Raw genomic sequence first — 133,800 nt, 5'->3', positions numbered from 1 at the left:
TCCTCATCTGTGCTCTTTAACAAACACACCTCCACAGACCCATAGGATAACCATCCAGAACTCCATGTACACACCAGTAAATATATGTGGAGCCCTGATATGAAAGGAACCCAAGCACAGATATAATAGCATGGATGTTCAGAAAACATTTTTTAAAAAGGTCAGATCTTAAAATGTTTAGTTTTCTCCGGCCAACAGTCCAAACTGTGAAATGCAGCAAATTGAACAATTATAGAATGATGAATGCTCACCAGCTTGTTTCAAGCCTTTAGATATACTGACCCACTGCAATAGAAAGTAACCCCATTTGACTCTTTCCTCCCGGGTCAGGTCTCTGTTACTGAGGACTGAGTGAAGACCTCTACTTAGGTCTAATACACAGGTCAATACAAGTGGCCACTGTTGTGTTAGCCTGACAGTGTAGCACTTCACTACCTTCACTTGTGTGGTAATAATGGCACAGGCATTGTTGAACCCTGCAGAGCCTAGAGATCACCCCTAAGCACTGAAGCCCATTGACTACCCCTACCTGTAGCCAACTCAAATGTTGTGTCAGCATAATAATCCTTCATCTGTCTGTGATCTCTTCCCATCACCGTGTCTTAATGTGTGTACACCTTCCAGTTTCCTCTGTGATAATCCAACATTTCTCACCAAAACTCATACCATCGTTCTTGTGGGATAAAGGATCTTGTGATTGTACCGGCAGCAGATCCCGCCAGCAGAGGGCAGTAGAGTCCACAACTGACCATTTTACACCCCATGCCTGGGAGTTTCAGAGTTACAGAGCCTGATCTATAAAGGTCCCATTGAAATGAGTCATAGTTTACAAAATGTCACCAGGAAGTAAATATTTAAAAAGATGTTACGAGGGTAAGACTGCTTTTTGTCGCACCAAAAGAGGAGCTGTACCTCCTTGTCCTTCCTCACCACAGTCCCCCCCCCAACCTCTCTCCCCCCACCAACCTTAGCCCCATATGCTGTTTAGACATTGCATTGCCGTTTTGCTGCATGATGTGTGTGATGCTTTCAAATCCTAGATTGTATCCAGACCTCCAATCAAGGACAAAATGTCTGTTAAGGTAAGAGACAGCCCCCCCCCCCCCCAAAAGAAAACACTTCTACACTTTTGTCCAAAACACTTCCACCAGCTCATTTCCACACAGAGTGTAGAACAGCAACAAACGTCTGCGTGGTTCCAAATGGAATAAAGCAGGATAATGACTGTTGTTTTGAACTAATGGACACATAAACAATGCCTGTGCCGTACTTACCGGTGTGTTGAGAGGCTCATTAATCGCCCAGCAGTGTCTGGGTTTATCTCACTGGAGGAAACCCTTCCTTGGAAACCAGTTTCCAACCTGGCAACCAAACATCCCCCCCCCCCCCCCCTGAGGGTCCACCACCAATTACTTCTGTAAGAGCTGCCATGATATGCAAAAGTAGCCTGTTATCTTCCCGTCCTGTCTAGTGTACCCAACACTCGCATCACTCACTTCTTTCGCTTTATATACCACTGACTATTTCAGAAACTCCAGCGCCCCAAACCGTCCTTCACTTAGCTCAATCTCCCAACGTCTGCTTTTTCCCCCCAACAGATCTATGTGAGAGCTCAGTTTGAATACGACCCCTCCAAAGACGAGCTCATCCCCTGCAAGGAGGCCGGCATTCGCTTCCAGGTGGGCGACATCATCCAGATCATCTCCAAGGACGACCACAACTGGTGGCAGGGCAAGCTGGAGAACATGAAAAATGGCACGGCGGGCCTCATCCCGTCGCCAGAGCTGCAGGAGTGGTGAGATGCAATCACACACACACACACACACACACACAGAGGTTACAGAGAAACTAGTCCTCTGCATCTTCAATCCTTCAGCTCAACACGAAACCTGACACTGTGTGTGTGTGTGTGTGTGTGTGTGTGTGTGTGTGTGTGTGTGTGTGTGTGTGTGTGTGTGTGTGTGTGTGTGTGTGGTAGGCGGGTGGCGTGTATAGCCATGGAGAAGACCAAGCAGGAGCAGCAGGCCAGCTGTACTTGGTTTGGCAAGAAGAAGAAGCAGTACAAAGACAAGTATTTGGCAAAGCACAATGCAGGTACATCATGTACTCACACACATCCATGATCACATGCATGCGCACGCAACACACCATGCGACAGACGTTTCAGCGCATGTATGCATGTTACACAATTTGCACACGAGTGGGAATGTGTGGGCTTGAGGGCAAGCGTTTCTGTCTGTCTGTCTGCGTGTCTGTCTGTCTGTCTGTCTGTCCTGTCCCCTCCAGTAGCCGAGTCCCAGGATTGACAGGGAAAGCTGTCACCGTAGCAGAAAGCTTATACGAGCACAGGGCCAACTTAGAGAAGTGTGGGCATCTCTTTGATATGGAGACCAGGTTTGAGCTAGCAACTCATTTCCATGTGCTCTCCTGTGTGTATCTTTAGTGAACACGAGGTATCAAATACTGGTCTGTCTTAACATAGATTCTATGTGTGTCGTGGGGTAAAAGCTCAACACGTGTGTTTGTGACCTGAGCTGAGACTGTGGAGTCCACAGGGAGGCAGGGACGGGTCAGTGTGGGAGTTTCCTGCTGACAGTGGAAGGTGGTGGGAAAGGTTTTTGTTTGCTGTTAGTTTTGACACCAAATAGCTGTTGAGGAGCTGTGGTTCCAGCCTTGTTGGTCTCTAGAAACTGTTTGTTTATATTTGCTTTCAGATCAAAATGTGTATTTCATGAACAGCAGCTGTGAGACAGGCCGTCTTTGTATGCATGTGTTATTAAAAATCAAAGCCCAGAGCCCCATTTGGAAACCCCTGGAACAAGGCATGAGTGAGTGAGTCTCGTGTAAGGAGCCGTGCAAAATGTGCCGGGTGGAGATGAAACGTGACTTTGAGATGTCAGGCGTCTGCAGCTCGTGTACACAGAGCATCACACCACCTGTACCGTGTGCACTCGGCAGTAATATTCATTGAGACAATATCAGGGTCCGACCATGGATCCAAGCGTAACCTTCCAAATGTGCACACTGAGCAGTAGAAGAGACTCAAGGTCACACTGCAGCTGCAACCAGACCCAGCAGTGTTGGTCTGTGGATCCCACCAATCCTACAGCTGAGACCCAGTAAGGAAACTGTGTGTGTGTGTGTGTGTGTGTGTGTGTGTGTGTGTGTGTGTGTGTGTGTGTGTGTGTGTGTGTGTGTGTGTGTGTGTGTGTGTGTGTGTGTGTGTGTGTGTGTGTGAGACTATACACAGACATCTGTCAATGTCCATTTATTGCCTTAATATATCTTAGCATGCAATTCAGAAAATAGTAATTTAGTCATAAAAGCATGAATGCATGGGATCCAAAGTCACCTGCATTTATTCATCAGTATTTAAACTCATCCTCCATTTGAACAGATTCATAACTGAGTACACCGATAGGTAATGCTGAACACTTTGATCCCACGGTCATCAAACGTTTCTGTCTCCTCAGAATTAGTAGCTGGTGAAATCCTGAATTGTTTGCATGTTTTTGTTTGTGTGCATCTGTGTGTTCGCGTAGAGAAAACTTTATTATACGCTCTGAAACAACACCTTGTATGTGAGTTCTGTCAGCAACATGTCTGGCCAAATAATTAGCATTTTAAATTATTATTATTATTTTGGGAAATATCACATCTTACACTACAACTGTGTGACAAAATATATATTTTAAGGTAAGGTATTGAACATTGCTATCATACTGGAACAATACTGGAACATTGTACTGGTACCAGGATGTAAATTCAGTCAGGACCACTTTGGTCAAAGAAAGGTTTGCTCTGTAAGTCAGACGCAGCATTAGGAGGAGGAGCTGTGGTGGAGGCGGGCTAAAGCAGCTTTACAGGCGCCCTTTATGACATTTGCCAATTGGATGCGTAGAAGAGAGTCAGCTGACCCATCAGCTGATTGGGCTGGCTTGAGATGCTATCAGCTGATGTAGCTGGACTTTGAGGCCTGCCTGAACTAACACTTGGCTCAACTTCAGGTTTCATTTTGCTGAAAAACTGAGGATCACATCATTCTGTATGACTGTTGTTGTGTATATATATATATATATATATATATATATAGCTTGAACCCTGGCCGTTGACAGTCTGTCTGGGACTGTGGTGCTGGTGCATGTTGTTACCATCTCGCCGGCACACTTCCCACGGTGACATATCACCAGTTGGAGTGAAGTCACCCTTCAGCAGCAACAACAGCTGTATACGGTGTACTGTTCCATCTCCATTGTCGGCGCTGTGTCCAGCTGTGGTTTCTTGCTGTTTGTGTGTAACATTTTGTAATTCTGCTGTTGTAACCGAACCATGTTATGACCCCTCCTGTTCATCTCTCTGGCTTTCTCCTACTGAACGGCTTCTCTGCATGTAAGTAACCACCAGTGACAGCAACCACCACCTCCTCTCTCTCTCTTCTAACCCCCCTCCCTGTAGCTCAAGTCAGCTGTTGCTGCCAGCTGTTCAGTTTTGCTTCTGTTGCTTTGGTCATAAAACAACAGAAGGCTGAGAAACAAAACTGAAACCATGTAGCTTAGTTTGTGTCTTCCAGATATCGTGTGCTGTCGTGTTTTTCTGGATCAATGTTTGGTCGCGTGTTCCCAGACTACATGTAAATATTCTGGAACAGTGTCTCCCCTTGTGCGGATCTTTAAAGAACTTTAAAGAATGATTCACCGTCAGTCTGCAGCCTCCTGCCGCACGAGAGAACCCAGTGACTTGTGGGTATTGTATTTCCCGTGTCAGCGCCCTGAGGTGGTGGCTGCACGGAGGCTCATGTTCCAGAGGCTGAGAACACATTGTACAGTTAACAGCTCGGCTGGAACATGTGACACACTCTGCACTAACAACAAACAACCTGCAATTCGCCTCAGTTATTCTGGCCTGTGTTTTGTCACGCAGAGAAACGGCCGGAAAAACCTCCCCTGCTTTTAATGACTGTTTTTATAGAACAAATACCCTAAAGGTAACCTATCAACTGTTCTGTTGTTCAAGTTGGATTAATAATCTGTGCACAGTTGCATAAAGGTTCATGAAAATACATTTCACAGTTACTTAGTGATCTATTTAGAAGAAATTGTTGCCCAAATATTATGTCCTTAAATCAGACGGCAGCAACTATGTTGAAAATCAGTTTTATCAAAGATTTGATTCATCTGACAACAGTTAGCTGTCCAGTTTGAAGTGGTTCTTGTAAAGACAAACATCAATGTGTTTAGATAACGGGCACGGTTTGATTAAAAGCAAAGCCATTGCCATGGAAACGTGTCGTCGGAGAAGAATTCTTCTCTTCAAGTGGAGTTGTTTCTTGTAGCAGCGTTTATGCAAGCAGAGGGTTAGTCATTATACTTTCATTATCCTCATGAAAGATTCCTTCCTCACACCCTCCCTGCTGGATTAGATCAGCACACGGAGCGTTTTCTCGCTGGATGACTTTCTGCTGGGTCGGACTGATTTCATCTCAGAGCTCGGAGGTTATTTTAAGTTTCACTTCACGGATCATCTCAGCTCTTCAGTTTTGTTTGAGTGACCCAACTTCCCCTTCTTTTCACCACATAGTCACCAACATTGTTTAAGACTCTTTTTAGTGCTCCTTGTTCCCCTCTCCATCCTTTTTTGTCCCAGCATGCTCCTCTCCATGCATCCTCTTACTCTGTTTCTGCCTCTCGCTTCCAGTGTTCGACCAACTAGACCTCGTCACATATGAAGAGGTTGTGAAGCTTCCTGCTTTCAAGAGGAAAACACTCGTTTTGTTAGGTAAGAGAAGTGGCAGCAAGAGAGGAGGACTACTTCTTCATAACTGTCCTCGCTGACCGTCTTTGTCTTCGTCAGGGGCCCACGGAGTCGGCAGAAGGCACATTAAGAACACACTCATCACCAAACACCCCGACAGATTTGCCTACCCCATTCCACGTAAGACACACGACCACGGCCTTCCACTGTAACGCACATCACCGTGCCATATGTCATGAAACGGAAACGCTCTGTGTCTCCCGGTGTCCCACAGACACAACCAGACCTCCAAAGAAGGACGAGGAGAACGGGAAGAACTACTTCTTCGTCTCCCACGACCAGATGATGCAGGACATTAGCAACAACGAGTACCTGGAGTACGGCAGCCACGAGGACGCCATGTACGGCACGCGGCTGGAGACCATCCGGAAGATCCACCAGCAGGGACACATAGCTATACTGGACGTCGAGCCTCAGGTGTGTGTGTACGTCGAAGTGTGTGTGCACGCATGCATATTTAAGGACATACTGACTTCTCACCCCCGTTCTCCGCCAGGCCCTGAAGGTCCTGCGGACAGCAGAGTTCGCCCCGTACGTCGTGTTTATTGCTGCGCCAACTATTACGCCAGACATCAATGAGGTAGGACGACACACACACACACACACACACACACACACACACACACACACTGAAAAGACATGTTAAGGGCTACGGTTGGTGATGTTCTACAGTTTTCTTGTTGATCACAAGATCTCATGAAAAGCCCAAAACAAACCTTTGTCTGCAGTGTTGTCCAAAAAAACGACTGAGCCACACTGTTGCAGTGGCTGACATGTTCCCTCATTACCATGAACAAACACACTAGTTCATTACAAACACGTCCTGCTGCCCCAAATACTCACTCGAGCCCACATGTGGATAGATCCTCTCTGTTAAAGTTAAAAAAGAACTAAATTGCCCAACTTTTACAGTTGAAACTACACTGTTGCCCGTAAAGTTGGAATATTTTGTTTTCAGACACTCTGTTTATTCTTATTTAAATGCATCAGTTATGGTATAACTTTATTGTCACTATACGAATACAGCGAAATTACAGTTTCAGTTATCACGTTCACCCAGGTGCAATGATTACATTATGTGTCACAATTACCCACCAGGTGAAAAGAATTCATGCAGAACATTTGCAAATGATTCCAACTTTATGAGCGACCCTGTATAATAAAGGTTTAACATCTTCAGTAGGAACAAAGGGGCTGAGGGTCACTGCAAAGTGTAAAATCATCTTCTTTTATTTGTCTACAAACTGAGAGAAAATCATGAACTTAACAAATGGTTTGTATAAAAGCCCTTGACTCGTGTTCTGCTGATCGACTAAATTGACCGACACCTCTCATCTGCTTTACATTTTATGTGAACCGTTTCAAATCCCGACTCGTTGTTACATCATCGGCTCTTAAACCGGGGGTTTCTTTTGTAGTTTCTCCGTCACTGACACATCTGATCTGCAGTCAGTGTGTGAAGCCGCCACGCAGCGTCCCTTCTGTCTGCTCTACTCTCTCATTCCTCTCTGCACTTGTTTGTTTTCGCATGCTGCATGCGTTTGTTTCTTTGGCGCTCCTCTCAGATGCCCAGGTGGTGTCGAACGCTGCCAGTAAGTAAAGCCTGACAGGATACGTCCTCCATATATTTATATTTAATCATATGTGTGTGTTAGTTTCCACTCATAGCGGTTAGTGGCCCCTTCTGTGTTTTCCCGTTCCCTTCCTCCTCTGCTCAGTAAAGGCTCGTACACACTGTGCTGTCACAGCCACCTTGCAGATTGACTGCATGTCAAGGGGTCGAATATGTGAATATGAATATAAATACACTGAAAACAAAATGTCTGGTAAATTATAGTGCCACAATTTAAATGGGGAAAAAAACCTACACAAGAAATGACACATCTTTGATTCTCGCAGTCGGCACATTGTCAGGATTAAAGATAAATACATATCATATATAAAATGTCAGAAATGTCACATTTTTCCAGAAGGTTAAAATGCTAAAACATCTGTCTAAAACTCCCAAAATATGCCATCTACAAAGATGTTCAACAAAAAAGTGCACAAGCTGCAATCAGTCTTTTGTTAGATTCATCATTATCATTGATCATTTTGGCTTCATTTTCTTAATTAATAAACACCATATTCTCTCTCTCTCTCTCTCTCTCTCTCTCTCTCTCTCTCTCTCTCTCTCTCTCTCTCTCTCTCTCTCTCTCTCTGCTGACTGCTAGCACATAACCATGGATGTAAATGACTTTGTTAGAGCTCAAGGTTAAACTTTGTGAATAATTTTATGGCGTAAGGGAGAGAAACCTTCAACATGTTTTCTCCTCATATTTTTCACTTCTCGTCTTAAATAACTCAATCACACAGTATAAAGGGACCTTAAGAATCTCTCTTGTGTTCTATATGTGCTCTTCGTCACTCTCTTTGTCCGTCTAACAACCTCCATTACTCCTCCTCATCCTCCCCCAGGACGAGTCTCTCCAGCGGCTGCAGAAGGAGTCAGAGATCCTGCAGAAGACCTACGCCCACTACTTTGACCAGACCATCATAAACAACGAGATTGATGAGACCATCAGGCACCTGGAGGAGGCCATTGATCTGGTGTGCACCACCAGCCAGTGGGTCCCTGTGTCCTGGGTCTACTGACCTGCAGCCCTGACCGCCACCAACACCGCCACCCCACCCTCCTCCTCCTCCTCGTCCCCTCCCCTCCCAGCAACAAAACCTCGTCCAAACTCCCATCATTCCCTGTTCGAAGTTAGAATAAATGAAAACTTTAACAAAAACCGATGGGTGACCTCTCTCTACACGGCACTTGATCGAGAACCTCCCTCAGCGTACTGTGAAAGCGACCACAGCATTCAACCGGAATCCTCCTGAACGCTGCACAAACAACCGGTGGCGGCCAACTATCGGACTCCTGCCCTGACAGACGACCTAGTCATAGTGTTGTATAAAAACAGAGTTTAAACAAAAGTGAATATTGTCATGTCTGTACTAGCTAGGAGGCAGCATTTTTGTAGATGTTTGTTTTAAAGAGACAGTACTGTGTCCCGTCCTCCCATCACATTGTAGTCCTGTTGGGTGTTGTAGTACTAAACCATCTGTAGAAAGACGCTGTCGGAGTATTCTATCAGCAGACTGAAGTAAAGCACACAAACACACTGCAGTGTCTTCTCATCTGTAGCTCATGTCACCAGCCCTCCTTCTTTATTTATTCTTTCTTCTACTTTTCCAAGCTGTGATGCTTACATCGTCTCATGATCCTATTGTTACCGTTACACTATCACACACATCACGCACCTTTCGATTTGCCTACCAGGTACTGTCTCTTCTAAATAAATCCATAAATGTTTTAGAGATCTGAATGAGGTTATCATGCATGTGGACATTTGCAAGCTTCCATGCTGTCAGTCAGTCAGTTTTCCCAGTGTTCTTCTGAAAACCTCCACGAAAGAAAAGAAGACACGTATAAATATAAAAATAAAAAAACATTCCAGCTGCTTGGAAGACTGAACGCAGCTAAGGGAAGCAAGGGAGGCAAGAACAGACAGCGACGGAGCGGAGCCGGACATCGACTTGACACCTATGCACATCCCTTGCATTCTGGGTGGCATTTCTAAACCACAGATTTAATAAAATAAAAGAACATTTAAAAGATGATCAACCATAGTGAGATGTGTTTGTAAGAAAAAAAACTAATAAAAGTCTCGATTTTATTCTTTTGTCATACACACAAAAAAAGGAAGAATTTCACCTTATTCCTCATTTGCCATTTCAGAAATGTGATGTCCAAAAGTATTAATGTTTCAATCAAGTTAAACATTTTAGCGAGATGAAATGATGATTTTTATTCTGCAACTGCGTAACTGTCTACAAAGGAAATGTACACTTTACATTCTGCAAAGGAGACGACTTTGGGAGGGGAGAGGAGGCAGCGTGTGCATCTGAATGCCGTGTATGTGAATATGACAGACTGACATACAAACTGCCCCTTGTGTAAATGACTCTGCAATGATAAAAGTTCTTCAGTATGAACATTTTTTAAATATATTTCCTTTTATGTGTTGGAAAAGTGAACCTTGGAGTGGCTCTTTTTTTCTTTTCCACTGAACATAAACACGACACCAACATTGTCTGTCTTAATATCCAGACTGACAGCGGCATGTAGGATAAGAGATATATGTACTTTTTACTGCACTATATTTTCAGATTATGCTTTCAGAAACACAATATAAGAATGGTTTATAATAAATAACAAATTTTCAATGATTCAACTATCTAAAAGTATGAAAAACATTACTGCTTGCATGTTAATGCATCAATAATAATGATCCAATAAGTATAATAACAAAACTGACCAAAGCCCTTCAGCATAGAGAGGCTATACAAGCAGAAAGGCCATGGAGAGGCATGGTGACAAGATGCAAGTGGAAAAAATTACTTTTGAGGTCAAATTCATTACCTGAATCAGGAAGGGCACACAAACATGCCACGAAAGAAATCACACAAACACTCTCGTTGGCTGAACTAGAAAAGAGCGAGTTCATTTGTATGGTGATGTATAGCAACAGAAGGCTTTGGAGTATGAACTGAACTTAAATGTTTAGTCAATGGATCTGGCAATCAACCTCTGTTAATTATATTGTCTCTTTTGTTTAAGAAAAAAATAACAAAATTATATTGTTGCATCATCTGAAAAGTTAATATTCGCCAAGTTTCTTGGTAATGAAGTCACACACACAAATTCGAGCTGCGACACATGTTTCAGGTGCACTCAGCTCACCTCTCACTTCAGTGCTGCATTTCAATCAATCCAAGTGAGGCAGCCTGAACACTGTATTTTACTGTTGCGTAATCCCATACTGTTGATTAAGGACAGCTCTGGTTTTCTTCTGCATTTTGAGTGTGGCTTTTAAATCAACACTTTATCACGTTATTATATTTTTATTCTTGTGCAGAACATTCTGATATTGTTCTATGAAAGGCACTGCCCTAAATACATTTTACCTACTTGCTATGACTTTTTATGACATACTTTAGTATGACATTTTTACTGTAGTAAATGTCATAGTTAAGTATCTCATCAAATGTAATTTTATACTCTACTAAAATAGTATTATAACGACTTTCATAACAAATCATGGTAAAGTATATCATAATAGGATGTCATAAAATGTAATTAAAAGTCATTATATAGTATGTAATAAACACCATAAATCACAGTACAGAATGTCATAAAATGCCATAAAAAATCATAGTAAAGTATGTCATGAAATGTCATAAAAAATTCTAGTATAATATGTCATAAAAGGTCATAAAAAGGCATGGCATACTTTATCATAAAATGTCATAAAAGTCAAAGTAAGGTATGTCATAAAATGTCATAAAAGTAATAGTTGAGTATGTCATAAAAAGTCATAAATCTGTCATGAAATGTCATAAAATCATAGTTTAGTATGTCATACAATGGCATAACAATAATATAGTATGTCATAAAATGTCATAGTATGGAAAGGTGTACTGAAAATATCTAGAATAAACTTCTTTTGTCATAAAAAATCATATTATAGTATGTCATAAAATGGCATAAAAAGGCATAGGATAGTAAGTCATAAAATACCATAAAAATCATAGTAAACTATGCCATAAAATATCATAAAAAGTCATAGTATAGTCTTTCATAAAACCATAAGAAATCATAGGATAGTATGTCATAAGAAATCATGGTATATACCATAACCTGTCATAAAAATCATAGTATAGTAAGTCATAAAATATCATAAAAAGTCGTAGTAAAGTATGGCATAAAATGGCATAAAAGTCATAGTATATATATATGTCATAAAATGGCATACAATAATACTACAGTGTGTCATAAAATGGCATAAAAATTAATAGCATGTCATAAAATGGCATAAAAAGTCATAGTATGTAGCATGTCAGAAAATGTCATAGTATAGAAATGTACGGTGGCCCTGAAGGGCAAACGACAACCACAAAAACACAACCGCATTAAGAAAAACACAACCACAAAAACAAAAAAGACAACCACAAAAACAAAAAAAGACAACCACAAAAACAAAAAAAACACAACCACAAAAACAAAAAAGACAACCACAAAAACAAAAAAAGACAACCACAAAAACAAAAAAAACACAACCACAAAAACAAAAACGACAACCACAAAAACAAAAAAAGACAACCACAAAAACAAAAAACACAACCACAAAAACAAAAAAACACAACCACAAAAACAAAAACACAACCACAAGAAGAAAAAACACAACCACAAAAACAAAAAACCACAACCACAAAAACAAAAAAGACAACAACAAAAACAAAAAACCACAACCACAAAAACAAAAAAGACAACCACAAAAACAAAAAAAACACAACCACAAAAACAAAAAACATAACCACAAAAACAAAAAACCACAACCACAAAAACAAAAAAGACAACCACAAAAACAAAAAACCACAACCACATAAACAAAAAAGACAACCACAAAAACAAAAAAAACACAACCACAAAAACAAAAAACACAACCACAAAAACAAAAAACCACAACCACAAAAACAAAAAAGACAACCACAAAAACAAAAAAGACAACCACGAAAACAAAAAAAACACAACCACAAAAACAAAAAAAACACAACCACAAAAACAAAAAAGACAACCACAAAAACAAAAAAACAACCAAAAAAACACAAGAAGAAAAAAAACGACAAAAACAAAAAAACAACCACAAAAACAAAAAAAACAACAACCAAAAAAACACAATGGCATTAACAAAAACACAACCACATTAACTCCTACCAGAAAAGGTATACTTGCTGTGATGACACATCATTGCTGATTGGACGGAGTTCGTCCATATTTGCTTACGGCTCGGACGGCCATCATTTAGCATCAGATTAAGACAAATATCAAAGATTGCCCTCATTGTGACAGAAGGGTTACGCAGGGCTCAATCACGCATTTCAGCACGTCAGTGTTTTGAGCGGGTGGACGGCTGCTTTGATGCAGCCGCGGTTCCGATGGATCCCGGAGATGTGTGGTCCCAGCAGTTCTGCAAACCTGACCTGAAGTCCACCTGGACCCGATCGTAATCGGTGAATATAAAAAGGGCCATCTGGCAGTTAGCATGATAGTCGCGGAGCTTCATTCTCTTCTTTCAGTAATGACACAATCACTACATCGTCGTCACCTGCTGATATACAGTATGTCACCGTACAATCTTAGAAAGGAACTCAAAGCACACTGTGGCGACAATTAAGGGGAAATAGATACATCAGTACATTCATTCTACATAATTACTTCAAGTATCAAGCCTTCAAAGCCAGTGCAAAGCATATGAAATGAAAATGCAAAAATCTTAAATGTGCCTACTGGGCAGATGAGCATTCAAGTCCACAAATATGGGGAAACGTTTCACAGGCCGAATGAATGAATGTTTACTTGGGTTTACATAAATCTGTCAGGTCCTACTAGAAGCAGATATTTTTAAAGTTATCAAAACAACTTATAAAACACATATAAAGTAACGTACCAAAATCCAACAATTACTGTAGCTGTCTCAGAACATTGTTTCTATTTTTATTTCATATTTCCTAATATCGTTATGGGTCTCTTTCCAGGAAATTCAATGATAGCAGATTTGTCTACAGTATACAACTGTGTAATTTATATCAGTCACTGAAAAGAGTGAGCTCAACACAGTTGCTCTTGTGTAACACCTTAATGTCATTTCAACCAGATATATTAAAGATATTCTGAACATACACGTCTTCTATTACCTCAGTGGTCCAGGATAAAAAATAAAACAGCTGCACGACAACAAACGCAAATGAGAGGGATGAGATGCAGCATCCAGCTTCCCCAGTTGGTTTAGTCCCAGCCTAATCCCACATTAAAGGGCCAGCAGGCCAGTGTGCAGATTAACTGGTGTTCACTGCTGAAATGGTTCGACTCCTCAGCCGAGGCTGACGGGAGTCATTGAGCAGGTATGTCAAAAGTTCAACTTTTTTTTATTTAGAAAAATATATCATGCGACAGCGTTTACTGAGTCTCAGTGTCCATAACACCACTAGGATCACCGAACCAAACTACTGACATACACTGGGGCAAAAAGAAAGCAGTGGCTGGCGCAAGAACAGGGATATTTTAACATTTCAGCTACACAGAACACATCAGTACAGTATATATATATAAACTTTGCAATACTCAAAATATGTTGCAAATTAAGAACACTTTTTTTTCCGCAATCTAATATACTCAAAAGCTTTATTATCCCAAAGGGAACTGACATGCTTTGACACTCCCCTCCCCCATCCACAACCCGACATATGGCCATCACACCCATCACACCCACCACACCCCCAGTACAGAGCCAGGTCCATGAGGGGGGAAGAGTCCATGCATAGGAGGCAAAAGCAATGAGAAAGTCCCTCCATTACGCCGTAACATACGCAAGCAGCAACGCCACTGAGCCGCATGTAATAAGAAGATTAATGCATTTATGGAAAAGCTGAGAACCTACATTTAAGCTGAATGAATAGAAACGAGCAGAGAGGACATCTGTTTGGGAGATAACTACAGGAGCTCTTATCTCCTTTCACTTTACACATAGATGTGAATGAAAGTATATAGTACATAATATTAATTAAAATCGCACATTATGTAACTAAAGGTAGAGGTCCACATCTACATTTTCATCATGTCGCCACGCTAATCCACGGTTTGAAATCAACGCCCACCTCGGCGATGGTAGAAGTGTATCCTGCGTACAGCTGCTTGCTGTTAATCAATCGGGATGGAAGATACGCATCAGATATGCAGTCTATAAATATCATAGATTATTGTAGCTATAGAAACAGCTCATGTGAAAGTAAATGCCTCCATGTCAACGTCGGCCTTTCCAGTCTTTTATTCAGTTTTCCACGCTCGCATTTCAACATGACAAAAAGAAGAAAATCCCCTAATCCCATGTTTGGCAGTGCAGACTGACACGTTCTCCTCTGTGCTTTCATTCATCAATGGAAACATCTTTCATCTCATCTGCAATTTGAAAAGCTACTCATTGGTTTTTCCCCACAGTTCTCATGTGCAACAAAGACAGTAATTCATATCTGAGTGGCCGATCAGATCAAAGACGAGCCACACCGCAGTGACCCAGAGGAGTGCTGGGCTTGCCCGCGGCCCCCCGACCCCTGCGGTGAGCTGCCCGTCCTCCGGCCCCAGCAGGGTCCCATTGCGAAGGCTCTCCGTACCGTTCCCCATCTCCTCCCTGATCTCCTGCTGGAGCAGTTTGGAAATGAGGCTGTTGAAGCGGTTCTCCGTGGTGGAGATGATCTCGGATGAGGCCGTGGTCAGGTTCAGCTCTCCGGGGTCCACGCACGTGCCGTTCGCCTTGGCGAAAACCACCTCGCTGAGATCTAGTCCCGCCACAGAGGAGGGGGAGGCACAGGGGATGTCCCGCACCAGCTTGTAGCTTTCCATCCACTCCTTCAGCCACTCCAGGTCGCAGACACACTCCCAGGGGTTCCTGAAGAGATAGAGGCGGCCCAGGAAGTAGACGGGCTGGAACACAGGGAAGGGGAGGGTGGTGAGGTTGTTGCTGTTCAGGTGGAGCGTGATCAGGCTGGTCAGGTTCTCGAACGTGCCTTCCTCGATGTTCAGCAGCTGGTTCCTGTCCAGGTACAGGACCTCAAGCTCCACCAGGTCACTGAACCAGGTCTTGGACACGTTGGTCAACAGGTTCCCCCCAAGGTTGAGCATCTTGAGGCGGATGAGGCCCTTGAAGGCGAGCCGGGGCAGATCACACAGCAGGTTGTCATTGAGGTAGAAATTCTCCAGCCGCACAAGATCCTGGAAGGCCTGGTCATGGATCACGTTGATGCGGTTTTCCTGGAGGTTCAGGTACCTGTTATAAGTAGACGATAGAGATGGTTTAAAATACAGAACTGAGTACTTTAGGGGGATATTTCCACAGTAAGCCCTTCATATAAAAGAGTAAATCTTCAACTATGGAAAAAAGACAGACTAGTGATCCCTACAGCCAAAATACAGGCAAGAAAACAAAACCAAAAACATTCAAGGAATGCTCTCCAGATCAGGCTGACACCCCTGCAGCATATCCAGAATTGCTACCACAATTACCAGCTTGCTATATCCCAGGGAGTGCAGTTGCTCACGGGAGGCAGACCCAGCAACACCTTAGTCCCACATTATGATTTCTTAAATGACTTTTTTCTTTCAGTAATCTTAGATTTAGTTGGTATTTTATTTTGGCCTGGAGATGGCCGGCAGTCCTACTTTTCGTTTTAGTTTTTAGTTTATAATTTGGTTCTGTCGGACAGGGAGGGGGGCCAGCTTCGACGTCCCTATAGGGGGTGGCCTGGTCCCCCTCCATTTGGCTGAGTTTGGCCAGCATCTCCAGGTCCCTTTTGGTTTGCTGGCTTCGTTATTTGGTAAAGTATTTATATTGCATTTCAGTTATGGGTTTATTAAAGAATGTTTATTTTCTGGTGGGAAAAGTTGGTTAATAAAAACCGGTTAAAACGTCCTACTTCCTGGTGTCCTTTTATGTTGAGGTCTCCAATTCGAGGCACTGATTCATTTATTTAATTGCTTGGAGGCCGTAACAACATACTTGATATTGATACACACTTTGTAAAAGTGAGAAAAGAGTTTATAAAATGGGACGAGCCCAACTGCCATTGAGTTGAAAACAATTACTCTCTTACCAATGCACCTTTAAGAGACTCATTCAATTGGGAGAGCATTTTTATCGAATGAGGTGTTGAATGTGGTCTGGCTGCCAGCCACCTAACATTGTCTGTGCAGGAGCATCTCCCCAGCTGTTTATCCCATACTATTATAGTACAAACCCTATTTCCAGAAAAGTTTAGGATATTTTCCAAAATGCAGTTAAAACAGAAATCTTTGTGTTGATTAACATGAGCTTTTATTTAACTGACAAACGTAAAAAGAAAACCTTTTTAATAGTTTTACCAACCAACTTTGTGTGGTGCCTGCCACACAGGCACAATGGAAAGTTGACTATGTCCAAGTAAGACTAATCTGGACGATTCCACAATAGACAGGTGAATTAGTAACCGGTGAGGCTATAATTGGGAGCTTGCACCAAGCAATGTTATGAGCCTTTGTGAGACAGAAATGTCCAGATTTAAGATTACAGCAATATCATGTTCTGTGATCAGGGCTAATGGTATTAGCCTAATGCTAAATCACAAAAAAAATACACCACATTTCACATTTAGACTTCACTCATGCATCAAATATTGGTAAGTTAATGTATCTTACTTGAGGCTGCCCAGGCCCAGCAGGGAGTTGTAGGCCACGGCCTCGATCTTGTTCCTCTCCAGGTAGATGTGGGTCAGGTTCTCCATGCCCCTGAAGGCTCCGGGGATCCTCCTGAAGTTGTTCTGGAAGCAGAGCACCTCCTTCAGCGCCGGTTGCTCTATGAAGATGCGGTCGGGGATGTTGAAGAGGTTACAGTTTGACAGGTCCAGGCGCACCAGCTTCTTCAGGCCTGTGAACGCCCGTGTATGGAGGTAACTGATGTAGTCGTTGTTCGCCATTTTCAGCTCCACTAAGTTACCGAGGCCCTGCAGGACAGAGGGTCGGTCGGGAGTTAGATATGCAGATTTCAAGATGTCGTTTACAAGACTCCAAACCAAAGATATTTTTAAGCCAAAGCTGCTATCAAAAGAGCCAGTACTGCTCATTACATATCAATAAGACGAACAACTTCCTAAAAACAGGTTAAAATGGATCCCAGTAAGAATGTGGGTCACAGGCAAACAAGCAAGTGTTTGTTGGGGCTTTAAAAAAATAATTTCTAGTAGATCACTTCAAAAAACACAATCGAATTTAAACCCATCTAATCCTATAGATAGGTTTGATTTTATTTGGATGTGAATGGTTTCATATTTGCTACTCATAAAAATGAAAACATTTCCACGAGACCGTGTTTCTGCGTAAAGCTGTTCTGGTTTTTGTATGTAATTTTGTGATGGTTTGGATATCACCGTTAAAATCCCATTGTGTTTTGGAGTAAGTGGCACATTTCTCAGCTGCAGACATCCCAAAGACTAGGCAAATGGAATGAAAATAAATGTTTGTTTGTTTGTTTTAACCAAAACTTTAACATTACAAGATGGGGCGTTTTTTTGCTAGTTGTATTTATGAACATCTGTATTTTGAGGCACTTGTGATGAACACTGAGAGAATAGGGCAGTTTGTGTGCTCTCCTACATAGTTCTCATCCTGCTAGAGGTAAATGCCCTGAATCCTTCTCACGTCAACCACAGAAGATGCAACGATGTCAGCCTTCATGAGCTTCATCAAACATGCCGCTCACACACTGTTACACTCTGACCTGAAGGCACAGACAAAACCATGTATCTCCTTTTTCTGTTCAAATTCCTAAACAATGCTATAAATGATTTCTGCTTCTTTTTAAGAAAAGAAAAGTGCAAACGTCAGCGCCAAAGCTCAGCAGACCTTGAAGGCTCCAGGGGTAATGAAGGAGATGTTGTTGTGGTCCAGAGAGAGAGACTTGAGGGAGGGCAGGGTGCCGAAGGCCCTCTCCGACAGGAACTTGAGTTTGTTCTTGTCCAGGTTGATGGCGGACGCCTCACAGGGGAACTCCTTGGGCAACTCAGACATGCTGGTGCGGTCGCACAGCACGCTGCAGCTCTTCTCCTGTGTGCAGGAGCAGGGCGGTGGACACGCCCGGACACAAGCCCACCGGGCCAGCACCGCCTGGGGCAGCAGGAGCAGCACGGAGACTGGAAAAGGATGCAGGGAAAACACACGCATCAGAAACAATACAAAACCACCGGTCCTAAATACTCAAAGAATCTCTTCAGCCAGACAAAGAAAATATGTCTTCACTCAAAAGTCAGTGCTGGTGTGAGTGCTTGCTATGTTGTGCATTTGTATAAGAATCAATCAAAACAGGATGCTGGGAATTGTTCAGTTTCACAATTCACAATTATCATTACTCTTTATTACACTTTTTAGGATCAATACAACCAAATTCAAATTGGGGCTGTTTGTGTATCAGGAAAGAAAGGGATTCCTAAAACCTACATACAATCGGTCCATTCAAAGGCTTCAAACAGAGGCTGGGATTCAAGGTCAGTGGTTCCCAAAAGTATTCTGTCGTTGAAGGTGAGACAATTGATATCTGTATGATAAATATGAAGCTACCACCAGCAGCTACACTTAGCTTAGCATAAAGACTGGAAACAGGTGGAAAAAGTTAGCTTGGCTCTGTCCAAAGGTAAGAAAAAACACGTATACCAGCATCTTTAACCCTCAAGATTAACATTGTTTAAGCTTAAAAACAGTGAGTGATGACCGTGAGATGGTTTTACAGACGGGTTATGGGCTTTCAACCGTGACGTTGCTCAGGGCCGTGCTAGGCTAAGCTAAGCTAAGCTAACCAGCTGCTGTTTTCATATTGAATGGACGAATAACAGTTCCTATGAAAACTATTCCAATTAAATATACGGCCTACATTAAACCAGCATCTCCTGATACCGTCATATTTTGGATTTCACTTAATAAACTCAATAACTTAATAAGCAACTTCACATTTTAAGATTTATTTTCTCTTTTTTTAACCATTTTTCCCCCATAGCAGACATTTTGACGAGTCACAGCGGTTAGGAGTGGAGTGTTAGGAAAGTTTGACAAGTCAAATGTCTGCTGTGAAAAACGCTTCACTCAGGATCTTGTGACATGACTCAAAGCTTCTAAATGGACCTCGTGATGGGATTTTTATGTAACTTTTTTAGTTGACATTCCCATCCCGGGCACTAGATCAATACAATTGACCCATATTCTGCAATGAGATTTGAGATTCCTCAGTCCATATTTGGTTGGCAGTTTTATTGCCTCAGAGTTAAGTGATAAAGTACTTGCAGGCTCCTCAGGTCCAAGTCCCAACACAAACCTGTCCCCTGTCCCCTGTCCCTGTCCGTAAACCTACAAAACCTTTGATTTGAGGTTTGAGTCACGTTGAGCAGCAGGTCGAGGCCCAACGGTCTCTTTACCAGCTGCTGGTGAAATGATGTGATTAAAACAGACCAGCTTAAATCAGAGATTAGCCCACAACAATAGGTATTGTCTGTGCTCGGGATTTCACCTCAATCCAGTTCATGTTAGCTGGAGTTTGCCACTGCCTTTTAGTCTGATCAATCAGTCAATCAGTGCTTATGGATGAGGTGTCTTTGATGGAGGCGAAGCCACATTTCTGGGCGGTTCTTTGATGGAAATATTAATGTTATCTGAGCTAAACTATTATTAAATATTAATACATGAGCATTTACAGTGTGTTTTCTCTTTCACCAGGCCTCTACAGGCTGTGAAATCATGTTAACAGGCGTGGAGGAAAGTAGAAGGGAAGGCTTTGAAACTGACCAGTGAACGTGATGACAGTCATTACTGTAGTCTCTCATCTGGGACATGCCCGGATTAACGGAGGTCTGAAACGGCACAAAAACAGCACAGCGGCACTTAATGATGAACGGTTATGAATTATATAAATATGTCCCAGAGCCAGTTGCATTTGGAGAACACTGTTTTAGCTCGGTTTGACTTGAACTTTAAGTGGTGATAAAAAAAAAAAAGGGGGAAGAGTTACAATCTCGTATCATCTCTGTGGGAGCTAATTTACAGAATATCTTCATGTTAACCTTTGCAAACAGAAAGGCCAGCAGAAAGGCAAGTGACATACCTGTAGATCTTTCCAGGCAGCTGCATCCATGCGTGTTGAAGGTCACAGTCCAAATCTTCATGCATGCGTCCATCCTGACCATCCCGCGTGTGTCTGCACCTTCAACAGCATCACTGAGGCTTCTGTCTGACACGGTTCTCCAGCAAAAGTGTGTGTGCTTGTGTTTACACACTTCATCCTCCTACACTACACACACACACACATACACACACACACACCAAAAAGCCATCTCCTAATGGCAGTGAAATCCCCTGGATGGAGTGGTGGAGTGATGGATGGAGATGGGCGCTTGGCAGGATTACAGGAGTAAAGCAAAGCTCTCAGATCAAACCCGCCTAGAGGGGTGACTTGGAAACACACAGATTACACAAACACACACTCACACAGCGGGAAGTTGGAAATAAAACTTCAGAAATGCAGATGCTGAAATGGATTAGAGGATCAGCGCACCATCAGCAGTGTGATCTGATGAGAGAGGCAATCGATACAATTTGCTGAATAAGATTACTGTACTGTCCGAGCTGTGGGGAACGTTGTCTTCATCCAGAGCCGAGAGCATCAACTGATTTCAATGTCCCGAAAACATCATTTTCAAAATGACACAGATATTATACAACAGGGTTTTAATGGGTGTCACTGACTCAGTAGTTATGAAACCTACTCAGCACATTAGAGGCCATGTGACCTTTCAAGAGTAACATGAAAAACCTCCCAAAAGTGGGGTAAAAATGTTTTTTATGCAGGATGGAGGATGTTACTTTACATCCTAAAAAGCTCCGACTGACGACCATCTGTAGAGGCAACAAATACAGGTCAGCTTTCTTTTTGTGTTGACCATTTTACCCTCATTTCATTAAACTAAGTCACTTGAAAGTTCAGCACACATGCCATTATCTCTGCACATCTGGTTGCCATGGGAGGAGACGGCTGTGACGCGCCTCTGGATTTGGATCGTCTGGTGGATTCGGCTCACCTGGTCTGACTGTCGGCAACACTTCTGAAGACAAAGCAGCCAAACACACATCACACGTCACTACAAAACCAAGAACATTGATGTGCTGCAACCCTAGAGAAAGACTTTCAGAAAGAGCTTCAAACCTGGAATTTGCTAATTTTCGGGCACAAAAGCTCAGGTCTTATTGACATTTAAGGAAGGGGTGTTATTAAAAACCAGGGATGGATTGCCGGCCTATCAGTTCTCAGATAGCGTTTATTCGCCCCAAAAGGTGTTAAGATGGCGTAGAAGGTGCCGATGAATCTGTGCAGGGCAGTCACGTTTCTCCACAGCAAACCAGAACTTTTGAATAACGGGACTCGCTATTTGCTCAGGAAAGAAACCAAGGTTAGGTTGTTTTTAGAACATCTTAGTATATTCTACTTTGGTTGCATGGTTATTTCTTTGTTCTGTAACATTTACAATTGCATGAGTTTAGGGGGAACTATCCACATGCATCTAGTACACTTGCATGTTCTTTGTACTGTACATTTGTCTATTCTTGTGCTTTGCATGCTTGAATTGTTCACTTAAAATCAAGTATAGTCACACAGTATATAATGTTGATGTGATAGTCACAAGGGATTCATTTGATCAAAACCCAGTAAGTGGACGATACTGTTGTCTTTATCAGCACATATCAGCAAATTCTGATCTTTCAACTATCAGTCGAAAATTAAAAAGGTCCTAAAAAAAAAAAAATCAATGCATCCTGCAGAGTATTATGATTGAGCAGAAGTGGCATTTTTGGTGACATTTAAGGTTGCATTTAAGTTGGACTTGTTGATATTGTTCAAAGGTTTTTGTTCTATTTTCTATTTCAGTATAACAAAAATAAAAACCCATATATATCCTTTGAGCTGGGTTGTTGGAGAAAAACGGAATAAAACAAATTAAAAGTTCAGCGAATTGAGGTGTTCAGTTGGGGAAATAACACAATTCACACAGATAAGTTTACAAATGAAATCTTTATATTTTTTTCAAAAAGAAATGAAGCCCATCCAATCGATACCAAATGTAATTTTTGCCACCCGGAAGCCCCGTATCCACACAAGGCAACAGGCTGCTGCTACAGGTCTTCTCTGCACAACTACAGTAAACAAGTCTTCATGAAACATGCTTGATTTTTCCAGATACTTTTTGCATTCAAACATTTTATTTTGGTAAAATCATACAATTGCACAGCTGAGTATTTCCCATGCAGTGCAGTAGCCTATACGCTAATACAGAAAGCAAAGTCTACATCAAAAGAGCTCTAGGGTTCTCTGGAGAATGTGGAACAAGTCTCAGGTTCTGCCTGCAACAACTTGCGCAGAGCCTGTTCATCTCAACATGCTCCATATTCAAGAAGAACTCCAGAGGGGTCATATATGCAAATACAACAATGAGAATAAACCACATGTTTGTTTCTTTAAGGATTGCCATGTGCCAGACATTCACTGGAGAAAAATAATCATCAGGTCAAATTAGAGTAAATAATCAATAATGCACACAATTGGAGAATCTGAACACTACAGCACTGATATATTTTTTTTCTTTTGACAGCTTTATTCCAAACCTTGGCATGTTTGTTCAATTCCATTTCAAATTTTGTTGACCAATTAATAGAATCTAATAGAGATGACTGGACCTGAGGAGGCCCTGAAACAGCCGTGGATATTATTTACTGAGTCCAATGTATCTTGAACATTAAAAAGCTCACACTACCCCGAAATATATAAATTTCACGCATACAGGTGACATTCAACATTCAAGTGCCAGTGTTTTTTGTACTGTCTTTTGGTCAAGTTTCTGAAACTTTCAAAGAATCACTTTGAGGCTTACAAAAATAAATATTTGTCAAAAATGCTTAATAAATTACACAAAACTAGCAGCAAAAGTAGAATCTAGAAATCTGTGCAAATGGCTAAATTCCCGACTGCTTAATCCCCTGGTCCCAAATAAATCCTGGTTTAAACGTTTAGAACCTGTCCCCTTTGTAAACAAGCTGCGTTTTTCCCCACAATCTCCTCACACACAATATTTGGAAGCTTAAGGACACATATCCAAGACATCTATATAAAACTCTAGATGTGCAATAAAATAACTTTTGTAAAACTTGATGGGCACGACGAACAAGGGCCTACACACCTAAATCAAGTAGCACCATTCAAATCTCAAGTTCTCAACACTGTCAGTGCATCCGCTTTTAATTCAATTTCTTTTAAAAAAGAAGTTTCAAGGCACAACACACCCGATGAGAAAATTGGGAGCAATTTGAGATTAAACGCCCCCATCTCTCCTCCTCTTGATGGCTGCTCCTCTTTGAGAGGAAAAGCCTGCTCTGGCTTCACGAAGCCACAGATTTGTATACATGTCTGAGCAGATGATCTCTCAGAGGACCCGACAGTCTTAAATGTTTCGTAAGAGAGTGGGCACTGTCTTTGGCCACCTCCAGTTACACTACGCAGCAATGGAAACCAAAGCCACCCGACGACAGCGGTGCACTGAAAGCCCAACGCCTACCCCCCGTACCCGAACCCCAGTGGTCGAAGTGCTGCTCTACCCCGCTGTTCCCTCGCTGTTTAATTGATAAACCTCAGTGATCATTCAAATTCCTGTCTCTTTAAGATGAACCATGCCTCCAACGCAGCTTGAAAATTGAAAACGTTTGTAATTAAGTTAAGCCTGCGACTCAGTTCACGTGTCTTTCCTCCTTGACCAAAAAACAAAACACTTGCAAGCGTAGAATACCATCTGGGCCTCGTGGCTGCCGGTCGATTCAGTAAACACCAACACCACGCTCTGCCCTCCCGATGCTGTGGTCCTTTATGCAGCCATTTTGAACTTCACTTTCAAGATGGCAGGCATTTTTTGTTTTGATACATATTTGTAGAGAAACAATTCAAAAAAAATTAAAAAACTGACTCAGTTTTTCAATTTTGCACACACCTGCACCAAAAATGTCTCAAGTAAAAATAAACAAAAAACACCGCCCACTTAACATAGCTAGCACTTGGTAACATACTAGCTGCCGTAACACTGTCAAGTCAATTGAAAAATGTGGAGTAACAAGTTCCAGCAGTGATTACATTTGTTTAAACCTCAGCGATTGTTGGCACTGAGCTTAATGACTTGTGTTTCTTAAGATTACAATAGGAATGGCTATTTCAAAGACTATCGTATCCATAAAAAGGAGCCTGTCCAGGATAGGGTGAGCAAAAAAGAAGAAAAACAAATGTAACTTTGTCCCTTAGGATTAAAATACGGTTGCTTCACAGAGTGGCCCAGTTTGTATTCGACATAGTAATGGCTCCATTAGCTGTTTGACTATAGAAAAGGCTACATGAAGTTCCTGTAATAAATTTGAAGTTCAAATGGAATCATGACTCTGTGCCACAATACCCCAGTGTTTGCCAAGGTTTGATTAAGTCCAAGCTTAGTTTACCTTTCTAATATTTTTCAGAACAAAATAGTAAAATCAAATTTTTGAGCTCTTGGCCATGTTCATCTGGTGAAATGAAAACATAGATTTCCTGTCTAAATTCCAAAGGCACAGTACATTAACATACAAATGATCCTCAGGTTATTCGATTGGGTTTTTCCCCCCCCCCACAAAAAGAACAAAAATACTTTTAACAATGAAAGCCCGAAGTTGCTATCGGACAATGCATGTCAGCATCCATGCTCACTCTGAGGTGTGCGAATCTCTGCGGTCTCCGGTGCAATGCACGTGCTGGTGACTTTCCTTTGCGTCGTGCTGCACTTCCTTTTTGAGAGAAGCGAATGGCAGAGAACCAGGGTTGGTAATGTACTGTGTGTCAGTGAAGCTACACAGGTAGGGTTGTTATGGTCTGGCTTAAGTTAACATGTGGTTTCCATTGGGTTGGGTTGGCATGGCAACCTTTTCCTATGGCGACTAGTTACCCCACCAATCCACACTACCAGAGTGGCTGTAATTTCCTCCATAGCCGTCATTGTTGTAGAAGTTGCCGCCGCCGCCGCCGCCGCCAAAGCCACCTGTGAAGGACAAGTTCAGGAGTCAGTCAAGTAGCATCAACAAAATATAAATCAAATAGATGTTTGTTTGTTTGTTGCCCCCAAGCTTTATAGTTGCGTGCTTCAAGGAGCTTGCAATTTTTAAGCTATGAATTTTTCCCTTTTGTGCCCCAAAGCAAACAACGCAACTGCTAAACATAATGCAGCAAGTGTTACTGGTCTCAAGTTAACAAGCAAGTGTCATAAAGGGTGAGAAAATATTGTTCCTTACCGCCACCAAAGCCACGATTTCCTCCATGGCCTCCAGTGCTGCGCCCACCGCGGCTGCTACTGAAGTTTGCAGAGCCACCTGGCGTCTGACGGTAGTCTCTAGCTCCAAAACCACCAGAGAACCTGAACAAGAATGTTCCTTTGTTAGACGATATGGTAAATCACGTAAAAGTTTTAGGACACAGGTAGTTTGATATAATGAAGACCGCAAGGAGGTCTGTATGTCACGACTAACACTGACATTGGCATGTTCGAAACAGCATTTGTTCCTGCATGAGACAGTTACCTCTTAGAGCGTCCACGGCCGGTGCTCTTGTGCTGGTGCTCGTAGGCCAGGCTCTCAAGCCAGGAGGGAACCTCCTGCTTGGCCTCCACCAAAATGTCCAGCAAATCTTTGGTTATGTTGCTGTTTTTGTCGTTAAAGAACGACGTGGCCAGACCTGCACAAAACAAGAGCAAGATTATACCATCATTGAAACATGAAGGCAACGAAAAGAAAGAATTTTACAAAAAATGGAAAAGGTATATACCCAAGTTGCCCACACGTCCCGTACGGCCAATACGGTGAACGTATTCCTCAATGTCACTGGGCAAATCAAAGTTAATGACGTGCTTCACATTGCTGATGTCCAGACCTCTGGCAGCCACCTGCAAAAGTAGAAGAAAAACAGAACATGTGAAGATAGTGAGGACCTCAAACACCATACAGTCGTACAGAAATTTCAATCCATTTTAGAACTTGAGTTGTTAACCAACAAATGATCAAATCTGCCAACAAATGAGTTCAGTTCAGGCAAAGCCACAAGTTCCTCCATGACACAGATGGCCTGGTTCCTTCTAGTGTTTTTTAAACCCCCAAATCTGGATAAAAAGTAAAGAAATAGATAAAAGAAATCTCAACACTGTATAATGTCCCCTTATTTAATATGGACAATACAAGATTGTTTCCCAATTGAGCCTTAGTGTATGGAGTTGGCCAACCTGGATGTGATCAAAACAAATGCATCTTTATACTCCTAGTTATGATACTGCAATAGTTACACGTATGCGTAAACCAATTTAATATAAAATTAGCATACGGAAGCTTCTTCACGTGAGGCAAGAGGGAAACATGTTGCTATCAGTTATTGTACAAACAGTAGCTTAAAATAGCTTGCCTGAGAGACATTACTGGATTCAAATCTGCCATGATAACAAATCTGACTTGTTGTCTAAAGGACTGGTTTTGTTAAACTGTAAACAATCCAACTGTTCGCTTTTAAAGGTGGGAAAGAAGTGAAAAGTGAAGAGACATGATTACTTACAGCTGTAGCCACCAAGATGGGGCAGCGTCCAGACCTGAACTGATGCAGAGCTTCCTCTCTGTCTCTTTGTGAACGATCTCCGTGGATGCTGGTGCAGCCGTAGCCCTCGTGGTAAAGGAAGTCTTCCAGAGAATCTGCTCCTTTCTTGGTTTCCACAAACACCAGAGTTAACGAGTCTTTTCCTGTGTTGCCGGAAACAAGGGACGAGACAAAAGAAGAGCAGGATAGGGCATGAAAGGAGGGAAAAAAAACCTCAAATAAAATCATTAAGAACTGGGGACATGGGTATGGATGGATTGTTCTAACTGAAAGATGATCAGGAAATTTAAACTTTCATTCTTAAAAAGAAAAAAAGAAAAAAAAGAAAAAAGATGGCCATTACAAGATCATTATGCAAAATGACAACTTAGAAACTGAGATATGGGTTGCATAAAAAGTGTTACATATGCAGTACTGATCACTGAAAAGATCACTGAATTACTTAAGTATAAAACCGGGTATTCCGATGCCAGCCCATAGGAATGGCTTGGGACCCATTTGGTTTAAACATGTATTTAACTGTTCGATATTAGGTTACAATCCAGATATTTGGCATTAATAGCAGTCAGAAGGAAAGCTTGAGATAATAAAAATGGCTGAGGGGTAATGGGATATGACACCATTACATGTTGCACCTAACCCTGCAGCTTGCCATTTTGCAAATGTACTCGGGGACAAGCCCGGAAACAAAATACCCAAAGCTCCATCCCCTCTGTATTACTCTTCCAAGTTCCTTAAAATAAAGCCCAGATCAGCCTGACCAGACTAGTTAAATTGTACGCCTGTAAACAGGACACTTGCATTGTCATTTCCATGCAGGTGACCATTTAACTCCAAAAGCCTGGCGTGTGCTTTAACAAGGCAGCCCATGACAAAATTGCACGTTAGCTTGTCATTTATAAATGCGGGTGCACTCTTTAACATCAAACAGTGTGTTTATTATTCAGTCCCTTATGGCAGTTAAGACGCAGATCTACAAAAACGTGTATTCTGTTGACTGGAGCCATCTGACTCAGAGCTCTTTCGATTATGACTACCAGCCAACATGGTCATGGTTAGCCAGCTGATCTTAGTGCTGACATGGACTCCCTTTTCAGAAGAAGGAGACTGGGATGACATTGCAGAATTGGAGTCAATTGTACAGTCTACACAGTGCAAGGCAAATGTAATAGTTCTTACTGGAAACGAAAAGAACTGGAAACGAAAAGAACAAACAACACGGAGGTAGCTGGGGAGCAGAGGGGACAGGATGAGCTGTGGGATGTGATGTCTCTGGTTTATGGGTTATGGAGTAAAATTATGATATGTTCACACTTACCAGGTTTCTCTGGGGCCTCTGGCACATTTTCCTGAACCTCACTGGGAATAACTAAGATAAAACCAAATCGGCCAGTAAACGTAAGACTTCTGAGTACAAATATAACAACTTCAGATCATTGTGGAGAAGCAACCCCCCTTAACACGGCAAGTTACTTCAGTGCCTGCTCACACCTTTATGACATTTTGTTCTGACATTTTTACTTTTCACTGTTAAGTCTTACTATAACGAATAGACAGTTGTTAGCTTAGATGTAGCAAAGTCAATATTAGCTTGATATGGGGAAGACCAACAAACACATGATGGATTAAAGCCCAATGTGTCCGTCAATACCCTTTTACATTATTGGGTATGCAGTTTCTCACCTGTGGCATTGAGCAGGTCAAGAAGGAAGGACCTCTTGTCGTTCTCCTCTACCCAAACCACCTTCTGGGTGATGTTTTCAGAAGTGGAACCAACACGGCCCACTGCCAGGAAAATGTAGTCATCCAGGAAGTCACGAGCAAGAATCTATGCAAAGAAAACAAATAGGGTAAGTATCTAAATATTTATCACATTTAGCAAGATTGATTATACTCGTCACCTGTCCAACCTACCTGGATCTCTTTGGGGAATGTGGCACTGAACATCATGGTCTGGCGGATGCCTTTAGGTGGCATTGTGTCCTGCTCCACAATGCGTCTGATCTGTGGCTCAAAACCCATGTCCAACATGCGGTCAGCTTCATCCAGGACCAAGAAGCTGCAGAGACATTTCATATTTAATTACAAAACAAGTATGTCAACCATTTCAATTTGTATTTATTTATATACATTTATTTTATAAAAAAAAAAAAACCCCTGTGTGGAGTTTCACTGACTTGCAATAGTCCAGACCGATCTTGCCCCTCTCCATCATATCAACCAGACGTCCAGGCGTGGCCACCAGCAGGTGACAGCCTCTTTCCAACTCCCTGATCTGCTGGCCAATATCAGCACCGCCATAGACCACACAGGGTCGCACACGTGAGCGATAGGCAAACTAAAATATAGGAAGAAAGGGCAACAAATAAGCTTCACTACAAACACAGCACCGTTATGTCCTAGGATAGTGTTGGCCGTCATTTGAATGCTCACCTTTCTCGCCTCATCGTAGATCTGCAAAGCCAGCTCTCTGGTGGGAGCCAGTACAAGGGCCATTGGGTACTGCTTACGGCGGCCATACCTTCCATTGTCCTGAGGGTGAAATAAATTATGTTTATCAGAACATGTCAAATGGTAAGACAGAATATGTTCAATTATTTTGAATTTTCTTGCCCCAATACCTGTCCACCGTTTTTGGCGGCCTGTAGAGCATCTCCTGGCCCATCATTGTAGATCTGACTCAGCACTGGCAGTAGGAAAGCAGCGGTCTTACCGGAGCCTGGAACACAGCAGAGATTACACATACAATTCCATTTTTTAGACTACCTAGAACTAAAAAAAGCATTGAGCTTAAACATGCAAGCCAAATGATACCTCTACGTTTTAATAAAAATGAATGTCCAATAAAAGAAATTAAGTCAAGAGAAGGCTGGTTAAACGACATAAGAATGCACGCATTGAGAAAATATAGAAATACTCACCAGTCTGGGCACAAGCCATCAGGTCTCTCTTGGACTTGATGATGGGTATAGCATACTTCTGAACCGGGGTGGGACGAGTGTAGCGAGTCAGGTTGATGTTCCCCATAATGATCTCCCCCATGTCCACATCGTGGAACTTTAGAAACACAAGACATGCTGTCAGTAACAGACAAACTACTCAGAGTTTTGACTCATTGTTTCCCAAAGACTTACGCTTTCAATGTGGGGTGGGCAGTTGCTTCCAGTAGCCTCCACAGGAATATCATCATATTTCTCAAAGTTTATCCCAGTGTTACTTGCAGCGAAAAGCTCACTAGAAAATAAGATTAGGAAAAGTTAGGATCAAATGCAAATATAAGATGTTTTTGATTGCTTAGTTATTTATGAGCAAAACTCTTACTTTTCCAGGCGCTCATTGGCAGCAGTGGGCTTGGACCAATCCTCCTCTCTGGAGTCATCCCCCCAGCGACTGCTTCCTCCGCCAGCAAAGCCACCGCGCTCATATCTGTACACATGCATAACATTAACACATACTAGTGTTGTCACGATACCAACATTTTGGTACCGGTACCAACATGTGTTTCGGTACTTTTCGATACTTTTTCAAATAAAAAGATAATGAAAAAAAATGTCATTACTGACTTTATTTTAATAGAAAATCTTAGAACAATAACATATTAATCAGCAAATAAAATAAAATAACAAAGACAAGCTTTTCTAATGCAAACAATTTTAAAAATGTGAAAATATAAATACAATAATATAATATCAAATGTAATATAAATAAACCAGCTCTATTTTTTCTTCCAGAGCTACTTTTGTTAAGAGTGAAGGGCGGTGGCGCTTGCTTTTAGCACTGAATGTGTTTTTTTTCCTGAGTCGTTCCCGAGTCTTTCCCTGAGCTCAGTGTGCAGGTCTGGGTGCTTGTCCTTTAAGTGTTTGGCTAAGTCGGAGGTGTTTCCGCCGTTAGCCATGCATGTTTTTAAACGCCGTTTACACAGTGGTGCATTGCATTAACTGCTCGCCTTGCGCATTTGTTTTAAGCTAAAGTACGGCCATATCGCACTTCGCGCCCCTGGTTTGTCCGCAAGTTGCGGCGTGGTGACGGGTGCAGCAGCCAGTCTCCTCTCCGTGCTTCTCTCGCTCTCTCTCTCCCCCCCCCCCCCCCAACGTCTCTCTCTCCAAGCTTTGCCCCGTTTGTTGCTCCAGTCCACGCTGCTCACTAACTTGCTAGCTGTTTCCTCCGGCTTGCTTGCTTTTTCCTTTTATTTCCCAAAGCTGCGGCTCGCTCCTCGTCCTCTCAGCTGTAGTTACAACGCGGTGAGGTCACGTGGCGAGTTCGCCGCGCTGTTGCGGGCGCTGCAAGTACCGGTCCCGTCCAAATGCAATATAGTACCGTTTTAAATGCCTCAGTACCCCGGTACCAAATTAGTACCGGTATACCGTGCAACCCTAACATACCATAATAAGACAAACTTTGCAGACCCATTAACCCATAAAACTGAAGGCACAGTATATTATTGTATCAATTACACACCTTCCCCTTGAGCCTGCGCCACGGTCATTGAAGAAGGTAGACTTTGACCTATCATTGGTACGTCCACCAAAGCTGTTGTAGGCAGCATCCCTTTGAGGTCCTGCCCAGTTGCTATCGCCCGCAAACCCTGTAACAAACGGATTAAGAGCTGGTCAATGACACATTTTATTTGCAATCAGCTGTCAGATGGCGCCACTTTCTTACCAAAAGCAGAGCAAATATAATTTCCTCAATGTGTACAGCTAACGTTGTAACCGACTGCAAATCCACGATGCAGGGTAGCTTTCCATTATTGTAACTGTATAAAAAAAGGGTGTGAGGGGAGGGGGGGGGGGCATGTTTCCATTTTAACCTACTCACTGTCACTCCGGGGTTTTAGTTTGATATTTTATGGCATGATAGGGTTTCCCCACCTGCATTTTGCAATGGTTGATTAAACGAGCCTCCACCCCCGTTACCATGGTAGGTACCACGCCCACCTCTATCATTGCGTGGGGGTCCTCGCCCTCCAAAGCCCCCATTTGTGCGGTTGTCATGGTAACCATTCACAAATCCATTGCTGCGGCCACCATCCCATCCAGGCGCATCTTCGCAGGAAGACAGAACACAAACAGAATTAGAGGCTTGTGAAAAAGCATAATTGTGTCAGTATGCAAGTACACATTTAGAAGTACTCAGTCCTTATGAACCATGAGTCTCTCCTCAAGTGACTGCCTATTTCTTAGCCAATTTACTAGGTTTGAAACAGACCAGAACCTGGACTGAGCTTGTATAACTATCAGACAAAATTGCTGCAACATTTGTCAGTTAATGTCATCCAATATCAAAAAGTAGGACAAAATGCTACACCTGTACTTGAAATAAAAAGTTATCTAAAATCGAAAGTTTTAGATAAAATAACCTATTGAGACCACGTCTCTGCCTGTATGGGACATGTACAACTGTAGGGGGTTTGGGGTTGCGAGATGCAAGGTGCCACCTTCAAGCAAGGGGAAAGCCGTGTAAAGCTTCACGAAAGGCCCACACTGATATGTGTTGAAGAAGGGTCGTGAGCTTCAACAAGTAAAAGGATGTCATGGGTTTTTGTCTCAAACAGTAAGTAAATAAGGCCTTCGCGGCCCGACGTCAGTGCTTGGGCCCTAATTAACTTAATTTTGTGATATACAATAATAAGAAAAAGAAGCCCACAAGCATAAATCATCTAGTATTTTCTAGGATACCATGTTGCCAAGATATGGACTTTTGGTCAGTTTGGGGGGGGGATTTGGTGCCTCAGAGCTGCACTGCAATTTAAAAGGACAGGAAAGTAATAATTTCAGACTTTTCCACAGTGGAGTGCAAATATTTACTGCATAGATCTGAGCTTTACATTAACACATCAAGTGTGGCAAATTAACCAACATGAAGACAAAAATACAGCACCAGAATATGGTGGGATTTTGTCAGCTGGTATCAGATTGCATTTGCAACACTGCAAACTACCTTTCTGAGACAACATAATGTCACAGTTCCATCAAACCACCAAAATAAAACAAAAAAACAGCAACTTGAAAAGTACTAGAAGAATGCAAGTTAGTGATGCATCATAGGTACCAATGAAAGCTGTAGTAGGTACATATGAAAGCTGTAGTAGTTAACTATTGCTCTTCGCGCAATGTTGGATTGGACCTAATGTGTAGCGTTTCAAGTAGAAGGCTTCAGCGGTTACCCTAATGTGTTATGTAAGCTGTGATGATGAAAATAATGAGGAAATCAACAAATGTGGCAAAGGCTACGTGAGTGTTTGAAAGGCTTAAACGTTAACAACTGACACCTTGCAACGTTACCAGTGTGCATTTTGGGAAATGCAAACCGAAAGTATAAGCTGCAAGTGGTTTGGAAAATCCAATAACAGTTTGGAAAGGAGAACACATCTCCTATCTTCATATTCTATGGGATTGCGCTCTTGATCACGTGGCCAGGTTTCCCACACTCCAGTCAGCAAATTAGCTGCATATTCTGGAGACGTAGAAATCCAAGGCTGCTACTTCAATGAATCCCTGTTGCAAGTTTCCTTTTACTTGTTATACCCAAGAGCTATTCTAGGGAGCATACATTAGCTTGGATAGGCCAATAGCCCCCCCCAAAAAACAATTCAATTATCACCAAGGCACATTGAATGCAAAGTGCAAGCCAGGTAAGAGTCCATAAAAGTAAGTTGGTTCTGGTTCTTATTAAAATCACAAATGCCAAATAAAACACCAAGGAAAACACCCATGTCACACTGCCTGAAACAAACATCCCTTTCAGATGCTACAAGTCAAGGAGTCTTTGATCACGTGCCAAGAAGAGATGACTGTGCCAGTTTCTGTTCCACCACCAAGTGCAGCAGAACATTTCAATAGATATTTCAACTTCACACCAGAGAAGTGACTAATAAAGAAATTTGAGGGGCGGGCTGTTTGAGCAAAAGTCTACACATACGCCATCAGTGGTGTTCAATAATTCCAATCAATACTTTAATAGTACGCTGTGGGCAGATGGAAAAATCGTACTCGACAAACTCAAGAAGAACAACTGAGAGACTTGTGACAAATGATTGGGCTTGAGTTATGTCAATGCAGTAATGTAAAGCTCAGTTTTTTTTGACAAATATAATCCCTACTTTGATATCATGACTGCAACTAACATTAGTTTAAGGGTATTAATGATTGAACCATGCAAAAAGCAGTATATATACACACATCTTTGATGTTTATTCACTTAGGTGTGGGCAATATTGAATACTTCATGTATTGCTGCGTGTTCTACCTGGGATATGGGGTAGTAAATTACAATTGCGAGGTAAGTGTAAAAGAAGTGCAAAGAAAGTTTACTGTTGATGTATGTCTATACATTAGGATTTATGGTAAGAACAGTTTGACAGACAATTCCATGTCTGCACAATAAGTCAGTCAATAAGAAAAATAAGAAAATGGATAAATCAAAATTATTTTCCAAAAAACAATCTGACTTCAAATTGACAGCAGTGTTCAGATACTACCAATAATGATATTATTGATAAGTCATATCACCCAGCCCTAATTTAACTGCTGACATCGTCATTATTAGTAAGACAGCCGCTAGTGATGCAGTGTAGTCTTGAAGGCACCAACCCCATGCTTCACAAGCAACTTCATTTGCAAGCTTTAACACTGCCCTTTCAAGTGACCATGACAAAAGCAAGGGCACCATGAGTGTTCAGCTGCATATACAATATAAAACTCTGCCAACAAGTACATGGCTTGGCATGCAGGTAGAGGTCACGGTATACCACATCTGTTTGGCCAACCCCCACTGTAGGCATGGTAAAAGGCAAACTCTTGAGAGGCCAGTCTTGGGTAACCTGAGCAAAGGTAGGGAAGCAGGCTATAAAAAGACTCTCCCATAACTACTGGCTCATGCAGTACAAGTGTTGGGTTTGACTTTACACTAATAGTTACCAATCTTACAGTCATTCCCTGCTGCAGTATAGTTATTTCTGTGTCCTTCCTGACACTCTGCCTGCCATGGTTGTGGGAACTGTTTAGAAGAATCTTGAGGGAAATTGCAAGTGAAATGTGGGCTTATTTATGTATTTATATTTATGTATACACACACACACACACGTGTACACACACACACACACACAGTGAAAACAACACTTTAATGACTATATGCTTTAATAAATTATTTTTGAAAATTCTACTATAATTAAAAGCATTAGCAAAGCAAGCATATGCTTATAACAAATTGCCATTAACCTACAACACATTTCTCATTTTGAATGCAAGCATTCTAGCAGAGAGAAGCGCATCAGTTAACCATGAGCCCTTAAGTTATTGAGTCATTAAATGTTTTAAAGTGTATAGCTCTGACCCTCTCCCTCTTTACACTGGCTTTGCTGGTGATTAAATTGGCTATTTCATGCATCTGGAAATGCAGGTTGCCCTCAGCGAAAGCAGACAGAAGGGACTTACAGAGATTTACTGGTGCCACTGAATAACCGAACTGTCTACCAGCGGAATAAGCATTTCCTGCTGTGGAATAAGAAAACAGTAAAACGAGAGAAAACGTCAAAGTGTGCAATGACACAGTACCATTATTCCAAGATTTTATGAAATGATCTGGCCAATTATGCCAGGTAAAGCATGTCTCTTGATTTAGTACAGGAAAAGAAAAACAATTCAAAACTACCTCATCCCAAGTACAAAAACATTGTTTGGTCTCTACAGGTCACCCTAAAAAACAACCCACCCTTTATATTCCCATTCAGAGCAGCCAATAGCTAGCACTCTCGTTCACATGAGAGACGAGAATATAGTTGGAGTAATGAAAATTGTTCAAAATTGACTCTGAAATTGAATGTTTTAAAAAATTGGGCTCATTCACTTATGATCACTTTGGGTTAAAATGTCCGTCTACAGCCATTTACGTTACCACTTGTTTGACCGTACCCACACCAAGATATGCTATCATGCACAGAAAACCCACTTGACGTGGCTTTCTCCCCTCCTTCTGTGGACTCCTTTAAAATTAAACTAATGTCTTCAACAGTCGTGTGGTCTAATGCAGCAAAAACACTGCAGAACCGCCATCTTTGTCTTGACTGCTAAACATCAAGTGGTTGAGAAACAAATATCAACACCTCAGCAATTTTTCCCCTCAATTGTGCTCGCTTTTACCATGCTCTGATGGGCTTTTAACACTAAGAAGCACACTGCAAGTCAGACCTGCGTTGATGGTCTGACTGTGGCTCAGTCAGCATGTTAAATTTAACTCACCGTTTTTAGGTGCATCTTTGTTTCTCAAGTGAGGTGGAATGTAACGCCCTGAGGGGAGAAAAACAAATGTCACACATCATATACATATATTTAAACACAGGTGTATATATACACATATACAAGATCCTTCACTCAAAGAATTTGGATCAATAAAGATTGCTTATGTAACCTAAATCTGTGTTGTAAAATTACATAATCTTGCTGGAGGAAGACAGTGGTATGCATAGGCAACTTTGGTGTTAATACAGAAGTAGAAAGTTGATGAAAACATTACATTGTACACTGAGATAATGTAATTTAATTACATTGACATACTCAAGTAACATCTGCTAAATTACTTACTGCCAGTTCCTCCGCCTTGTCCGTCAGCAGAGTTCAAGTCTAGGGCAGCAAGCTAAAAAAAAAAAGAAGGGGGACATTTTAGAAAACCAGGTGAGGAGTCCCTATGCACCAAACTATCAATAATGGACAATGAGGGTAAATACGAACATTGTTGAAATTATGTGGTGATCTATATTTAATGTTACACTACTCTCCAACTTGAAATGTTTGGCCATCCACTACTACACTATTTGCACCAGGAAATATTACGAAACATTATGTTTGCTTTGCTCATTTTAACTGTCTTAACGTACCCAACAACCGATATGGCGTGGCTCAGCCATCTCGTTTATGAACGATCGACTTATCGTTTTACCAAACAATAAAACGCTGACAAATTTAAAATATAAGAAAAGTTATATATTATGAATTACATACAGTGAAATGGCATACCCAAATCCCTGAATGTTTTATTAACTCGAGAGCGTAACATTTCAGAAACATTAATGGTGGCTAAAAGCCGCTGCCAGCATTTTTTCCTGCGCCACGTTTCAGGTTGAGAAGGCCTCACATTAGCCGGGCTAACTTCGTAGGATACCGGCAGCACCGTTAATGTTAGCTAACCTGTGAATCTCCATTACTTCAAATACGTTTCCCGACATGTGAATTGCGCTCTGCATCTAGTCGGTGTTGTGGCTAGTGTTAATCATTTTAAAACGGGAAACATAGGAAAAATAAGGGTGTTAGGTTAGTTAGCTGCCACAGCATAGTGACGAGCTCCGCCATCACAATCTATTCGGCGACATCATCACCTCCATTTTAGCAGCCGCAGAGTTAGCTTAGCCGGAGGCTAGCGACTTAGCTAATGAAGCCGCTTCTCTTTCTCAATAGAAACTACATGTGCGTAATGGGGAAATCACATTTAAAGAAAAAGAAAAGAGTAAACAGTTAGAAGTACTCACCTGCTGATCTAGACCGTGTGGATTATCAACGACCACATGACTCATAACTAAAGAGAGTAATGGGGGATTATTTCTGAAGAGAAAGGATTTTCTTTGTTAGCACGACCGGCTATGCTGTTCCGTTAAATTCCGTTTCAGTACAAATTACGACCTTGAACCAGCGGTTACCTGTAAAGTTAACTAGACGATTACGTTTACTTCAAATAAATAAAACGATCGTTATAAATATAGATTCCGTTTCAAGTTTCCAAATTTAAATGAATACTGTGGAGCTGTAGAACAGGAACTCTGCCGGCAGGCTTCACCGTGGTGGAATGAGACACGGCGCGTTCAGGTAGCGCGAGATATCGCCTTTCTAACACCATGCCAGAGGTCCGTCGCACAAGTATCGCGATGTTTACTTTCCACCTCGGATTGGTGCAGAAAAAGCAGCTATCCGCAGACTTTGTAGACACATGAAACCAATCATTACGGCACTGGTGGAAGAAGCAAATCAGATCCCAACACACTGCATTCAAAACCTTACATAAGTAAACATTTTTGTTTTTTTAATGTACATATATATATGATGTTCTAGGGGAAATATTACTTCTGCATTACTGCAGTGACTGCTGTAGATATGTAAGGCCGTGCTGATGTTAACTCCTGTTTATCTTGTTTGGTAGTTTATTACACAGCAATACATCATATTCTATACTCTCATCATATCTTTGTATTGCAACTGCTGTCCATATGAGAACCACACCATCTCCAAAGTGAGCCCTGTCCTATGCATTCGGACTAATCCAAGAGGGTCTATAGTTTTAGTTTAAGAGGTAGGAGAGCAATCTCTAAAACAACACTTCAAACATCAGTATGTCAGAAAACATCAAAAGCACCAAATTTGGAGAAAATTGGTTTTCACTGGACAGGAAGAAACTAACCAATAAATCTGTCAGACCAACGCATATAATATTTGCCTCTGAGATGTAGAGCAGAAATACAAAATGGGACTACTCAAGCAAAGTTCAAGCACTTCAAATTAGTACTTCACTCAAATAGCCTACTTAAGTAAATGTACTAGGTTACATTCCTCCACTGCACATTACAGCATTAGCATAAGGCTTGTGCCCTAAGCATAATTCCTTTATGATCCCCCCCGAGAAAAAAAGGTTGTTTTCGCAAGTTTAACTTTTTATTTTCAAACATATATATATATGTGGCCGGATGGTCTCGAAGAGAGGCAAGATGATCAGGACTTAGGGGATCGACCTACCAGAGGGCAACATAGGTGATATCCAAGACAGCTACAAGTACCTTGGCATCCCACAGGCTAATGGAAACCATGAAGAGGCCACAAGGAAATCAACCTCAGCCAAATACCTCCAGAGAGTAAGGCAGGTCCTGAAAAGCCAGCTGAATGGTAAGAACAAGGTCCGAGCCATCAACATGTACGCACTACCAGTCATCAGATACCCCGCTGGTATCATAAGCTGGCCAAAGGAGGAGCTAGAAGCCACAGATATCAGGACTAGAAAGCTCCTGACCATGCAGGAGCAGGACTTGTTCCACCCCAAGTCCAGCACCCTGAGGCTATACACTAAGCGGAAAGAGGGAGGCCGAGGGCTAGTGAGCGTCAAGGCCACGGTCCAGGATGAAACATCGAAAATTCGAAGTTACATCGAAAAAATGGCCCCGAAGGATGAACTGCTAAGTGAATGTCTCAGGCAGCAGAACCCTGATGAGAGTGCGGAGGAGGAGGAGCAGACAACCTGGAGGGACAAGCCCCTACATGGACATAGTGGTGGTGGACAAAGAGCAGAAGACAGTGGTGGTGATAGATGTGGCGATCCCAGCTGACGCCAACATCAGGAAGAAGGAACACGAGAAAATTGAGAAGTACCAAGGGTTGAAAGAGCAGCTGGAACAGATGTGGAAGGTCAAGGCTAGCGTGGTCCCCGTGGTAGTCGGGGCACTCGGGGCAGTAACCCCCAAACTGGGAGAGTGGCTCCAACAGATCCCAGGAACAACATCTGAAGCCTTAGTCCAGAAGAGTGCAGTCCTAGGAACAGCCAAGATACTGCGCAGAACCCTCAAACTCCCAGGCCTCTGGTAGAGGACCCGAGCTTGAGGATGACACAGATACCACCCCCACCAGGGGTGAGAAGGGGGGGCACCATCTTTAACTAAATATATCTCTTGTTCTGCCTGTTTTGACTAAAATGTGCCTACAATTTCTATAGTGAAATGATATTGGCATTATAATTATTATGACTAGGATGATTTTTCATAATGACATTTTTGGTTCCCCCTCAGCACTTGGTGCCCCACGCACAGCGCGTGATGCGCGTGGTGGGAGCGGCGCCGCAGCATGGACGGAACGAGTGTCTGGGACATATTGGAGGATTGTGCCATTGAATAAACAAAATGACAATATTAATTAAGTAGAGTGCAAACATATATAAAACATGTGGATCAGGGAGGACGTCAAAAACAAGTGCCAGGTGGGCCACACAGGCTCCTCTCTAAAACAAAGAAAGACATGAAAAGAGTATAGACCACAAGAAAAATAACATTCACACAGAGGGAGAAACGGTGCAGCTGAGTCTCCTGAGGCACAAAGCTGTAAGTCAGAGAAGCCTATATACTATGTATGTATAATCCTTTACATAAACCGTTTTGAATCAGTTCCAAATGTCCTCTAGGGTCAGAAGGGTGAAGCAGTGAAGCTCAACCACAGCCCCCCACTCCCCCCCTCTCATTCTTTCTTCTAGGAGTGAGCCTGCTGTTCTGCATACAGTTCGGGCTGTGAGGCCTGTTCTCGTCATTTATCCCCTGACTTTAGTCTGTACCAGTAGAGTGGGGGCTGCGGAGACCATATGCTGCTGGCATAAAGTACACTAGAGGTAATTGCCTACTCAGAGAGAGGTCAACTGGTGAGAGATTTCAGAAATGGCAGGCATAAGTGAGGCTGGTGGCTATTGGGAATGTCCCTTACTTTATCTCCAAGGTGTTAATGCGCAGGTAAAACTGAGTCCACCAGGTACATGCGAGGAGATTAGTTTACAAAGAAAAGTTTGCAAAAAAGAAAAAGGGACATTCTCTCTTGATTTTATATAAAACACTGGGATCACTGAAACCAGTCATTGCTCAGGTTGGCTCTTGGCCAGCCTCAAGTGTAGACTCGCAGTTATCTACATGTGTCAACTTGATGAGTCATTCAATGACGTATAGTGTTTCCCGACACACAGGCCAAACGGCAGGGTGCGCCTCCCCACTCAAAAAATGTTGCTTAACTTGATAGAAGTGGGTGTGAGGTGGAGACCAATTACATAAACTGAAAACGCTCATCATGCGCCATCTTTGGATTCACGTTTCAAATATTAGAGACAAAAAGTATTAGTGGAGTTTTTAATGGGTTAGTCACATAACAGACTTGTCAAGGTTTGTGGCGTGATTTATGGCCCCATCTGCTGGACAAAAGATGATTTCACATTTCCACCAGAGTCCATGCAGCCGTTCTATTCTATGCATTTCTACTAAGTCAATGGTACCCATCAACATGATTAAAAGACCCAATTTTATAGTGTTTTGAATAATGTCTTTTTACTTAACCTGCTGACATTTTTTGCATGTCTACCAACTCTCCTACTCCAATAGGGGCCTTAATTATTAACAGTAACAATCATTCAGGTATCATCACAGCAACACGTTATTTTGTGAAGATTAATGAATTAAGGCATGATTGCAGAGGTTTTACTCCCTGTTGTTTGTGTGAACTGTCAGGAGATGCTGCTGAAAGTGTCAAGGAAGTTATTTAACCCAATGTGTGAAGCTGCCGTGTTAGTCATAAGTGGTCGGTATGTAGGACGATCACTTGGCAAGGAACACTGACTTACATAACATACACGACATACACCCCATAAATCTTATCATCTAACCCTCAGCACGAAAGCAAAGGTCACTCAGAATCTCAACAAGCTGCAGAGTCAGGTTCCGACTCCAACTAGCAATAATGTAAATAGGCCCATTTGTAATATTCAGAAATCTTGCTGTTTTTTCTATTAAAAAGTGGTTGGCCCTGATGGAAAACATGGGCCAATAAATACTTAGTTGTACATTTCTGAAAACGGTGGCCAATGGCAACTGTTGCCGTCGCGCTGCAGCATACAAGCATATTTTAAACAACAGTATTCCTTCAAGTGTTGGTTCACGAGTCTGTTTGTCTCTTCCCTTTTTCAACATGACAATGTCCACAAGCACTAAGGCAGCTACATGAAGACATGTTTTCCCAGTTTGGTGTGGAAGAACTTTACTGGTCTGCTCAGTCCTGACCTCATCCAACACCTCTGGGATGAAGTGGAACACAGAGCCACACCAGATCACTTTGTAGAGTCAACAGAGCCACCGTGTGGCCACTGAATGAAACTGTTTCAAACCAGAGAAAAACTTTATTGAGACAAAACATTAAAAAATACAGATTATAAAAAGGGGAGGAAGAAAGACAAAGATGCTCCGCCTCAGCAGACATAGACACACTCTCTCTCTCTCTCTCTCTCTCTCTCTCTCTCTCTCTCTCTCTCTCTCACACACTCTCTCTCTCTCTCTCACACACTCTCTCTCTCTCTCACACACTCTCTCTCTCTCTCTCACACACACTCTCACACTCTCTCTCTCTCTCTCTCTCTCTCTCTCTCTCTCTCTCTCACACACACACACACACACATGCATGCAGTCTAATCAATCAGTTCATCCATCCGTCCATGGATTCCCGTAGCTCCTTCGAGGCTGCAGGTATCCCATGATGCATTGTGTGTGTCACCAGCCAAACATGTACTCCATCGCTTTGGAAACAAAACTGTCATCCCTCCTGGGTGTCTGCCTGTCTGCAACCACCTGAAGAAAGACACACAAATCCATTTCTAAGGTCAACCAAATGCACACTGAAGACTTTCAAGTACATTCAAAGCCAATCCGGAGGTCAGAGGTCACCTGGTAGTCGCTGCTGTAGCTCCTGTTAGTGGCGCTGAGCGGCCTGATGGCGGAGCGAGGAGTGTTGCGGAGGACGGAGGCTGACAAAGGACTATTGACGGCTACACTGCTGTCCATGACACTCTGAGAAGAACAAAAGGCTTCAAACTAGGCTCAATGTCACCTGATGTGGAGGACCAATCACACGGATGGATAACAATGGGTACTGACCTTTTCTATGCAGGGTTTGACTCCCACCATGATGGCATCACCAAACACTTTTCCATCTTTTGACAGAGCTTTCCTGGCCTGAAGTCTGGACTGATACTGAAGGTGCATCCAGTTACCAGGAGACGCCATCTGTCGGTTAATCATCAATACATTTATCAATACATCTCTAAAACCTGAGGTGTGGGTGTGCGTTTCCAAACGTTTGGCTCTACTAGGTCTATAAACCAAAGTTCACTGATCAGGATTCTTATTCAGCTCCTACAGCACGAGATTCATCAATAACTCTTCATATAGGAACTCTACAGGGACTCCAAACGGATACAGCAGGGGCGCTACAGATCAATACAAAGTAGCACCAATCAGATAACAAAACCTAAACCTTCCTGCAGACATGATGCAAAAATAACCATAGAAAAATAACGTATTAAGTGTAATTGGCGACGTTCAAATGCAGATGAACCCAAGAGCCTGGTGTTCTGCCTAAAGTCTGTTAAGGCAGTTTTTTTCTCACCACTTTAGCGCTGCAACGCTTTGCTCCTGGTGATGTTGGGACTCTGAATTTCATTGACTCTGCGCATCATAAGCGTGTTCTATCCCTGCTCCATGTGTAAAGTGTCCTGAGATAATATTTGATTTGATATGACACTATAAATAAAATGTTATTTCATACATGATGCGCATATCTTAACTATTTTAAATAAAAACAAGCTTTTGTAACTTAACAGCTACTTCTGATAGTTAAAAACAATTCCTTCCCTAATAAAAACAAAATAAATAGAACATGACAAAGAAACCGGAGACAAAGTAACTTGTGCTGTAAATACGTCTCATGCCATCTGCCACCCTCACCCATCAGCGCCTGCCATTATGAATCAAAATTTTATGGAGTCAAGGTCATATTTCCTCACCACATGCTTTTGAGGGTTGTCTCCCACATCTATCTCACTCTATCTGAGGGAACATTGGCTAGCGTTTCCCTCACAAACCAAAAGCCACTTGCTAAATGTGTCAATGTTAATGTGTCTCACCGTGTGTCTGAGGATGTTTCCGTACTGAGCAAACTGCAGCAGGATGTAGGAGGCTGATGCTGGAGGAAAACTAACACACACACACACACACACACACGTCATGTATTCACAATATTGTAAGCAGTACACCAGAATCAGTGGTAGATTTGGCAGGACAAATACCCAAACACGGTGACCCAGGTCTGGTCCAGCTGGTCGTCAGATGACAGAGACTCTCCCTGACTGTAGAATGGATCCACCTGAGCTGGAGACATACACAACTGCTGCACTCCTGGAGACAGGTAGGTAGACAGGGAGAGGGCGAGTGAGACAGTCAGGTGAATACAGGCAGGGTGAGGGTTGACAGAACACTGCAGTATACAGAGATATCATTTCTGAGGGTTTCCTTCAAGAGAGAATCAAAAATATAGCAGATGCATAACAAGGCAGCAATCAAACCGTCACCTGTATAGTGAAACTCTTCCTTTCAGTGCTCACATAAACACGTTCTGCTCTATTAATCACCAGAGAGACGCTGCGTCTTGGATTGATTATCACCTCTAGATATTATAATTAATATATATAAAAACAACAGAGTTATCTCACTGTGACGGTCCACTATATGTCAGAGTGGGAGATGAAGAGCGCTGTTCTAAGAATTTTGTATAACCTCATGTCTTAAAGTTTTCTTTGTTCAGGTTACAGCTTTATGTGTTGAACTGTTTATTACTTTAGTATCCCCATGGCTGACCTAAATGTTATCAGAGGCCTGGTAGTCAGGATGTCTTGTTCTACATGAAGGTTAACTGTCAGTGACGCGTTATCTCCTGTACAGTGACTTGAGCACTTCCTCTGTAGCATCCTCACACGTTGTTGCATTGTAACTGCTCCTCTTGTACAAGATTAAAGTCAGACGTCGACTTTACTTCTGTCTCTGATCTCCTCCTTGGGTGAATTTATTCGTTTACGGACAAATTCTTTTAACAAGCGCAGTACTCCAAACCCGTCTCCTGTATGAAAGCCATACACGTTCTCACTTGGCAGAGAAACTGACCAATTATTTAATTTTTTTATTTAATTTTTTTACATACTTGTATTTATTTTATTATACAATACCCTTGAATTTGTCTGAATGTTAAAAAAAGTCTTAGCTCATAAGCAAAATAAATAAATAATTCTGGAATATATAAATAGCAATTTATTTTCTCCTTAGGCACAAAATGTGTACTGAAACACAAACAAAACCCTAACCCAAGAACCGAGGTACGTATTGAACCGCGGGCCAACCGTATTGTTGAATCCCTAATCAGCAGTATAATTTGTGGTACCAGTAGTAGTGATATTAGTAGCAGTAGTAGTAGTAGTAGTATTGGTGCATACCGGGAGTTGAGGCCCCTCGTGCAGACAGCGGAGTGTGCACAACTGGAAAGGACTGGAAAGAGACATATTTAAGAGAGAATTGTCCATTTTTTCCCAACTTTTCTTGCCTTAATCACAGTTTATCATCATAACTCTCTGATTCTGAATAAACAAAAGCACCTGCGCACTAACCTGTCTGTGCGTGCTGAGGGGTGTTGTCACAGTAACCAGGTCGTCATGGATACTGCGAACAGGTGGGGCTCCACTCTTATCTTTGGGGGTGGGAACAACGGGCTGAGGGGCAGAGCCTCCACCTCCCCCTGAAGCACAGGTCAGGACATGCAATAAATCTACAGAATAAACAATCAGCTCATCTGCAGATGGCCGTCTTCCCACTGACCTCGGGACATACCTGTGCTCTCAATAATGGGTGTGGCCAGACTAAAGGGGCGTGGCTGGGGGCTAGCTGGAGCTGGCAGGTCGCCCATCAGGAAACCGGGCAGAAACTGGGCCCCGGGGGTCGACTTGGGAGAGGTAGGAGAGCCCAGGGTCATCGGTTCAGTTCCCACTGAGAGACAGGGACAGGTAGACTGGTTTAAACCACACAGTCATGACACAATTTCCTAATCCTAAAAGTAACAAGCCAGAGAAGGAAACATGTGTTGCAGCTTGTTTATAATTTATATTCTCTTGGCCCAGAAATTATCATTATTATTATTATTATAAATGATTAATTTGGCTCTGTGACTCTGATGTAACAATTATACACAAGAAACACAAACCAGGTCTGGGTCAACTTCCAGATCACTGGGACGGAAAAACCCAAAATACATTTGAGCAGCATCTCCCATAGAGTCCCATTATGTTCAAGAGATATCTGCAAAGCTAGGCAGCCCACACCAAAATCATCTAGATGATATAACAATATCAGAATATAAATCCAGCAGGTAACAAACCACTTCAATTATTTTATAAAAAGTAAACTTTGCAAGAAAAAATGAGAATCAAGACAAAACATAGGGCAGAAATTAAAGGTATACTATGTAATAACATTGTTGGTTGGATTAGGGTTAGGTTGACCGGTGTACTAGGTTGACTGGTGTACAGTAATTGCAAAATGATTAAACTGTAGTTCAAACACAGATAGTAGTAAATATACATGCGTAATAATAAGTGATTATAACCCACTGGTTGGTCTCTAATAATCATCTTTTAGAAAACTAGGAAAAGAAACCTGAGCTAACAGGTTGTCACAGCAGACCTATAATTGATAAACATTTAGAGAACAGTAGAACAGAAGAACAAACGGAGATCAGCAGACGAGGACTATAAAATATGAATTACCTTGTAACTCCATCTCTATTTCGTTACTTTCTGGCCGCGACTTTCAAAAGTAGGAAGTGACGCCAGGCAATAGGGATGGCCGGCTAGCAAACGTGGCTAACAATCACTGATTCGTCACTATAAATGCTATTGGAAAGTCTAATTTAGTGATGCTAAAGGCTAATGTGTAGCATCCAAACAGTTAAAGCTGAGGGGGTCTAAATAGGAGATCTCAGTCCGCTGCAGTTTGTTTCTGGAGCTCAGCGCTGCTCGGGGTGCGAGATGACTGAATGTTGAAGCACAGCAGCTAACAGCTAATTGGGCTAACTTCCGGCGCTTTTAAAAAGCGTCAGTGTGAAGATGCGTTCAATGGGGTTTTTACACATTTTGTTGGCAGATTCTTTGCCTAGATGATATTTAAATATTATAAGCTACAATGACATTTCTATTTCTGTCAATAAACAGTTTGTTCAGCTCAGTGTGTTTGCACAATTTATAAATTACTTTAATCCTAGATGCAGGCTTCTCTATATGTGGGCATACCTCACACACACACACACACACACACACACACACACACACACACACACACACACACACACACACACACACACACACACGCACACACACACACACACACACACACACACACACACACACACACACACACATATATAGTTCATACTATATGTATCTCATCTAATACACTCAAACATACTCGCAATTTCTTCCTTCCAATGTGAGACAAAATGCACCGCGTACTCAAGGAACATAAATATAGGTGTTTTACAATACAACAATACAAATATTATAAACATATGAAAGAGCAAAAACTGTTGACCATTCATCATTGTTATAAGACTAGTCAAAACCACATTTTTGTTCAGAAAATAAAAACACACAATTATAACTAAACCTGCACGCAGTTTAAGTAATAAACAAGATACAGACATCATAACTGTAGTTATCAGTATTGGTATGAAGTATACAGTGTAACGAATATCTTGTGACAAACCAGCTACGTAGTAACATTCAACACATTATGCCTATTAAGTGCTCCGCTGATCACTATGCGGAAATAGTTAGTTATAGTTAGTAATAAGTGAGTTGAGTAGCCTAAGAAAATAAATACATCTATTATAATAAGTTACTAATTGTAAAATTGTTAATTTTTTATTTTAATAATTTGTATGAAATCTAGCACTGGCGCCTCACAGCGAGAGGGTCTCTCCGGGTTCTCCGGCTTCCTCCCACAGTCCAAAGACATGCAGGATGGGGATAGGTTCATTGAAGACTCTAAATGTCCCGTAGGTGTGAATGTGAGAGTGAATGGTTGTCTGTCTCTACATGTCAGCCCTGTGATAGACTGGTTACCTGTCTGTCTCTACATGTCGGCCCTGTGATAGACTGGTTACCTGTCTGTCTCTACATGTCTCCCTGTGATAGACTGGTTACCTGTCTGTCTCTACATGTCGGCCCTGTGATAGACTGGTTACCTGTCTGTCTCTACATGTCTCCCTGTGATAGACTGGTTACCTGTCTGTCTCTACATGTCTCCCTGTGATAGACTGGTTACCTGTCTGTCTCTACATGTCGGCCCTGTGATAGACTGGTTTCCTGTCTGTCTCTACATGTCTCCCTGTGATAGACTGGTTACCTGTCTGTCTCTACATGTCTCCCTGTGATAGACTGGTTACCTGTCTGTCTCTACATGTCTCCCTGTGATAGACTGGTTACCTGTCTGTCTCTACATGTCTCCCTGTGATAGACTGGTTACCTGTCTGTCTCTACATGTCGGCCCTGTGATAGACTGGTTACTTGTCTGTCTCTACATGTCGGCCCTGTGATAGACTGGTTACCTGTCTGTCTCTACATGTCAGCCCTGTGATAGACTGGTTACCTGTCTGTCTCTACATGTCGGCCCTGTGATAGACTGGTTACCTGTCTGTCTCTACATGTCGGCCCTGTGATAGACTGGTTACCTGTCTGTCTCTACATGTCTCCCTGTGATAGACTGGTTACCTGTCTGTCTCTACATGTCGGCCCTGTGATAGACTGGTTACCTGTCTGTCTCTACATGTCAGCCCTGTGATAGACTGGTTACCTGTCTGTCTCTACATGTCGGCCCTGTGATAGACTGGTTACCTGTCTGTCTCTACATGTCAGCCCTGTGATAGACTGGTTACCTGTCTGTCTCTACATGTCAGCCCTGTGATAGACTGGTTACCTGTCTGTCTCTACATGTCAGCCCTGTGATAGACTGGTTACCTGTCTGTCTCTACATGTCAGCCCTGTGATAGACTGGTTACCTGTCTGTCTCTACATGTTAGCCCTGTGATAGACTGGTTACCTGTCTGTCTCTACATGTCAGCCCTGTGATAGACTGGTTACCTGTCTGTCTCTACATGTCGGCCCTGTGATAGACTGGTGACCTGTCTGTCTCTACATGTCGGCCCTGTGATAGACTGGTGACCTGTCTGTCTCTACATGTCGGCCCTGTGATAGACTGGTTACCTGTCTGTCTCTACATGTCTCCCTGTGATAGACTGGTTACCTGTCTGTCTCTACATGTTAGCCCTGTGATAGACTGGTTACCTGTCTGTCTCTACATGTCGGCTCTGTGATAGACTGGTTACCTGTCTGTCTCTACATGTCGGCCCTGTGATAGACTGGTGACCTGTCTGTCTCTACATGTCGGCCCTGTGATAGACTGGTGACCTGTCTGTCTCTACATGTCGGCCCTGTGATAGACTGGTTACCTGTCTGCCTCTACATGTCGGCCCTGTGATAGACTGGTGACCTGTCTGTCTCTACATGTCGGCCCTGTGATAGACTGGTTACCTGTCTGTCTCTACATGTCAGCCCTGTGATAGACTGGTTACCTGTCTGTCTCTACATGTCGGCCCTGTGATAGACTGGTTACCTGTCTGTCTCTACATGTCGGCCCTGTGATAGACTGGTTACCTGTCTGTCTCTACATGTCGGCCCTGTGATAGACTGGTTACCTGTCTGTCTCTACATGTCTCCCTGTGATAGACTGGTTACCTGTCTGTCTCTACATGTCGGCCCTGTGATAGACTGGTTACCTGTCTGTCTCTACATGTCGGCCCTGTGATAGACTGGTTACCTGTCTGTCTCTACATGTCAGCCCTGTGATAGGCTGGCGACCCCCCCCCCCCCACGGCGACCCTGAATACAGGATAAGCAGTAGACAATGGATGGATGGATGAAATCTTTCATATTTTCTTCTTTATTTATTTAGAATTTAACATTTTGGAATGTGCATTGCTGGCTGGTTGGTACCACCATTGCTGAGACTCACCTGTTCACATTGACTCTGCATAGCATGACTCACTTCCATACACACACACACACACACACACACACACACACACACACACACACACACACACACACACACACACACACACACACACACACACACACAAATGACCTTCTATGTTCTTACCTCACAGCATTACAGCACTGTTGTACCTAAGGCATCCTTGCTGAACAGCTACTACTTTACTCAGACGAGGACCTAACACTTGTTTCTACTTCTTCACTCTTACTTTATCGGCAGTGATATGTTGTGGTTTCTTTCTTTCGACAAATGTACTTATTGTAAGTCGCTTTGGACAAAGTGTCTGCTACATGCCCTAAATGTAAATGTAAATGCATTGGAATATTTGTATATAACCGGTGTGTATATAACGGCCGGCCGTGAACGCACCAAAACTTTGTCATCGGAATGCGACCCGTGAAGATACCGCATCCAATTAAAAACATTCCGGTAAAGGAAACTTCTGTTTCCAAAGTAAAAGCCAAAGTCAATGTGGATTGTAACTCAGAACATTTACTCAAGTAAACACAAATTTGATGAACTTATAATTAACTGTATATTGTAAGGAACCTTAGACTTCTACTTAGCTTCATATCTTGAAGAAAACATCTTACTCCCCTTCATGTATTTGTTTACTTTAGTTTCTTGGAATTACAGTTTTCCATGCATCCTGTCCCGTCAAAACTGTGAGATGTGTGAGGAAGTTGTCCTTCATTAGCTTAGAAAATTATCTTTCTCAAGCTAAGCAGAAGAAAATGCGTAATCACACAATTGAACTCTTGATATCTTATCTAACCTTTTTTCGAAATAAGTGGTTCTCTTCTTCCACCACGGTCTGGAAGTCTGCCGTCCTGGTTATCTGTAGGGATTATTGTGAAACGTCCTAAACGGAAGTGGAGTGTCTTGTTCTAGCTTGATGCCGGTCTGAACCGGAGACTGATGCGGATCTTCAGCTCTGGAGGCTTTCAAAACTTAAGACGCGTCTAAGGTAACGAAGCAGCTGTTTATATCAGGTCTACACTTTGTTAATGATATATAGATGTTAACTTGAGCTAAACCGACACACTGCAGTTAGCTTAATGTCGCCTTCAAGCTAATTAGCTAGCAAGTTGTATTAGTTTCTGCTTACTTGGGACGCGCAGCTTGCTAGCTTAGCTTCATTCAGCTCCTCTAAAGACGTAAAACCCGAGGAATTTAATATCCCACCCTGTGGACACCCGCCAGAGTAAATATCCAGCAGCGAGCTCTTTGACTGTTGTGTAAGTGTGTTCTCTATATTCCGTTATCACTGTTTTTTTTTTTTACATGTTATAAATATGTTATCTACATTATTATGCGTGTTTTATTGCTGTTTAACGTTATTTAACGTTACGACATATGCAAACTAAATGTACCAATTTGTCTCAGAATGCTCTGGCCGCCTGTTTTCCTCCGTTGCATTTTCTAAGCCCGACATTTGGTATTCGTTTCTCTGTGTTCGTATATGACGAGATGTTCTGCTGCTTTCGTGTTTTACCTGATTTAACACTGAAACAAAAAAAAGACATTTATCTTTTCATTTTCAAAAGGGCTTACATGTGGTTGCCAATATGCAGGCGGCTATGCTGGAGGATAGGATTGGTTATACGTGGATATATTGCAGAGTTTCTACTTAAATGGTTTAGACATGTGTCTGTAAATTGCTGTTACACCCCTTTTAAATCGTTACGTCACAAAGGTTTGCTCCTTCCAGGTCCTCAATCCAGGCCGGAAAGTTGCAGTTGACTCATTTATTTCAAAAGGTGTGTTGAACGATAGGTTCAATATGAATAACATTTCCACAAGCTGCATGTACACTGAATAAGTTATTCTGTAATAAAGCTGTTATAATCATTCGTCTGGTCATACTGACCCTAAATGGTCCCTAAATGAGTCGTTCTTTGCATAAATGCATGCACCTCCTCTTTGTGTTACTATAAGAATACTCGCTGCAGAAACAAAATGATGGAATCGTACTAAAACTACTGTAACTTTCGGAGATCCCCCCTTGCTTTCTCTTACTCAGACTGCTGATGCAGCATATTGACTTAATCAGATTTTTCCCAATTCTTAAATTGGAGTCAAGCTTTAAAGCGATAGTATAGACAGGAGGAATTATTACGGCCACCAATAACTCTTTCGATGTACGTATAAGCTTTATTATGATAAACTGGTCAAATCTGAACTCATCTTTTATGATGACATAACAACAAAAGTATCTAATTGGGGTGCAGGATCCACTCTGTCCACACCAAATTCCAAAATGGGAAATTAAGGACAATAAGAGGGGAAAAAAAATGGAAGTCCACCCCAAAGACTTCCTGAAACAGAGAGACGCTTTATACACTATGGACAATGCTCACAGGGTTATGCCTGATATCCTCAGATGTCAGATAGAAAGGTAGAGGGGCGGATGGGACCCAATTGGCAGCAGACACTCCCCCAGCTCCTCCGAGCCAATCCGCTCTCGCCACATATGCAAGCAGGATGTTTCGACACACAGAGAACAAAGCAGAGTAATTAATACAATTACCTTGCTACATGCCATTCTGCCTAGCCAATGATGACTTCATTTGTTATTTTTAGTTGTTTGCATATCAATCATGCCTAACTGGAAAATGTTGATGGCTACAGGGTTGGGTGGACTACATATCAAATTAACCTTCTTCACTACACTGCAATAAACGTGGTAGCAGTGATGAAGGAATAATGTTTGTGCCTGTGTGTTCCAGCTGCTCGTCCTCTGTTGGTCATTGTGATTATACTGGGAGAACTGGTGATGGGGCACAGGGTTGTCCTCAGGGATCGGCGGCCTCTTCCCATCCAGGTTATGGTGCCACCGCTACTCCTCGTCATCCTGCTGGCGGCAGTTTGGGCTGAAAACCAAGACTACTACAGTCTGCTGAAAGTCAGCAGGGAGGCCACAACCAGAGAGATACGACAGGCTTTCAAGAAGCTGGCACTCACCATGCACCCCGACAAAAACCCAGTGAGTTAGTCTGAGAAGTCTGAAAACATATTTAAGACAATTCCCTTGATTTCCCCTATAAACCTACGTACTGTAGATGTACATGTGTACTTGCGAACAAACTCAACCCCTAACACTCAGCTTAAACCTAGATCTTCTGAAAAACCCTGACAAAGCTCACACAACGCAAAACCGTCAACCCTAATAAAGTGTTGTGTTTTAGGGCGACGCCTCAGCCCATGAAAAGTTCCTGCAGGTGAATCGAGCCTACGAGGTCCTGAAGGATGAAGAGCTCAGAAAGAAATATGATAAATATGGAGAAAAAGGATTGGATGAGCAGCAGCAGGGAGGACGCTACGAGAGCTGGAACTTCTACCGATATGACTTTGGTAAGTCTTCCCAACGATGCACATCTTTTTTTTTTTAATGACGGTTTATATTAAAGCTATGATAGGACATTCAAATGTTATCTTTAAAAACCATGAACTCATTTTGCTGTGAAGAAATCTTACACAGTTGTTTGATATTTAACTCTCTTTCTGTCCAGGTATCTACGATGATGATTTGGAGATCATTACGTTGGACAGCGGAGACTTTGGTAAGAGCCATTTTTTATTTTCACGCCTTCAGAAGAACCTCTGTTTTGCCACAGTTTATCTTGAGCCGTTGGTTTCAGTTTCTAGGTGCACTGCGTTTGCTATTTAGTAACATCCGCAATGGCTTTACATGGGTGTTGTAGGATCATCAATTCTAATATTTAATACTAGATTGTAGGTCTCATGTTGTGCAATACTAGTTTAATCTGTTAACAAACACAAACCTTGTGTGGCTGATATAATAACACAATATTAAAGGTTATTTATATAGCACTTATAAAAATGAGCAATTCCAGCCTGCTTTATAATGCAAACATAAAAATAAGGAACGATAGAATTTCTACAGGTATTTACAAACATATATAAATAAATCCAAATGTGGTCGCAAACTACAGATTGCATCTAACAGGATGTGACTTTCTATGACTTCCTGTAAATTCTCTGAAGGCTGCTGGAAACTTTTAATCTCAAACAATTCTACTGTTTCTCTTTGGCGTCACTGTCTCATGACTGTGAGACAGCACACTAAAACATGGGTTTTGTGTATGAAATAGCAGACCTGAGGTAAACGGGCGATAACTCTGTGTGTTTCAGAGGCAGCCGTGAACTCTGGAGAAATCTGGTTCATCAACTTCTATTTCCCACGATGCTCACACTGTCATCAGCTGGCTCCAGCGGTAAGATAATGATGAATACATAATAAACACGCACACACTTAAAACCTAACGTAACACACTTCAACACGGAACTGACAACACCTTGTTAGCAGCTCAATGCAGCCTTCATGATTCTTCATTTTCATAAGCTTTTACTTCAATTTGTCCTTTTAAGCCCGTGTTTCTGGTTTGAAATCTTTTTAAATTTTTCTGTTTAATTTCCATCTCAAATGTTATCTGCAGGTTCCATTATGTTACATTTAGGAAGTTTGGTACTCACATGTTTGTCTTTCAGTGGAGGGAGTTTGCCAAAGAGATGGATGGAGTCATCAGGATCGGAGCTGTGAACTGTGGAGACAACAACCATCTCTGCAGGAGTAAAGGCATCAACAGCTACCCTAGCCTTTTCATATTCAGAGCAGGACAGGTCTGTTTATCGATTATTTCCTTATTGATCATCTAGCTAACGAATGGGAGTGAGATATGGGCTGTGACATTAAAGAACACTGCATTGGATAAAATCGAAGTGCACCTGCTCAGTCAGGTGGAGGCCGTTTTAAATGAGGAGCTGGAAACCTGGAAATCATCGGCCTGTTGCATGAATAAAAAAGGGAAATTTCAGAATAACAAGCTCATCCAACGACAGCTCAACAGTAGGCTTTTGGTGACTATGCAAGTGTACCAGTCATTGCTCACTGTGCATTTGACTGAAGTTTAACTCTATTAATATATAATGTCTACGTTAGGTCAGTGGATCTGTAATTTATTTAAGATCTGCCTCTTTTTGGAGAGGAAAAAAAACAATTTGATCTCATGTAAACTGATTTAAATGTTTGTGACAATATTGGGCTTGGGTTTTATTGGAATAACATGATCTATAACATGACCTTTATGTCTCAGTTGTGTTACTCATGTTGTGCAAATGAAAACTGTTCAAATGTGAGTGTTTGGCAACAAAAAATGCAACGATCAACTTCCTCATTGGCAATTAAGCAAAGAACAAGATAGACTTTCTCATATTTTGTATTTGACTGATGTGTTTGCTTAAGCCCTGATTATGCTTCCGCGTAGTGATAACGCAACGGCCACGCAGTTGCTTGGAGACCGTGATGGTTCTGCGTTGGGTTTACGTGTCGAAATGCAATTCAATGCCACACCGGTAGAGGGCGCTATGTTTTTTGTAAAGACTGACCGACCGACCGAGACTCTTGCCGTATATCGTCGTTAGCCTCGTTATAGCCTATTTGTTTACTTTCCGGCTTTAAACATCCACTATTTTTCAGAACTTGGTGTTTTATTTCTTTGTGCAAAAGCGAGAAGGTGCAAACAATAAAACGAGGTGAAAACAATAAAAGTAGCCTTTTAAAAGTTTAAATGGCGGTGTTTATGAGTGGAAACCGGAAAGCGGTCTCCAGCGGATGTAGTTAGCGGACCAATCACAGCCAATGCCGCTGCGTTGGCGTTGCGTTGGCGTTGCGTCGCCTCGGCGCGCGTCTAGGATTTTTGTGAGGCACACGTCAGGCCCTTGCGTTGGACGTAAGGGGGGTCCGCAAGGACGTAAGGGGTCCGCAAGCCCCCTTGCGTTGTGTCGACGCGGAAGCATAACTTGGGCTTTAGTGAGCTTCACCACCTGCTTTTATTGACTTGCCCTGAATAAGTCTCGCTAAGCTGAATTCTGTCAGGTCATCATGAAGAGTCTTGTTTACTCATCATTAACACTTAGGTCTCTTCTTCTAGAGCCCAGAGAAGTTCAATGGGGAGCGATCTAAAGACAGCATGGTCCGCTTCTCCATGAAGTTCATCACAACAACCGTCACTGAGCTCTGGCAAGGTAAACTGTGAATCATCACTCACAGGTTACATCTTATCTCTAATAAGCAGGCTGGTTTATCACCGCTCTGTGTAGTCTGACATTGTGGGTGTGGTTGTGTTTTTGACAGGTAACGTGTTTAGTGAGATAGAGAGTGCGTACTCGGCTGGGCTCGGCTGGCTGATCACCTTCTGCTGTGACACTGGAGGTAACACACATGTATACATGATGTATGTTTCTATGAGGGTTTTTTCGTTGATGAAAATGTTCCTGTATGCCTGATTCTCCCTTGAAACAATGAAATGTCTCTTGGTGTTGCATGATGTGGATGTATAGCAGAGTATATAGCTAGCTAGCCTGGCATTTGGTAATGACGTTCTTCTCTCACTCTCGCTCTCTCAGATTGCCTGGAGCCAAGAACAAGACAGAAGGTGGCGGGGATGTTGGTGAGAACTCAGTTGTAATATCATAATATTAATTATGGACCCCCTCTGCCAATGCAAAAATATATTAATACACTTTAAAGAAATAAAAGCTTACATTTTAGAATGGAAATCAAGCTGAAATGTTGTTTCACACAATGTAACACACTGGGTGTGTAAGGCTGCAAACTCTCCAAGAGCAGTGCTTATATGAAAATGCAATATCACGATTACATGCTGGAATCCCTTTTTAACATTTAGTTAAAAAAAATAATATTTGATTGCACCACAGATAAGGCACCCAACTTTGTTTTGTGTGAAAAACAACCAAAAAATCTGAAAATAAGATAATCATGACTCAAATGCTCTCCCTGCCTCAATAAATTAAAAACATGTATTTTTTTTAAATTAGGCTACATTTTTCACTCCTCTTCCACGATAGTGATCTAGACAGCTTTTTCAAGTCACTCGTGATGATATTAGGATCATCCCGATAATGGGAGTGTGTTTGATCCGATCAGCAGACTGACATGGCATTTTGGTTCTAGAAATTTCTTATTATAAGTTAAGAAAAATAAACCTATTTCCTCCCTCAAATGTATTGTGTGACTCTTTTTAGAGGTCCTAACACACAGGTTTGGAATCACTGCCTACAATTGCATTGTCTACATGCATTCTCCAATTACCATTGTTCGACTGTGCAAACACAGCCTCTCTCTTTCATTTCTGTTGACTTGGATGTGAGAATCCATTTTAAATGTTTTTTGTGTGTGTGTGTGTGTGTGTAGGATGGTCTCGTTAAGGTGGGATGGATGGACTGCACCTCACAGGAACAGCTCTGTGACAGTTTCCAGGTATGGGTCGGCAATACTGCAATACTACTGATAGACATTCTTTGCGAGTTGGATTTATATAAAAGAAAATCATCTGCAAAGCAGCACACGTGTTTATTCTGAACACACCGTGCCCTCAGCTGTTCTGAAATGTTTTAAGATTTATTTCCAGGTAGAAAAAGAAGCCCAGCAAGAAGAGCAGTTGTTGCAACAGCAGTAGTAGTTTTAGATGTAGGGGTGTATTTGAATTGTAGTAGGCCTACTGGTATCGGTGTCTAATCCTTCTGCTATATTTCAGGTGACCAGTGGAGTGACTGCTTTGTTCCCAGCTGGAAGTTCTCTGGATCAAAAAGACAGCATACTGGTAAGACAGCGAAGGCTTCACTCTCTGTATTTGGTAGGACCGCCCCCTCTTATTTGATTTTGGTCTTACTCGACTAATATTTCTTTAGTTGATTAGTCTTTTTTGTGTTTTTTGTCATGCTGAATAATCTAGCCCAAAGAAACGTAGCAACACATATCTGGTAAACACAAGATTTAAAGTGGTGCATTTGTGCGATTCTTCGTGGAGAAACTCACTTTTACAGATCTGTCGATAAAATCAACTTAATTGATTATTCGTCAAAATCTAATGAGTGTCAGGTGGAGGACAGCCCTAGTATTTGGAGAGTGCCATACTGTCTGTAGTGATACTGTGTGTAGTACTGCAGCACTGACTCAATATGAACGTGTTCCAGTGGCTGAATACTCTGGACAGTAAAGAGATCTACAACCAGGCCATCAACCATCTGCCTGATCTGGAACTGCTGACCAGCGACAGCTTCCAGGTACACACACTCAAATATGCCCTTCAGCGTCCAGGTACACATGAACCCCTACAATACACGTTCAAATGCTCATCCTGTTGTATCTTCCTGTCCCCAGAGGAAGCTGGCCCAACATCGCTGGTTGGTGAGTTTCACATTTGGGCACGGAAGCCCCGCCTCCAATGAGTACAAGAAGCTACCAGCTTTCCTCCGAAATGACCACATACAGGTAACTGTCTGTCTGTCCCGCAGTACGTCTCTCTCTGCCTTTGCCTGTAGGTCCAGCTGACCGTCTGTCTCTCTAGGTTGGCAGAGTCGACTGTACAGCAGACTCAAAGTTGTGTCAGCCACTCTACATCCATAAACCCTGTTTGGCTGTCTTCAAAGGACTGGGAATCCAGGACTTTGAGATCCACCATGGTCAGTACCACAGGCGTCTTTAATTTCCTTTTTACTTGTCTTCAAATGTGTTGTTTTTTTCTCACCAGTCCAAAAGATATTCAGTTATCACAAAACAAATTAAGTTTTCATTTATGAACAAATGTTCATATATAAGAAGTTTGAACCAGAGAAGGTGGAAGTGAGATTTCCATGCTCAACAAAACGCTTAATCTTTAGAGAAATCCATTCAGCCTGAATTCATAAACTGTGCCTTTAAATGAGCCATTGTTGTGATGTCACAACTATACTGTCACTGGTAGAAGTGCAGCTAAAGGGCATAAATACAGAAGCCTGAAAAATGCTGACCAATCAGACCAAACCGGGTTTTGGGAGGGAGGCTTAAAGATTTAAAAAAAAAAAGTGTTTTTGAACACATGTAAGTAAAAATGGTCTAATAGAAACCCAAAATATAAAAGTCTGAACCTGGAAATAAGTACACATCCTTTAAACTAACAACTAATAGCTAAAAAGTCACAGAAGAATTACCTGTCTCATTGATCACATCTAATCTTCAACCGCTGATCCGGGTCAGGCTTCAGCAGCGGACCCCAAACATCCCTTTCCCAGGCCACATCAGCCAACTCTGACTGGGGGATCCCGAGGTGTTCCCAGGCCAGTGTGGAGATATAATCTCTCCACCTAGTCCTGGGTCTTCCCTGTGGCCTCCTCCCAGCTGGGCGTGCCTGAAACCCCTCCCTAGGGAGGCGCCCAGGGGGCATCCTTACCAGATGCCTAAACCACCTCAGCTGTCTCCTTTCAACGCAAAGGAGCAGCGGCTCTTCTCCGAGTCCCTCACGGATGACTGAGCTTCTCACCCTATCTCTAAGGGAGACGCCAGCCACCCTCCTGAGGAAACTCATTTCTAACCGATGTATGCAATCTAGTTATTTCGGTCATGAGGAACGAAGATTGACAGGTAGATTTGCCTGGGCTCCCTGGCAAGCCCGGCCACCAGCCTCTGGGTCCTCCCTCTGGGCCTGGCTCCAGACGGGAGCCCCGGGCTTCCTCCGGGCCGGGTCGCTCCTCTTCTCCCTTGCTTCTTCATAGGGTCTTTGTGAACCGTTCTTAGTCTGGCCCCCTCGCCTGAGACCAATTTGCCATAGGAGACCCTACCAGGAGCACAAAACTCCAGACAACAGACCTCAGGGTCATAGGGACACACATACCTCTCCACCACGGTAAGGTGACGGTTCCTGGAGTGGTGTCTCACTGATATCGTATCATATTCCAGTTAGCTTGTTTTCACCCTGTCTGTATGTCCTGTGTGTCTGTCCTGTCTGTAGGTAAAGATGTGTTGTACAACATTGTGGGTTTTGCGAAGGACAGCGTTCGTGCTCATGTGACGACTCTGAGACCCGACAACTTCCCTTCAGACAGAAAGGAGCCCTGGCTGGTCGACTTCTTTGCTCCGGTTTGTAACACATTGTTGTATTTTGAAGATTGATTGATTGAGGTTGCGTGTCACTACTATTTTTAAATAATGATACTTGGTTCTGTTCATGTCGGGCCTTTTGTAGTTTTTGACCAACTGAACCTGTTTGTAGTGCGTGTTGCCGTACTGAACCAGGTACCTAAATACATCTCATAGGATAGATGCACACCCCTAGGCTGAAGCACTTCTGTGTCAGTGGTTGGCGTGTTTATGTGTTGTGGACTCTTGGTCCTCTGCAGGGAAGCACAGCAACATTAAATAAAGTCCCATACACTTACTGATCATAAAAATACAGGTGCTAATGCCACGTCATTACTGATATGTTTGATTCAACCCTCTGTAGTTTTATGCTGGCACACTCTGACTCCCTGTTTACCTTCAGGGCCGATGATTGAGTTACACCTCCAACACAAACAGTGAGCGATAGAGAGACAGGCAGGAATTAACTACTTCGTTGCTCCCTAGTATGTTGGCAACGGGAGAAAATGCGGACTGTGTAAATTACAAGCTCTTTGTTAAAAATGCCTGCCTCGGCTGCAATGGAGACCTGGGCATGCTTAAAAAAAGTAGTGCATGTGATGTCACCTACTTGCATATTAAATTGATACATGATGTTTGATTCGTGTGTGCAGTGGTGTCCTCCATGTCGAGCCTTATTGCCTGAACTGAGAAAAGCTTCAATCCAGTTGGCTGGACAGATGAAGTTTGGTACTCTGGACTGTACCATTCACCAAAACCTCTGCTCTATGGTAAGCATGCACACATCTGGACTGCACCATTGTGTTAAAAACAGGTCCATACCACAGACAAGTTGTTAATTTTTCTCTCTCTCTGTTCATCAGTATAATATTCAGGCTTATCCCACCACAGTGATCTTCAATGGCTCCTCTGTTCATGAATATGAAGGACAACATTCAGCTGACGGCATCCTAGAGTTCATACAGGTACTACTACACACCAATGACATACTTATACCACATAATACACACTACTCCTAGTGCTTTTGTTAGCAGGGAGTTATTATTACTGCTGCCACCTTCCCAAAAAGGGGTTTCAACAACAACAAAAAAGGTTACATCAACACCTAATGAAGAATATCTTTGGCTGAAAGAGATTCTCTCTGTCTCTGCAGGATCTGGTCAATCCGTCTGTGATGGTCCTGGATCCTTCCACCTTCAGCGAGAAAGTTAAAGGTAAAACACATATTCCTGGTTCAATAATCATAAATGTTTGAATTTAATTTGTTGCACAAAAATGTCTAGTTCCTGAGTTCTGTTTAGACCTGTCGGCACTTTAGCAGAAAACATACAGTTTGTACTCTGGAGGTTCTTAACAGTTACATGCTATATTAGTGAAACTACTTGTCCAGTCAGAGCAGCACCAGAATAGGTTTGTTATGAAGGTGTTACTGCAGTTGTTAAAACTTGTCCATTTCTTAGTGAAAACCCACAGCCCTTAGTTTAGACATAGCCTCGAGGAAGGGTTTATGTTTAGAATTTAAATATTTCAGTTCAAGTTCTTAGTTGCTTTTCTAACTAATACTGTTGTTACTACTTATTCAACATTTGTGCTGGTTGCAGGGCGAGCTGAGGGGCAGATCTGGGCGGTGGATTTTTACGCTCCATGGTGTGGACCCTGTCAGGCTCTGATTCCAGAGTGGAGACGCATGGCCAGGGTAAAACACACACTACACACATCATCATATACACGCCTACAGTGCAAATACCCCACAAGCTGAAAAAAGTGCAGGCTGTGTAGAGAAAACCAGCACACAGTAATGCCTACGGTTTGACTCTAAATCTTCTAGGCCATACACTGGGTTAAACACCCTGCAGAGAAATACTGGAGCTAGGGCTGGGCTAAATAACTTTATACCTCTACCCCCTTTTGACAAAACAACAGCCTTTACCTGCAGGAAGCATATCGTGAACAGTGAAGCTTGTCTAACCTGTGTGTCTTTTTCTTTCTGTATCTCACCATCCAGATGCTGTCAGGTCAGATCCTGGTTGGTTCAGTCGACTGTAAGCAGTTTCAGTCGTTCTGTCAGGGTCAGAATGTGAGGGCGTACCCTGAAATCCGCCTGTACCCCGGCAACACCCGGCAGTCAGAGCGCTACACGTATGCACCACAATTTGAAATCCTCATTCTATATGTACTGACATTTTTTAACATGCTGTGGCATGTTGGGCAATATTTTTCTTAACGGGAGTCGGAAGATAAGATGGATAGTTTTCATCTTTGCACATCCAGTACAGAACTAGTTCAAAGATGTGTTTATTCTAGGCAAATGCATTTCATCCAGTCAAACCCACTGTGACATATTGAACACTTAGCTTATTGATCCTGTTTCTCCATCTGTGTGTCTCCTCAGGAGTTATTCTGGTTGGCACAGAGATGCCCATTCACTGAGATCATGGGCACTGAGGTGAGACATAAACCGTCTTTCTTTCTTTTCTGTCTTTCTGGTGTCAAATGAATCATTAATTGTGTTGAGGTGGAGTCCTGTAGTTGTGTTAATGTCTTGTGTGTTCAGCTCTTTACCTAGAGCTTCGGTGGACCTGACTCCAGAGTCCTTTAAGTCACTGGTTATGTCGAGTCGGGATCATTGGATTCTGGATTTCTATGCCCCTTGGTGTGGACCCTGTCAACACTTCGCCCCAGAGTTCGAGGTCCTGGCTCGGGTGAGACTTGTTTTTCTTTCTCTAGATATTCCTTTTTATCTGAAGATGCAAAGGTAAAGTTGACGGCGCTCTCCCAGCAGCTACAGGCTGTGACAGAAATCACACAAAAATATGAATTCTAGTTGAGATATTCTCTGTGTTGGCAGGTTCTTAAAGGGAAGGTTCGAGCAGGGAAGGTGGACTGTCAGGCTCATCATCAGACCTGTCAATCAGCTGGAATTACCGCCTACCCAACTGTCAGATTCTACCCGTACCTGGGAGCAAGGAGGGTGAGGACATGCACACGAAGCAGCAGCACTTAGAAATAAACAGAGTTGTTCCGATACATGTATTGGAAATGCCTCCAGTAGAGCCTGAAATGCTGGATCATATCATGTGTCAGCTATCCGATACGTACATCCTGACTGATCGGTTCTGATACTGTGCAACTCTCAATAGAGAGATGAGAAAGAAGCAAGATGTTGGCTACTTCCATGATTGATTTCGGACACGGCAATATTTATTTCCTGAGCTGATGATGATGGAAGTATCTGAAGTGTGAGCCTTGCTTCTTTGTTAGTTATCTTTCCAGAACATGAGATGGAGCGTCCCATGACAAAACACTGAAACAACCCCTTAGAGCACCAAAGGACCTTCTTCTGAAATGTGTTTTTCAAAGTCTAAACATGTATGTGTGTGTGTGTGTGTGTGTTGACAGTATGAACACAGTGGAGAACACATCAATAGCCGAGATGCTAACGTGATTTCGGAGACAGTCAGGCAACGGTTACAGCAGCTGTCACCAAAGTTACACAACAAAGGGAAGGTAAATGTCTGTTAACCACACATTTGAAACCCAGATCCGACAGAGAAGCAGAGTCTGACGCCTGTCTTCTTCTCTTTAGGACGAGCTCTGATGGACTGAGCAGGTGCCATTGGAGAGACCAGTAAGCTGATTGGTCAGGGAAGGACGGAGGTGATTTTGATTGGTCCAGCACAACGATCAATCAGCCAACACTCCTTGAGAAGAGCACAGTTGTAACACAGAGGCAGACAGACAGATGGACTGAACACCGACTGTTACCTGCTGTGCTGAATGTACTGAACACTTCTGCCTTTTTTATTTGTTTTTATTTTGTCTCCATTGTTTGTATTTACTCTATGAAGTAAAACTGTGGGACACTGGATACTGGACATGTTACTGACACACACACACACACACACACACACACGCACACGCACACGCACACGCACACGCACACACACACACACACACACACACACACACACACACACACACACACACGTGGAGCTCAATGTGGACATATTGTATTTTATTGTTCATGTAGAAACTGTTGGACCTTCAGAATAAACGGTGTGTTTCTGTTAAAAAATGAAACAGTCATATACATTTTAGACCATAACTGCAGTTTACCTGCCACTTCTGCATCTTCTATTATATATTCAAGTATGTCTCAGAAGTCACAACATCATGTAGAACTGAAATACTCTGGTCATTAATCCATTTGTCATTTGATAGGAAATTAAATGGCAACTAGGACTCTGGAGATATCAGATTTTCACCTCACAATTGTTGAGGCCAAAAGACGTAATGGAAACGATAATAAAGAGATATCTATAGAAAACTTTTTTTAAAATCAAATCTCAAATATTTTTTTTTTACTTTGTGACTTTTTTTGGCAAATGAATAACACTCAAAATAGAACGGTATTGTCATTACTGGTATCTAATTACACCCCCAATGGCAACTATTTTAAATTAAAAAAAGTCAAACATTCTCTGGTTGCCATGTGTGAAATAAGAGGTTACGCTGCATTTCTCCGTTTTATATAATTCATTAAATATTTATGTTTTTGAGCAGTTGGTGAGAGAACATAATCATCTGATGCCACTTTAAGGTTCTGGAGAAATGAACAGGAAATGTTCACTATTTGCAGATGTTTTATTGACCAAACTATGGATTAATTAATAATGAAAATAATTGTTATTTGCAGCACTAATGTAAAATTTCATAATCAGGAGTGTTTCTGTTATTTAGCCTAACTTCACTGATGTAAATCCGGTCGACAAAAAAATGGAATTACCTTTCATTATAAGCCAATACAGTTCAACAGCACCACGAACTGCACCCTCCAAAATAACCGCATAGTGGAATTCAACAAATACACATTATTGTACGACTGTTGGCACACACTGGTTTTAGCTGTAGAGAACAAATTGGCAACATGTATTTTTATAATTGCTGGAAGGAATAATTAGCTCCAAATTACACAAGCTATTCTTACTTTTAAAAGCAGGTATTTTCTGCAGAAAACAAAGCACAAACCAGAGTAGATTTAATAGATAAAATGTGTAGACTGAGTTTATAGTGAGTTTAAAGTGAGTTTTGTAATCCTATGGATTGACAACCTGTCCTTGATGCATGCTGGGAACCCAACATAATAACATTTAAATAAAAAACCTAATACTCATACTATTTAGTATGCCAGAAATGTTGCTAAATTTGGTTCCGTTTTGCAGTATGCAAGCCAGCATGCTTTTCTGGATATTGTGACCCACAATCCTTTGTGCAGCAAAAATATGAGCAAGAGGGTCAAAGTTCAAGGTGCCATCCTATGAGGAAGGAGTCCCAATTGAATATACATTGCATGCAATGGTACATACTTCATAATGGCAGCTGCAGTATGTACTGAAAGAAAAAGTATAGATTTGGAACGCAGCCATGGTAAGTGTGCATACTGTACAAGGCAGATGGTTTATGGCTGTCAGAATTAGCAAGTTCATTTTTGTTTAAAATAACAGGGCTGATCAAACTGAGAAAACAAACAAACCTAACTCATGTTGATAGACAGACTTAGAATAATAAGGCAGCTTCCCAATGATTTGATATGGTTGTGTATTTCCAGTTGAAACCAGCAGACGGCACTGTTGCTCCTTCGTTCTGTTGTTCCTCTGGGAAAGAGTTCAACAGGAAACAGGAAGTACCTGGATGCTGATTAACATGCAGAATACAGACTTGTGCAGGAATGAATTTCAGCACAGCATCGACAACATTCAAAAGTTTATCACACTGTTGTCAAGCTGAAAGAAACGCGATGCAGAGGTGATTGCTTAGCTAATAAACCTTGTAAACAGAGCTCACACAGACTGTTGCCTTTAAAATGTTGAATGTGTTTGAAAGAGTTAAATCCAGCAGTAGGCTGAACTTAGTCTGAGCCATTGTTAATTGTGAACCAATTCACAATGGGTTCAAACCAAATGAATAATGTGACACATGGGTGTGTGTGAATTCTAAAGTCTGCGACTAATCAGCTCTCTTAATTGTGTTTTATGTGTTTTATTAAGTTTTCTTTTCATGTCCAGTGATGGTGCAGGCCCTTGGTGAGTCGACGAGAGGATGGTGAGTTTTGCTGACTACTATTGGAGGAAGGATTTCATAATGTTTTTATTTGTTAAAAAGGACACAGAGTCCCTGTTATGAGTGAAAAGACTCTGCGGTTCCTGTCTTGTCTGTGCTTTATGATGACCTCAGTCTGTGGTGACTTTGGTAACTCAGTAAGATGTGGACCAGATGGGTCGAGAAACAAGGAGAAATGATGCCACTGCCTTGGTCTCGTGAGCGCTCCCTCCATGTCATAACCTTGTGAAACGGACACAGATTTCATTGGTCAAATGCATATTTCAGACACTAAAGAAAGAAAGAAAGAAAAAACAACAACAACACAACACTCAATGATGGTCCTGCAACATGTAAGAAATAGCACAAACAAGGATTTCACTGCCTGCTTGCTTTTGTATGAATTTCACGTTTGGGAATGGGCCACAAAATGCAGTGACATATCATTGGAAACAATGCAGGCATTTGATCATAATCATAAAACGTATTGGACAAGTTCAAAAGATGAGTGCGAGATGAAAAGCCAGGCGATCACTTAAGTTATTACAGTTCATCCTGAGGGGACCATGAATCTCTGAACCACATTTCATCACGATCCATACAACAGTTGTTAAGATATTTCAGTCTGGACCAAAGTGGTGGACCGACAGACCACATCCACTGAGTGAACTGCATATTTTTGGGTTATGAATCTTTGTGGGAACTAAACAAAATCATTTGAAATACCATTCATCTTTGTTATAACATTATTCGGTCAGGAGAAAACCTTGTATGCTGGATTATACTGTTGGAAAGTTTCAACTCCACCTAGCTCAAATTTTAGGAGGTTTTTCCAAATGTTTTTAATATAAAATCCAGCCATCAGACACATTTAGTGGAGTAAGAAGCAGTTCTCACACACTCCACTACTTAAAATGTTCTCTCGTACTGTAATTATCTAAATGACCTTAGGTACTTTCCACTTCTAAGTATTATTAGACCTTTCTCTATATCTCTCCCTCTCGCCCTCCTTCTCACCCTCTCTGTGTTTTGTGGGCAGATGGAGGTCAGCATTGACGTAGCACTGCTCCATAAACCACTGGAACCACTTACTGTGTGTGCGTTCTATTGTTTCATGATGTGAAATGGGGCAGCAAGTTGGACAAACACTCGCCGAGGTATTGTGGGAACCAACCTGGTATTACTGTGTGTGTGTGAGTGAGTGTGTGTGTGTGTGTTTGGATGATGATGTCAGATTTTGTCAGATGTGTGTTGGATTGTTGAAACTTTGGTTTTGCGTGTTTGAGTTGGGCAGTCGTGCTTCCTATGATGCTGTCCTTGAATTTGATGCATGTTTTTTTCTGGATACTGTCAAAGAAATAAAATACAGCCAACTTCTAACTCTTAACAGCTAAAACACCAGTGAATAGAAGACCAAACCGAGCTAAAACACTTGGTATTTAGGCCTAAAACCAAAAAGATAGAAGACCAAATCAAATATTGGAGGTCTGAAACATTGAAACAAACAAGGGTTAAAGCACCTGTGGACATGGGCCCAAAGCAGATTCAGATGGTCCCATTTAGATGCTGGCTAAAATATCCACCACCAAAATAACCAAGGCTGAAATCCTACGAGAAGAGTGGACTAACTGGGTTAAAAACCTATGAAAACAGTGGACTAACTGGGCTAAAACCCTACGAGAACAGTGGACTAAGTGGGCTTAAACCCTGCGAGAACAGTGGACTAAGTGGGCTTAAACCCTGCGAGAACAGTGGACTAAGTGGGCTTAAACCCTGCGAGAACAGTGGACTAAGTGGGCTTAAACCCTGCGAGAACAGTGGACTAAGTGGGCTAAAACTCTATGAGGACAGTGGATTAGGTGGGCTAAAACCCTACAAGAACAGTGGATTTAGTGGGCTAAAACCCTACGAGAACAGTGGATTTAGTGGGCTAAAACCCTACGAGAACAGTGGACTAAGTGGGCTTAAACCCTGCGAGAACAGTGGACTAAGTGGGCTAAAACCCTACGAGAATAGTGGATTAAGTGGGTTAAAACCCTACGAGAACAGTAGACTAAGTGGGCTAAAACTCTATGAGGACAGTGGATTAGGTGGGCTAAAACTCTACGAGAACAGTGGATTTAGTGGGCTAAAACCCGACGAGAACAGTGGATTAAGTTGGCTAAAACCCTACGGGAAGAGTAGACTAAGTGGGCTAAAACCCTACGAGAACAGTGGACTAACTGGGCTAAAACCCGACGAGAACAGTGGATTAAGTTGGCTAAAACCCTACGGGAAGAGTAGACTAAGTGGGCTAAAACCCTACGAGGACAGTGTATTAGGTGGGCTAAAACCCTACGAGAACAGTGGACTAAGTGGGCTAAAACCCGACGAGAACAGTGGATTAAGTTGGCTAAAACCCTACGGGAACAGTGGACTAAGTGGGCTAACTGGGCTAAAATCCTACTAGAATAGTGGACTAAACAAAGGCAAATGCACAAGAAAATATTGGAAAAAACAGGGCTGAAACAGAACTGAATATTGGACCGAACCAAGGCTAAAACACCAAAAAATATTGGACTAATCCTGGGGCAGAACTTCACCAAAATTAAGACCAATTTGGGATTAAATACCAGAGAATATAAGAATAAATTGGGGATAAAACGCAAGCCAATATCAAACCAAACAAGGCAAAACACCAGAGATTGAAGCAAATGGGATTGACACTCCAGTAAACAGAAAGTAAACTGCACTGGGAAGTACATGCCTCTCTGCTTCTTTATTTATGTTTCGCTAACGTGTTAGCCTTAAGAACGTTATGAGTTGATGTAGTATGTCGAGGCTTCCAGCTGTTTGTTTTTGCCGACTTTCTGCCCTCTAGTGTTGAAAAATCACTTCACGCCGCTTTAACTGCTTTCAACGAGGCCGGTCGCTATAAAAATATTCTGTGTTTGCTGTGTCAGCACTCAAAGGACATGAATAGAGCCACTCAGCCTGGCGGAACAGACTACACCTTATACCAACACCAGGTGTGTTTTCAGTCAGGCAGTCAGCTGAAGTCAACATGGAGGAGAGGAGGAGAGGAGAAGAGGAGGAGGAAGAGAGTGGAGGAGGATAAGGAGGTGTAATAGCAGTAAATCCATGAAAACATTTTCTCTTCCCTCTCATGGAAACTGCAGCTGAGAAAACACTGTTGAAAATTAGTAGGCAGGAACTACTGGAAGCACGCCTACACACACACACACACACACACACACACACACTGAACATACCATTACACACACGCTGGCTGTGTTTAAAGCCGCTGCTCTGTTTTGTTAAACAAACTTGACTCCCATCAGTGAGAAACACTGAAGGTCTCAAGGTTCAACTCCTCTTTTAGTTTGATACTCGCTCCGTATCCTGAAGGTCTATTTCAGCCAGGTTTAGACTCACGGTGTGTGAGTTTTTAAAACACTTTTTACGGCTCATTGCTGTGTATGAAAGAGTCATTTTAAAGGGCCTTTCACGACACAGGGGTAGCTGTTACTAATTATTTACAGTAACTGAACAAACGTATAAAGCTGATGTCAGCTTGCTACAACCTGTTTAGATTTGGGAATCAGGTTGTATTGAATATGATTGATATAGCGACCATAGAATACTGTTTAATAATGATGTAAACTGGGAAGACTTTAAATTAAGTTTTAGAAAAGACAGTGGCTGAAATTACAAGAGAGTAAGCAGATAGTCCCCCACTCATTATGTAATTATATATCCAAACCACACATATATCTCCATGTATGCATTGATTAAAAAACATTTTTATATATAATTTGGCCACTTTTTATAGGAAGTCATGCTACAACCTGTGATGATACTGTGACTTCTTGTTTTGATTGGACAATGCCACAGATTCACAGAGACTTTAATCACTATGGTAATGTTACGAAGAATTGTGGAAGGACACAAACATTTATTAAAAGATTTATAAAAAGCTGATGCAACCCAGTCTGGAAAACAAAGACTATTGGATGGATGAAAAATTTAGACAAAAAAAAGGGCGATACCATCTCTATACAAACTCACAGCCGAGGATGATCTATATGATAATAGGTATCATATGTACTATAGGCTTATATAATGGCTGTTTATAAGGCTCATAGTTTGTTATCAACTTGTTTGCAAAAGAATGATCACATCATGATTGTTTATGGGAGTACGTGGTTAACCAGACTGTAACACATCACAGCTGAGCTGCAGTGGTTTGAGGAGTTTGAAGTGGTCTGGCGTTTGCACATGTAGTGAACACCTCTACATCGAAGTGGTTTCTTCAGTACAGCCCTCCTGGGACACGTTTCATGGCGACAGTGTAACAGTGAGACCTTCCAGACACAAACAAGACAAAAAGACGTCAATTCTAAATTCATTTTTAATGGTTCAAACTGCTGTGAAAAATATCGGAGTATATTTTGCTGATAAAAGTAGTGTAGTATTGAGTGTTAGTGTGTTTACATGAACAGAGTTACTGTGTGATAATGAGAGCACCGTTGGTCTATCAGAGGCTGTGTTCAGACAGCAGGAACTCCAGGCTTCTTTCATGAAAAGGGACTTGCTCTACGGCCTTTTCACAGTGGACATTTTGACATATCACAGTAGGAAAAGCACAGGTGTGAATAATAAAATGAATGGTGGCTGAATTCCATTAAGTTGCTTCGGTTTCAGGATCCTGGTATTGTGCATGCTCACTATCACCCTGCCAGTTAGAACGGAGCCATTGTTAATGGTATTATTTGCACTCCTGCTTGTCGCTTATGGTGCCTCAAAATGTCTGCTGTGAAAAAAAGCCGTTGAAATAACTTGAGCCAGCTGCAATTTCATTGGCTTCATTCTCAGATTATCCTGCATCTTCTTTGGTATTATTATTAGTTTTCAGTGCGAAGGAGATCATTACCATAGTTCCTGGAATTCCTCTGTTGTCTGACACTCAGAGCACAAACAGAGCAAGCTTTGTAAATGGTTGCAGAAAGTGCTAGGTTTGCATATTTGCTCAATGCTGGCCAACAATACCTTCAAACATTGAAACAGTAAAATGTAGATATTCCATAGTGTTGAAGTACGGTCACATTAGTCTTCTGACGTGATGGTACGGTGCCGATGCAGGTCATAGTGTTGATCAAACAGCCTGTCGGAGCATCGCTGCAGTTTGATGGTGTGATGTCTGAAACTAGATTAATAACATCTCTATTTCATCTATATTTACTGCCAATCCGGAGATCACAAATATTCATAGGTCCAAAGTATAATGTGACCTTTTATGACTCCCCTCCCACAGCATCCAACAGGAAATGCATCACATCCATCAAACAAGCAATATGTCTCAGGAATAACACGCCCTCTTTCACTTTCCCCTCAAAATATAATGCCGTACGTCACATGACCTAATCAACCTGGCCTAAAGCAAAGACATTAAATGTTATAACTGATACAAGTGATGAGCCAACGATCAGTTCTGCGAATGATGAAGAGCCGTTCGGTTGCATTCACAGCGACATTAAAGGGAGTGGAGAGTTTAACGAGAGCTTGATAAACTATTAGTGAGTATATTAGAGTATATGGAGTCCAGGTTGTGCCATTTTGATACGACCATAAGATGCTTTAAAAAAAAAAAAAAAAAAAACATTCGTCAATCAGTAATTTTTCCTGAATTAATCATATTATTTTAAAATGGAATTTCAAATGTGTTAATCTATTTGACTCTTTGATTAAAGCATTGTGCCACACAGAGATTAAGAGACGTGTCTACAGACAGGAAAACAAGGCTGTGGACGCCACGTCAGTTTGGATCCGGAAGTCAAACGATGACGTGAACAAACTAAGCCACTTTTCAAAAATACACCTGTACAATGTACATGTGATGATACCTATAATGTTCAGTTTTTGTTGCCACTGTCATGTCGGTGTTAATTCAACTACATGTTAGCATTTAGGTCGTAGTTAATGGTGGAGGTGTGCCGGACTGCATTATATTTAGAGGTATTCTGCCCCTCTCATGTATGTCAACAGGGAGGATGCACACATTAGAAACACACAGTATAATGTAGTCCAGGAGGAAGGTAGAATGAATGCTGAGTAGTTATATTATTGCATTAGATTGTACAGGTGTAACGGATGAAGTGGCCACTGAATATACATTTTCAGTGCAACAGTTTGTAACACGGACATTTGTTGTTTTCTGTTGTCGTGACAAATCAAGACCAAAGGGGCTGAATCCAACAATACTCATGTAAACTCTCCATCTGCCCACATTCTGCTGCCTTTGTTGCTACTTCCTGGTTGCTGTTGGTCTTGTTGCTCTTGTTGCTGTCAACAAAGCGCAAATAGTATTCTTTCCTTTCTTGCCGAGTTGAGTAAAGTTAAGCTACATATCTATCACAGTCCAAAATGTCCAAGTCCAAATGGCTTTAAATGTCCTGCGTCACATTGCCATGGTAACATCATGGCCAATAGCCATGATGATTAAAGACTGTGACCATGGGGAGGAGCTATGGAGCCAACATGGCTGTCACTGAAAATAAATGTGTTCCAAAAAAGTGTCATGTACGTACTGTATGACTGTGCGTAGGGTTTAGTACTACAGCTTTGAAGCTCCACCCCCTGTCGTCTTTGAGTGCTTTAGGTGTACACACACACACACACACACACGCACACACAAATCACACACACACAATACACAAATCACACACACACACAAACACACTACACAAATCACACACACACACAAACACACTACACAAATCACACACACACACAAACAGGCACACTAATGTTTGTGCAAAGAAAATAGATGACAAAAATCAGACTCCAAACAGTCTGATAGATTCAGCTACAACAGCCTGTGATAGTGCAATAACCACACACACACACACACACACACACACACACACACACACACACACACACACACACACACACACACACACACACACACACACACACACACACACACACACACACACACACACACACACACACACACACACACACACACAGTCAGATCTCAGTGGCGACTCCGGCGTTGAGCTGCTCGGCCTTTCCCCTGCATGTTCTGATGCCATCTCTGGACAAACAAACAGACAGACAGGAAGTGAAATTAATGAACTGTCACTCCATACACAATACATCACGTTCCAGATGAGATCTGTTGCTACGGTGATCTTAAGGATTCAGCCACTGCATACTCAGATATTAATCACCTTAATTAAAAAGTTTGAATAACTCTGAAGGTGTTTTCAAACTGACATTTCAAAGTCAATGGAAGGACACGAGTAAACATAAGTTCACTATAGTCGGTAAAAACGGACAGTTGGCTAAGCCCCACCCACTTAGTTACTGTTGCTATTTCCATCAAAACCTCAATTCTGGCACGACACGTTTGCAGTTCATAATGATAATTAATGCTTAATGCACCACTGAGGGTGTCTTTACATAAAATAACAGCAGCTCTGAAACTGCTGCTGTCTGTGTGTGCACACCTTGATCTTCCTGCCCAGTTTTTCCTTCCACCTTTGAGCAATGGAGCTGTCAATCAGGAGCAACCTGCAACCACAAACACAGAGGGATGTTTTCACACAAGATTTTACAATGGAGGTGACCCCTTCTAACGTCAGAAGAAATTGTTACAATTGTATTAAGCTTCAGGGAATGAAGTAGTGCTGAAATGTATCAGTGCAACATCTCATACAACAGTTTTTACAAGTTGGAGAAAGAAGAGACAACTAGCTGACTCACTGACTGCTATATTGCAGATCGGACATCGACTTACCACTAATTGGACAAATGCGTTGCCCTGAAGAGCCAGCATTGAGTTTATAGATCATATTGACGAGCTGGACATTTATCTAACCAATTTCCTGGAGGAAACCCTGATTTCAATAACAATTATTTTACTATCTGTTGCAATCCACAGTCATACCTGGATGTCTCCTCGTTCTCGTAGCCCATAATGAGGTACTCTTCCCCAGGAGTCAGAGGAGGACACAGGCAGGACGAAGAGTAGTAGAGCGTCTGCGTCTCTTTGGGAATGTTGACCAAAGAAGACTTGAGCACCTCCTTCACCTCCACCACTGCAGTGGGCTCCAGACCACGGTTCCTCACCTCCCTCACCCTCGCCCTGATCACTGAAGGAGAGAGTCATCAGCATACATGGATACATTGGACAAAAGACTTTAAAGAGATGAAAAGTCAGTTTATTTTATTAATATCTTGGTTGATGGAAAAAAACCTTGAGTCATTATTTTAGTTTACCCTGTCCTGGTTCCAGACCTCTGAGTCACTGCCCACATATCTCTGGGCCAGCTCAATAAATATAAAAATCAGTGAAAAAAACAAAGAATTCAATTGTCTTCCAGTATAGTTCTCATTTGTCCATCAAACCCAACAATAGTGTTGGATGCATTTCTTCAGTCATCATGAAGACCAGCCGCTGTCCTTGGTGCTGAAAAGGCAGCTCGTTGTAAGGACAGTGATGACATTATGGAGGTTAACGTCTGCCTGGACTGGATGCTTCCATATTGCCCAAATGTTGCGCCAAAAGAACAGTAACATGTGGTCCCATTGGTGTCCAATAAGAGTTGGCATACATGGTGCCCATTAAGAGCCAACACATTACTTTGGCCTGAACTCCCAAAAAGACCTGTTTCTTTGTAATTTATTTATAAACCTCTTAGGTTTGTCCAAACTTGACTTTTTCATCCTGCCAGTGACACCAGTAACCTGGAGCCCCTCCTCTCTGTCTCTACCACTGGATAATGGATACAACCATCCAGGATGCACAACAGCAGCGGCCCACAGCAGGGAACCAGGTAAACCTTAATGAATTACAGCAGTGTGGACTGGGAAAACACAACAAAAGCTTTTGTAGTAACACATTACCATTGTGCATAAGAACCGAAACGCCATTGCAAGTATGGCTCCAAGAAACTAGAAGAGGTGGAAGCTGCAGAGATGGAGAATCCAGAACAACCAGCGACCATATGTGTGTGTGGTGTTACGGGTTGGAATCAACAGTTTAATGAACAACAGTGTTATTTAGCAGCAAGTAAGCGCACCAGCATTCAAATTATAAAGACCACCTTGGTGTGCACTCTGATGTGCCTCCCTTTTAATAATATCTGAATATTTTGAACGTGAGATCTTGTTTTTTATCATGGAAAATGTTTTTTTATCTTCCCCAAATGGATTCTGTGGCCAAAGAGGCATTAGTGAGCTCAAGAAGTCCACATGGAAATCTCTGCTGGATTTGCCAAATCATGCCTGTGCACTGCAACCATCTGGAAAACCTTCTGAGCTCTTAGCTTTCGTGTGTCTAATTTAATTTAAGTAACCATATAGCCTCTACACCAGGATCCTTCCCTCCACATGAAAGAGAAAAACATGTCAGAGTACCATTCCTTCTTCTCATATATGATACATGTGTGGGGTTTCTCGTGTCTTATATGTGTCACAGTATCACAGCTGAACCCTTCTCAGAGCTGTAGACTATCTGTTTATTCTCAGTGGGATAAGCAGGAATGGAAACACTAAATCATTATGTGGAGGGATTCAGAGTGTTATTATTATTATTATATGATCTCATATAACAATAACTGATAAATTCTCATTAGTATAGCATTACGTACTACCTGCAGTATAAAATATGGTCATAGAGTAAAACACTGTTGTCCCAGATGACTCACCGTAGTTGTAGTTGTTCCTCTGGTAGGTTTTCAAACCCATTTTGACGATCTTACACTTGCATCGAACTACAGACACACAAACAAAGTAGGGGATCATCATTTTTAAAAGAAAAGCGATGGACAGAAACTGTATTCAGGCTGCACAGCCTTAAAAGTCCACGTTTCCAGACTGAATTCGTCACTTTGCATTTACATCATATGGGATGAATGCCAATGGGATGGGAAAGAGTCCCATGTTTACGATTTGTGAGCACTCACGTTAGCTCAAGACGGTTGTATGATTGGTGGTTGTGTGAGGGATAAAATAGAGCAGTATATCCATTAAACTTGTGTTTAATTACCTTGAATTATGGAGTGACACAAAAGAGAGATTACATGTTCATCATTGAGCTTTAGAGGTGCTGGTAGGTGGATTGTGTTCCCTTTGATCAGTCTTTATGCTAAGCTAAGCTAAAATGCTGCTTGCTTTAGCTTCAAAGTTAGTTCGATCTTCTCATCTCATCAAGAAATGTAATTTAATTGTTTAATTTAACGTAATTAATACCATTTCACAAAATGTTGAAGTACATTTCACTTTTTATGGCTAAGCCTAAGGAGAAGGAGCCTGAACTGAAATAAGCCCGTAAGGGCTTTAGCCTCGATCCCTCAGGGATTTAAAGGTCGTCACCTAGTAAATGGTGTGTGAGAGTGTGAGATGCTGCAAGGGCTGAAATTAATATAAATATGAATGACAAACACTACAATAGTGGGTTTTAATTTATTACTGCCAGATTGAAATGTCTTCCAAGCTCTTGCTCTTGCATTTCTCCAAATATGTACCATCTTAAATCCTTAATGTTTCTGCATAAAAATTAACATAACAGGCGAGTGCGTCCTATTTTTTTAAAACTTTTTTTTCAATGCCGCTGGGCTTCTCCTCGTAACCATTTTAACCCACATCCCAATGCTATGAATTGTGAGTAATTCCCTCAGGCAAAGTCTGCAGAAACGCGGCCTTACTGAAAGACTGCAAGAGAGCCTTCCAGCCCTCAGTGGGACAGCCCTAAGCCCTTGCAGACCTTAGGCTTTTGGCCATAGAGACAGGTAGACAGACAGGTTACCTCCATTTGGTCCTCTGCAGTGGAGGTTGTTGGAGTCCATTGGGAAGTCTGGATTGGATTCTGTCAGGAAAGATAAACTCTTTAGCAAATTGGTTAAACTGATTTCCAGAATGTTCAGATACACATCAGCATGTTAGTGAGAAATGCATGACTTCCGGAGCAGAACTGACTGGCTGCGTTGTTGCTCCTGTCATTTGTGGAGCTTCTGAGACGGCACGTTAGTTTCATTCATTCAAAATGCTGCTTGTGATGATCAAATCATAATCAACCAGCAAACACAACATGCTAACTTCTAGGAAAGCAGGCACAGCTTGGACAGAGAGAAGGTCAAAGGTCAGCCTCACCTGGGTTACACCTGGCTGGGTCCTGGTAGTATGGATCTACATAGACAAAGAGAGCCATCGGTCGGAGTCAGAAATTGTGCACAGAAGAATAATAGAGAATAATAAAATGGAACCAGCTTGCATTTTTAACGAGACACTCTTAAGTCCTGCTATAGTGGACCCTAGGTTGCTATAGTACCCGCTAGAGGCTGCAGTGTTCATAATAGGTGAATTGGTGCAAAGTTATCGGCAACCTGAAAGCTGTACCGGACTGCAGTGGCGAATTTGATACCTTGCAATCCTTCCATATGGTCATGAGCATTGGTGGTTGTGACAAATTGAGATCGTGGATACAACTGACCAAAATGAGTTTTCATCCAGAAGGAGATTGTAGTAAAAACCGGACTCCGTGTCATTCAGTAGAGCCACAAGACTCAGTCTTGCATACTCATCATCCGTTCTCAACTCCTCAACAGGGGAAAGATTACTTTTAATGAGGTTTGATTTTGAGACAGCAGAGCTTTGCTTTTGGCAGTGCACTCCGTGTCACAGCGTCTTTGAACACAACACACAGTTAGCAATGAATGGAGAGAAATGCAAACTGTGGCTGCTTTAGATTTCCGTTCCAACCAGAGACAAGCTTATTAACAGACACTTTTAGACCGGAGACTGGCCACTGAAAATCCCTGGAATGACTTGAAACATCCACCCTGGCTGAACCTCCGCAAATCAACAAATCACACCGAGGGAAAATCCCAAAACCCCGCTGAGTCGAGCCATGGAAGCTCGGAGATATGTGGGTGTATCGTTATGGAGGTCAAGGGGATTGAGATGAGTATTTTTTCAGGACTTGCTGGTCTGAGGCCTGTTTTAAGAAGCAGAGTACAGTGAGGGTTTTATTTAGTGTAAAATGAGTGGGCCGCCTGTATCAAGGAGCTCTTTGAGAAAGTCAGTGGGAGTGAAAACGGAGGGGAAATGACTCACGCTATCTGTTCGAGAGGGAGCGGCAACAAACTGCTGAGAGTAGAAACATGATAGAAAACACTCAGCTAAGCAGGGAAAACTTCTTCCTGATGGTCCATGCTTTTCAGTGAAGAGAATGAGGTCGCTTCCATATTGAGACGTTTACGGGAGTGACATAGTTTATAACATTAAACTGATATTAGACTTATTTGTTTATTTCAGAGGTTTTGTGTGCTGTTCCTCCTTCTACTTGATGACTTTCCATGAACATCGGACACTAATGAGAGACTATTACTTAACCCCATAGTCCACTTTTCAACAAGAATGTAAAAAAACAGTATCAATATTGTGTGTTATTGTTAGCAGTGATATTAAAATCATGATATCATACTGCTTTGATACATCGATGAGTCATTGTGTTCATTTCATAAATCTAAATAGTTTTCACTTTGAATTGCCTTTTTGTTGAAGGGTGCCATACAGAACTTGCTTCCAACTTAGGGGAAATGTGTTTGTGTTTAAACGTGGGGACGGCCAGTTGCTTCATCATTCCTCCGTTTGATACTTACAAAAAGTTCATCTGACAGGGAAAGGATAAAAACTGGGATAAAAGAATACAAGTTCCATATTTTCAGCAATAATATAAGCTCAATAACATTAGCAGTTTATATTCTTTTTCCTTTTTCTATGTTTTTACTTGACTTTGTGCTTTTTGCTGTTAATTAACCCCAACTTGTACAAAGCAGTCAGCTGGTTTTTGACACAAACAATACCTCAGCGGTCTTGGAAGGCAAATCTCAGTCATAAATATAATAATGATATAAATGCCGAATGTAGTGATACCTGGTCCCTCTGCCTTGACGATGGCCTCAGGTGAGATGCAGACTCCGCGGTCGTACAGCGGCAGCTCGCTGCAGGCCAGGCTGTCGGGCCAGCTGTGGTTGTAACGCTTCATCACTGGCTCACAGCCGGACTTCGCCCGCTCGCACACCGCCTTACAGGGTTTGATGGGCTCGTGTTGGAAGTCGATGGTGCAGATGGGAGCATACATGGCACACAGGAAGAAGAGCAAATCTGGACTGCAGCCAGTACCTGAACAGGCAAAAAAAAAAGAAAACACAGACAGGTGGGTTACCAGGAGTTTAACCTCTGAAGAACCATGTTAAAAAGAAAATGTTCAACTTCTTCAAGCATTCTCCCAGCCAACACACTCCTATAATATAATAATATCTGAACCATGAGTGTTGTTGGTTGTGCTGGAGGACATCACTCTAGTAACTTCTCTAAGCCGAGGCTGCTGGATAAGGTTCCCATGGCTGCAGGCTACCTTCTTAAAGTAAAACCAGGCTTATGGGTTGAAGGTTTGTACAGGTAGTCTCCTAAATCTCCACCCCACACAACCTCCCTCGTGGGTTCCAAATTAAAACCTTGGGGTATAAAAAGGTTCTTGGGTGAACCCCATGTGTGGGTTTCTGTTAACAACCAGAGAAGGTGGAAACTTTCTGAAAAGAACCCTCACTGTGGATCCATATCACCATAGAAGCGTGTTCTGTAAAACCCTTTCTATTGGGGTCTAGGTAGACCCTTTGAAAGGGTTCCTTACACTCATTGGTTTGACGTGTTCTATGATAATAAAAACCCTGTTTGCTTTATTTTTTACTGTGGTTAGAGGAGAAATCAGTGTTTCTAATGCAGAGCAGGGCTGAGGTTTGGCAGCAAGGCTTCACAATGGATTCACAGAAATACTTGGAACTTGTGACCTGAAACTGCCTCCTGGTTTTAAGCCTGCAGGTCTTTCATTAGGACATTTTTTCTGGTTAAAGCTCATTGCCTTTCCCCATTCTCTCTGCCTCTGACCTCAGCTGAGCTCTTGCTTCAGCCAAAGCATAAATGTATTTATTGAAGACAGACATGTATGCATCACAACCTGTCATGGTAGTCAATGAGGTTGTCCACATGCATTAAATGTAAATCCTTTACAGTTGGGTTTGTGCCACAAAGCTAACCGGCTACCTCATTACCTCATATAGAATATCACACACACACACACACACACACACACACACACACACACACACACACACACACACACACACACACACACACACACACACACACACACATGAATAAAATAAAGAAATGTGAAAAAAAAATATGGTTCAAATATGATCATGAAAAAGGATATAAGTATTGGAATTTAGCCTCTGGCAGGTGAGATAAGGAACAGCAGTTGCCAAACTAGCAGCTCGGTGAGGCTGCATTTAGGAACTGTGGTCAAGTCAATAGATTGATCCTCTGGGGGACAAGAATGTCTGTACATAATGTCCTGGCAATCCATCCAATGTTTATTGAGATATTTCAGCCTGGACCAAAGTGGTGGACAAACTAACCTTGCATTACTATTTCCCTGGTTGCTGGCCAAAAATGAGTAGCAATTTATGGGAAGCAAAAAATGTAAATTACAGCAGCAAAAAACACAAAATAATGTTTGAATTTTAAAGATGAATATGTGGTAAAGTCAAAGAAACTGATATTTGAAAGATGGGGAAAAGTGGGTTTCAGATGCTTTTTGACCACAAACCTACATCAGCTTTAAATCCTGGTTAAAAAGGACCATCCATGAATGTAATAGAACACCGTGTGGCTTTACGGATTACTGATCACAGTGTCATTCAGGGTAATATAGATTGTGTGTCATATTCACTTTCTACGGAGACTGACGAGATAAGATAAAGAAAGTGAAACTGGAGATAAAATCGTTCTGTGTAAACTACATATAGTTTACAGACGGAGGTAGTGTATGTGCAGAACGTGCAGGTTTGCAGAGCAGTTATTAGCTCAACTTATCACAGAGGTTGTGATATCTGGTATCAGCTGCTGTGTAGAGGAGAAAAGATTCTGAATACACAAAGAAGTTGAAAAGAGACAACAGGGTCAACAGTTCAAGTCCGTCATTGAAATGTAACTGGAGAACATGCCTTGATAGCGACATTTATAATTGATTTGAAACTTTTGCTTATAAGCTCATTTAACGCACTCAGCTAACAGCTAACAGCAAGTAAGTCCCGTCCACACCAAAGGGAAGAACAACAAATGTATCTCCAATTACTTTGTTTTGTAAGCAAGCAAGCATTTTGTTGAAATCTCAGTTTGTCAATAGGCATCTTATTTTATAGTGGAATGTGGATGTGAAGTTGCAACTGAAAGTTGCCTTAGCTAACTTGCTGATTTGTGCTAACATTAGCTCGCTAACAGCTAACCTATCCCATTCCAAGTTAATGTTCAACATCATGCTGAAATCTAAAAAACTAAATCCCTTGGTTGCATATTGTGGCACAGATGGTTTCTCCTTAGGTGGCTGTGGTTATCAGAGAATGACAACGTTAAATGCGCCGTCTCTGTAGCTCTGTGGCAATATTAGTGCGTTTCTCTGTCGGTTGTTTGGTCCACCACTTTGGTCGAATCGGAAATCTCATAACCTTTGAATTGATTTCCATGGAACTTGGTACAGATAATTATGGTCCTTAGAGGATGAACAACAGCGACTTTCCCTCTAGTAGAAGCAGGTTGTTATTTGTGGGTCAGAGTGAAGTATCTCCACAACTCCTGGAGGAATTGCTCTTTCAAGGCTAAAAGGGCCCTGGACCTCGTGAAGCTGCTAGCATAGCTGCTGGTTTTATAACGAACCAAAATTTTGTTCTGGATTTACAATTTCATTCATCATGCATTCTTCAGTTCTGATAACATTTTCCTTTCCAACGGTCGTGCTGCCCAAACTACATCAGCAGTTTCAGCTCTGCAGAGAGCCTTGAAATCCCGACACACATTGTAAAACTTTGCGTATGACTGCGGTGGAAAACCTCCAATGTTTAAAAATGTGAGGCTGAGATAAGTGATGGAAATTTGAAAAAAAAAAATGTACTTATATAATGATTCGGTCTCTTTTTTGATTTTTTTAGTTAGAAGCAATTGTGAATAGACCTGAGAGAGGAGGATGAAGAGCACTGAGTAGATAAGAGATGATGAAGGCATGAGGAAGCGTGAAGGTATGATATTGACACAGTGATATGTTAACCTCTGCTGTACGGAGCAAAGTTTTCTCTGGATATTAAAATGAATACTTCTCTGAGAAAAACAAACTGCAGATACATTTTCTGATGTTATTCTTTCTCTTGTCAATGTCAATCAGTTTGTTGTCCTGGGGACATGTGACGTTATAAGTGCTTCAGTGACGGAGAGGAAAAATGCAGCTATTTCTGTATGTTATGTTGGTGGTGGTGGTAGTTGTTCTATTTGTGACATAACTTTGACTTCTGCATAGCAAAGTTTTCGTTCTCTTGCTCTTAGAAATGAACGGCTCCAGGTGAAAAGTTGATCTTTATTTGAGTACACACTAAACGGAATACCAATGGATTGTTTTGATGCAGTCAGTATTTTTTATATTACTGCTGGGTTATTTACCCAAACTTCTCACAACTGGCTATTTTGTTGTGAGAAGAAGAAACTGAAAATGACGTGCATATGACATTCAAACCTGTAAAGGATGCACATTAGAGATGCAATGATTATTAATCGGTAAGTCATCAATAGGGAATTGACAGGATTAAATTAATACATTTGTGATGGTTTCAGCTTCTCAGCTGTGATAACTTTCTGCTTTTACTAGTCTCCAAATGTGATACCTTCAGGTTTTAGACAAGGCTGCTCCCACATGCACTGGATGCAGCGCTGCATTGCTAGTATGATAACCAAAATGTAATTAATTTTTGACCCAATGTTTCAGTGTTTTAGTGCACTGACACATCAGCACACACATGCTAGAGATTTTGGAATACCGCAGCTATTTAGAACAGATTTTGGCCAGACTTCCTGTGAAAAACCGGGATCTTAATTCCCAGTATTCAACCCTAGTCATGCGATGAGCCTTTACATCGTGAGTCCATACATATTTGTGTACTAGGTCTAACTAGATATCTTCTTTTGTCTGCACGGCATTCATCACTCTGATGTTCCAAGACAATTTCAATCAGCAATGTATATTTGCAGCTTTCTTCCTGTAACTAATTTCATGAACGCCCGAGTGACTGAAATGTTCCCCCAGCAGCTACCCAGCTCCGTGGTACGTGGACTGACTTTCTTGGATCTAGTCAAACCAGAAACCAAGCTCTGATCAACTCTTCAAAATATGGCTGCTTTATCGCTGATAGGAGCCAATTTATTTTTCCCCCGTATTGAGTTTACTTAATCAAAATGATGGCTTCCACCAAAATGTTTCCATGATCTCTGAGTGAAATGATGGTTTGAGGTTTCCCGTAACTCCATCAGAAGAGTTCAGACCAGATCCAGCTAACTTATTCCTCCTGTAGATATTAAACAGGAGAGAAAGCAACAGCAGCTGCCAATGATCTGGAATCTGTTGGAAACGGCTCGTCACCGGGCCGAGTCAAGGTTCAGTTTACCTTAATGACAAAAACTGATGAAATAGTTTGGCTTTTATTCGTCCAGTGTTTTCTCTCTGACATTTCTGCCTGAACTGGTGAATTTAGTTCCACCCCACAAAAACTGTGAGCCCCTGGGTGAGTTCTAGATTAAAACCTTGGAGTATAAAAGGGTTCTTGGGAGAACCCCATGGTAAGGTTTTTGTTAGCAACCAGAGAAGGTGTTAAGGTTCTGAACACCCTTCACTGTGGATCCATTACACCATAGAAGGGTTTTCTGTAGAACCTTGGGACTTCTCGATAGAACCTTTTTGCAGCATGTAAATGTGATATAATGTAAATGTAGAAAATGCATTATTTGAGGACTATTTGAGGAGTAACTGCACCAGTCTCTTAATCCTGCTTGGGCAGCAGCGCTGTATGGCCACACTGTAGTACAACAATAACATCACAGTTTGGTATGGCTGTTTTAAGTCACCTCAGGTTTAACTTCTCAGCTTGTTCCAGTGATACACAGACTACTGACATTGCTGTTGGGTTTGTTTACAGACAAACTCAAAGTTACTGTCTGATATTAGTAGGAGAACCCCCCCCCCCCCTTACAAATGGAGGGTGTACAAAATATACTGTGAAGAAATGAGTGTTGCCTGCAAAACCCCATAAATGTAATTAACTGTAAACACACATCTCATATTAATGGGCATACTTTATTTCCTTTATACGAGCCCTGGAATGAAAGAAGTCAAGTATTAAAAGGTAGGCTATTATAACAGAATGATGGTTGAATGTCCTGAATAACAAATTGAATTGACTGTAAAATATTTACTCAAATGTAGGTTTTGTAAGACTTTATGTTTCTAAAGCATTTAAAAATAAAGTAGGGGATCTTTGTAAAATCCTTAGACATATTAACATTGCCTTTATCAGTAAGCTATTCGTGGCACACACCTCATGCCGGCGCGCCTACGTCTGTTGTACTTGGCTGTGATGTAGCGTGGTACTGGAGTGCATCGCTACGTCACTGCTGCAGGGTTTGTAGAAACTTCACCTTGAGTTGGCGGTGCTGCAGAATTATTAGATGTGTAATTACTCCTTTGGGTAGGTCAAATTAGCTTTCTGCTCCACTAAATTACCCCTAAAAAAGATTCAATGTCACAGTTCTGATGTTGGTCATAAATAAATATTGCGTAATTTTATCACATTTTCTTTTGTATTCTCACTGACCCTTTTTAAAAACTACATCTGTCTCTTTTGCTTATTGTCATTCGTCTCCTTCATTTTTTACTTTTTCTGTCCTGCCTCTTCTTCTTTCTTACGTTCCTTCCTAACCCCTCTTTGTCTCTCTCCTTCCATTTACTTCTTTTACACTTTATTCCTCTTTTACTTTTACAGTTATCAAAGTTATGGTTGCAACTTGCAACTAATGATTATTTTCAGCACAATTTCCTAAAGCCAGAGATAATGTCGTATTACTGCTCGTTATTCGGTGTGCAGAGATATAAAACAGACAAAAACAGCAAACTCGCATTGAGAAACTGAAACCAGAGGATAGATAGTGTAAAAAATACAATAAGCAATCAGTCGCTTTTCAAAATAGTTGAATCCTATTCATTGTGTTGACGGTGATGATGTGGTCGTGACAGGAGCAAATTAAATCATCTTTACTAAAGGTTTGGAGCCACTTTGCAGTCTTTTCACCATTAAATATAGTTTTACCATATATATGAATGATTTAAATACATATATTATTGCTATACTGTGTTTGTCTGGAACAGTCTACTATAATGATTTAGTTCATAAAGTAGTTTAGTTACTAAAATAAAAAATTTAACTTAAAATCACATAACCTGCATAATATTATTTTGTTCACATAATGTCCGAAAAAGTGAAATATGCCATCACAATTTCCTAAAGCCTAAGTCTAATTGTTAGTCGATTATTATTTAATCAACTAATACATTGACTCAGCTCTCAAACAGTTTGATCATTATTGGAATCACATTTTAAGCAAAGGCTAAATTTTGTGTTCAATATATATATTTCCACTGTCACATATAAAGTTGGAATTATTTTTTCAGACACAATCCTCTGTTTATTCCTATTTAAATGCATCAGTAATCACTTTTGACCAGGTGCAATGATTCTATTATGTGTCCCAATTACCCAGTTTAAATGAATACATTCATAAAATGTGAATATATATAAAAATTAAATAATACATATTTTAAGAATTGTGTATTATTTGACTTTTTGATTTGTAAGAGATCCGTTTAAAAGTCTCTGTTGTGCTCAGAGGAGAAATGGGTGGGGGGGATCATAACACAAGCTGAATGCTCAACTAACATAAAGTGAAACTTCAGTTTTCTGTCGGTGCAGTCAGGCTGGCACTAAATGAAGTCCACTGATCACGAGTGAACTCACCCAGCAGCCCCTCGAACTGCTCGATGGCCAGCACCGCGTTGTCCTGCGTGCTGTGGTGGAGGTGGTTCGGCATCTTGGTCATGTTCCACGGCATGGACCGGCACAGCGGGATCCGCACCGACTCGCAGGACGCCGCCCGCACCGCAGCCGGCCACAGGGCGCAGGACACGGCCAGCAGAGACACGCCGAGTCCCGGGGAGAGCATGTCGGTCGCGTTGAGAGAGCGGACGCCGGACTCACGGCAGCGCTGTCGGTCACTCACGGTGAGTTAAATCCAAATAAGGACGTGCTTTTCCTGCTGATTGGTGCTTTTCTGCCGCTGCGGCTGTCCGGTCTGCAGCCAGCTCGAGGAAGCGGGAGGAGCTGCTTTCTTATTCAGACTTTCACCTCCTCCTCTTCCTCTTCCCCCCCTTCTCCACAACTCCCCTCCTCTGGTTTCTTCACCTCTCTTCCTCCTCCTCCTCCTCCTCCTCTTCTTCGCCCTTCCCTCCCCTCCTCTTATCCTCCATACTAGAAGATAGATTCCTTTTAAATGAAAAGTCAACACCGGTAAATCCATTAAAAGCTCATAGATGTGCATGTCATTACATTTCATGAAATTTACTAAAGGCGAAGTGCCAATGCAGCAATGTCAAAATACTCCATTACAAGTAAAAGTCCTGCTCTGAGAATGAAGAAGTAGGTCTACTGCAAAATGTACTTAAAAGTGCTCATTCTTTAGTAATATGTCTGCTGGGACTGATGTGTGAAGGTGTTAACGCTGCTCATTTCATGCAGTGGTGGAAAGGACCTGGGTTTTATTCTTTTCTTCCATTTATGTTACTTTATACTTAACAACATGTCAGAGGGGAATACTGCACATTTTGCTCCACTACATTAACCTGACAGATTTGACATGAAAACACACATGACAGGCTACTCATAGAATCCAATACATCATTAAGCCGGTGGTTCTTGGACTCCTCACCAAAACAAAAATCAGTGTGCAATTCTTCTCTTGTGTGTTCCTGAGTCGTCATCAGTTCCAACAGAGAGGAAAGTGCTCCTCTAAACTTCTCACATGGTTGCAATTCAATAGCTGCTCTAAAGATGTCACTAAAAATCAAAGATTAGAGAAAAGTCCGGAAACTGAAAACAGATGGTAGGTATTAAAACTTAGTTTCCAATTCTCTTCCTCTTCATCTTACGGGCCCTCACATCAGCATGGTGACTTTGTGGTGGGACCCGACCCCTAGGTTCCAAACCATTGGACTAAACCAGCTCTCTGTATGTAGCAGCCTTGTTCAAACTAGCTCCACTATAGACGATCTAATAATCAGAATCAGATATCACAGGAGACATTTTTATGTTCTATGGTATGACTATGTTCACTTTTTATACACAGTATGTGGTTTTATTATCGATACTTTCACTAGATTTAACCATAAACTTATATAATATTACTTTAGCAGGATTTTCAAGTACTTTATACGTATTGGAGTATTCTTCACATGCACTGGCACATTTACTAAAGTACAGAATAGAAGTACTTTTGTCTACCTCTGGAGCTCCTGGAGAAGAAGACATGCCCTGCAGGAATCCTGCTGTCAATCCTGTTACCATGACAACCCCTGCCCTTAATGCACAATTAAGTAATCGATGGAGTATCAACAGATACACCAATTGACCTTTTGATAAGCCCCGCCCCCTGCTGCTACTGTGTCAAGCTGTTGGCTACCATGGAGCCCACACTGTCACTCACCGAACTCACTGAAAAAATATGATCTTATTTTTGGAAAAGATGGAAAAGGCTACAATATGCGTTTTTCAGGATGTCAAATGAATTCAGCAGCAAAACCAGGTTGAAATGACACAGATAGAAGCCAAAGCCCAAAGGTCAAGGTGTAAAAATGAACTACGTCACCATGGCGATGCAACACCATTGCATGAGAGTCTAGAGAGCAGAGCCGGTTAGATGTCGGACCCTGGTGGGATCTGGTCAATGCTATGCTTGGCCAGTCCAAGGCCAAATTGTGTCTGGGTATCTACTTTTTTTTGGCAAACATAACCTTTTTCACGTAATCTTGCAGAGTTTTCACAAATGGTTTACACATTAGTCCTTCAGAGTGTTCTGTCTTTTGGACTCGTCTGTGTGTGTAACATGTACAAACAGGACTAAGCTGCAGCGTCGCATCAGGGCTGCAGGAAACATCTTAGGCACTGAGCAAGAAACAGCCACTAGCCTGCAAAGTCATCCGACAAAGTGGAACACGATGGTACCATCATCTTCACTCCAAGTTCAAATGCAGCAGAAAATACAGACCAGTAGAGCTATTCCCGTATCTGCCCGTATGACATGGACAGACTCAGTCAACTGGTCTCTAAGCTGGTCACTTGCACTTTTGCACTTTGATATCATATTTGATCTGAAAGCGGTTGGAATGTTTTTTTATTTGATTTAACTTTATTGTTTATTCAGTCTTAATCACAATGTGATGAAATGTGCTTTGTTATGGTTTCACTGTGGTCTCGTTGTGTGTGTCACTCTATTGTTTTTACTGTTGTCCTCATGCCTGGAGAAATGGACCAAACTTATTTTCCCCATATGGGATAATAAAGTCGATCTGAATCTGAATCTGCCTGACCCGCTCACCAGCTGGTGTTGACCTTTGACCCCGGCAGGCTTGTTGCATTAACAGCTCTTTTATTGGTCCATTAAAGCTGAATATTACGCCGCAAACTGCAACTGCTGTGTGTGTGTGTGTGTGTGTGTGTGTGTGTGTGTGATAGCAGTAATGGTTGTCAGATGTTGGAGGAGCTTCCCATGTTAGGGTTGAGTTACAGCCAACACACATACACACGCACACACGAGGTCTCTCTGGGTTTTCTGACTCATGGATCAACATGCAGAGAACTGAGTCAGCACTTTTCCATCCATCCTTACTTCCTTCTTTCCTTCTCTCTCACTCTCCCTCTCTCTCTCTTCCCTTCTTTCATTTTTTGTTCTCTCGGTTCTCATGATTTAATCTCTGCAAAGTGTGTTTGTGACGTAAAAGCTGCTCACATTTGGAAGGAAAATCTTATCAGTGGAACACAAGATCGCACGGGTGCACACACACACACACACACACACACACACACACACACACACACACACACACACACACACACACACATTCCAATGCAAACAAAAACCTTCACTTATCTCCTTTCCTCTTCTCTTTTCCCCTTGTTTCCTTTCCTTTAGTAACCAGACCTCTCTCTCTCTCTCTCTCTCTCTCTCTCTCTTTGTCCCTCTCTCTCTCTCTCTCTCTCTGTCTCTCTCCCTCTCTCTCCCTCGCTGTGCGTGTGTGTGATGTATGTGTGTTGTGGGGAATGAAAAGGTCCGATTTCAGCCAGAAAAACTGTTTCTCTCTCGCCCTCCGTATGTGGAAATATCCTTGGAAACTACCAGAATCTTTTCCAACATAAATAACACTGCAGCTGTTCACACACACACACACACACACACACACACACACACACACGCATGCACGCATGCACGCACACGCACACACACGCACACATACACACACAGGACTGTAAATAAGAGTTTTGATGGTGTGTGTGTAAGTGTTGAGCCTTTACTATAAGTTTTACAGTTAAATTCCACAAAATGCCCAATAAACCAAAAAACATCTCTACAGTTAGTCACTGTAATTTGCATGGCATCATGGGTAATATGTGGATGTAGTAGGTAATATTTTGAAATTGCGGTAATTTACTGTTAAACAGTGTTAGTGATCCAGGGTTAGACCGTCATCTGGTGCCCAAAGAAGGATTTGATTCAGCAATTAAATATCTATTACTGTTATGACATTAACTTAAAAAAATTAGCAAGTGATAAACCGGAGCAGTGAAAAATCTTGTCGTTATTAAGTGTGCAAATAAACATTAGTCTTCCAATGCACTTTGTTCCTAATATTTTTTTATGTCAAAATAATTGATGCTGTGCAAGAGGATTTCTACAGTAGTAGGTAAGTGCTTTCTGCAGGTCCATTTTTTTTATAACATTTGTATATACATTTTGATTTTGCTTTTCAAACAGTAGCCTGCTGTATGTTATTTGAGTCTATCCCTAGATCTGCTCAGCTCTGATCCTGCAAATCTGGATAATGCAACTTAATCTAAACAACGTTATTTCACATTTTGTATTAACATTATTATTAATAGGCTGATATGTATACCAAATCCAATCCAATCACATGTAACGTCAGACAATCAGCACCAATGTGGCCAGAATGGAATCATCCCGGCTCACTAATTGGTTTTATGAAGCAATTTAAATATCTATCCGAGTAGTCTTTCAACTTATGGCTATATTTCTATTTTGTATATTGGTTAGCCAGGTGTCAGTTGTCCTCGTTAGCTAATCAGTGAGGAGTACTGGAACCTATCATCTTTATGGATGACCCAGAGAAGATGATAAAAGCTAAATGACAGCTGATAAGAAAAATGCGGTTTGGTAATGTTGCAGTTTATTTATTCTGTTAAAAGCCCGAAGTATTGTATTGCTTTGTAACCATGTAAAATGGGAAAGTGAGCCTAGTTTAGAGGTGGTAATTACCCTTAATTGCCTCAATGGGGAAACCAGAGATCCACTGCTTGTTATTAGCTGAGATGAGAAGAGAATGAGGGGAGGAAACACTGTTCTGTATAGAGTTTCTGAGTGAGTATGGTTACACTGTCTGTAAATTGAGTTCATATGGGCTTGTTCAGTTAAAAAAAAGAGTAGAGACCTAATGTTGTTTGTGGATTTCTGGATTGTAGATGCTGCACGCTACAAGCACGTGGGCAGAGCTTGAAGTGCGTCTCGCCATCGCTGATTGGACGTAGCTGGACAGAGGGTTAGAAAAACAAACAGCTTTCTGAGATCCCAAAAACGCTTTTGGTGTTGTAGATATAAAGTATAACACACACATACTCCAGTATCATGCTTTTTAGTTACAGTGTCACTAGCCACGATTACAGTGGATGCATACTTGTGCAGATCACTTCCTGAACAGCTCATGATCAGCAGATGTATTTAATAGTAGTTCAGCTTTTGGAATCATGCTAAAATCTTGGGGCTGTCACACCAGCAGAAAAACAAACCAAGCTGTTTGACTGAACCAAACCAAACAGGTTAGGTGTGAAAGCAACATCAATGCTCATTTTGGAAAGATATAATGTTATATAGTGTTTTGCTCATACTGGTCTTCAATCGATGTTTTGAAATGAGAAATGATAGGATTACAGGAGGACTGTTTTGATTTGAAGTACAACCAAATACAGACAAAAATTAATGTGCAATTGGTTTATTAATTTAATTGTTTTCATTAAACAAGTTAGTAAATGTCTTAATCAAAACAACACTTTAGGGAAATCTATTTAACATCTTCATCACGCTTGTTTCTACTGACCTGCAGTCTTTAGCAGCTCATGAAAGCAGGCATGTGGCTCCCTCTTGTGGACCACACAGAAACAACATTTTGCTTTATGAGCTGAGATCAGAGACAAACACATGCCATGCAGTTTATTTATCGATATGCAGTCAGTGGAAATAAATTGACTTCGTTGTGGGTCTGTGTTATTAGCTACGTACTCGGTCGATGTGTGACTGTTGTAGAGCACTAGTGACAGATAGACAGGCATCAGGCTTCATGTTACACAGCAGCAGTTCAGTCTCACCTCCAGCAGAGTCTATATACCTCACTGTTTGACTCAGGTGGGACAGACAGACTATAGGTCTACAGCTTGCAAGACTGGATTTGTTCTGCACCTGGTTTAAGGTGGACCAGGTTTAGTCAGCAATAGGAACCTGGACCAGATTGGACTTTCTTCTCTGAAACAGAAAACAATGAGGGAAGCAGTGTCTTTCTTTTCTGGAAACTGAACCGGATCACCAGACTGATCTGGTTTCTGCTGTTTAAACTGGACTACATCACCACTGCCATTCTGAACCCGAACCGCACCAACGCTGGGCATCCGAAGAAACAGGTTTTTATCACATACAGTAAATACATTTATAGACATATGTCTCTGCTTATCTTATCGTTTTTGCTGTGTTACCATGTCAACCATCTTAGCATGTTAGCATCTTCACATCAGCTAATTAGCACAAAACCCCAAATACAGCTGCGGCTGCAACAAAGCTGGATTTAAGATGTGCAGGTGGTTTGGTCACAAACTAAAGTATTGTACAAATTAAACTTGATGATGGTGCTAGATGAATAGTCAGGATGATCACCCCATTTTACAATTCAGAACATGAATTTTTGAACCAAATTTCATGGTAAACCATCAAATAGTTATTGAGATATTTCATTAAAAACCACAGTGTGATGTTGTGATGTTTAACTACATGAGTGAAACCTGGTGATGGTAATCCAATACTTAAGTTTGTGAGTCATTATCTGTAAAACTACATTCCCATCATCCTCCGCTGTACTTTTGTTTGTTAACATGTTAAACTAAGATGGTGAACATAGAAAACATTTAACCTACAAAACATCATCAGCCATGCGTACACCGACTGTGTACCTGCTTTATGAGATGTAGTTCACCTTCATCTGTTATTTCCTATTTGCCTCATCCTGCATCGTTCCTTAGATATCAGACATGGGCGCTCCACTGTTAATATCATCCAACTACTTTTCGTTTATCTTTCAGATTAACTCCAGAAGTCCAGTTCAGTTCGGTCTAGTTATTTCCAGTCTGGTCTAGTCATGCAGTCCCTGACTGAGGAAATTCAGAGTTTCTCTCGGGCACGGCTGAGGAAGCAGTGCACCCGCGTGACATCACTGAGCGGCCGCCGCATCATCGAGACCTGGAAGGGTTCTACGATCACCGTGGTTGAAGACCCCACACCTCCAGAGAAGATGCTGGGATATATCCCCGACACATCCTGGGACCTGCAGGTCGGCATCATCAAGCCCTACCTGCTGCTGGGTCAGTGAACATGACACATAATGACGGACTGAACAACACAGTAAACCACTGTCCACATCTGTTGACCACCATTAGAGTTCTGTCACTAGGCAACACAAACAGATGAGAAGGGCAAGATGAATAAGGAGGAGGATGGTGAGGAAGTTTTGCACACAGCACTATATATCTGTGATACCCCAGCTCCATTTCCTGCTAAAGTTGTCCAGACTGAATTTCATTGAGTCCAGTTAGTCCTGATGTTGAAATCGGGGGTCACCATCCCTTTTTTTCACAGTTGAAGACAGCAGGTGGTTTGGTTGCGTCTCTAGTTGCTATGATACGTAATACCTGTGGAAGTAAAACTGTTGGTAGAGGTAGAGTACTTGCTCTGGATGAAGGGGAGGCGGGAGAACGTAGGGAGAGAGAGCAGACCCGTCGGTCTATGTAGGTTCATGAGGAAACATCTGGGTGGTACGAATGGTTGGTACAACTCACGTTGTAAAGAATTAAAAAAAAACTCTACTGGTGACTGTTGGCTACCTCTGGGCTAAATCATAACTACAGTTGACCCAACAATCATCAAGATCAACAACAGGAAAAAAAATCCCAAACTTGTGTCTGTCTCTAAAGCAAAGATGAATACTAAGGGGGACAGAACAGAAAAGACATCAAGTATCTGTTTAATCTAGACTCAATCTTTTTAATGTAACCTAACTCTATGGTATCTGCATCTGCTGGACACATTTCTTGGCTGAATGAATGAACACATAAACCTCTCTAATAAAAAAAAGAAGGACGAACCAGCGAACAGCCTCTCTAGTCAAGGGATGGGTCCAGTCCCCCCCCCCCCGCTGCCCTGTCCTGGGAGTCACCTTCAGTCCACCAACACTGATAACTGCCTCTGCTCAGAGTAGATGGTAACATGAGCCTGGACGTGGGGGAGGACAGGAGGAGAGGTGACCCAACAGGACTCACTGGTTCCCAGGTGGAACATACATGACCCCGTGACCTGCAGTAGACGCTGTGCATGCACATAGTGGGGCATTCCTTTTCAGGTTAACTTGGTTCAGCACCCCGGACAGCGTCTTGTACCAAACAAAGCCAAACTCTGAACTATAACTAACGTTTTGTGTGTGTGTGTGTGTGTGTGTGTGTGTGTTTAGGTTCTCAAGATGCTGCACATGACTTTGGCACTCTGAAAAAACTCAAGGTGAGATTGAGATTCTTTTCCTTGTCAACCAAAAAAACCCCCAGAAATACAACCGTCCTTCTACCACAGACACAGGGTGAATCTATTTATACATTTAACAGGAACCATACAAATAGATGGTTGAGCAATGCAACAGATGCTGTGTATATTCTGTAGGACAGTTAATTTGCAGCCTCTCTCACCATTTAAAGCTTTCAATATAAATTTAAAGAGCCAAACAATTAGGTGGATAAAACAGAGTCAGATACAAAAAAACAGCACAGATAAAAAACACTATAGCTGAATACACAGCAGAGCTGTTGTCATGAATGATGATGTCAGAATTGAAAAATGATTATGTGATCATCCGGCTGTTTGTCTCACTCTGTGATGTTGGCTGTGACGCAGTTTTGTTGTTTGCCAAATTAAAGGTGGTTCAGGTGTTACACTGTGGGCAGAGATCTCCACTAATACAACCCAGGAAGTTTCATGAAATTCAACAGGAAAAACATTGACGGCTTAATGTAGATGTCTCAGACATAGTAGTGACAATAGCAAAAGCCTCTTAAGAAATTCTGGGTCAATATCCTCTTCACCCTGGGATTATCAAGATAAAGTCTTCCTCCTCCTCGTCCTCCTCCTCCCTCTCCAGGTGTCTCACATCCTGAATGTGGCCTTTGGAGTAGAAAATGTTTTCCCTGACCTTTTCATCTATAAGACGGTCAGTATTCTGGATCACCCCGATGCTGATGTGCTGCTTCACATCCAGGACTGTTGTGACTTCATCCAGCAGGCTCGCAGAGAGGTAACACATCACTCTCATTCCTACTACTCATTATACCACTCAATTATTAATAATGAATTCATTCATTCATTGACTGATGGACCTAAAGCCCGAAGGGTGACACAAAGCAATGATTGTTTGGAGCTTTTCCAGGAAAGATTGAAACCATTAGTCAATTATCAAAACTGACTTTTAGTGATGAGTTGATAAGTTGTTAGTTCTGCTGTTAACATAAAACAATTAGCAGAACATGAATCCTCTTTGAACATTCTGTATATTTGATATTACATTTAATATTGTTGCCAACACAAATGAGAGGAAACAGGAATTTGAAAGGTTGGTGAGAGCTGCTGCAGCTCAGGTGAAACCAAATGACCGGATCAAGTCCAACAACGGAAACAATCCCGTAAGACAAAGTAAAGGGCTTATGGGGAAGGGGATGGGTGTAAGGGTCTTAAAATGAGGGTTGACATGTGACACATGTTTCGACATCTCTCGCCTCTCCTCTCCTCTCTCCTGTTTTGAATAATAGATGTTTAGTTTTGTTCATGTTTTATTAAACTGCAAACAGATCAGATCTCAGTGTCATACAAGCTTTTAGCAGCGAAACCTGCAGGTCACCTTAACATGACACCACACACACACACACACACACACACACACACACACACACACACACACACACACACACACAGTCATTAGGTAGTCATTAGGGGTGTAAGATTACAGGAAGTGTGTGAGTGTACATTATGATATTGTTGTGTTTCTAGGTAGTAATTCCAGCCCTGATAATCAAAGTGATGCTTTACATTGAAATGCAGGGTCACATTACCCAGCAGGCCATCTGGCTGGTAGTGACCTTCACATATTGGCGCTGTCATGACAACGACTGCATCGTGAGTTCATGACTGCAGTACAGGTACATGAACTGGTGGAGTACGCTAAATGTGTTTTTGCAGCATTATGGCACAATTTAGGAATTGTTTTTTTTTTTAAATATATTGCTTGAATCCGAATATAGATGTGCCCTAAGTAAATCCTGGGGTTTTTACCCAAAGTTTCGAGTCATGTCTTTGCTCACATTTTGGAGTATTTTTCTAGATTTTTGATGTCATTTTGTAGTTTTTGTTAATAAAATATATAATATACTGGTTATCAGGATGTTAAGAATTTTGCTGAAAGGAGAAACTACTCAATATTAAATTGCAGCCTGAATCTGTTGCCAGTCCGTCTTGATGGAAGGCTAACATTTGGAGTAAAGCTTTCCGTCCTCTTGGTAGTCAGATGAGAAAGGTGATACCAGCCTTGTTCTGGCTGCGGTGAATGCAGCCATGCTGTGAAGCTCAGTCTGAAAACTGGGCCACAGCTGTGGTGTAAACCTTCTACGAGAAGGGAAATAAAGGCTGTAATGGAGAAGATAATGGGCACAAACAAACAAGCCATCTATTAACTAAGCAGCACATCAGAAATGGAGCTTGTGGTGTGAAGCTCAGCTCGGCAGGGTGAGGTTATGGTGGTCTGGAGAGCCCTCTAATGTTCAGAGAGTGCTCCTGCAATTCATGATCAAGTTTCCTCTCAATGGTCCAGTTCTACTGTTCCCTCCAAAGCCCTTAACACTGAACCCCCACAGATTTTCATTCATGTCACCTCTGAGGCTGTATGAGGGTTTGAGGGCACTACCTGAAATGACATTACCTGGACAGAGATGGCGTGTGAGGCTGATATTTTAGACTGTATGCAGTTTCAGAAACTTGTGTTTTCTCTTTATTCATGTAAAACAGATAAACCCAATGGATGTACTCAGCACCAAACAGAAGCCAGTCACAGTTATACACCAGCTGGTTAACATAGCGGAGCATTTAGCAGCTAAAGAGAGAGGCACTGTACTTCAGGAGTTGGTAGAGACCAAAAACAGAGCTAAAATAGAGACAATAAATGACTTGCATTCACAAATAATAGGGCCAATAGAATGACTGTTGATCTGTCTGCTGGATGTGTTAATAGGCAACTGTTTGTGACAAGTTAAGAAGATAATATCTATGTTTTTCATATATTCAAGTGGCTGAAATCAATGAATTCAGCTGTAAATAATCATTTGCTTCTGTTTCTTCATCAGAAAGGTGCTGTGTTGGTCCACTGCAATGCCGGTGTGTCACGGGCACCGGCAGTTGTCATTGGCTACCTGATGTCATGTGAGGACCAGTCCTTTGATGCCGCCCTCTCATTGGTCAAATCGGCTCGGCCTGCCTCGTCCCCCAACCCTGGCTTCCTGGAACAACTGAGGAGCTACAAAATGCCGACAACGAATGGATCCAAACACTGAAGGAGGAAGAGAAAATGCCAGACAGTTTAAGAACAAATCAGTTTGACTTTAATGAGAAATAGTTCACTTCATCCCAAGAACAGAAATAAGTCATTTTGGGATGTTTGCAGTGTAGCATCTGTCATTGAACAGAGAAAAAAGGGTCTGGTTCTGCTCTGGTTTAATAATCTACAATTATCAATCGGTTGATATAAAATGCTGCACACTCAGTCTTTAAAATGGCCCTGACAAAGATATCACATGCTGGAAATCAGTTCATCCAAATAAAAAAAGGAAATTCTTTCTCTCTTCCCTCTATTAGATGCGTTTTTCTTCATCTATGTTTTCAGACAAAAATTAATTTTTCCAATTATTTTCTTGTTTGCGTTTTATTGGTGTGAATGCTGGAAGCGTTATTATACCGCTACACTTCCAACCTCCAAATGCTCAGCTCAATTAGTAAGAAAGATGTGCGATTACTTTTGTCATTTATACCTTTCATACTTTCAGACACATTTAACATTCAACACAAATTCATGCATTTTCATGCATTTCAACTGCATCATTCATACATTCACAAAGAAACTCCACACTTTAAAATGTTCAACAAAGTTCATACATTTTGTGTATTATTTAACATTTGCATCTTTTAATTTCCAAACTTCTCTGAAGGTTAGTGAAAAATCCCTTCTGACATTTTCACATCAATGTATATTGGACGGAATAGTCAGGGGTGAAGTGAGAGACTCAATAGTTAGAATGAGGATGTTTAAAGTCTCATTACATTTTCTCAATTTGCATTCTTCATACATGATTTCATGTAAAAATGTTTGCTCTTGTGTATGATGTAGCAAAGGGTCTTGCAGCGAACAGTATCAGTTCTCTAATCTCTCTAATCTTGAACACTCCACACACACATTTCATACAGTGTGTTAATCTGGAGGTCCAATATTCTTAAATATAATATTTAAGTGATAGGAGGCATGTTTTGTTTTTGTTTTTATCTGGGAAGCTCAGGTTTGACAAGTGCAACTCAGTTTAAACTCAATGCATGATGTGTCTGACTGAGGACTCACTGAGCAGTTCCCACAACCACAGTTGATTGAGTTGATGAGCTGCCAAAGAGTAACAGTTTCTTAACAGGAAACTCAGCATAAGACTTCATGATCGTAATACATTCAACATTCAAACCTTCAAATATTTCACATCTTTCATTATTGGATTTTTCAAACTTTTAAAGCCAACAATGCAGTGTCGTGTTAGCTTTTCAAAAAACTACTAGAATATTCCACATTCCAAATTAAACGTATTCCCCCTTTTCCAACTATTACTTTACCTTCTTCTTACACATTTAAGCCACCAATTTATAACGTAATTTTCAACAAACCCTGACCTATTCCACATCTTACATACTCCATTATTGGTATTATTAAAATGTAAAGCAAGCCATTCAGTGTATTATCAGCTTTTCAGCATTTAGCTTTCATACCACAATTTCTTCAGAGATAGCCTTTTATAGTTTTTGATGATTTTTTCGTGGTTTGGTGTTGTCATTCTCTTAGTCACGTCTGTGTTATATTAAATAACATATGATCTCTGTGGGTGGAAATTCATCCTTTGCATTTGACCTACCCATCTGAGTGGTGGGCAGCCACAAACTCCAGAATGTTTCATTTCTAAAAATAAAAAAATGTAAAAATATTTGCTGTATCTGCTCACTTACTTTGAGTATGAATCATTTTTTAAAAGGTAACATTTTAAAAGGTTTTATAAGGTTGGCAACTAATATTTTACACGTCTTATCGGACACAGTTCCAGTGTGCTGCCCTGTCTCCTCCACCACATGGACGCCTACTGTGAAGTATATACCAGCAGCTCACCTGCAGGGGGACAGGAAGTTAAACTGTATATACCAGCAGCTCACCTGCAGGGGGACATGAAGTGAAACTGTACCAGCAGCTCACCTGCAGGGGGTAGGGCTGCACACAAAATCGTTAAAAAATTGCGATCTCGATTCACACATACACGTGATCTAATTTATTCACACAGTGATTCTGAAGCATTTTATATCTCGAGCTGCATCACAAATGCTCCTATTTCCTCCCGGATTTTTTGAAGCGCCCCCAAACGCAGCACTGCCGCTGCCTCCTCCCTTAACCTATGGTAAAAGCGTTTACAACACGTGATTCAGTGGAAGAAGCCGCCTGCAGTTGAGTGTTTGGAAAGAGTGAGTGAAAGTTAAAGCGGACGAAAGTCAGCGCCGGTAAGGAAGGTTGAATGGATGGCGACGAAAACCCAGGCGGTAGTGGCGAGAGTCACCCATCCACCCGAACCGACCTTGTGCCCAAAAAAGGTTCGCATTCGGTGGTGTGGAGGTGGCCCCGATAAACACTGTACAACATGAGAGATTTCGGAAGATGATAAACACTCACGACAAACTGTACTAGATGCCCTCCCGCAACTACTTTTCAAACATTGCGCTCCCCGACATGTACAATAAGCAACGGGCAGTGGTCGAGGCAGAATTGCGGGAAATCGATCATTTTTCCGGTACGTCTGATTTATGGTCCAGTCGGACCATGGAGCCATATTTGAGCCCGATGGTTCATTTTATAGTTCATTTTTTTACTTTTGTAAAAATTATTTATCTTCCAATGATAGAACTACTATTATGCCTCTGCCAAAGCAATGTTATTTGTTTTGTTAAAGTTCATCAGTGCAATAAACATTTTGTGAAAAAAAATCGTGCAAGAGAATCATAATCTATAAAAAAAATTGTGATTCACATTTTTTCCAGAATCGTGCAGCCCTAGCAGGGGGACAGGAAGTTAAACTGTATGTACCAGCAGCTCACCTGCAGGGGGACAGGAAGTTAAACTGTATATACCAGCAGCTCACCTGCAGGGGGACAGGAAGTTAAACTGTATGTACCAGCAGCTCACCTGCAGGGGGACAGGAAGTTAAACTGTATATACCAGCAGCTCACCTGCAGGGGGACAGGAAGTTAAACTGTATATACCAGCAGCTCACCTGCAGGAATTTTGTTGACTGACTTTTTATGTAAAATTTGGACATGCTATATACCTTTTTTTCATAAAACTGGACCTGGGCTTTTTATCACACCAACTGGTGCGAGGGCCCGTTTATCGCTGCCTGCACCTTTAATAAGGGGCAGAGTACTGACAACGTCGGGCCAGAGAAGGCCCTGTTGAAACTCTGTCGTTTTTATTTATTATATTCCTATTCTGCTAATATATCCACAGAAATGCTAGACGCTGACCCTATAAACTGGATTCATGCAGTTACGTTAGCAGTTACGTTAGCAGCTCTGTATAGGCTACGTGCCTGACTCGTGTTCCCTCAATAATGTAATCACGCATCGCAGCTACAGCACCTTTGAAATACCACATGTTGACAATTCAAGGGGCTGAAACATTAAACCAGAAGTACAAAGGTAGTCACAAGTGCAGTTCCTCAAATGGCCACTTGGGGCAAAACATGGTTTCGGTAATTTTACCATGTACGACAATTGAACGGTGGGGATTTTTTTTAAATTACGCACAAGATTAATTCTATTAAGGCTTAAGGTTATGCATAATTATGGGCGTTCTTGCTTTAAGTTACAGGGTGCCATCACAGTGCCTGTAGGAGCCTCAAGCAGGCACTTATTAGCAGGTATCAGAATCTGCTGTTCACTTTTCCTTTTTATTCAAAATAAGCATCCCAATTAATATCACAGTAAATGTGAATTCAGATGGACCTTGCCAACCAAGTTAGCTAACAGAATCTGGTAACTTAATGTTTGTTATGCTAATGCTACCAGCTGGAAACATTTAAAAGTCATCCAAAGACAGTGTTTTCAACTAATTTATGGAGCTAACACTAGCTTAATTAGCTAGCTACAGCTTATACAATTGTAAAAAGATAGTTGCCAGTTCAGTCAGCAAAATTAGTGGTTGCGAGAACCCCTTCTTTCAAAAATTGCCATGAATTTCAAGGCTTAATCTGCTCTCATGTCTGTAAACTGCACATGTGCCTCAGTGCAACTATTGTAAAAATGTTGCTGCTACAGTACTCACACACACACACACACACACACACACACACACACACACACACACACACACACACACACACACACACGCACAATGACCCTCTTTTCCGGGCTGCAACCTTCTGCTTAAAAGAGACTGCCGTGCCTGGAGGCAGTGAACAAGAGAGACAACAGACACTCAGAGAGACTCTGCTGAGCAGCATGCGGAGGAAAGCAGGATGAAGATGTCTCTCCAATATGTGAAGAAACACGAGGATACAAGGTCCTCCGTCTGGTCTAGTTTCTGCTGACGATGGGCTCCTTCTGCTCTGCTCTGGACAGTAGGATGGCGGTGGTGACGGTGATGCCATGTGAGGAGTTGCCGGTTCAGACAGTGACAGGTCAGATGGTCACTTTCTACCTGCCTTTATCTGTTTTAGCTATATCTAAGTTACTTTTAATAACATCCACCATTCATCATCTCATCATTCTGTTATTTGTCCATGTGATATTTAGCCATGAGATCGTTTTGGTGTAGTTATGGATGTTTTGATCACTGTGTAAGGACAAATGCTGTAAGAAGATAAAATGAAATAAAACTATCTCAAAAGAGACACTTGCTGTGCTCAACTATAAATGCATAAATGTTTTTTTCACATTTAAGGTCTAAGAACATTCAGATTAATAACGTTAAATCTCCATTTAACACCTGGATGTACATGCAGGAATTTTTTTATATCTCAGGTTTTTTTTTTCATTTTCCAATAAAATTTTTTTTTTTTTTTTTTTTTTTTTACTTTTTGGTGGATAAAAAACAAGACACCAATTATTATTCGAAGCAGATTCCTTCTTTATCTCCTGAAAATGTCGGAAGGGGACCTTTAAGGTGCAGTAAATGAAACTGAAACAAATAAGAAATTGTTTGTTTTATAGCTTTTGTCAGAAGAAGGTCTAGAAATTAATATCACAGCTCTGCACATGTTCTACTTGTTGCCTCAAAAGCCTTTTGACAAACAAAGACCTGAATATATTAATAAAACACACGGACAGACACAGACACGCACACACACACACTCCTCCAGCCGCTCACATGGTCGACTTTAATTGTCTCTTCAGTGTTGTTGCTGATTATGAAGAACCAATTAACAGTCAGTTAGCCAGCTGACCAATCAGACAGTCCACTGTCGTCATGAGGGTTTATTTACAACCACAAGAGCAGCTCTGTTGAACCACACACACATGGCCTGTAACACACATTAACATACTGATCATTCTACTGTTTAAAAATCACAGCAGAATAAACTAGATGTCTGATAATATTGACTCGATTTAAACAATACACCGACATTCTGTTTGTTTGGATGCAGTTCATAACGGACACAACCAAACCTCCTAACAGTCAGACAGCGACTGCTTCTGGTTTGAACTCAATTACTCTCTTGCCTTCTCTCCTGCAGTCTGTTTGGGTCTCATGGGTTGTAATGCAAGTCAATTCTCGATTCCAACCCAACCCCCAAAAAGGGAAATAAGTTGCCCATTTTCAGGCTGATCCAGTTGCTGCAGTGGATCCTTTCATTTAAGTCTATTTGCGGGAGTCACATTTATGTGGACAATTCCTCTTAGGTGTAATAAAAAGAGCAGTGAGGTTGTAGCCGGAGAAATTAAATCACTGTCACCGTCATCCAATGCATTTTGTCCAGTTTTACTCCATCATTAGTCACTTAGGATTTCCTTTGCCATTGCTGGTATTCTCCTCAATCCTTACAACACAGTGTAGTACCATCAAAGAGTTGACGTCGAGGACCGTAGTTCTGAACATTCACTCTGGGATATCACTCAAGAGTTGAAATGGTTGCAGTAAAACACTTCCATTTTCAACCCTGTTGCAGTTTTCAACAAAAGTTTTCCTTCCTCTTCCTCCACCAGGGGACTCTCTACAGCCAATCAAGACCAGGTTCAGCATCAGGAGGTGTCTCCGTGGATCCACCAACCACTGTGCTGTGAAACACACCTGGTAAAAAAACAAACTGTCAATTTTTCATCAAACTTGGCTGAAATAACCAATATTGCTGCTTTGTACATGTGGAAATCCTTTTAGATTTGAATGATCAAATGACCCTACCTATAGCAACAGCCTCAGCATAAAAAGGAGGAATGGCCACTGCAGCCTGTAGGGGACCGCAGTGGTCCCTACAGGCTGCAGCCTCTAGGGGGCGCCAGCAAGACTGCAGACTGATTGTCTGGTCATGCCACTTGACTGGAGATGTTTTGTGACTCTCGTTTCTGGACCATTACATCATCATTGTCTAAAAACCCCACACGCACACACACACACACACACACACACACACACACACACACACACACACACGTACACATGCATGCAGGCAAACACACACACACACACACACACAGCTCAGCGCTGAACGCACACACACACACACACACACACACACATGCATGCAGGCAAACACACACACACACACACACAGCTCAGCGCTGAACGCACACACACACACACATTCTCACTGACACATAGCGGGTATGCAAAGAGAGGACAGATTGATATGCCTGTTTGCGTCTGAACGGAGCATAAAGTTATGTGCGTTTGAATTTGGGAGGGGGTGAGGAAGAGGAGGAGTAGGAGGGAGGTCTGTCGGCTGCAGAATTCCATCACTCTTAGCAACGGTTGTTGAGTTACCACGGAAACGCTTTCCGATGTTCTCTGCTTCTCCTTTGTCCTCCTCCATCACTCCTCTCTCACTCTCTCTCTCTTTCTCTCTCATTCCATCTTGCCTTTATTGCTGGCTCGACTTCCTCCTTGCGTTGCTACGGCGATGCTCTGGGACAGCTGAGCTGGATCATTTTGCAGCCGCAGTGCCGGAGCGGAGAGCTCAACTGTTAGCTGTGAAGGAAGTCGTCAGTTAATCACCTTGTTTATTTGTCGATCTTAGATCGAATAAAAGATGCCGTCAGTCTGTTCCTGCTCGTCAACTTTTAAAAAAACACCTCACTTTGTCTTTTGACCTCATGCTTTTAACCCTTCGGCTTCTCTAACGGATGACATCAGAGTTCATCATTTTGGATTGTCCAGTCTGTCAGGTGACATCACAGGAAGTTGGACGAAGTTGCACCCCCAAACGCTCTCGGCTGTGATCCGTGTCGATGTTTTCACAGTTCCATCAGTCTGAGAGACGTCCGAGCGCTTCACAGAGACCAAAGTCCGCTCTGTGAGTACTTCGACTAACCCTAAGAAAATCCCACTTCCTTCTTCTCCTTCACCACGTTGAGATGAACGAGGAGGTGGAGGAGGCGCAGCTACCTGAGGAGGTGCTGGAGGCTGAGGAGCAGGAGGAGGAAGTGCAGCAACAGGAGGAAGTACAACAACAGGAAGAAAAGCAGGAGGAGGAAATGCAACAACAGGAGGAAAAGCAGGAGGAGGAAGTGCAGCAACAGGAGGAAGTGCAGGAGGAGGAAATGCAGCAACAGGAGGAAGTGCAGCAACCGGAAGAAGAGCAGGAGGAGGAAGTGCAGCAACAGGAGGAAGAGCAGGAGGTGGAGTCTGAGGAGGTACGGCAAAAAGAGGAGGAGCAATATGAGGACAAGGAGCAGCAAAATGTACAGACTGAGGAGCTCCAGCAGACTGTGGAGGTGCAGCAGCAAGAGGAGATACAACAGGAGCAAGACGAGGTGCAGCACAGTGAGGTGGTGCAGCAGAAGGAGGTGCAGGAGACTGAACAGGAGCAGATGGAGGAGGAGCAGCAGATTGAGGAGCTGCAGCAGACAGAGGAGGAGGAGCAGCAGCAGCAGCAGGAGGAGGTGCAGACTGAAGAGATGTCACAGACTCAGGATCAGCAGACGGAGGAGCAGCGGAAGCCTGAAGAGGTGCAGCAGACTGAGAAGGCACAGGACTTTGAGGACGCTCCAGAGCAGAACCACAACAACCAGGTCTTGATTCGACTGAGAGGGATGTGAGTAAACACAGACGATACTGTCAGCTGACCGATGATGTAATCTTAATGATGATGATGATGTGAAAGCGCGATTGATAATCGGTGATCATGTTGTAAGAATCATTAGGCTGATAGTTTAGGAATCTGACTGACTGACGGCCCTGGGGACGACATCAGTGTGGTTGCTGTGGTGATGTTGGCATGGACCGAGGATGGAGGGAGGACGGATGACTGAAAATGAGTAGAAAACTGTGGCCGTGCGACATCACAGAGAGAGAGAGAGAGAGAGAAAGAGAGAGAGAGAGAGAGAGAGAGATGGGGGGGGGGGGGGGGGATCAGAAACATGCATGCATGTTTTTGATGCGGCCAAGGCTTCCTGTCCTTCTGTCTGCCATGTCCATCAGATATTTTCACAGAAGTGGACGCTAACAAGCCAACATCGCAGCGGGAACAACGTCCCCACATCTGTCTGAATCTGAGCCCACGGCAACAGATGTAAAACAGATTGCCTTTTTGTTCTGCACGGTTACCATGGTAATGGCGGCGCGTTGCGATGCAGCAAAACTCATTGCAAAGATAGATTAGTAGAGAGAGAGATAGAGAGAGGGAGAGAGAGAGAGAGAGAGAGAGAGAGAGAGAGAGAGAGAGAGAGAGAGAGAGAGAGAGAGAGAGAGGGAGAGAGAGGGGGGAGAGAGAGAGAGAGAGAGAGTATAAAACACAGTGGATAAAGAAAAGAAAAGAAGAAAAACTGAGCACTGAGAAAATGTCCTGTTGATTTGTCTCCACCACACGCTGAGAACATACATGTCTACTACCGAGGCTAATGAGAACAGAAAAATATGTTTTAAAGGAGTAGTTTGGCATTTTGAGAACTGGTTTTAAACATCTTGTTTCCAGATGTTTGGGATACAGAAAAGTTGTATATGAAGCCTTCAGGGTCTCCAGAGGGAGCTGTGTAAAATCTGATGAATGTCCTTAAGCAATGCCCGTGAGCATCTGTTTGTTTCAAAGACTACAACTTTGAAGTTGTTAGCAAGAAGTGAGCCAAGCATTGCATTGTGGGTAACAGTTTTGAAACAGAAGCATGCGTAAAAAAAGAAGATATCTCTATTTATTTCATTCTATTTATTTTATTCTTTTTATTTATTTTTCAGGGACAGTGCACATTAATCAGCATTTCAGTTTCCGCCTCAGTGTAAATAATCAGAGTTAGCTAAAGAGCTCATTTTCATCTTTAGACTAGATGTTTACCAGTTTGCTGTGGAACTGAAACACACACTGGAAGCCAGACCAGATCACCCAACATCAGTGTTGGACCTCATGCATGCTTGTGTCTGAATGGGAGCAAATCCGTGCAGCAGGTTCAACATGTGGAACAACTGAAACCAGAGGAATGGAGGCTGCTAGAGCAGCACATCAATGCTCATGATTTTGTGCTTGTGTGTTCATTTGTCCAAACACCTTTGGCCATACAGTTTTCACATTTGAGATGTAATATTTAACATGTGAATACATTCATTTCAAATGTGCTTTATTTGTACCACTGGTTCTGGGCTTCAGTACAGTTTTGGAAAATATGAAGCCCTCGACTGCATGAGAGCCCTTATCCTCATCCTTGACAGCTGAACCATGACTCACTGGTCCACAGACTGACACACTTCAAACCAGAATCATCTGATGTTTCCGTTAACATCCTGAATATTAGTTGAATGAACATTAACATATTTTTAAACACAGTTCATGCTGTATCCTCTTATATGTAACTCTATAAAATGTATTCCTGCATTTCCATCTTATAACATAATAATGTGTCTCTTTAACAGTGGGTTCTCATTCATCATGTAATGGCAGAAAAAAAGCAATATTGATTTCATGAAAGTTTCTCGCATCAGTGGCAGCAGTGTAATGGAATGTGCATCTTATCATTTCCATAAAACACACAAGTCAATCCATGCCCCTTGGCAATTCTGTTTCTGTTTAACAGACCCTACTTGCTGTACACCATCTTGTATTAGTAACTATTTGGCAACAGAACGAAAGATTTACCAGCAGAAGTTGGTGTGTTGGTTGATGAAGTTGAAGCCAAGAGAAGTGTTTAATTTTTGCCAAATCCTGTAATAAACATTGGCAAGTGAATGTGTTATCTGTCAGCGGTGATCCAATGAGATAGAAACACTGAAGGTGTAAAAATAAAAATACAGAATTTAATGCAGAAGCTCATCTAAAAAAGTTTAACACTTAGGTCAAAACAGAACAGAATCATGGGGCCTGGTAATGTTTTAACGGGGGAGGAAAGAGAAGATACAGGAATGGTGGGGGGTCTGGACTCACCCCCCTGCTGGCCTATCTTTCCTTCTGTTCTATTTTCAGTGGTTTTATGTCCTAAGTAAACAGTCAGCCTCCTGTGTAGACTGTCACACTGTGATTGACAGCCATAGCATGCTGTGGCAAAGGATCAGTGACGGACTTGATAGAACTTTGTGTGATTTTATGTTTAATATGTGTTTGTCAGTTGCTGAAAATAGCTACTAACATGAATATAAGGTGCTTCACCTGCTTGTTGATACATTTTGCTCCACTTCCATTGCCCCCAATGAAGTTTCGTCCAGCCTGTGAAAACAGTTTTCGCTGTGGCTCCATAGCTTGGTTTGTGTATTTTCCTTTTTTTGTGTGTAAAGTTCTGATTATGTAATAGTGATGTCATCAGGGTTATCACAGCATGGGTGTGGAGATCGCATATTTATGGCAGAAGTCGATGCAGCAGAACCAGAGATATTGTCCCTTTTGTTCAGTATGCACCCTCCAGTTCTGAAAAGTGAAGCCAATGCAGAAGTGCCTTAAACTTGCATTATTTGCAATAGCCAAGAGGGGGCGACTCCTCTGGTTGCTAATAGAAGTCCATTGTATAGAAGTCAATGAGAAAATGATCCTCCTTCTCACTTGAACTATTGCCTCAATAATTCTCATTGTAAAAGTCTTGTTCAATACAGCATTTAATCAATTATCATGCAATTTAGAGTCAAATAGATCAGAAAGCAGGGTATGCTTTAGGGCTTGGGTACCCTGTGATTGATAAGCCGCTAGCATGGCGTTGTTCAGTCTGAGTTATCCCTTACACAGTTTTCACGGTTTAAGTTCATGAAAGTTAAATATAATGTTTTGGTCACCTAAAAATGTCTCATTTCAGTGTTCAGTTGTACTTGGTTCAACCCTCTTGTGTTGCTTCTGGTTGCAAAAAACAAAAAGATGGCAACGGTCAAAATGTTGAACTCAAGGCTTCGAAACCCTAGTCCACAAACCAAGCAAGGCACAATTGTTTTCATTTAACACATTCCTCTCCCCAAAATATGGTGCCTACATTACCCACAATGCAACACCCCGGCCAAAAGTTAGGTCAAAGATTCAGGTGTATTATGCTGGTAGCAGCTAATGTAGCCTGCAACAGAGATGAGCAGCAGGCTAGGTCTGGTAAACTCACTTTTTTCCAAACTCTTATTTCTTACTTTTCAAACTTGTTATCTTCAGCTCAATCCAACGCTGCTCAAGCGACATCCCTTGAGGTCATTTACTTCACACAGCGTGTCAGGCGGACAGAGAGGTTGGCATGTTGCCTTCTACAGCACTGCTGGATCATGGTTGATATCAGTGGCAACACACAATAATTCTCTCTTTGATACCTTAGTTTGGAGAGCATGCACATGCTTCTTTCATTCAAAAATATGCCAAATAGCTCATTGAATTGTGTTAAATAGCCTTAAGAAGCCTGTCTAAATTAAATTCAGTCTAAAATTGAAAACGTTTCTGGATTTAGATCAGGAATATCTCAGTTAATCTGACTGAGATTAGCCTGTCCTGATGGGGCTAGATTCACAAATGCATTTTTTTCATCGAGGAACTCTCTGTAGCCAATCAGATGCCCCCTCATTTTCAGCCAATCACATGACTGCATTCCTACGAGGGGTACCTCACCATGACCAGAGCACAGCTTTTTCTCTGCGCATTTTGCATTGCTTTTCGGTAAAAGAAAAAAGAACAAAGACTATTCAAAAAAGTTATTTTATTCTCTCTCTAGCCAACGTTATTGACAAGTTTGTAGCTAGCTCTTATAGTCAGCACTTTGAAACCAATGTAGAAAGCAATTTACCTATTAGTTATTATGGTTTGCTTGTAACTTATTTTTGCATGCATTAAGCTTTAGCAAGCAAAATACCGATACGGTTATGTTTTCTGATGTAAGTAGGATCATATTATGCTGGCTAAGTTAGCTTATGACCCGTTGTCTAAAAGCATTATATGACTAACTAGTTAGCTAACGCAAATGTGCAGAGAAAAAGCTGTGCTCTGGCCATGGTGAGGTACCCCTTGTGGGAATGCAGTCATGTGATTAGCTGAAAACGAGGGAGGCATCTGATTGTCAACAGAGAGTTCCTTGAAAAAAAAAATGCATTTGTGAATCCAGCCACGTCAGGAGAGTCTCAAAAGTCCACACACAAATACAGACCAGTTCACACACAAATGCTAACAAGTTCACAAATGAAAAGCATCTTGTTAATTGAAGTTTAACAGTTTGTATATAAATGTAACAACATCACATTTTTGATGAAAATTGCAAATATTCTTTTAATTCATATATTTATGGATTTATATTACATTTGTTTAAAACAAGACACATTTGTGTGGATCAGAAATGTGTGAAACTTATTTTTGTTTATGGATTTATTTTACATTTTTACATTCCGATATCCATTTGTGTGTGTATTGAAATGTATTTGTGAGAAGAGAGTCACTTATATATAAATCACAAAATACATTTGTGAATCCTTCTCTGTGCATTCATTATTAACGAGACTGAAAGCTGCAGTAACACATTTTCTGGATGTTCAATTGTAATGAAATGCAATTTTGAGTGAGCATGCCATGCACATTTCAACTTAATTAATGAAAGTGCGGCTGAAAATCAACAAAAACAACCAAACAGCTAAAATAAAAAGCACTTGAGAACGACAAACAGGAAGATCAATTATTGCCACAACAGAGTCAGCTGCTTCATATTATGTGTGTTTGGTGCCAGCGGTGCTTGAACCACTAAGTGTCCTCTTATGTCTTTATTTATTTATCTCCCAAGTGATTGTATTAATTGTGCCTGATAGATATGAACCCTGAATGCAGATAGAGGTCTGTGCTGTTTAGAGGGAAAGCAAATAAGAGTACGGAGTTGTTTTTTTGTCATCCTAGTTCCCGTGGTAACAGCAGAGCAATTTGATGCATGTTAAGAAGAGAGAGAGACAGATATTTCTCCATTGTTATTTAGTGTTTAGAGTTTCCTTCAGTCTTTTTGGGGGAATCTATAATTGTATCTATAATGTTATCCTTTTAAGTGTTTTTTTTTTAAATCAACCTTTCAAAAGGCTTTGGTGAGAGAGTGATGAAAAACTGATATTAGAAGATTGGAACATAAAAGTGAAACTGAGAAAATGTGCATGTGAGTCCATCAGACTGTTTTATGATGCGTAAAATAGAACAGAAATCTACTGAAACAGTTCAGTGGCTACAATAATAACAGAAAAAACCAGGGTACAGAGTTTTCAAAAACCTTTCTGTATTTAAATGAAGAGATTAGAACATAGAGGGCCACAAGCACTGGACTCCTGTATCAAAACCAGTTCAGTTATTACAGTGGAAACCAGTATAATGCTTCCATTAACTTTCCATTAACTGACTTAAGATGTTATTCGTACTCTGTCTTCTTGTTTCTGTTCTAATGCATTCACACTAACGTTTAACTGCAAGAGTTCGACTCCAGAACAATAGAATGCAAGTTGTTTTCATGTATTTTAATGTGCTTGTGCATTTTAATGGATGCTCTGCGTTTTCTTCAGGCCAGAGCACTTGGTCTTGATGTAGGCGGTGTCGAATTAACCACAAAAAAGCGCGAAACGCACCCGGGGTGGTGCATCACAAACAATCACACAGAGCAGCCAAGAATAAAATATACTTTACATACTCAGTAATGCTCAAGGACGCAAGGAAGAAAATGTGTGAGGTGAAAGTACAAAATGTATCAGCACAAGGAGGAAAGTAGAGAAGAAGAAAAAATGCAAATTCTCTCAACTGAAGGCATCAGCCTGGAAAAGTCATGACAGAGTGGTGAGTCATTCTCCAGAAACTATCTCTGTCTTCACCTGTCACTGTTGGCGCTGCAGTGTGCTTTTGTTTATGCACAATGCAGCCTGCAGCCAGCTGCTGCTCTCCCCACCGTACCCGCCTTTGAAACTCAGTGCTGATCTGCCAACGCAGGCCAGTGTACAATTACCAATTGACCATGAAATAACAGGCAATAATCCTGCTGTCACATTTCAGAGCTGAGACGGATCAGAGCTGGGATGTAGCCATCGGGATCAGATAACAGAGCTGTGATTGGCTCATTTTAGACCAAATGGAATTCAGATCCTTGTCATCAACTTCTGATGTCCATATTTATATACAGTACCAGTCATTCTTTATTTTCACTATTTTGTACAGTGTAGACTGATACTGAAGACATAACAACTATGAAGAAGCTGCTGGAACTACTCAACTAAGTAAAGATAAATAACTTTTAGACATAAAGGTCAGTCAATCAGGAACATTTCAAGATCTTTGAGTGTATTAAGCCAAAACCATCAAACGCTACGATGAAAGTGGCTCTCGACCGCCACAAGAAAGGAAGACCAAGAGTTAGTTCTGCTGCAGAGGATATGTTACCAGAACCAGAAACCGCAAATTAACAGCAGTTCAGATTAAAGCTGCAAAAAGCTTCACAGACTTCAAATAGCAGACACGTCTCAACATCAACTGTTCAGAGGAGACTGCCTGAGTCAGGCCTTCATGGTCGAATTCGAAAAAAACACTACTGAGGAAGAACAACAAGAAGAATACAGTGGAAAGGGTTAGTAGCTGTACTTTGTTCCGATCAGTCCAACTTTGAGATTTTGGTTCCAGATGCAGAAAAGGTGAGTGATGGTTTCTACATGTGTGGTTCCCACCATGATGCATGGAGGAGGAGGAGGAGGAGGAGGAGATGTGATGGTGTGATGTTGCTTTGCGAGTGACACTGACCAGTGTATTATTTATTCAAAATCCAAGACCCACTTGACCAGCACCACAGCCTTCTGCAGAAACATGCCATCCCATCTGTTTAGTGGGACCATCATTTGTTTTTCAACAGGACAATGACCCCAAACAAACCTCCAGCAGCTCACACTGAACAATAGGGTTCATTGAAACTGAAATCTTTATTCTGCAAGTTGGCTTAATGATCATCATTTTAATTGTGCCAAATGTATCTTATTCTGATCACATAAAAAGTAATCTCATGGTGTATTGATTTTGTTTGATTGATTAAAGCTGTTCTGGGGCAGGGACTACATGGTGGTGTGGTTCTGGTTCCTTCATGGAGTTTACATGTTCTTCCCATGTTGGCGAGGTTCTCTCTGCGTACTTCTTCGACTTCCCCATAGTGTCCCATAATGTTTGTCTCTATGTGTCAGCCTCGCCTTCGTCCAAATCCCCCCAGTGATCAATAATGATAGATGGATCTTTCGGGCCAGTGTGGGTCATGTGACCTGCAGTACTGGCTGTCGCCACTAATCCAAAATGTTCCCAAGAGCTTGGCTGTGACCACCTGATGTGAAACAGTTTTGTTCAATTGTGTGACTATTCTGTTTTCTTTTTATTTACAGGCAGAAATATAAAAGTACATCACAGAGGTAAGCAACACACACACAAACAAACTATTATTTACTCAAATTGTTCAATATTTCAACAAAAAAGCAGAAAAGGGAAAAGTCCAGAAATTGAAAACACATGAGTGTCGGAACTTAGTTTCTTCTTCTGCAGCTCCTCAGTAACATGCTGCTTTTACATTGATGCATCAGTATTAGCAATACAGATTAAGTGCTGGGCTGCACGGTGGTGTAGTGTGTAGCACTTTCGCCTCACAGCAAGAGGATCCCGGGTTCGATTCCTGGATCGGATTCAGGTTCCTTCTGTGTGGAGTTTGCATGTTCTCCACGTGTAAGCGTGGGTTCTCTCCGGGTTCTCCGGCTTCCTCCCACAGTCCAAAGACATGCAGGATGGGGATAGGTTCATTGATGACTCTTAATTGCCCGTAGGTGTGAATGTGAGTGTGAATGGTTGTCTGTCTCTACATGTTGGCCTTGTGATAGACTGGCGTCCTGTCCAGGTGTACCCTGCCTTCGCCCAATGATAGCTGGGATCGGCTCCAGCCCCCCCGCGACCCTGAATACAGGATAAGTGGTAGACAATGGATGGATTAAGTGCTTTTACTTTTAACACTTTAGTATAAGTATGTTTACTTGCTGAGGGCGCACAAATTAATATTTGATTATTTGCATCGTCAGAAGTGAGATTTGATTGGGGAAGTCTCGGTTTCGGGCAGATTAGTTAAGACGCCGAAATATGACGTGTGACCGCGCTCAGCTGCACTTCACTTCACAGGCTCGGAAAACCTCTCGACTCTGCGTTGTGTTCGCAATGAAGCACGGGAGGCTCACTTGTGTGTACGCTGCAGTTTATCGTCCTGAACAGGAACAGAATATTGTCTGGTCAGCGATAGAGGTGGCTCGCTAGGTCGCTCAACACAGCATGCTACGAAGGAACAGCACGTTATGTTAGCAAAGCTGCTACTAGCTAGCTAGCTAGTGCAATATGCCGATAATTTAACATTTCAGCACTTAAACATATAGCAACCTGCTCATTACTCCTCTTGCTAGCATTCAGATTCATTACAGCTTTCATATCAAGTCATACAGCAGAAATACATGCAATAATGTACAAAATTTGTAAACCGTGCTGTGCTTTGCTCACCCTCAGCATGAAGAGAGGAGAGGGCGCACTTGAGCCATTATCTAAAACCTTAATGTGGCAGGTGAAATCAAATACTGAACTAACCCCATTACAGACGTAGCATAGCAGGTCAAGAAGACAAGCAAAACACTTTTTGAATGCTTGTTTTTTGAATGGAGTTTGGATCGATCAGGGCTATATGCCAACATTGTAGCTTCTCCATCATAACTCAAAATGACATTGTTATAATTACGTTCTTTTCATACCCATTATTGTTTATACATATGCATTTATACAAAAAGAATAGGGAGTCCACGGACTATTACAATCATTTTTTACTCCAATTCCGCTTCGGTGACAACAGGAGAATCTTTACGCTGATAGGCCTTCTGAATACATCATCACAAATTTCCAGCACAAGTGGACACTTTTTAACTGTATGTATTTTTTAACTAGGCTGTATGTGTGAACAAATGTGTTTAAATGCAACCAACAGGGCTTAGAAATGTTATATGTTATATATATATATATAACATATATATAAATATTATATTTTTTTTGCGGTTTGCCTTTCCCATTGGTCCTGATGTGACTACAGTTATAATAAAACAAGCTAATGTGATTCAGTTTATGGTGAACATTCACCAGAGTTTTAACTTTTTTCAGCAAAATGTAATGCTTGAATGTCTGCAGTCTTGAACTTTTATTTCTCCCTCGCCGCAACTCCCTGTGTGACTCCAGCTGTAACCAAGGCAACCAAAACAGATTTAATCCAGTTTATAGGAAGGTGTTTTCGTTACCATGTCAACGGCACTATGCCTTGCCGCAGTCTTTATGTCTCCTTGTCATCAGTCTCCTCTGTTGTAAACATTTGAACCATCCCTATAACCTGAACAGTAAAAATGCATACAGAGCCTGGCGTAACGTATCGATCCATCCATTTATCTGTTCATCCATTCATCTGTTCATCCATCCATCCATCAGTTTGTATATCACGACTGTATTGAAGGTAATAATATACGAGCCCTCTTTGGACTACAGAATGATGCCTCATGCCCACTCAGCATCTCCTAGATATCTCATTAAAATATTGAAATTCTCCAAAAGTAAGGCACTTTTTACAGTGCCGTGGAAAAAGTCTAAATCGTTAAATGTTTTTTTGTTTCAAACTGAAAAGAAAATCTCTCTTAAGTGACAAAGACTTATCAAGTATAAAGTCAGAGGTCGGGTCTCTAACATGTTTATGCTCTCTGGAGGAGACTCCCGTTGCTTACTGTGGGAGGCAGCTGAGTGACAGGAGGCAGCGTGTCATGTGTCCATCTGGAGGAAACAGATTTTCATGTTCTGGTTCTGTGGTGTGAACATGACAGCAGCTGTGTGGGTGCAAAGTATGAAGATCGGTACTGTCTGTGAGCAGGTGTATAAAGTCTGCTGAGAGGATTTCTGCTCATTTAAAATCTATACATCAACGCTGAGGGCAGGCCTGTATATAACTGCAGTGCAGGTGAATTCAGCAGAGTAGATTACACTAGAATAAAGTACAAATCAGCACAGTGCTGCAGCATGTTACAGATACACTTGAAGTTCACATGGTTTGAACTTTAAACCCGCCCCTTTCACTGACCTCTCAGCACTCTGAGCCCAGAAAAGCACTCACAAAAGGAATCTGGCTATTTATTGACATTAGCAGGTAAAAATTGCTTTGGGTGGGCGAGTTCAGGGGTGTTGAGACTGACTGACATCTGGCAACAGTGAGTTCAGGCAGCAATGATTTCCTGTTGATCCATTCCAGGTAGAGATATCTCCAACTTGATGACACTGAAAACAGCATGAATTGTTTAGCTGTAGCAGTGACTGGTTGAACTACTTTGCTGCAAATAATGCAATCAAACTCAGGCCTGTTTTTATGGACATAGTCCAACTGTGAACAGTAAAATGAGAACTTGCGTTGCTTGCCGTGTATCTGCTCGGCAAAACATGGACGTCTCGCTGCACTTTTCCATGTTGGAGGTTGAACTGCGATCATGCTGCAAGCTGTATGTCTCCGACTTCTGGGAAATTGCTAAAAGCCGCTAAAAACATACATATTGAAAAATCATGATTATCCAAACACATGAGGCAAGCAGAAATATTGTTCAGAAAGCTTCTCTTCTAAAGCTGCATTTAGGGTTATTATAATTTGGAATCTGGAACATATTGTACATTTTACTTAAACTTATTAGAGGGATGAGGCAGAGACAATACAGTAATAGCAAAATATACCAGCCACCAAATTAATCTCCAGCTGAACCAAATCAAATCAATAATAACACGTTCATGCCCCTGTAACTGATGAGTGAATATTCACTCTGGATGACGTGTGTTGTTTACTTCTACTACGTGTGGTGTCCTCTGATGTTTATTTCAGTCGCGGTGCACATGAATGTGTGTCTGTGTTGTCAGGCTGAAGGGGGTCCTGGAGCAGATGGACCGGGGTGTCGTTGACCTGCAGGAACTCCGCAGGAACATGGAGCTCGCTGCTGCCATGTTGGACACCGTTTACACTGATGAGACCAAGTAGGTCTGACAGACGAATGGATGTGTGGCAGAAAAAAATCCTTGTCACTGGTTGTCTCAGCTGCGACTGACAGGTGTTTCTCTCCGTCCTGCAGGCGTCTGTTGGACACAGAGGATGAGCTCAGCGACTTGCAGGCGGAGTCGGTGCCCAGCGAAGTACGGGATTGGCTGGCATGTACCTTCACCAGGAAGATGGGTGTGGCCAAGCGTCGCCCCGAGGAGAAGCCGAGATTCAGGAGCATCGTCCACGCAGTGCAAGCTGGGATATTTGTAGAAAGGTAAAAAACAACAAAAAACAACATAGTTGTGGTTGATCATTTTAATAAAGTCAATATTTATATCCAGCACTGAGATTTAGGGAAATGAAGGGAAACAACCTCCTCAAAACTAAATGCTACACCTCTCCAAAATGTACGCTACATGCTCTTTGTTGATCTTGGTCTTAATCTTCATGCTGCAGCATCAGCAACCAGTTGTCAGTTTGCATTGCTCCCTTTCATGTTTTCAACATGACAATGCCGTGCACAAAGCATGCGCCATAAAGAAATAGAAGAAACTGGGAGTTTGGTGTGTAAGAACTTGTCTGGCCTGCACACAGTCCTGAACTAACCCCATCCCACAAATATAGGATGACTGCGAGCCTCACTAATGCTACTGAAATCCCTGCAGCAAGTTCAACACCTGGTTGAAAGGTTGAAACCAGAAGAGTGGAGGCTGTGAGAGCAGCACACTAGAATAATGCGCATGGTTTCGGAATCACATGTTCAACATAGCATAAGGGTGCATAATGCATTATATCAATTACATAGGAAAAAGTGTGACTCCTCAAAGTCCAGTCAGATGAAAAAGCAACACTTTGAAATCCTCAGAGAGTTATTTTGGTCTTCAGCAGAGATCCGAAGCACCTGAAGACAGAGCAGAAAACAATTTCTTCAAAATAAACATCAGAAGGCATCCGGCCTGACTTCACTGCAGATGTGATTACGAGGTCGCACATGAAATTTAATCATGTTAGCTTGCCAGCGACTGCAGATGGAGATCGTAAGGAAACTACGAGGTCCAATATCATTAGCGTGTTAATGATTCGCAGTGATGGAACGGTATCAGTTTATCGGTTGCAACGTAATGACGCATGAAATCAAAAAATATCTGCTGCACCGAGGCAGCGCTCACTGTGTGTTTAGAACATGGTTACCATGACGACAAACAATCCATCCTGGTCCCAAACTGTGGAGGAGGGCGACGTGAGGTCTGCGTGAGGAGTGTTTATGTGCAACTGTATCAAAGTGTGACATTTGTGTGTGTGTGTGTGTGTGTGTGTATGTGTATGAAATTAGGATGTACAGACGGACGTCCAACATGGCTGGTCTGACCTACCCTCCCACGGCTTTGACAGCTCTGAAGGTATAAACTGTTTTATTACTGCTTCCCATCAGCAGGAAGTGGCATCATTTTATTATTTATTATCAGTCATTCAATTCCTGAAAGACAGTTTTGTTGTCTCCAGAACCTTGGAAGGAATGAAGGAGGCAGGGAAGTAGAATACAATAAAGAATGAAAGAAGAGCTGAGGATGTAAGAAAATAATGAAAGGGAAGAGGTGAAGAAAGAAAAGTAAAGAGGAGGTAGGGAAGTGGAAACTTAAAAAGAAATGGGTTAAGGGGGTATGGAAGGAAATAGAGAGGAAAAAAAGAGGATAGACAATGGAAGGAAGCTTTCAATTATACTCAACATATTCCCTACTGTGCTTTAAAAAATACAATATATACATGCAACAAAGCAATTTATACACAACAAGAAAATATATCCAACAAACCTATGGAAAAAAGATAAATAAATATCTGCAAATATGAAATATGGTGCAGCTTTTAAATGATGGTGCAGATATAGAGTGATGCAGGTGAAGGGTAGAGGGGTAATTGACATCACATCAGAGGTGCAGTCTGTCAGGAGAGTGGCAGTGTCCTTGTTCAGGCTTCAGATGGCCCGAGGGAAGTAGCTCCTCTTTAGGGTCTCTGTTATGGCTCGACGACTGTGACAACACTTCCCTGACCAGCACAGCTCAAAAAGGCCTTTGTTCGGAAGACTCAAATCCTTAACGATTCTGCCAGCATCTCAGGAAGAGGTCGAGATGAAAATGACAAGGTGAAATAGGACAAGACAAGAAGGTGGGGGAGGAAAACAGGAAGGAAAGAATAAATGAGATAGAGATGAGGGAGGAAAGAAACATGAAGAGGGAGAGTAGGAGTTATTCATTCAACCTTTACTGTTAGAAGGGAAGGAAAAGATGACAAGTAAGTGCAGACTAAAAGGAGGCGTAGAAGAGGAAAGGAGGGGGCAGAGAAGAAAATGTGGAGGAATATTCATACTTCGTTTCTGATTTATAAACAGTAGAAATATAACTTTTGGAAAACAACACTATATCATAATCCCAACGAATTTAACCTAATGACCTAATGAATGATTATAATCATCAGTTTAATTAAATATGCCGTTTAACCTCCTCCCAGTCAATGAGCAATCATTATAATCACACTGCCCTCTAATGGCAGAAATTCGACATTACACTAGATTACACTAAACAACGACCAGACAGCCTGCCATATGTGCTTTCCACTATCCCATATCAGATGTTATTTCATGTCTTGCATTAATCTTACTGGTTGTTTTCCAGAAAGTGGATCACTGGTCATTTGACGTCTTTTCCTTTCACGAGGCCACCGGAGACCACGCCCTCAAGTTCCTGGTCTACGACCTGCTGACCCGCTATGACCTCATCAACAGGTTCAGGGTACACACAGCTTCATGTTGTTACCACCTGTGGGGTGGATGGGAGCTCATGTCCTGAAATGGCGGGTGGTGCTAGGTGTACTGGGTGGGCACTCTTTGTGACCGAAAACAGTCAGTTAGCTTAGCACAAAAACTGGAGACAGGAGGAAACAGCTAGCCTGGCTCTGTCTGAAGGTAACTAAATCTGCCTTCTATGATCTCTAAAGCTGACTCATTAACACTGTCTAATTTGTTTAATCATTTCTAAAAACCAATGTGTCAAATGTACAAGTTGTATGTGGGGGTATCCACAGCGCAGTGCTCACAGTACCTGTACTCCCTGTACTACCTGTGGTACTGTGTTCAGATCCCGGTGCAGGCTCTAGTGCAGTTCGTTGATGCGCTGGAGAATGGCTACAGCAAACACAGGAACCCCTACCACAACCTGATCCACGCCGCTGATGTCACTCAGACCGCCCACTTCCTGATGCTGCACACTGGAATGATGGTAATGCACACACACACACACACACACACACACACGCACTTTATCACTCGACAGTGTCCTACTGTCTGTACATGTACACTCTGCACAGTGAGTTTTCCCACTCAGCTGATGGTTTATGTGTGTGTGTGTGTGTGTGTGTGTGTGTATGTGTGTGTGTGTGTGTGTATGTGTGTGCAGCACTGGCTCAGCGAGCTGGAAATTCTCGCAATGGTTTTTGCTGCAGCGATTCATGACTTCGAACACACAGGAACCACCAACAACTTCCACATCCACACCAGGTAATGTGGACAGTCGTCTAATGAAATTATTCCACATTCTATGAAGATGATTTTTTTGCTTGTCTCTTTTTCGAACATTGTGAACTGACAGACATTCAGCAGGTCTTCAACATTCACACACAATTAAAGATTGTAGTGTGTAGAAGGAGTAGATGTCAATCAAAAGAAATCTGAAAAATAAATACAGCTGTGCTTGAGGCTACACTTAGACACCTTGGTGATATTTTGAGCTGAATGCTAACATCAGCATTCAAACATGCTATTTTTTAGCAGGTGTTCATCATCTTCACTGTTTTAGTTAAAACCTGTTAGCATTGCCAACATTTGCTAATTGGATTTATACATAACATACAGCTCAGGCTGAAGGGAATGCAGTTTTGCAGGTATTTGAGCATAAACCAAAATATTGGACACATTCATATTTTGACCTGATGGTGGCGCTAGATGAAAAGTCAGGATCACCAAAGTCAGTGGGATTCATCCTCAAGGCACAATAGGTATTGGTAATTTCATGGCAATCAATCAAATATCTATAGAAATGTTTCAGAACCAAAATGGTCAACTGTGTATCACTGTCATCACTGGGGAAAATGAAATATTGGATGTTCAAAAACGTTTGACTGACAGTATGAATGTCAAAACAAAACAATCGTCAGCGTTTGATTGGGTGTGGTGACTGTCTGTCAGGTCGGAGGTGGCCATTCTGTACAACGACAGGTCGGTGCTGGAGAACCATCATGTCAGCGCCGCTTACAAGCTGATGGCAGAGGAAGACATGAACATCCTGGTCAACCTGAACAAGGACGACTGGAGGTGTAGACACACACACACACACATACACACACACACACTGATGTGTTTGTACTCGTCATCGTGGCTGAACACTGGTCGTGTGTATTGATTGTTGTTAGGGAGCTGAGGGCCCTGGTGATAGAGATGGTGATGTCCACAGACATGTCCTGTCACTTCCAGCAGATCAAGACCATGAGGAACGCCCTGACACAGACACACAGGTCAGTGCTGCAGCCATGACCTCTGACCTCTGACCTCAGATAATTGTAATGTATATAGAAATGCAACATAATATGCTTTAGCAGACTTGAATAGTGCATTGTGGCAGACTGAGTGTCGCCGGTCCATCTGATGGAGATCACCAGTGGGAGTTTTGTGGACTGGCCAACATAAGGTCCTGCAGGCTGCTGAAGCAGACTGGTGTGTGCGTCCCCGTAGGGGCTTTCACAGCAATAGCACTGAGTCTGACCAGCGCCCAGCTTCCCTCTTCTGTTTGTCAGCTCTGCTGGAGTGGAGGTGTGGAGGTGTGGAGGGGGGCCACTGTCACGCTTCTCAGCTCACGCTTGGATGAGATTTTTGGGGAAGACACCGTCATCAGCCTGTCGACTACCTGGCTCTGCTTGTGTTGCTACAGCAGCTGCAGCTGTCTGCTGAACTGTACTTGGCACAAAATACAAAATAAAATACACAACACTATCATCTAACATACGGAGTGTTGTAGAGCAGTTTTTCTCCTTTTCCATGTGGTATCATGTGTATCGCTTTTCTTCCTTTGCATAGTTACAATTTATCATTAATGACTTTTAAATTCATTGTAAACGAAATTGTTTTTGTTCTCTCTCTCCAGTCTAGACAAAGTGAAGGTTTTGTCTCTGATGCTTCACGCTGCAGACATCAGCCATCCGGCCAAAGGCTGGCCGCTGCACTATCGCTGGACTCACAGTCTGATGGAGGAGTTCTTTAGACAGGTACACACACACACACACACACACACACACACACACACACACACACACACACACACACACACACACACACACACACACACACACACACACACACACACACACACACACCAGTGGTGGAATGTAGTTAAGTACATTTGCTCAACTATTGTACTTAATAATAAGAAAAAAGATTTGAGGCACTTGTACTTTATTGAGGGCTTTCTTTTGCTACCTTCCACTTCATCAGTTGAGGAGGGTTTCACATCAAGGATCCAGGCCTGGATTTGAGTACACTTGACCCCAAAGTCTGCATACTGCATACCATTCACTGGGGACAGCACTCAAAAAGGTGGTCTGGAGTCTATTTACTTGGATACGGTTAGCATCATGTGTGTTGGAAATAGACTAATAAAGTACTTAACACAAGTTGCAGTCGGCAAGTAGGGTTGCAAAGGCATTTCTGAATGTCTCAATATAAACACTAGCAGGCATAACGAGTCAACTCCATTGTATGTGCTAAGGATCTTGCGATTGGCGTGCTTTTCTACACTGTAGAAACAACATAATAGAACAAATGTCATGTATATGATGACACAAGTGTACTTGGGTACGGAGCAATATTACTCATGTGAAAAATTAGTTGTGGGGGATGTTGAGAGGGGGGACATCATACTCAGACATGGTACGAATCAGTAATATGAAAACGCCCAACTACCCAGAAGTAGAGCTAATACAATAAGTCAAAGTTAATTTAATGAAAATTATATGTCAACTATTTTAATTATCGTTTCAGTCACTTTTTTCTTTTCCATTTAATTATTTAAATTAATTGTAATAATTTTGAGGGTTTGGACTATAACGAGAACCGTGAATCATTGAAAGGGTTGTTAATCTTTAAGAATAATTCCGGTTTATTGCAATGATGTTAATCTGGATATAGATCCCATATGTAATTCGACTGATTACTTTGGGTGAGCCTCAGAGACGAGCATTTGAGTTATTCATGTAAAAAAGTATGCTTTGGGAAGCTGGCCGTGCAGCTTGCTCTGATATACATTGATTTGTGGGACTACTTGTTTCCCAGAATCTCTACAAAATTAGCATGAACCATAGAGCCACAACAGCTAGATTATGGGAACAGACAGAAATAAACTAGAACCTTCCTTTAAATGGGAATATATTGACTATGTGGTAATGATGAGGTTACTTTTACTATCTGTCAAACTAATCTGATCAATGCATACCGTGTTTCTTTTTCAGCTCTGGAATTGTAATTTATCGCTTAATCTTTGTACAATGTTTCCTTTGCAAATTGATATAAATACTACACAGTTTATTTGTGTACAGCATGTCCATGTCCCCATGGTGACTGTGTCTCTTCCAGGGAGACAAAGAGGTGGAACTCGGCCTTCCCTTTTCTCCTCTCTGTGACCGCAAAGCCACCATGATTGCCCAATCACAGATAGGTAAGAATAACCACCATCCAATAATACTAAAGACGACAGGCAGGCGAGGAGTACCATCAACTAGAGACAGATACTAGGGGTATACCATTGACACCTAACAGCAGGCTGTCAGCTCAACAGCAGCACCTGTTGATGGTTTGAAGAAAGCCAAAGTGAATGCTCTGCTAACACTCAGCTTGACATTTTATAACACACTTTTGCAAAACTGTAAACATTGCTCTCTATAGAAGAAAAAAATCAGATGTGATGTGGATGAAGTCTTATGATCTAATTCACAAAGAAAGACAGATTTTGCAAATATTTTTCTGTAGATTTCTTTAGGAAAAGTATTTTTTGATTTTCTTCAACTGGACTTTTGTTAAGGTTTTTCCCCTTATTTGTATCGGAAGTGTGTTCTGTTCTGAATTCACATCGATATTTTACAAATATCAGTTTATGTGTGTGACTACATATGACAAAACTTTATTGCAAACTGCTCTTCCCTGCACACGGAATTTCATTTCATTTAATTTCTACTATCAGCATCCTAAGCAAGCACCAAAAGCTCTTCTATTCTAGATTCAATTCTAGAAAGAAGAAGTACTAATGTTTAGCAATTATACTTTCTTTCTACTCCTCCACCCTCCAACCTTGCCTCTTCTCTCGATCCTGTTTCTCTCTCTGGTTGCAGGTTTCATAGACTTCATCGTGGAGCCGACTTTCAGCGTTCTCGTCGACATGACAGAGAAAGTGATTGGTCCTCTAATAGACGAGGACAGGAAGGCCAGAGAGACTGGAAACAGGAGGTCCAGGTACTACTACTACTACTACTACTACTACTACTACTACTACTACTACTACTACTACTACTACTACTACTACTACACAACATAAAAGATAACATAGTTCCACTTCCCGTACTTTCTCAGCAAATGTATTAGAAGGTTGAGTATTGAAAATCACTTCCGTAAGGTTTCACTGTCAGGGCTTTGATAGATACGAAACTCTGCCAACCAATTTCCGGCACAGATTATGATACCCAAACTCAGGATAATGGCCGATATACCAAGTACCAATACAACAGCAGTGATCTTTTTCCCTCCCAAATTGTAAAACCTGCATATCTCTGTGTGGACCTGATCAAGATACAGTATGTGTGAGTTAACATGAGGCTGTAACTACGGCTACACTTGTAAGGGGGCCTAAAGGATTTCCCACAATTTACAAGGACTTCCTACTTCTTCATTTGTCTCATACGATTGGACAAAATATCGAACATGTGACTGAACACCAATGTTGTGCTTCAACGGTTCTGAATGTCCACAATCTCCCTCCTGGTCCATAACTCTGCTTTGTTCCAGTCTAACAGGAAGCGGTTCAGTTACCGTGGAGTCGGTGCAGAGACACAGTAGTGGTCGCCATGGGAACAATGATGATGGACAGATGGACTTTTCCCTAACAGCTATCGATCTGCCGGTGCTGAAGGTCCACCTATCCGGCGTCATCGGCAGCAACAAGGACAGATGGAAGGAGCTATCTGTGCACGGTACACGTACACTGTGAATTTGTAGCTCTCTATGTAAGTTTTGTACTGTATGTGTCTCGCCATCAGTCCTTGAGATTGCCATTTATTATCTCATTATTATCTCCACAAAATTCTAATTAGGAAACATTGCTCTCACCTTCTACTTCTTTGTCTGACAGTCGTTAGTCTAATTAGGGTTGCCATAGAAGGTGGCTCCCTGACTCCATGGAGTATTAAACAGTGCAGGACAATTACAGGTGAAACTTCAGCAACTGTTGGTCAGCCCACCACCTTGGTCCAGTCAGGAATATCCCAAACAACCACTGGATAGATTGCCATGAAACTTAGGACAGATATTTTTGGTCCCCAGTGAATGAATACTGCTGGCTCTTCCTTTGGCACTGTGAGGTTGACGTTTTTAGTTTTGTATGAAATATCTTGACATATATTTGATGGACTGCTGTGATACAAATCAAAATAAAGGTCCTTAAAGCATCAACACTCATGACTTTAGTGACGCCATAACTTTTCATCTAATGCCATCATCACATATGACCTGCAAAACTAATGACATTAGCCTCATCTGCACTTGTTTTTTGCTGTTAACATGTTAAACTAAGATGATTACCATGGTGGACATAATACCTGCCCAACATCAGTGTGTTGGCATTGTCATTATGAACATTGTAGCATGGTGATGATAGCATTTAGCTCAAAGCACCACTTTGACCTCACAGATTCTAGCATGCCTTCAGACAGTTTGTCTTGTTAGTTACATGACATGTTCCTTCTCCTAGATATGGAAGAAAAGTGACTCTTTATCTAGCTTCCTGTAACTTTAATGTTCTTGTGTTATGCACAGAGCTGGCCAATAAGGAGCAGGAGGAGCAGGAGGTGGAGTCTAATGTCAACTCAGACATCCAATCACATTCCACACCCAGTCGCAATGTCCGTGACCAATCACAGAATTCAGAGGGCTCCCCTCTTGATGAACCACAGGACGACGAAGCACCTGCCCACCTGACCTGGAATGGTATGTACATGACATCATACGAAGACATTTCCTAAACTGTAACTCTCCTGACCAGTTGCTATGGTAACCATTGCAGGCGCGGTGCCGGGAGAGGACAAGATCGAGGAAGACGATGAAGTGCCTGAAAATGCCTGATAACGTTCCATGGCGAAGTCACCACTGTATCAGATCACCATGGCAACAGGTGGAACGGTGCAGTGACAACGAGGGTTCAGACTCTTCTGTTTAAACACAGTAGCTGGCTCAATGGCCCCCCAGTGGCCCCCAAAGGGCAGCTAGGCCTCACGTTTACAACTGACAACACCACATTCAAAGTGACGACATTCATTAGATAACAGCTTCTTAGCAGTGTCATGGTCCATTCACTGTGGTGAAAGTGTTTTTTGATTTTATTAGAGGCTCAGAGAAGCACTGTCTGTGAAATAAGGGAAAATATCAAAATTTGAATAAAAATAAACACTGCCAGGTGAAAAACAAAGAGCGTACAGTGGAGTTCATGGCTAAGGCTGGCTAAATATCCATTATCTAGAGGAATGAGAAGAGGACACACTCACCGTGACGTTATCCATTGGTTTCTGGACTACTGTTTTGAAGCTTAAGGTTCGTAATTATGGCTGTCACTATCTTGGTTTTTGGCTGTTGTTTTATTTTTTTGCAACCAGACATGACATCAGAGTCGATGCTGAATTAGAAAATGTTACAATTAACTTTCACAATCTGAAAACACACTGTGAAAAGGTTAAAGTGCTAAGATGAAAACATGCCCAGCGACTGGTCAATCACATGGTAGACATGCCCTAAAACATACCCTGCTTTATCGTTGGTTTTAATAGTATAATATAATAATGATCTAAATTAACATCACACTGTATCAAAGATTTGAAATGAGCAATTGAGACCATGAACTCATGTCTACAGTGTTTATGAGGTAATAAATCAAGGGAGAAGTAGGGTCATTCCTCATGGACTTCTATACAATCAGAGGAGTCGCTCCCTGATGGTCAGTAGAAAGAATGCAAGTTTAATGCACTTGCGCCTTGCCTTCACTTCTCAGAACTGGAGGTTGCCTCCTGGTTCAGATTGTTAAAAGTGAAGTTTTCATTTGTTGTATTTGCATGAATTTGACTGCTGGAGAGTTTGCATCCCATGTGCAAATGACCAATGTACAGTGCTAGCTGTGGCTGTTAGCTACTTAGCAATATGTACCAAATGTGTGTGTGTGTTTGTTTGTGTGTGTGTGTGTGTGTGTGTGTGTGTGTGTGTCTTTTAAAAGACACAGTGAAATTAAAAAAAAAAACATTACCCAAGTTCTAATCCTAGAGTATTTTTTACATCGAAACGAACTGCAAAACACAATATGTTTGAAGACTGTCCTGAACTTGGGGGCATTTCTCCAATATAACGAATATGATTTGAGGCGACTCTCTCAGCCCATCATACATCACATTGCATCCACACTTGACAGTCAGCTTGTGGCTCATAGTAGCTAGCAGAACAATCAAAGTCATCATAGAAGGTAGGAAGTGTTTGTTTGAAAATGTGAGCAACGTTATTCCCAACTGACACCCAAATATATCTATCTTATCTACACTTTTTGAAAGATGAAATCAAATCTGAAGGATTTAAATTGGTCACGTATATATTCCCTGGCCTCACCATATTCCATTTGTGTCAATCCACAGGAGCAAAACAATTCAGTTTAACTGTGATTTTAAGAGATGTATTTGACTCCCGTCTCATACCATGTAAACAAACCAAATGTATGTTTATTAAATGTAATGTCAAACTGACCTAACCTGCTCCTGCAGTGATATTACTGATCTGGGTGTAGCCAGAGGATTGAACACTTGTTGAATCAGTGTGGATTTCTAACCGTTAAATGGAAAGTCAAATACACATCAGAGCGTCATGTGACCACTTTAAAGGAAGTTTCTTATTACAACATCAGTCGTCCTGTTGTACTTTTGGCCAACATACGGTAGCGTAACATTGTACTCTCCACCGTCTTTGAAACTGTAGAGCATTCGATGCGAACCCATTAACAGGAGCGAGCAAACAGATCAGACAGCTTCTGCTGCTTCGGTACTCGGTAATAAATCCATAGTACCGTCACTTCTCCTGACTGTGAATAAAGTAACGGTATAATATCAACACGATGACGAGAAATCATCAGTTTCTATAGCAACGCCCTCTGAGCTGAAGGGTAGAGACAACGTGGCCGACAGAGAAAACTCCTTAGATCCTTTGAGCACTGTGTTCGTTGATGCACATGTGCTATAATCATTGCGTGCTCTTTGACTCTGGGTGTGTTTGAGAACATGAGCATGGGTGTGAGTGTGTGTACACTGTTTACTGTACAGATGTTTCCTGTATTATTGTATTAAACATTCATAGCTCCTGTCCCCTCCTGTTATCATTTTATTCTAGTTTTTATATAAGCATGTAATAGGTCACATGCATACAGGTCAAATGTCAACCTTTACACAACAACAGTCAGCCAGAGAGAGAGATAACAGTGAACTTTGACTATGGTTTTGGAAAAACCAAGGTAACCAATCACATTTGAATTTCTGTAGTAACCCATGCAAAATATGTATTGCCTCTATTTCTCAAAACAGCACTTGAAGGAATTAAGTAATTCAACTAGAGAAAGAGTTTCAGTAAAGTCTCTGAAACGCAATCACCTGGTGAACGTATGGTAAGTTAGAATATATGTATGAAGATGCTAGTTTCAAAGGTAGAACATGTCCACATTGCTGATGTAGGATAGTGACAGGCAAAAAAAAGAAACGTGTAAAACAAAATCTGGGTTTAAAATCTGGAATAAAATGGATATAATTGAGCAATATCACATGAGAGGGAGTGCTTTTGTACTAAATATCAGCACAGCTGTGATTCATGATTCGGTCATAGGTATGAAGCCACAGACTGAGCACCGCCGATAATCAGTTCTACAAGCACCATTTATAAGCAACTACAGATTGTTTGCTCATTTAATCATTTGGCTACGACGATGCAAATAGTTCTGCAAATGACTGGGATTGGGCTGTCGACAAGCGACACAAACATTTTCCTGAACACAGCTGCTACTTTGTGTAGGTCTACATGGTAACGCAGGCCAGATACTTTGCATCATACACATTTGATCTGATTCACTTTTAGTGGGCAACCAGTGAAACGTGGGATTCTTATGAGTTAACAGCTTGATGAGACAGTGGCTCCACGTTGCTCCATTGTTGGTTCTCCATGGATGGTTCAGTGACATTTAGGGTTCTTTCAGGCCTGAAAGTGTTTATTTAGTTTTTCATTTTAAGTCACAATGAACATCACAGTCATGCCATGATCTCCCTCACATCAGACAGTTTCTCACGGTGTGAGATGAGTGTGTCCCTGCCTGCCTCTTTGCACATCCTGGGTAACATCTGTGACAGCCAGTGCAGTGACACAGCGGTTTACCAGAAGCTTCCTATCATGACATCATCATTGTTACTCATCTAGCGAGCATCATGGTGAGAAGAGGTGCCTGTGAAGTCCCTGAGTACCACCAGACTTCAGAGCAGCTTCATTCCTGTGAGTCTCATCTACTTTTTTGTCCAACTGCATTTCATCACACAACCGTATTGTTTTACAATAACTATAAATCCACCTGGAACTGAATGTTATGTGTAGAAATGTGTAAATCTTTGTGGTGAAAGATAGATACACAAGATGCAAGACGGTTAATGACATTTACGCATGTAAAGCAGAGTGATATTTGTGGTTAGAAGTCCCAGTGCTGTTATACATTACGCAAATATTGAATTGGGAGTTTCGCCACCACAGTTGACAACTTGCATTCAATATTTCATTGCTGGACTTGGACCAGAAACCTCAGAGACCTTAACAGTCATCTTGCTCAGGCAGGCTGTCACAAAAATGTGTAAAATGTACAACAGCAAACCAATCTGATGCAGTGCATTTTAGTTGACATGAGAAGTGCAGTGTGAATGAACCAGTGTTGATGGGGTGGAACGCCTCATTCAGTAGCTGCACTGTAAATATACACCACCAGAGGGCAACAGATATTTACTTTCAAGCATGGATACAGACGATACATGATAGATGATGAGTGTTTTTCTTTTAGTTCTTCTCATTTTTAAGCAAATCCATCACATTAAAGAGTGTGTGATATGGGGTCAAAATAAGTATATGGTGCGTCTCAACAGGATTTTTCTCTGACGACAGCTTGTGCAGTAAATCAGTTCCTGATTAACAGCAACAGCAGCAGAAACATGAGAAAAGACAAAGACTTTCTTTTCAGTCCAGACCTGTGAAGCAGCTGTTAATATACAGAACCCTGTAATGAAGCTCAATATTAATAATATGTACAGCTTTACATTAGCATAGGAGGAGCAGCATCAATTTCATCAACAATATTTGGAAATAATTTGAGTCATGACAGTGAAGACAGATGGGACCCATTGTGTTATTTACATTATGAAAACTGTCAAAAAATTATTTGGGAACATGGGAGTTGATCAAATTGTGCTCTGTCGATGATTCCAAGATATTCTACACGTGCTTGCCCCACTGGCTAGCTCACGGCCAGGTTCAGGTTCAGGTTCAGGTTCCGGTTAACTCAGTCAGCACTTTTGCCATAGTTTGCACTGGGCTGTTAGCACTGTTAGCTGCAGTTGCAGTTGCCACCGTGAGCGTTGCTGAGAGGCAATAGAAATGCTCCCAATCTAATATCATGCACCAGATGGATCTTGCCCGAATTTCTGACTTGGAATTCTGGCATGAATGACCATTTCATTGCACTTTTCTGTGTTGGAGGGTTGTGGTCTGAGGTGAGATTACAATGGATTGCAGCAGAAAACTCTCTGATGATGTCACAGGGATGACTTCAGCTTGCACTTGGAGACTAAAAATCTTTAACGCAAAGTTTAAAGCAAAAATATTCACATTAAGGATGAATCTCATGAGAATGATCATCTGACTCTCAGCTCTTTCAGCTCACTGATTGGTTTTATGGCCTGCAACTTTTAATGGTTGGGTTACTCTTATTGCTCTCATTAGCAGCATTTTCAGACACAGCAGGCAGCTGTTTTTAATAAAAAAGCCATAAAATCTACACTACCTGCTCAGCAGCAAACAGCAGATGGACACAGTTAGAGATAGTTGGTGAGCACTGTGGAGCATTTTGCAGCTAAAGAGCCAGATATATTTCTCAGGAGCTGAAAAGAAACTGAATATTGGACACAAACACTCCTTGAAATTGATTTTAAAGTTGCTCTGTGTCGCCACAATGACAAATTATAGCATCTTTGAAGTCATTTCAAAAGCAAAATTTTTTCTTTGCTGAAAATTGAGACATGAAAGTTTCAGTCTATCACGATTTGCTTGTTTTATATTGCCATCAAGGGCGATTCCTTTTATAATTATGTGACATCTCTGTTGTATATAAGAATCTTGATCTTTACACTGACTTAAAGTGATTATAGTGCTTTGACCTTGTGTCAACCTGTGTGAGGCATACTAAAACTCATAATTTAACAGATTAAACATTTTCTATTTCACCAAAAATGACAATTGCAATCATTTGTTTTTGTCCACTTGACTAAACATAATTTTCAAACAAATGTCTGTGACTAATTGAAAAGGGTTAAAGGAACGCGTGACAGCATGAGGTCTTGCCAAAGTCTTTCGACTATAATTGTGATTGGCACTGTTTGTCAGCAGACACAGGGCTGTCTCAGCAGCTGGGGAAGGCTCCACCTTTGCCAACTTAATTAATTCAAAGTAGCATCGCCCTGAACGAAGGCTGAGCCTCAGATGACTTTTTGTTATTTTGAAAGGTTCTTTTTGCTGTATGGATCTGTTGATTGATGTTCAGTGTGGCAATTAGGTTATTGCAGAATCAAATCAGGATACAATAAACCAAACATCAGTTGCCACTTTATTATGTTCAGCTGAAAAATAAAAATGAATGCAGTAAATAAATCCTTCTTTATAAGGGTTATAACGATCAGTTTTATTAAACTGTTTTCGAAGGTGTTGATTCAACTTTTTCCACAACACCCATCAGCCTCCACTGCCAGTAATCATGGAGAAGACTTAAGAGGTAACATTGTTAAACCAAATTCATCCAAAATTGACCCCAAATTTAAAACTGAACGGTTTTATCAACACCATTGTCTTTAGCATCCACCTAGTGTTAATGGTGCACCATCATTTTAAACTCACCTTGGGAATGCACCTTACCAGTCACAGTTAAGCTTGGGTGGGCACGAGATTGGATATTTTAGAATCTTTTTGGTATATTTGTTGAAATGTTCTTAATGTCCCGACAGCAATGAATAAAAGATGCTCTGACAAAGAAAATAATCATGTGACTGTCACAAGACTGTAATTTACCCATTCGATCTTTTCATTCGGAGCAAATAAAATGATTGGACGGGCTACATGCCTGTCTACTAGAGCATTCCACGAGCTGCTAGCTTGACAGCTGTGCACGAACAGTAGCCATGCTTGTTGTTTAAGTTCCAAGCTGTCAGTGATACCCACGTGTCCTGTTTTCTCTAGATTTAAAGACTTGCTCCCCACTTTCATTGGAAAAGAGTTGGCAACACTAGGCTGGGTTTGTTGATTGGATCATTTAAAGCTTTAAAGCTTTCATTTTTTTCTTTATATGCAAGCTTATACCTTTGTAACCAGATATTTTGGCTCACAGTTCTTAATGTTTTTGAGGCTACTGATGATTGAACTAGGAGAGTTTCATGGTCATCTGAGCAAAAGAAATAGTCCAGCTGTGGGTCACGTAGGGACAGCTGACATCTGAGCAGGAGAACATCCGCTCTGTAATGAAAGGCCAACAGGTCAACATACTAGAAGCTGTACTAAGCTTTGAATTACTTCTCTTTCTCTACCACCAAGATGGAAAATATAAAAAGGTCTAAGAGAGCGATTTATAACACAGGTTCAAAGAGATATGGCCCTAAATCCACATTCAACCAAAGGCTGAATATTGACACAGGTAACGCCTGAGCAGTCATACTGAGGGAAAATAGCAGGATTTTGCAGCTCGTTTAGCTCCAGTGAGCAAACGTCCTTTCCCTCTCCATTCTGTGACTCAATGGTTGAGCAGAGGAACAAAGTTAGAAAAGCCTTTTGTCAACAGGGAATCCTTTTATGTAGACGAAAGCTGTGAAGTCGCACAAAAGCAGCGCATGTGATCTTCAAAATCTCAAGGTGGCAGCGCAACAGGCGTGTGTACCTGCCTGTTGCGCTGTGTGATATTCCATTCATGAATGTCTGAGTGACTGGCCACCTTCAGATATGTTTAAATGTATTTTTTGATGTTGGACATGTACCTACCAGTATATAACTGCATAAAACAATTTTTGTTGGACTATGCACACAAAGTCAGCAAAAGTTTACTTCATAGCTCACAGGTAAAATCAGAAGAAAAAACATAACCCTTTAATCTAGAAATGATCACATGTGCATATTACTGGTTTTGAAGCGCAAATTGATGACAGACCACTAAAGTACCACCTCAGGTGACCAAAATCATATTGAAATGTTAGGGTTGGAATTTCAGTCCACCTCTGTGATGCTTGAATATCTAAGCAACTAATGGAAGGACAGGGTGTCAGTCTATTCGTTACATGCATATTGTTTTTTACAAATAATATTTCATCTTCACAGGAAGTTAAGATTTAGGCAACAAAACCACAAAGTCACATCACTGGAATGTTTCGTGACTAATGACTCACATGACAAAATATCAACGTCAAAGCTATGAGTGAAACCGGGTTTAAAGTTCGTGGTCCCCAGAGGATGATTCTTTATATCCCTGATGAAACTCTGATCTTCTGTCTAATGCCACCAATGTCTTGGTTCTCAGTGAAATGACTCAACAACTACTTCAACTGATTGCCATGAATTGTATTAACAATTATTTTGTAGCGCCACCTTCAGGTCAGTAGATAAACGGGGTGGAAGTTGATTTGGACTGTATTACACTGAGGTATTTGCT

The 133,800-nt window shown here is 41.7% G+C and overlaps 8 protein-coding genes across 34 annotated transcripts in view; 4 read left to right on the top strand and 4 right to left on the bottom strand.

Moving 5' to 3' along the window:
- Nucleotides 1-9,879, top strand: part of caska (calcium/calmodulin-dependent serine protein kinase a) — a 113,491-nt gene extending 103,612 nt beyond the window's left edge. For 6 of the 15 annotated variants that reach the window (XM_084023461.1, XM_084023457.1, XM_084023454.1 and 3 more), the window contains 7 exons: nucleotides 1,599-1,795; nucleotides 1,979-2,094; nucleotides 5,695-5,775; nucleotides 5,851-5,931; nucleotides 6,026-6,228; nucleotides 6,308-6,391; nucleotides 8,269-9,879. In XM_084023461.1, the coding sequence (XP_083879587.1) occupies nucleotides 1,599-1,795; nucleotides 1,979-2,094; nucleotides 5,695-5,775; nucleotides 5,851-5,931; nucleotides 6,026-6,228; nucleotides 6,308-6,391; nucleotides 8,269-8,445 (939 nt within the window). In that variant the 3' untranslated portion in view covers nucleotides 8,446-9,879. Of the gene's footprint in view, nucleotides 1-1,040; nucleotides 1,083-1,562; nucleotides 1,796-1,978; nucleotides 2,095-5,694; nucleotides 5,776-5,850; nucleotides 5,932-6,025; nucleotides 6,229-6,307; nucleotides 6,392-8,268 lie in introns of all 15 variants that reach the window. The other 9 variants (XM_084023458.1, XM_084023459.1, XM_084023456.1 and 6 more) reach the window with 4 other exon arrangements.
- A 3,552-nt stretch (nucleotides 9,880-13,431) lies between these two features.
- nyx (nyctalopin) lies at nucleotides 13,432-21,135 on the bottom strand. The gene is made up of 6 exons (XM_084022436.1): nucleotides 21,024-21,135; nucleotides 20,574-20,754; nucleotides 20,258-20,322; nucleotides 18,332-18,618; nucleotides 17,129-17,433; nucleotides 13,432-15,725 (listed from the first exon to the last, which is right to left on the bottom strand). Exons 3-6 carry the CDS (start codon nucleotides 20,277-20,279, stop codon nucleotides 14,903-14,905), a joined length of 1,437 nt encoding a protein of 478 aa, XP_083878562.1. The 5' UTR covers nucleotides 20,280-20,322; nucleotides 20,574-20,754; nucleotides 21,024-21,135; the 3' UTR covers nucleotides 13,432-14,902.
- A 1,383-nt stretch (nucleotides 21,136-22,518) lies between these two features.
- Nucleotides 22,519-38,003, bottom strand: ddx3xa (DEAD-box helicase 3 X-linked a). Of its 12 annotated transcripts, none has more exons than XM_084022464.1 (20): nucleotides 37,681-38,001; nucleotides 36,740-36,791; nucleotides 36,398-36,445; nucleotides 35,594-35,653; nucleotides 32,030-32,203; nucleotides 31,617-31,743; nucleotides 30,480-30,584; nucleotides 30,293-30,392; nucleotides 30,080-30,215; nucleotides 29,780-29,877; nucleotides 29,592-29,690; nucleotides 29,336-29,496; nucleotides 29,073-29,217; nucleotides 28,842-28,986; nucleotides 28,477-28,527; nucleotides 27,120-27,301; nucleotides 26,346-26,463; nucleotides 26,102-26,255; nucleotides 25,832-25,938; nucleotides 22,519-25,566 (listed from the first exon to the last, which is right to left on the bottom strand). In XM_084022464.1, the coding sequence occupies exons 1-20, from the start codon at nucleotides 37,723-37,725 to the stop codon at nucleotides 25,466-25,468; spliced, it is 2,208 nt and encodes a 735-aa protein (XP_083878590.1). In that variant the 5' UTR covers nucleotides 37,726-38,001; the 3' UTR covers nucleotides 22,519-25,465. The 12 variants fall into 12 exon arrangements, with proteins under 12 accessions (XP_083878590.1, XP_083878594.1, XP_083878596.1 ...); XM_084022459.1 differs by having other exon boundaries at nucleotides 23,568-25,566; nucleotides 25,817-25,938; nucleotides 37,681-38,002; XM_084022463.1 differs by having other exon boundaries at nucleotides 23,568-25,566; nucleotides 25,817-25,938; nucleotides 35,594-35,650; nucleotides 37,681-38,002.
- Nucleotides 38,004-42,067: 4,064 nt separating this feature from the next.
- nup35 (nucleoporin 35) lies at nucleotides 42,068-46,857 on the bottom strand. The gene is made up of 9 exons (XM_084022912.1): nucleotides 46,572-46,857; nucleotides 45,640-45,795; nucleotides 45,420-45,547; nucleotides 45,249-45,300; nucleotides 44,052-44,160; nucleotides 43,890-43,959; nucleotides 42,862-42,990; nucleotides 42,652-42,774; nucleotides 42,068-42,555 (listed from the first exon to the last, which is right to left on the bottom strand). Exons 1-9 carry the CDS (start codon nucleotides 46,582-46,584, stop codon nucleotides 42,478-42,480), a joined length of 858 nt encoding a protein of 285 aa, XP_083879038.1. The 5' UTR covers nucleotides 46,585-46,857; the 3' UTR covers nucleotides 42,068-42,477.
- Nucleotides 46,858-50,829: 3,972 nt separating this feature from the next.
- On the top strand, nucleotides 50,830-63,934 carry dnajc10 (DnaJ (Hsp40) homolog, subfamily C, member 10). 2 transcript variants are annotated; one of them, XM_084023254.1, is made up of 25 exons: nucleotides 50,830-50,881; nucleotides 52,644-52,900; nucleotides 53,103-53,268; nucleotides 53,427-53,477; nucleotides 54,070-54,152; nucleotides 54,427-54,558; nucleotides 55,869-55,962; nucleotides 56,072-56,149; nucleotides 56,344-56,387; nucleotides 57,152-57,217; nucleotides 57,495-57,560; nucleotides 57,934-58,023; nucleotides 58,121-58,231; nucleotides 58,308-58,422; nucleotides 59,727-59,854; nucleotides 60,508-60,624; nucleotides 60,718-60,819; nucleotides 61,008-61,068; nucleotides 61,456-61,550; nucleotides 61,860-61,993; nucleotides 62,247-62,300; nucleotides 62,409-62,556; nucleotides 62,703-62,825; nucleotides 63,254-63,361; nucleotides 63,441-63,934. In XM_084023254.1, exons 2-25 carry the CDS (start codon nucleotides 52,691-52,693, stop codon nucleotides 63,450-63,452), a joined length of 2,388 nt encoding a protein of 795 aa, XP_083879380.1. In that variant the 5' UTR covers nucleotides 50,830-50,881; nucleotides 52,644-52,690; the 3' UTR covers nucleotides 63,453-63,934. The 2 variants fall into 2 exon arrangements, with proteins under 2 accessions (XP_083879380.1, XP_083879379.1); XM_084023253.1 differs by having other exon boundaries at nucleotides 50,851-51,152.
- Nucleotides 63,935-70,325: 6,391 nt separating this feature from the next.
- frzb (frizzled related protein) lies at nucleotides 70,326-86,282 on the bottom strand. Its single transcript, XM_084022092.1, has 8 exons — nucleotides 85,894-86,282; nucleotides 78,878-79,126; nucleotides 77,093-77,128; nucleotides 76,749-76,808; nucleotides 75,649-75,714; nucleotides 73,887-74,091; nucleotides 73,447-73,510; nucleotides 70,326-73,031 (listed from the first exon to the last, which is right to left on the bottom strand). Exons 1-8 carry the CDS (start codon nucleotides 86,096-86,098, stop codon nucleotides 72,972-72,974), a joined length of 945 nt encoding a protein of 314 aa, XP_083878218.1. The 5' UTR covers nucleotides 86,099-86,282; the 3' UTR covers nucleotides 70,326-72,971.
- Nucleotides 86,283-91,666: 5,384 nt separating this feature from the next.
- On the top strand, nucleotides 91,667-97,791 carry LOC311021701 (dual specificity protein phosphatase 19-like). The gene is made up of 5 exons (XM_084022437.1): nucleotides 91,667-91,890; nucleotides 92,563-92,841; nucleotides 93,984-94,030; nucleotides 94,662-94,814; nucleotides 96,910-97,791. Exons 2-5 carry the CDS (start codon nucleotides 92,619-92,621, stop codon nucleotides 97,114-97,116), a joined length of 630 nt encoding a protein of 209 aa, XP_083878563.1. The 5' UTR covers nucleotides 91,667-91,890; nucleotides 92,563-92,618; the 3' UTR covers nucleotides 97,117-97,791.
- A 6,497-nt stretch (nucleotides 97,792-104,288) lies between these two features.
- Nucleotides 104,289-127,140, top strand: LOC311021901 (dual specificity calcium/calmodulin-dependent 3',5'-cyclic nucleotide phosphodiesterase 1A-like). Its single transcript, XM_084022799.1, has 16 exons — nucleotides 104,289-105,099; nucleotides 112,803-112,829; nucleotides 116,371-116,484; nucleotides 116,580-116,762; nucleotides 117,822-117,888; nucleotides 119,158-119,274; nucleotides 119,620-119,760; nucleotides 119,938-120,038; nucleotides 120,726-120,851; nucleotides 120,950-121,051; nucleotides 121,678-121,798; nucleotides 123,162-123,243; nucleotides 123,914-124,034; nucleotides 124,584-124,768; nucleotides 125,610-125,780; nucleotides 125,857-127,140. Exons 1-16 carry the CDS (start codon nucleotides 104,420-104,422, stop codon nucleotides 125,913-125,915), a joined length of 2,397 nt encoding a protein of 798 aa, XP_083878925.1. The 5' UTR covers nucleotides 104,289-104,419; the 3' UTR covers nucleotides 125,916-127,140.
- The last annotated feature ends 6,660 nt before the right edge of the window (nucleotides 127,141-133,800 follow it).

Source organism: Eutrigla gurnardus (genome assembly GCF_963514095.1).
Source record: "Eutrigla gurnardus genome assembly, chromosome: 12".
NCBI classification, from domain to species: Eukaryota; Metazoa; Chordata; class Actinopteri; order Perciformes; family Triglidae; genus Eutrigla; species Eutrigla gurnardus.
Note: the sequence above shows the minus strand (reverse complement) of the source record. Positions and strands in the feature narration are given on the sequence as shown.

What these genes read in the sequence shown, in the direction of transcription:
- nyx (XM_084022436.1), bottom strand. Translation starts at nt 20,279, where the DNA reads ATGACTGTCATCACGTTCACTG. An exon ending in GACTGTCATCACGTTCACTG is followed by an intron (nt 18,619 to 20,257) that starts GTCAGTTTCAAA and finishes ATCCTTTTCCAG; the next exon opens with TCTCCGTGCTGCTCCTGCTG. An exon ending in TTACCCCTGGAGCCTTCAAG is followed by an intron (nt 17,434 to 18,331) that starts GTCTGCTGAGCT and finishes TCTGTCCTGCAG; the next exon opens with GGCCTCGGTAACTTAGTGGA.
- ddx3xa (XM_084022459.1), bottom strand. Translation starts at nt 37,725, where the DNA reads ATGAGTCATGTGGTCGTTGATAATCCACACGGTCTAGATCAGCAG. An exon ending in CAAAGATGCACCTAAAAACG is followed by an intron (nt 35,654 to 36,397) that starts GTGAGTTAAATT and finishes CTTATTCCACAG; the next exon opens with CAGGAAATGCTTATTCCGCT. An exon ending in AAATCGTGGCTTTGGTGGCG is followed by an intron (nt 25,567 to 25,816) that starts GTAAGGAACAAT and finishes TGTCCTTCACAG; the next exon opens with GTGGCTTTGGCGGCGGCGGC.
- nup35 (XM_084022912.1), bottom strand. An exon ending in GAAACATCCTCAGACACACG is followed by an intron (nt 42,991 to 43,889) that starts GTGAGACACATT and finishes ATTAACCGACAG; the next exon opens with ATGGCGTCTCCTGGTAACTG. An exon ending in TCAAACCCTGCATAGAAAAG is followed by an intron (nt 42,775 to 42,861) that starts GTCAGTACCCAT and finishes TGTTCTTCTCAG; the next exon opens with AGTGTCATGGACAGCAGTGT.
- dnajc10 (XM_084023254.1), top strand. Translation starts at nt 52,691, where the DNA reads ATGGGGCACAGGGTTGTCCTCAGGGATCGGCGGCCTCTTCCCATCCAG. An exon ending in CTTCTGCTGTGACACTGGAG is followed by an intron (nt 56,150 to 56,343) that starts GTAACACACATG and finishes TCGCTCTCTCAG; the next exon opens with ATTGCCTGGAGCCAAGAACA. An exon ending in CTGAGATCATGGGCACTGAG is followed by an intron (nt 62,301 to 62,408) that starts GTGAGACATAAA and finishes TTGTGTGTTCAG; the next exon opens with CTCTTTACCTAGAGCTTCGG.
- frzb (XM_084022092.1), bottom strand. Translation starts at nt 86,098, where the DNA reads ATGCTCTCCCCGGGACTCGGCGTGTCTCTGCTGGCCGTGTCCTGCGCC. An exon ending in CCCAGCCAGGTGTAACCCAG is followed by an intron (nt 76,809 to 77,092) that starts GTGAGGCTGACC and finishes CTTTCCTGACAG; the next exon opens with AATCCAATCCAGACTTCCCA. An exon ending in GAGGAACAACTACAACTACG is followed by an intron (nt 74,092 to 75,648) that starts GTGAGTCATCTG and finishes TCTCTCCTTCAG; the next exon opens with TGATCAGGGCGAGGGTGAGG.
- LOC311021701 (XM_084022437.1), top strand. Translation starts at nt 92,619, where the DNA reads ATGCAGTCCCTGACTGAGGAAATTCAGAGTTTCTCTCGGGCACGGCTG. An exon ending in GCACTCTGAAAAAACTCAAG is followed by an intron (nt 94,031 to 94,661) that starts GTGAGATTGAGA and finishes CTCCCTCTCCAG; the next exon opens with GTGTCTCACATCCTGAATGT. An exon ending in TCCAGCAGGCTCGCAGAGAG is followed by an intron (nt 94,815 to 96,909) that starts GTAACACATCAC and finishes TTTCTTCATCAG; the next exon opens with AAAGGTGCTGTGTTGGTCCA.
- LOC311021901 (XM_084022799.1), top strand. Translation starts at nt 104,420, where the DNA reads ATGAACGAGGAGGTGGAGGAGGCGCAGCTACCTGAGGAGGTGCTGGAG. An exon ending in CGGCTTTGACAGCTCTGAAG is followed by an intron (nt 117,889 to 119,157) that starts GTATAAACTGTT and finishes GTTGTTTTCCAG; the next exon opens with AAAGTGGATCACTGGTCATT. An exon ending in CTGAACAAGGACGACTGGAG is followed by an intron (nt 120,852 to 120,949) that starts GTGTAGACACAC and finishes GATTGTTGTTAG; the next exon opens with GGAGCTGAGGGCCCTGGTGA.